At 42.7% G+C, this 118,164-nt stretch overlaps 1 protein-coding gene across 27 annotated transcripts; it reads right to left on the reverse strand.

Annotated features, from left to right (window-relative positions):
- Positions 1 to 7,342: 7,342 nt before the first annotated feature.
- MCF2 (MCF.2 cell line derived transforming sequence) lies at positions 7,343 to 105,419 on the reverse strand. 27 transcript variants are annotated; one of them, XR_014835170.1, is made up of 32 exons: positions 105,144 to 105,418; positions 91,790 to 91,858; positions 85,685 to 85,799; positions 84,524 to 84,614; positions 67,949 to 68,068; positions 67,032 to 67,148; positions 64,896 to 65,045; positions 61,302 to 61,435; positions 60,895 to 61,009; positions 57,433 to 57,552; positions 55,023 to 55,214; positions 53,778 to 53,969; positions 52,120 to 52,291; positions 50,404 to 50,451; positions 47,436 to 47,473; positions 44,386 to 44,474; positions 42,523 to 42,589; positions 41,476 to 41,591; positions 41,289 to 41,358; positions 39,416 to 39,508; positions 34,750 to 34,842; positions 33,501 to 33,626; positions 32,422 to 32,643; positions 25,187 to 25,279; positions 23,489 to 23,567; positions 22,875 to 22,941; positions 19,462 to 19,586; positions 17,419 to 17,531; positions 14,135 to 14,247; positions 13,946 to 13,985; positions 13,114 to 13,214; positions 7,343 to 9,051 (listed from the first exon to the last, which is right to left on the reverse strand). XR_014835170.1 is itself a non-coding variant. In XM_013986462.3 (31 exons), exons 1-31 carry the CDS (start codon positions 105,394 to 105,396, stop codon positions 9,011 to 9,013), a joined length of 3,534 nt encoding a protein of 1,177 aa, XP_013841916.3. In that variant the 5' UTR covers positions 105,397 to 105,416; the 3' UTR covers positions 7,343 to 9,010. The 27 variants fall into 27 exon arrangements, 21 of the variants coding, with proteins under 21 accessions (XP_013841916.3, XP_020935760.2, XP_084863532.1 ...); XR_014835171.1 differs by having other exon boundaries at positions 19,477 to 19,586; positions 105,144 to 105,416; XR_014835172.1 differs by lacking the exon at positions 14,135 to 14,247.
- Positions 105,420 to 118,164: the final 12,745 nt, after the last annotated feature.

Here is a 118,164-nt window from a genome sequence, read left to right on the forward strand (position 1 = left end):
AGTTCATGTTCATCCACTCCTTTACCCAACAAATATTGCGGGAGTGATTACTGTATGCCAAACACCCATAGGGTTCATTACCTTTGAATTCACGTGTATATATTTTGTGAGTTAACTCAGGTATGTGAATTGCTTGGTCAGTGCCTCCTACCCTGCTGCACAGAAGTTGCTCGGTAAACGTTAGCTCAATCCGAACCCCTGTTTATCCCACAATAGGAATTAGCCTTGTACTGAGTATTAGGGAAAGAGGCCATACTTAAGCAAAAATAATGCCTGGGATTGAGGTTTAGAACAAACAAAAGAAATCAGTTCCGTTGTTGTTGGCCAAAGGAGAGAGAGAGGAGCCACGGCAACTGTCCGCCTTCGGTTTAAGGAGAATACTGAATCACACATGGAAACACGTTACTTCAAATTTGAATGAGGAAAGGTCTGGAGCCCCAGCGCTCTGCAGTGGGTAAAAGTGAGCCACTCTGGCCTTGTTGCCATGGAGACCACTCCTTACAAAGGCAGCAGTGGGGGCGTGGCCTTATGCTTCCTGGGATTGGTGTTCTCTGCGGCAGAAGGAGGAGCTCCGGGGCCCATCAGTCTCCCAGCCATGGTGAGCCTTTTCCCCAGGATCTCAAAAATCACTGGGTTCATCAGGCCCCACGTGCGCAGCATGTTGCCACCACTCAGCATGTGGGGCCTGGAAGCTCACCCAAGAGCCAGCGGCTCCGGACCCAGGCTCTCGCCAGGTGCCACCTAAAGCATTCACAGGCGCCGTATAAGCATCATTCGTGCTTTCAAAATTGCTGTAGCGACTTAACCTAAATGGGCTGAAACATGCTGCTGCAATATTGGAAGTGACAGATTAAAACAGAACTCGTGCTGAGTTAAGAGAAGTCTTAATGCAGTGCGGTCATTTCTACTTGCTGTTTAAGTAGGACTGTTTGGGGTTCTTTTTAAATATAGTTGCTAGATGGTGACAGCCCCAACGTGTGTGATTTTCTTTGAGAAAGAAAGGTTTTTCTCCCCTACTCTCTTGTACCATGACCGACCAGTTCACAGGATTGCTTAATTAATAATTTCTAAACCGCTTCTGAAGGCTTACAGTCCAATGTAAGAATGTCAGAGCTGCAAGCCCCCTTAGATACCATCCAAACCACTTTGCCCATTTAACAGGTGAGGAAATCGAGGCCAAGAGAAAGCCAGGCCCAAAGTAACACAATGACAGAGCCAGGACTAGAGCTCAGGCCTCCCATGCCACACCGTTAAAGTAGAGTGCTTTCATTTATAGCCCTGTCTGTATTTGTAGGGCAGCTGAGGCATTTCTGCATTGGTAGCAATCCTTTCAGCAAACCCGGGACTGCAAACTGCTTGAAACTCTTACCAGTGATGCTCTCACTGACAAACAGGTGACTAAATCAAGAAGGCCAACAGGTATCGGGGAGGGCAGAGTGGCTGCCAAATAATGAACTGGAACCACAGTCTCAGATTCACAGCAGCATGTGTGGAATGAACCTGCCGTGCCAGTGTCAGGCTTTTAGCCCAGCTGTGAGCACAGGGCCTTCCAGATGTGACATTTGACTTCCAGAGCAAGTTCATCAGTGTCACCTGGCACATAGTCATTCCGGCAACATTTCAACTCCATTCCCTGCCATGGTGCGGGGTAAGACCCAGGCAGCACGCCAAGACAGCAGGCCACTCCAGAAGCTGTTGTTTGAGAGCTGAAGGCAGGCTTCAAAGGCGTGCAGCTGGGGGTGACGGGAAAGCAGACTTCAGCGGCTGACAGGCCTGTCTGAGCAAAGCCCTCAGGAATCAGGACTCTTTGTATCAGAAGCTGATGCCATTTAGATAGAAATCTCATGGTTAAAGGGGGGGGGGGGCTAGGATGGGTGGATTCATACAAAATAAAAAACCTGGGGGGAAAAAAATCTCCTGGGTTAAACCACAAAAGTCAACATGTTCTGCCAACTACAGAGATGCTGAAGGGGTTACAGCAGTAAAAGACTCTGGGTCCCCTGCCCTTTCCAACCAATCCAGATACACAGACTATTACCCATTTTCAACACTTTCAAGGCCAACCTTTTCCACCCTTTCCGTGCAGTTATGACTTGACCTGAGGTCGCCAGAGTTAATCTCCACCTCTCGTATGGATAAAGGCATCAGAAGGGAACAATAGCGGGCAGGCAGTTTCTCACAGAGAAGCCAGAGGCAACTGGCTTCTAGAACAGACCAAACACCCTTTCCCCACTCCCTCACACAATGAGAGTGAGTATTTAGCACTCCTGGTCGGATCATTCGCCCCTGGTAGGAGAGTTAGCTTCCCCCCCTCCCCCATCCCACCCTACTCCCGAGAATCCCCTCTTGATTGGAGAAGCATGAAAATAGGAATAGGGATATTCCTGATTCCAGAAACTTCTTTTCAAAAGGAAGCTTCTTGGCAACGTGAAATGTAAGATCCCAATCTATAAAACTCTGCTGATGTACACGTCCTGGATGCTGTCGCCCTTAGCCTTTTAGACACGCTGCAGTGTATGGCTTCTTCCAGATCAATAACCATGTAGCGGCCTAGGTGCTGACCTCGTAAAGTTAAAGAGGTCCCGTGATTTACACATGACATGCTTTAGGGAATGATCTATATAGAAAAATCTATTCTCCTCTTGGAATATATTATAAAATAAGCAAGCCTTTTCATAATATTTAAACTCAGCTCTAAAAGTAGGCAAACGAAGAATGCAACAGGTCTGCGAGGAACTCAGAGCATGCTTGTTGAATGAATGAACTAAGGGATGAATGCAATGCAAGGGGGAAAAGCTACACCTAACCACAGCAGAGCAAAACTCACACAGTCATCTAGGGTAGGAAAGAGATATTCATCCTGAACACATAAGGAATACGCCACAGAAAGGGAGACAGACAAATGCAGAGGTGCCTCCTACAGGCATGTCCTTCCAAGGATAATAAGAGGGAGCTATCACTCATTTCCAGGAAATATAAAAAAAAAAGATTAGCCTAGAAGACTATGGGTGTCACCCTGGCCTTTTCCTCTCCTGTTAACATTGACTGCTTTTGTGTCTGTGTTCCCCAGATGCTGGTACTTCCCTCTCTTCTCTGTGCTTTGTATCCTTATTTCTTAGGTGAGTATTCTGTTGCTGTACCTTGGTTTTATAGTCAGCTCTTGGCTTTCATTTGGATTTCAAAGTTTTATATCTGAATCAAACTGTTGTTCTTTGCCACAGGGATTTAATTGCTCCCAATACGCCTCCCATATTTTCATTGTCCACGCTCTCTTCCATATGTTCTGTTTCCGGTTTTAGATGATCATGCTTGAGATCCCAATCTCCGCTTCCTTAAGTTTAGAAAATGCAAACTTGGCTGACAGATACGGCTAAAAGCATAGCTACACGTTACCTAAGGGTGGGTTAGAATTCAGAAATCTTAGCACACGCTAATAGGGAATTTTACTGAACACTTACTCTATGGGCCTAGCACTGTATCTGTTTCATAAGATAAAATCAGCCACGTGCTGGAACTGGCTTATACCAGCTCACAAATGCGAATTTTGCACCTCTCTTTCTAACACCCCGTTCAGTGACTTCATGTCAGGAGCTTGAAATCCACCATGATGGGGGTATATATACAACAGATATCAACAAATTCTACAAAACACATTTTTTAAAAGAGACCCAGTTGTTTAACATCTATCAACACTGACACAACCTAATTGTTTAACTTAAAATTCATCATTTTTACAGTCCTGCTACTCAATTGTTGCTGTGAGTGAGCACTAAATACATGGTAACTTAAGATATAAAAGTTATTGAAGTAAGCAGAATATCCACGAGCCAGAAATATTTTAAAAAGACCTTTAAAGTCGTTTTCAGGCGGCACCAGGTAGTTATTTTATGCTGTAAAATAAAAGATAACATTTCTTAAATGCAAATATTTCTCCTACACAGCATACTTACAATCACATTGTGAAGTCAATAAAGGTTTATTGGCGTTCCCGTCGTGGCACGGTGATTAACGAATCCGACTAGGAACCATGAGGTTTCGGGTTCGATCCCTGGCCTTGCACAGTGGGTTAAGGATCCAGCATTGCCGTCAGCTGTGGTGGTAGGTCACAATCACAGCTCGGATCCTGCGTGGCTGTGGCTGTGGCTGAGGTGTAGGCCGGCAGCTGTAGCTCCGATTAGACCCCTAGCCTGGAAACCTCCATATGCCACGAGTGCGGCCCTAGAAAAGCCAAAAAAAAAAAAAAAAAAAAAAAAAAAAAAAAAAGGTTTATTCTGTGGTGGTTTTCTGTGAGTATGTTAGTTTACAATAATATGTTGTTTATAAGGACTGTGGAAAAGAGTTCTTGACTTTTCAGACAGCATGTAAGACTGAAAAAAAAAAATTCCCAAAGGGATGTATGAAAGGTAAGTTTGGTGCAGATTTTCACTATATTCAATTATCAGGGGACAAAATGTTACAACCCACTTTTCCAGCACTGAATGACAGACATGTAAAAATGCATAGAGAACTATATCATGAACTCTCTCTGTCTCTGCCTCTACCCACCTTCCCATCTCCAGAGGTATCTACCCTCCTTAATTTGCCTTTCATCATTATCCGAAGTATCCAGATTTAACTGTAAATTATCCATTAAAAGTATGCATTTGGTTTTGCACATTTTACAACGTTATACAAATGCTCTCATCTTGCATCTATCCTGCAAGATGAGAGCATTTTTATCGATGTTCACAGGTGAACCTCTAGGTCATTCATTTTAACTTCTAGATAGTATTTTATTGTATGTTACTCCATAATGGGTCTTCTGTTGACAGTCATTCATGTTGTCTCCAAACTTTCTACTCTTCCAAACAATCCTGTTAAAAACATTCTGGCACATAGATCTCTTTGTGCACATGTGTGAGTGTTTCTCTGGGGCAGACACTTAGGAGCGGAATTGCTAAGCCATAGAGTATTCACTTCAACTTTACTTGGTTGTACCAATTTATGCTCCCAGAAGCACCGTGTAAGAGTTCTTGCTTCACATCCTTTCTAACACTTGGTATTTTTAGAAATACAGGCAGATTTTAAAGCCACCAATACTCATATATAAAATGGCTGTTTAGCTTTGAATTCAGGTATTTTGAGACTAGCTCTAAATACATAGGTAGACCCTGTGTCCTCTCCAGGGTCAGTAAAGAGACCACTTTAGCTTCTAATATTAGATTCCAAAACGTTCACAAGGACTTTTCTCTTTTAAGTCATTTTTGCTATGGTTGAAAAGTTACAGTTCACTTAGTTACATTTTATTTGTTCTCATGGCTTGTCATGTAAAAGAGCACACTCACTATCAAACTGAGATAAAAACTATTGCCTAAGATAATCCTCCTCGGCACATCAAGTTCCTTTCAGCCTTCAAATCTTTCTTTCTCTCCCGCCTTCCTCCTCGGCTCCATAATGATGTTTTCATTTATTCTCCAGCCTGGTTTTATATGTTTGGTCATTTGGGGAATAATTGATTGAGTCTATCTCACAATTACTTAGATGAAATGTACCTTTGAAACAGTCCACATTTTATTTTGGTTTGGGCTTAAGGAAAGTTTCATTTAGGTAAAGGAATACATTGTCACCAAGTCCAGCTTCCCTGGCTGTTCTCAACACACATTACTAGTCCTATTTGGTGTATACTTGCTGAAACTATTGCCTCAGAATTTAATGTGCAAATTCATATATGTGAAAATGAGATGATCGACAAATATTAGGTAGTCCCTCACCAAGAGCAAGGGTAAACTTTAGACTCGAAAACGTCGTGAGCTACATTTTGTTCAATACATTATGAAAATCAATATATTTTGCTAAATATTTTAGTTCAAAATGTATTCTGAACTAAAAAGGAATTACCTTCTTTAAAAAAAAAAAAGCCTGTTGTTACTTCTATTAATTTCTCTTTGAACAATATAAAGAGTTTAGCTTTCATCCGCAACACTGGTTTGTCTGTTTGCTGTCCCATAAGATCAACTGAGAACGGACCATTCCAAATCAATGCAGGGAAGTGTACTGAAATGTAATAAAAATGACTTGTTTTGACAAATAATTTCTTGAGACTTGATTCACTGAGTACTCTGGAGTCTTCTGCTCCTATGGGAAGCCCGCTTCTGTGTGCTAATACCTGCTAATAATAAGCCTTTTTCTCACAGAGCCTCTGTTGAGTGAAACTGGATTGATTTCTGACTAAACCCCAAACAAAATCACTGACCTGATTTCTCTTCCAAGTGAAGCATTTCTTCTACTTCCTTACACTTTCAAAAATATACTCTGAAATTTTCTCTCTTCTTAAGAGAATTCTGTACCCTAGATGCTAGGGAGGCTTTTGTGACAACTACATACTCTATATTGTGAGATTCATACATAATTTTGGGTATGTCAACAGCAATACTCCTCAGTCAACACAGGAATAAAAACTTGATTAGACATTTTAATTTTCAAAGAGTTCTTGGAGATAGATGAAATTTTTGATTAAGTCATTCACTGATGGTGCTTCCTCAAAAGGGCACAAAATAAATATCTAAAGGCAAAAGAAATAGTTGATCCTGTGGTGGGATGCTCACTAAGACATCTGGAGCAATCTGAGCTTTTTAAAAATGGAAGATTCAGCCAAACCAAGTTAATAGGTTTTGATTCCTCCTTTATATTAAGGCACAAGTTCTAGCTCCTTAATGCACTATGGAAGAAATCAAGTAAAGTTCTGGCAAACCCAACTAAGAGCCCTTTGCAAAAGCAAGCAATGGTTCAGAAGACAACTGCAGGTATCTAGATGCTTTCCAGCTTTCCTTGAGCTCTAGCACATGGACGCAGATTTTGTCAGTGTGTGGAAATGTCCACTTATAAGCACAGATACCTCATCTATTGCTATCCTACAGATTTGGTTAAAGAAAACGCTTTGAGCAAAAATATTTTACCCTAGTTCTGGTCAGATCTCTCTGTCATCTCAGAGAACCATGAAACAAGGCTGAAAGTAAACATTGTTTCAGTTTTTGGGGGGTTTTTTGTTTTTACAATTTTCCTAGCATCATTTATTAAACACTCCCTCGTTTCTCCACATGCAATGCCACATCCATCAATACAGCAAATTCCATATCTATGTAGACTGTTCTGGGTCCTCTTTGTTCTATTGTATCTTGTCTATCATTGGCATAATTCTCTTGGTGTTACTTATTACAACTTCATGACACATCTGAAGGTAAACATTTAACTCAAAATACTTATGGGTATCTTATGGGTCTTTAGGGTATCACTTTTAAAAATCAGAGGAAAGGAGTTTTCAATATATAATGGATACTAACTCAAAAGAATATATGAATGAGTATAAGGTTGGATTTTTTAATGTGGAATTAATGCAAGTACATTTACATTTGAAGTACATTTATAATGTAATTAAAATTTGAAGACTTAAAGGGAAATTGCTGCTGTTTCATAGTAACACACATTTATAAGCGCAATAAAATCAACAGTGCGATTACATATACAAATACATGTACACATATGGCATTCATTGTACAGTGATTAAAACACTAAAAGACTACACTGTATGTGTGACTCTATAGAACTCAGTATTGTCTTCAATGATTAAAATCCCTACTTTAATACTATGAAATCAAAATGTTTTGCGCAGAGGGGCCTCGTTATTCAAAAATTTTATCTTCTAATTCTGTCTTCTAGCCACAGGATCGGCACACAAAACAAATGTATTTTAATATCATTTTGTTGTTATTATTGCAGAAGCACTAATTAAGTGAAATATCAAACATATGGAGATTTTCATGAGTTAGTTATAAATCAACCGTCACAAATTCCAGCAATTGGACATTAGAAGATTTATAATTTACAGGTACCTTTGAATAAAATACAGTTGGTTTGTCATACAAATTGTTACATCAAATGATACCACTGAAATAAACTATGATCTTTACATGATACACAAACCTACTGAAAAACAAATAATTTATGTATTATATAGTTCTTGTGTTGTTTATTTAAAACCAATCATCAAAAACCATACGCCTAAGAGGGCAACTTGATAGTAAAACTCACGATCCACGATTCAGAAGGCAGCAATTTCAAACCATTGTCTTCGGTGGCCCATAACATAAAACACTCCAAGCCTAAGTTCAACACTGCATGCAATAACTGGGCCTGTGCTTTAAAACAAGTGATCACACTGTTTACATATTTAAAAGAGGGACATCTACACATGTTTTATCAAAGAAAAACTGTAGGAAGAAACACAATATAACTTAAGAAAACCTGCACTAGTATAGATTTTTCTAGAAAAGTCGAAAGCAAGTAAAGACACTGGAAAGCAGAGCTGTGTTACAGGACCACCTCTTGTGCAAATATGACTATTTAACTTAAAGCTGTGATTATGTAAATTTCAATGCATAAAATGTAAACTTCAACACATCCTAACTGCAGGATTTTTAGTTTTGGATCTTTTTAGAACCATCAAGACAGCTCTGACACCCCTAAATACCAGTCAAAGTGCAAAAGAGGTCCTTCAGAACATATCCCTTTGGTAGATCATAGTCACGTAGAGAAAAGAATTAAATAATAAAATAAACTATCAATTACCAAAGAGGTTTAAAATCTCTGACGATCTTTCTACTCTCTTTGGAGTTTTGTTTTGTTTACCCTCCCCCCAATTACAGGTAAAGCTTTTTGCCTGTAAATGTTCAGAATAATAGATTTCTGGTTTTTAGATGAAATCTGAAGGCATGCCATGAAAAACCCTACTTGGAAACAAAATAACATTGCATTTTTCACCTGGGGGGATGCAAGGTGTGAAGATGGCTTCTTGCAAGAAGGAGACAAACTGAATGACAAAGTCCACCTTGGGCCTGAGGAAATTCTGCGAATGTCAAGGGCAGCACAGGATCCTCCTGACTCTTGTGCTGTTTATCTGCAACACTTTTAAGAACTATAATCGAGTGCACGTCTCCAAAGGAAATCTAATTTTTTAAAGTCTACCCATTCTCCTTTAATTCCAGGGGAATTTCCTTGTGTGACTCAGAGCAGCATCTACAAAAAATACGGAAAAATGATGTTAATACTCAAGTGACTTTTAAGGCCAAAAATGTCTGTGCTATGACCTCTAACACGAAATGTGAGGCAGTAAAGAGCTTACTATACATTTGGTAACATACATACAATTTGGAAAAAAATCACATTACTCTTTTTATTTCCTACCATCAGTACGCTTTCTCAATATTCTTTTCTTTTTTGCAATGCCATTGGCAGAGTTAAATGTCATGTGTTGATACATCATCAGCATCTAAAGCATTTATTACCCTCTTAGTGTGCCATGCTACTAGATAAGGTGACAAAGTCCCATAGAGCCCTGTGCCTAGAAAGTTCTGACTTCAGATGTTTTTAAAATATACATTACTTTCAAATAACATGTATTTATGACGTGTTGAATTGACAATACTCATTGAGTTTGGTTGAAAGCTCTAACATCAGGTAGTCTTGATTGAGATTTAGCCTCATATTACCTTGCATTGAGCAAAATAGGACATTGTGGCCTACAAAAATATACTGTCCTGTGTGTCAATTAATGGATTAATTAGGAAATGAATATTGACCCCATATACAACTGTCAACAGCATTTAGGTTTCAAAATATATGTTAGAGTCTCTTTACTGCCTGAAAAATAAGCACAGGCCCAAAGCAGATTTAAATTGTTTTTGCCATGTACTTTTTCAAAGGGTGGTAATATGCCTTAAATCTACTGTGATTAGTTACAGTAATGGAATCATTTCAAATTAAAACTAATCAAATATGTAATTTTACATGTCCTGCATTACAGTTAGCTAAAATTGAATGTAATTAACTTTGTCCTGAATTAAGTATGAGGACATCTGGCTCTATATTTAAAATGATGATGGTAAAAATTATGGAAAATCTACTGAGTGTTCGTAACATTGAATACAAATGCTAATATTGTATGGAAATTAGACGAATGCACTTGGTGTTCTCGATTTTGAATTTTGGAGACCTAAGCATAAGAAAGGCCATTATTTTCTACTATATACAGTGCACTGTTATTTCATGGACTTACTGGTTTTTTTTTTTTAAATGCCTCATTAAAAAAAGATGTATACGTGTTAAACAGCTCTTTGAGCATGTATTTTAAGTGACTTGTGTTTCTTTTCCCTGTTTCTTTCTCATTAACCATTTAAGTGAGCATAAACATTTGGCAGAAAGCTGGCCATATTTATTTTCAAATGGAACTCTTTAATGTGTTAAGATGAAACAGTTAATCGGGGGGGGGTAATGATTCATTACAATTATTTGGCTTTTCAAAGTGTTCAAAATGTTACTGCTTTAGATTTTACCTTACCCTAACATGTATACATATTTTTTTTCTTTTTTGCCCGCCCTGTGGCATATGGAATTCCCAGGCCAGGGATCAGATCCACACCACCGTTGTGACCTTTGCCGCAGCAACAGCAACACCAGATGCCTTAACCCACTGTGCCGGGCGGGAGATTGAACTTGAGTCCTGGCACTACAGAGACACTGCAGATCCTGTTGGGCCACAGTGGGAACTCCTGGGTCTATTTCTGAAATCTCTGTTTTCCTATACTTATGACCAGTACCACCCTGCATCCATCACTGTAGCCTGTTAGTAGGTCTTGAAATCAGGAATGTAAATCCCCAAGATTTTTGAGATTCTTTTGGTCTTTTTTTTTGCCTTCCATATACATTTTAGAATAGGCTTGTTTTTATTTTTTTTCCCCCAAAAGGAGCTGCTGAGATTTTGATTGCATTAACTCTATAGGTCAGTCTGGGGACAATGGATTTCTTTCCAATGAGATTTCCAATGCCTCAACATGGTACATCTCTCCTTTTTGTAGGTCATCATAAATACATCTCAGCGATTATCTGTGGTTGTCAGTAATAGAAGCCTTAGGCATCTGTTGTTAGGTTTATTCCTATTTATTTTATGTTTTATATTACTAATGTAAATGGTATTTTTCTTTCATTTTTTCTAGTTCTTTGTTGCTAGGATATAGAATTACAATTTACTTTTGTATAATGTCTTTGTACACCATGGCCTTATTAAATTCACTTATTACTTCTTGTAGAGTCTTTCTGTGTATAGATTCCCAAAGGTTTTACATGTACACACGATCTGCCAAGCATGACGGTGTTGTCCCTTTGCTTATCTTTTTGTTTCTTGTCTATCTTGCGCTATGGCATTGGCTGGGACTTCCAATATAACGTTAAAGACAAGTGTTGAGAATGCGTACTCTTGGGGGGAAAAGCTTCCAATATCTCACCATCAAGTGTGGTTAACTGTGGTTTTTCGCAAGCACACCTTACCAGACTGAGGAACTTCCCTCTATTCCTAGTTTGGTGAGAGTTGTTATCATGCATGAGTATGGAGTTTTGTCAAGTGCTTTTATGCATCTACTGAAATGATTACATAATTTCCCCCTTCATTATGTTAATATGGCATATTACACTGATCTTGAAGTGTGTGAGACAAGTATTTAATTTAAAGGTATACATTTCATTACATTTCTCTCCCTCTTGAGCTGCATCCCCAGTTTTTGAGAGTTGGCATTTCATTTTCATCCAATTCGAAATAATTATAATTTCTCTTGTGCTTTCTTCTTTGTCCCGTGTGTTGTTTATATGTGTATCATTTAATCCCCAAATACTTAGGGATTATCAATATCTAACAGAATTTCTTTTGAGGCTTTATATGATGCCTATTTCCTGAATTTTACTGAGACTTACTTTGTGACCCAGCATATTACCTATCTTGGCAAATGTTCCATGTATACATAAAAAAATAATGGCATATTCTGCAGTTGTTGGGTGTAGATTTTGAATAAATGCCAATTAGTTCAGGTTGTTGGTCTATCAGACACTTCTGATTACTAATTACATAATTTGGTAATTCAATAATTACCCAAAAAAAACTTTTACTTCCTTTTTCTTTAAATTCTTTTTTATTTTTGGCTGAGGAAGTTCCCTGGCCAGGGATCAAACCTGCACCACAGCAGTGACCCTAGCCTCAGCACTAACAACGCCAGATCCCTAATTCGCTGAACTACCAGGGAACTCCTCAAAAAACTGTGCCATAGGTCACAGCTGCAGCTCGGATTCAATCTCTGGCCCAGGAACTTCCATATCCCATGGGTGCAGGGGAAAAAAGGTGACACAGGTGTAAAGAGCCCCCAAAAAACAAACAAGTGGTCTATTTGGAGGATTCCCATGTGACCCAATATCTGTATTGACTCCTATCACCCTTAGATTTTGTTTAATGTCATAGATGAAATTTGGAACCAAGTAAGTTACTCCTGGCATCTTAGAATCACTTAAACACAGGGTAATATCACCGAGAATTCAAATACAAGTGCAAAACTAGGAATTCAAAGGCTATATGTACATATAATAGTAATAATAATAATCTTATTTACAAACAAATCTGATGGGTTTTTTGCTGCCTTTTTATAGATAGCTCAGTATCACAGGTGAAAAAATTATGAGGACTGATTTGCATACAGAAATTTCATGTACTAATGGTTGGTTAATAGAAAGAAACATTTCCATTGCTTCATAATAACTTCACACATTAAGTCCTGGGCACAGACACAGGGTGTGGGTGTGTATAGGTGTGTGTGTGTGTGTGTGTGTGTGTGCACGTGCGCGCGCACGCGTGTCCATGTGCACACGTGTAGCAGAAATCTACCATAAGGAAATAACCTGCTCTTAGAACCGAGTAAAAAACACACTGGTGAAGCATTCTTGGCACAGTAAGGCTGATTCCTTAAATGCATATCATCAATATTTAGTTCTGAAGGATCTCTTACAAGACACCGGTGTAGTATATGAAACTTTCTCTCAAACCTATCGTCCTTGTAGGGAAAAGTTTATCATGTTTAAGTCATCTTTATTCATTAATTTAAAACTATTAAAGGAAAAAATTAAATTTCAGCTAACAGAACATGCTTGCAGCTCTATTTCTAAGTGCAGAGAGGCTCTTACCCTATGCCAATTACATATTCGGGGGAGCTTTAAAATTTTTAGTCTTGAAACAAATAGCATAGAGTCAAGTTCATATTATACCTGTAACTCTGGCATTCCGAAACCTATAGTCACCGATTAAAATCTGCAAACTGTTCCCTGGAATCAGACCTTCTTTTCTTCTGTTTAGATTTTTCACCAACCTAAACAATAAATGAATTAGTAGCCAATAAGAGTAATATAAGGTAATAAAATTAACACATACATTGCACTGAAGCTCAACTTTCCACAAAACTACTGCACATATTCAAAGACCTTCACGACAACTGTGCTTGAGTCCTTTGAGTAACCTACAAAGGACTTAGATCACTAGCAAAAACGGTTATTAACTTAATGATCCATCACGAATTTCACCCTCATGTGTACACTCTTGCACCATTAGGGTCCGAGTACACAAGTCAATATAGCACTTCAGTTAAAGTTACTGACACAATGAAGGCAAAATTATTTCATAGAAAATGTCCAAAAGATTTATGCACGTTTCATTCCGTCCTCTTTCAAACAATACCTCCTTCCTGCTTCGGGTTCTCTATCATTAAAAAAGTCTATCTGGCAGAAGCATCTTTGCAATTGGTGCGGTATGAAGTCAAATCCATAGGGAGAGAACGGTAAGACTAAAAAATCGGGATTTGAACAGCTAGAGGAAAGTGTGGCTATGCCGTAAAGTACCAAACGCGACCCATATGAATGCATAGTGGGCATTCATTAAACATGTGATGAGCTAATGAATGATTTAAATGGCCAAATGTATTGTGATCTGTAGCCATTACTGAGCCAGATGTATCTATCAGCTGAGACATCTGAGCCAAAAGGAAACCACACGAGAGCATGCAGACTGAGAGCATTTCATTCTTTCAAAGCATTTTTCACTCACCAAAGGTTAACATTCCTTTCAGTGAGCTATATAGGCATGGCTGAAGCAATGAAAATGAAACACTGATAAGAAATGTGATATTTCTGCTTCTTGAGACTGTATAACAAAGATACAAGTAAAGCAGAACATTTGATTAGATATCCATGGGCCCCAGGCGGAGGTCAACCCAGTCATGGAGAATGCACCTACCATTGACCTTCAGCATCCTCATGGAGAAGCTGAATGACATCTCCATGTCTAATCAGGAGGTCTTCCGAGCCTCTCTTCCTGCAATCTGCTAGGGCTTTATATGTGCCTGGAGACTGTAAGGTTGTTTTGAAAAATTCCATTACAAATTTGAATGCAAAACTACTGGCGTAACTGCATGCTCTGTGACAGAGAGAATCCACTCTACTTCAACGGTAAATGGGGTTAGCTGCAGCAGCTTTGCAGGAACAAACAAACACAGAGCAGTTTGGGATGGGGAGAAAAAGCAGAACATGTGTTTATTTAACCCGAAGAAGTCATTTTTATTTGCAAAAAGAAAATGACAGCAGGAACTATAGCGAAAATAACAGAGCACACGTCATTTAAGTTACATGAATAATAAGCAGAAATCCAGAAGAAAACCAAGCATGAAAATAAACTTTCAACACTGTTATTTTGTAAACTACTCTCATAAAAAAATCATCTCGGCACATAAAAAAGGCAATGGCCCTGAACAAAGATTTACTAATGCCTCCCCCCACCCACCCAAAGGATTTCTGGACTTTGCAACATTTTGCACAGGTAAAAATAATGGGCAGAAAAGCTCTTAGTCCAAAAAAAAAGCATATTAAACCATTACGTTGTGCTTTACTTGGCCTTAATCTTTTTGCAGCTATAATTTTAACTTGATTCATTAATAAGCCAAATAAACCAAAGTGCACTGATTGCATTTGGTTACAACGCAGACAGAGAAGAAATAACAACCTTCAAGTCCAAATGTATTCTGTGGTGAGGATTTTTCCAGCACGGTGTCTTACACATTGAATGGAGGATTTTGAAAAAGAGGGGTACCGCACTTAAAACGTCTTTTAAAATAAAAGGAAAGAAAGAATTATGCGGTGCCGATTCTTTGCACGTCCAAAGGAATTAACCCGTAAACATTATCGACATCACTGGGCTTGGACATCCTCTGAGCAGTATCTTTATCAAATGGGCCCTGGAGCAGGCATTTAACACAGCAGCTTCATTAAAATAGGACAGCCCCCTGTGACGCGGGCCTCCGCGAGGGAAGCAGCACCCATCATTTCTTGGCTTTGACTTGATGAAGTGAGGCCCAAAGAGCAGGTCACTCCAACCTGTTTTGCTTTGGGGTTGGGGGGCCCTTTTATTGGGGATATGTGTGGAATGCCTTGGGCTGCCTTTTGGATGTTTTCCTTAGGAGCACAACTCGGGGAATTCTGGGGAGAAGAGAGGAGACGGAAATAGGTTTGTCTACATTCTCACCCCCAAGATTAAAACATCAATCGAGGTGGCGTTGTTTGCTTTATTTTGTGACACCATAGCTGGAAAAACACCTACAGAAGACTTAGTTCTCAACAACCCCGTCTCAGAGCATCCCTTACGACCCCTCCCATCCTCAGATAATGTTACTTAAGGAAATGGAAGGTCTTGTTTTATTAGTAGTCTAAATCAGTGATGCTCCAAGTTTGGGACACGGAGCTTTGGGAGTGCCAGGATCTGCAGGCGTCACACCTACATTATTTGCCCTTTTCAGTCTCATCTTCACACAAGGCCACAGAGGAGTTTCCAAGAGACCGCTTAAGGTGTGCCAGCACAACAGATTGAATGCAAACGCAGAGATGGGAATCCGGCGGTCTTTTCTAAAGCCGGATGTCAAAGAGATTTGCAAAGATATTTCAAATGCCACTCTTCTCACTAAATTTTTTGTTTGCTTGTTTTGTTTTCAAAATGTATCTTCATTAAAAAGTTTGAGCACTGCTGGTCTAGACAACTAACTCTGGACAAATCTCTTACCAGCTCTGAGCCTCAGTCTCCTCGTCTGTTAACTGGAGGTAACAAAGCGTGCTCTCTCTCTCGCTAGGATTATGAATATTAAATGCAAAATCATTGTGTCAACTGTAAATTACCAGACGAATATGAGTTACAGCCTCTATTAGTGGAAAGAACACTGTTACTTTTTTTAATAGACAGCATTAGAGCCTTGGAGTTCCCATCGTGGCACAGTGGTTAACGAATCCGACTAGGAACCAGGAGGTTGCGGTTCGGTCCCTGCCCTTGCTCAGTGGGTTAACGATCCGGCGTTGCCGTGAGCTGTGGTGTAGGTTGCAGACGCGGCTCGGATCCCACGTTGCTGTGGCTCTGGCGTAGGCCGGTGGCTACAGCTCCGATTCAACCCCTAGCCTGGGAATCTCCATATGCCATGGGAGCGGCCCTCAAAAAGGCAAAAAGACAAAAAAAAAAGAGCATTAGAGCCTTGATGGTCCATCGCTCTGGGATCATCCATGCCATTACTCCCTGACCATGCCATTAGAACAGCCAAACTGAATTTTTTCCTCTGAAGGACACCAAGGAGCAGTGCATTACACAGCATCATTCCCACCCTCCATGCCGGTGGCTTTAGAAAACTGGAGATTTCTCCGAAACAGTCCTAACTCCCCTGTAATAATCCACTAGGACCCTAACAAGACTGCAAACTAGTTCTTCTATAAAACACTTTCACCCTAAAACCACCTTTACTTTTAAGGGGTGCCCCCTTGCTCTAGTATGCTGAGATCTATAGCATTAGCATGTTTTTTTGTTTTTGTTTTTGTTTTTGCCAGCCCGCTAAAATATAACCCCCAGAGGTTATTAAATATTTTCATTCATGTACTTATTTTTATGGCCACACCTGCAGCATATGGAAGTTCCCGGGCCAGGGATTGAATGCAAGCCACAGCTTTGACGAAGGCAGTGCACCGGGCCAGGGATTGAACCTGCACCTTGGCAGCGACCCAAGCCACTGCAGTCAGATTCAGATGCTTAACCCAGTGTGCCACGACGGGAAGCCCCAAATCGTTTTCCATGTGTAATGTCTACTTTGTATATTTTCTAATCTGGAATCTAAACTGATTTCCAAGTCTATCTGGCCCTCCTTTGTGCTCGGATTTTATGTCACATGCCTAGATCAAAAAAAAAAAAAAAAAAAAAAAAAAAAGAATGGTTAAGCTCGATGAAGGAGAAAACTGGCCTCTAGAGAGAGATGTGGCATACCTGACCATCTCAGCCAATTCAGTGGGAACTCCACACACAGCTCAAACAATTTCTACTTACAGAGGGCAGTGCTTTCTGAATGTTCATAGTAAGACTCGTTTTAGATCTGCTGGCCACCGAACACATCTGATGACCTCAAGGATACTGACAAGAGATTGCCCCGCCGTGCCTCATCTATTTTGTCAAGAAAACTGCTTGAAGACATTTTATTTGTTTATCTTAATGTCATTACTAACCATTAGAGGCCTCTCCTCTTCCTCATTGTCATCGTAAGAAGGGTAGAAATAGTGACTTGACCATTCCTCAGGCTCCTCAGAGATCTCTGCAGGTGAAGACATCTCGGTCCAAACTGCAAGGAAAACATGGAGGGGAGGCAGCTCCTTAATAGCACCGGTCCCCCGCAAGGAGCCAAGTAAAACGAACCGCAATCATCAAGGCTACAGCTTTCCCTGGTCCAGGAAGAGCATCTTTACGACAAAATTTCCAACTAGGTTGTGCTAGTTTCAAATTTCGGATACTTCAGAAAGGGCTTAGAGTAGCCGACACTTCCTTTACTTTTAAGGATGGCTTCATGTTGGGGTTGGTGGGAGCTATTCCAGACAGCAACAAGCTAAATAATATTCCAGACAATATCTACTCCCTCTCGGAGAAAAGCATCTCCTCCCAACATCCCTTCTATGGCAGGTTTACGGGTCCGACTCCAAACAGCACTTACAACATTCTCTCTGGTGATATTAGCCGCCTGGATTTGTCTTATCTCTATTATTAGACAGAGACCACGGGTTATACATTGTCTCATAGGAGCCCACCTGTAAGAGGAGCTTAATTAATAAAATACATGGCACTCATCTGGAGCACCCAAACTAATGTTGGCAGGAAGCAGCGGAATTTCTTCTTGGCCACACTAACTATTCATGTAACCTTGGAAAACTCGGGTCAACTTCCTCTGACTTGGTTTCCTCATCTGTCAAATGAAGACAGAGGTACGAAGCTCTCTCCTGACTGCTCAGGGGGCCACGGTATAGATGACCTGAGGGAAGCGACCTGGAAATGGATAAACGAGGTGAGCAAGGTTGCTCCCTGCTTCTCCTCAGCTAGCGGAGGAGTCTTCCAGATTAAGGAGCATCATATTTAAGCAGCGAGAATCAGGCACTCCATTAGGCACTTCTTCAGGGAAGTCGATGATGCTGATCTCAGAGCTGTGGAGGTGACTCTCCCGAGTGCTTCTCAAACACCTCTACTCCCCTGTTATCACACTACTGCATTTAATTTTCACTGTTTATTGAATCAGCTTCAGGGAGATGACAGCTGAGCGTATCTCAACCAGCCTCTATGCCCAGAGTATGGCACAGTTCTTGGCACACAGGCTGTTATGTTCATTGAATGAAACAAACTGTCTGAAATCACTTTACATTTAAAAAAAAAAAGTATTCTAGTTGATTTACAATGTCATGCCAATTTCTGCTGTACAGCAAAGTGACCCAGTCACATGTATCTATTGACTTTCTTGTATTTTCTTCCATGGTGGTCTATCCCAAGAGACTGGATAGAGTTCCCTGTGCTGTACAGTAGCACCTCACTGCTTATCCATTCTAAATGTCATAGTTTGCAACTACTAATCCAAAACTTCCCGTCCATCCCACTCCCTCGCTTTACATTTTTTTTGGCCACACCCACAGCATGTGAAAGTTCCATGGCCAGGTATCAAACCCTCACCACAGCAGAGATGTGAGCCACAGAAGTGTCAACACCAGATCCCCAACCCACTGAGCCACCAGGAAACTCCTGGAATCACGTTAAATGACCCACTTTGCAAAAGAAAATGCAGTATTCCAGCTGTAAACGATTCTTCTCTATTCATTAAACTTATGGTGAGTAAAGTGTGCACTGCCTGAAGCAGTACATATGTTTTATTCACCTCTGTAGCCTGTGTAGGAGGGACTCCCACACTTGAGCAGGTGCCAGAACGAATCACCTGGAGAACTCGTTACATCACAGCTGGCTGAGTCTCACTCCTAGAGTTTCTGGCTGAGAAGGTCCGGGCGGGAGCCAGAGTGTTTGCCTTCCTGACAAGCTCCCAGGTGATGCCAGTGCTACTGGTCCACGGACCACACTTTGGCGACCTCTGCTCTGCAGTGCCCACCAGAGTATCTGGCATATACCAAGACAGGGAGAGCCTTCTAAAAATGAGTTGACTTTGTTTTCTTCATATGCAGTGAACGGATGGGTGAATTTCCTAAATCAACAGTGGGAGAAAATCTGCAAGCCATGAGTCTTACCTTCAGCACACATACCTGTATTTGCTTCTGCCCGAACGGAGGCAATGGCCTCACCAACCTCCACCATGGCACTGGTATGTTCCAAGTCAGCTTCCTCAGCGCCCATAAAAGCTCCCTGGTGCCTTCTGAAAGAGTAAATATGTAAAAACCAGTCAGCTCTTGTACAGTCTGAGGGTAATAAGAAATTACAAATGGTATTTCTTCCACTGGTACCATGTGTTAAGAACCCAGTCTGAGAATCCATTCAAACAGAGCCAATTTCTCCCCTTATTTAAGTCTGTGTAATAATAGTTCATAACATACAGAAACTTAAGTCTTAGGATCTAAGCCAGCATGGAAAAAAAGATTCCCTTCTGGACCCAGAGCAGGCTGATTGTTTAAAATCCCTGTTACGGGAGTTCCCTGGTGGTCTAGTGGTTAGGATTCAGCACTTTCACCACTGAGGCCTACATTGAATCCCTGGTCTGGGAACTGAGATCTCACATCAAGCTGCTGCACACTGTGGCCACAAAATAAAACCAAATAAAATCCCTGTTGCATATTGTATTATATACTCAAAATGTGCTAGGATGTAAATCCTAAATGTTCTCCCCGCAGACACAAAAAAGGACAAGCATGTGAGATGAGGGATATGTTAATTAGCTTGATTATGGTGATTATTTCACAGTATATATGTATATCAAATCATCATATTGTACTCTTTAAATGTACACAATTTGAATTGTCAATTATAACTCAATACATTGGAAAAAACATAAACAACCAAAAAAATCCCTATTGTTCTATGAATGTTATTGTTTTGTGGCTGTGCTGACAGCATGCAGAAGTTCCGAAGCCAGGGATCAAACCCGTGCCACAGCAGTAATCAGAGCCACAGCAGTTACAACACCAGATCCTTAACCAGCTGAGCCTCCAGGGAACTTTTATTCTATGAACTTTAAACTTTAATAAATGATGATAAAATCTTAATTTGATTAATCCTGTTGAGTTGTATCAGCTACTGTAAAGTCAGTTACTGCATGAAATCTAAAGACTGTGCTTCTAGAATATATGATAAAATACTGAGTATTGTGAACCCTGGAAAATAGACTTCCACTATGGTTTTTAAAATGGTTCTCCTAAAGCCTCAGATGAATCAACATACTTTGCACATGATCTTAGCTGTGACTAAAAGATGATGAGCAACAAAGCGAAAAAGTATTTTTAATAAGTCCTTCCACGATCCTTGCATCACGAAGATGCTACATGGTGAATTTCTGTGCCCAGGCTTTGACTCGGTGTGGGGATTCTCTCTGCAAAGATGCAAATGTTCTATGCTGGAGTTCCCATTGTGGCTCAGTGGGTTAAGAACCCAACTAGGATCCATGAGGATGTGGGTTGGATCCCTGGCCTTGCTCAGTGCGTTAAGGATCAAGCATTACCATGAGCTGTGGTGTAGATCACAGATGTGGCTTAGATCTGGTGTTGCTTGGCTGTGGTGTAGGCCGGCAGCTGCAGATCTGATTCGACCCCTAGCCTGGGAACTTACATACACCACAGGAGCGGCCCTAAAAAGGAAAAACAACAACAGAAACAACCAAACAAAATGCTCTACACAAACTCCACATTTTAGGATTCCTAGAGGCAGAATACAGATCTCTAAACCAGCAGCACTGCTGTCATTCAGCCTTTGTGGTTGTGGCCAGGAACAGTCCCCTCCTTCCCCCAGGAGCCACATCTCCTCTCTAACTACACAGAGAGGCCACGTCACCGGTGCGTAGTCTCCGTCAAGATACCACAAAGCTGTGGGCCAGTATCGGCTGCCAGTCTTCATCAACTCTCTCCAATCAGATTGAAGGTGACCAAAAATACTTTGACGAGAAAGCCATGAGTGTAGCCACTCTGGCTATTAGCCTACATGCAGCTCCCCCTGCACAAGGATATACTGAGAACAAAGCATTTATAATTGTGTTTAAAAATTAGCACAAATGGGAGTTCCCATCGTGGCGCAGTGGTTAACGAATCCGACTAGGAACCATGAGGTTGCGGGTTCGGTCCCTGCCCTTGCTCAGTGGGTTGACGATCTGGCGTTGCCATGGGCTGTGGTGTAGGTTACAGACGCGGCTTGGATCCTGCATTGCTGTGGCTCTGGCGTGGGCCGGTGGCTGCAGCTCTGATTAGATCCCTAGCCTGGGAACCTCCATATGCCGCGGGAGCGGCCCAAGAAATGGCAAAAAGACAAAAAAAAAAAAATTAGCACAAAAGTACAGTAGAAAATTGACAGAACACTGTAAACTGGCTATAATGGAATATAGCTCCCGTCGGAGTTCCAAACGGAAATCATGGTCCAGTGGAAACAAATCGGACTGGGAACCAAGAGATCACGTGTTCGATCCCCGGCCTCGCTCAGTGGGTTAAGGATCCAGCGTTGCCGTGAGCTGTGGTGCAGGCGGCAGATGCGGCTCAGATCTGATGTTGCTGTGGCTGTGGCTGTGGTTTAGGTCAGCAGCTACAGCTCTGATTCAAACCCTCACCTGGGAACCTCCATATGCCGCGGGTGTGGCCCTAAAAAAAAAATTAGCAGAAGCGGAGTTCCCCATTGTGGCTCAGCAAGTTAAGAACCTGACTAGTATCCACAAGGATGCAGCTTCGATCCCTGACCTTGTTCAGCAGGTTAAGGAGCTGGCATTGCCGTGAGCTGTGGTGTAGTTCGCAGGTGTGGCTTGGATCCCACCTTGCTGTGGCTGTGGTGTAGGCCAGCGGCTGCAACTCTGATTTGACCCCTAGCCTGGGAACTTCCATATACCATGGGCCTGACCCTTAAAAAGCACAAACTATGGTATTATTTATTTATTTATTTGCCTTTATTATGTTCAGGTTCCTTTCATACTTAAATTATTGAGAGGTTTTTTTTTTGTTGTTGTTGTTTTTGTTTTTGTTTTTTTTTTTTTTTTGGCTGCATCCAAGGCATATGGAGATTCCCAGGCTAGGGGTCAAATCAGACCTACAGCTGCCAGCCTAGGCCACAGCCATAGCAACACCAGATCCAAGCCACGTCTGTGACCTATACCACAGCTCACAGCCAGGCCAGATCCTTAACCCACTGAGCGAGAACAGGAATCGAACCCACAACCTCATGGTTCTTAGCGGGATTCGTTTCCACTGCACCAAGATGGGAACTCCACTATTGCATTATTTTTAACATCAGAGGAACAATGGGATAACTATTAAGAATGATTAGTCTCCAAATACAAGCACGGAACTTCGAAAATGATGTGTTTATAGAATTTGATGAGTTTTTTTCTAAAAGGGTGGGTAATTTTTGTCGGATGGTTTAATTACATTGTTTCTTGTTACATACTGAAAACAGAAGATTGTAGGAGTGATATTTCTTCAAGAATAATCACTTACTAAAAAAAAGAATAATCACTTACTCATCACTGCGCTGAGAAGAAAGATGATTCTGTTCTGTTAACTGATTATATTGTTCTCGCTTCTGAACTGTGAAATCAAACAGAGCTTATATAAGCATCATTTGAAAGCCACCCTTCCTCCTTCCTGGAGCACCAGTGATGCTCACATGGGCACCCCCCCCCCCGACCCCTTTCCATTTGAGTTCACCTTCTCAGACTTGGAACAGCCAGAGGGAAGGCCAGTCTGAATTTGGAAGGTTGGAAAAAGCTTAAACCATGTAATGTTTTATGCCAGAAACTCCGGTTTGTAACTAGAACCACCCCCCATGCCAACATCACCAAGCACTGCACACTGAGGTGCTAAGCAGAGCGGCCTCATGGGAAGGACTGAGAATGAACACATGCCGACTGCTTCTCAGGCACGAGACCTCACCTTCCACTGCAAAGTTCATTCTCCGAAATCGTTTAAACAGCCCCCTGGCCGCTAGATCGCCTACTCATTAGTTTAACAGACCTTTTCATTATGCATAGAATAAAAGAAATATCAGCCCCGGTCCCTGTAAAAATGATCACAAAACCAGAGGCACTGAGCTGTTACTGCCCTTCTTGTTCTCAAGAACACATGCTTGATTTACCGGTCATAAGTTCCTGTTGCTTCAACAAAATACTTCTGATTTCTTTTAACCATGTCATCTTCACGTCTATGTTTGAAGCCTGAAGATTTAAAGAGCAGGGGAGGAAAGGACATGTTTTCTTTTTGAAAGGATGCTTTATAATACAACAAATGTCATGAAGTATATATATCAAGCGCGCTACATCCTGAGCCACCATACTCCAACTCTTAACATTTTGATACTTAAAACCTCTAAGGAGCAAATGAGTAGCTATCAGACTGGATGAAATAACAGCCCAAACCATTTTGAAATGGCCCTTCAATAATGGCACTCAGAGAAATGTGAAATGTAAATCTCACTTATTTTTTTCTCCGTGGGGGGGGTCTTTTAAATATATAAATGTTTTTTATGTTTACTTTTAGTAAAATAAAACAAGTTCTACTGTTTCTGAAAAGATACTCTATTGCAGACTTATCTTTGAAACAGGATGAAAGCTTCTTTAAATATCCTCCCATTACTTACAGGGTAAGTTTGTTAACAGAGAGCAGGAAGTCTTATCAAGCCAAGAAGACATATTTTTATGAATTGTAATCACTCGATACAGAATTAGAACAAAGAAGAAACACCAAGCACTTTCACCAGGTAACAGCACATTCCCGTCACGAGTGATGATATTAATTTAAGACTTTCAGAAATGACAACATCCTCTTGAAATGTTCTAACTCTTCTCCTCTTCCCTGAAACTGGCTGAACCTTACAGCGGCACATCTGGCCACAGCTTTAACCACATTCTTTAGAAAAATGATCCGGCCTGAATCATCACATCGCCCTTGTCTTACAATCAGGTCCTCTCTGAATGCTGAGCACAAGAGGAACTCAGAACTGTTATAAATCTGTAACTCTAGAAACATGATAGAGACAGAGAAGCACCCGCCAAGCTCTTGGCTATCAGCTCGTGTTGATAAGTCTCCGGGCGTAGTGGCGAGGATGTAAAGCCATAGAAAGCACCACAGACACATCTCAAGTTAGAGAAAACTTTTGCCACGACATGGAAGCAACCGTAGTGTCCATCAACAGATGAATGGATAAAGAAGGTGTGGTGTATGTATATATATAATGGAATACTACTCAGCCATAAAAAAGAATGAAATAATGCCATTTGCAGCAACATGAAAGCAATGAGAGATTCTCACACTAAGTAAGTCAGAGAGAAAAAGACAAATACTGTATGATATCACTTGTATTTGTGTATGCGGAATCTAAAAAATACAACCAATTAAGGAATATAACAAAAAAGAAGAAGACTCGCACATACAGCAAACAAAGCAGTGGTTACCAGTGGGGAGAGAGAAGGGGGGGCAATATGGGGATAGGGGATTAAGAGGTACAAACTACTGTGTATAAATTTAGCTACAAGGAGGTATTGTACAGCAAAGGGAATATAGGCAATATTTCCTAATTATAAATGGAGCAGAACCTTTAAAAGTTATGAATCACTGTACTGTATATCTATAACTTATATAATATCATACAACAACTATACTTTAAGAAAAAGAAGACTTGCTAATTGAAAAATTGGTCAACTGCTTCCCAAAGAATAATAATCCAGAGAGCTCTAAGAACTTTGGTAATGTAACCAAAATTACTTTTGTTTGCAAATTCCGACTTGTGTATCCTAAGGCAGGTTATGGCTTCTAGAATAATTCTTAATTGACCAACCTGGACAATATAAACTTCTTCCTTGCCGGCATACCAGATTTCAAACTTGCGGTTATCGCCTTTCACATACTCGGTGATTCCAACTTCGTCCATCTACAACACAGAAGTCGGCAGCTGCATGAGCACGGCATTCTGGACATGAACTTACATTAAATCTACCCCCCTCATAACCTAAATGAAACAGAATTTCTCACTTGTGCAAAATATACATTTTGCAGTCAAAGAATATGAAATGAAACATACTATCAAAGACCTGCGGATTTACCCGTGTCCCTGAACTATGCGCTTATAGACAGACTACAGGCTCCACTCCAGTGATTGAAACAAATGCTATAAATCTGAACATCCAAGGAGTTCACCCAAGACTGAATTCTGTGATCAATTAGCCGTACACAATCAAAACAAAGTATTCTGTCACACACAAAAGCAAAATTAAACATCAGTGATAAAGGTCACCCACAATTACATGAAATGACGATTTTTAACAAACATATGCCTCGTAAATTAATCTCACAAATTATTACCTATGTCTACAGAAGCCCTCTAAGCCATAGACATCCAATTTACAGGTCAGGGGAGAACCAAGAGGTACAGAAAAAAATCCCCTCTATTTCCACCAACCTCCCGGCCTCTCTATAAAACAAATCATCTGTCACGGGAGAGTGCTGTCTCCTTGCAGCCAGTGAAACTTTTATATGCACTATCCCTTTCTTACCGTAGTGTTTCTTCTCCTCCTTATGATTGTGCAAAGCACAAACTCTTCCATTTTCTTTCCTCCTATGCGGTTAAGAGCTTGGTTAATTCCATTTTGAGCAATTTTACTCCCTTGCACACACAACTTCTTTTCATCTCCTTCTGCCTTGTCTTTTCTTTCAATCCTTGCCTAATTATCTAAAGGAATATCTCACTCTCTGTTCCATTTACATGCCTCCCAAATGACCCTAATTAGAGCTGAGAAGCATTAAAAGTAGTGCTAGTGAGATCCCCATATCAAGGAAAAGGGATTATACTTAGCAATGCAACGTGACATTAATCAAAGAGCCTGCGACATCTACCTGGAATGTACTCAGAAGTTACTTTCAGAATGTCCAAAAATATCTTTATATTCCTACCCAACCACTCTAACTAACCCACTTTTGCTCAAACATCAGGATTTAAAGGAGATAATAATAATCTCATATTTGGAGTTCCCGTCGTGGCGCAGTGGTTAACGAACGAGGAACCATGAGGTTGCGGGTTCGGTCCCTGCCCTTGCTCAGTGGGTTAAGGATCCGGCGTTGCCGTGAGCTGTGGTATAGGTTGCAGACGCGGCTCGGATCCCGAGTTGCTGTGGCTCTGGCGTAGGCTGGTGGCTACAGCTCCGATTCGACCCCTAGCCTGGGAACCTCCATATGCCGCGGGAGCAGCCCAAAGAAATAGCAAAAAGACAAAAAGACAAAATAATAATCTCATATTCAATCTCTACTGAAATTGATTTTGTTTCAATACATGGTTTTATCTTAACAGCAGGATAAGCTGGAAAGTCCACATGCTAGCTATGTGTCTCGGGGCAAGTTGCTTCACCTTTTTGAATTTCAGTTTCCTCAACTATAAAATGGAAAGAGAACCTGCCTATTTCATAGAGTTGATATAAGGATTAAATAGCATGCAATGAAGGCTTAGATGTTAAAAATGAGGTGTTTGTTTTGTTTTGCTTTTTAGGGCTGCACATGTGGCACATGGAGGTTCCCAGGCTAGGGGTCGAATAGAAGCTACAGCTGCATCTGCGACCTACACATAGCTCACAGCAACGCTGAATCGCCAACCCATTGAGCGAGGCCAGGAATCGAACCTGCATCCTCATAGATACTGGTCAGATTCCTTTCTGCTATGCCACAATGGGAACTTCCTAAAAAATGAGTTTTTGAAAGTATGAGTTTGCCTTCTCATCGTTCACTTACTTGAATAGCAACAGCTTTGCCATTTTTTCATTGTATGCATATAGTACAGCGTTATAGACTAAATGAGCTTTTTTTGGTTACTCTAGAAATCTAACCATTATATCTACCAGACAATGTTGTTCTCGGTTCTAAACAATCCACTACAAATGATCCACTGTAATACGATCCATTCATAATTCATGGATTGTAGATGTTTTCTCAAATAACAAAACATAAAGGTTTTATTGCAAAGTTTTTACCCCACTTATTAAATGAAACTATACTGTGAAAACTTACTCAGTTTTCGAATCTAGAGGCAGAATGAAAGGTCTAACTATATGAGGAGTTCTCCTACAGCTCAGCGGATTAAGGATCTGATGTTGTCACGGCAGCGGCTTGGGTTGCTGCTGTGGTGCGGGTTTGATCCCTGGCCCAGGAACTTCCACATGCCTCAGGTGTGGCCAAAAAAAAAAAAAAGAAAGGTCTAACTACATGAGTATAATTATATGGCATATTATATAATAGACAATATATATAATAAAAGAAAAGGTTGATTCTACAGTTAGACCCTGTGTTCTCTTTCTTATCCTTCACATTTTCAATGACGATTTCTGGGAGCTATGAATATATTTTAGTATAAAGCATTTTATCTGAAGATATATTGCCGTGTCAAGTGCTCAGGGCCCAACTTTTAACCTAATTTACCATCATCAGGGCAGTGTGACCACGTGACCCATCTTGTTAAAAGTCGCCCCAGTGGGACAAGAACTCTGGGATTATGGCCGATAACAGTCTAGCTTAAGATTTTTATTCATGTACCTGGGATTCATAATAGTTACTTCTTGGGTCAGTATTATTTAAAAAATTGATCTTGATTCACTAACAACAACAACAACAACAAACCATAGATAGCTAAGCTGAAGTGCTATGAAGAAGTTAGAAGCCAAACAGGTTGGGCATAAAACAGTAACATAGGTGTATCCTGAAAATAGTTTCTGGGATCAAAAAGAGGATGAAAGAAAATAAGAATTATAGCAATATAATTCATATAAATTAAAACGAAATGTGCATACAACAGTAGTATATATTGAAAAAGAAGACACAAACTGAAGGATGTACATCAAATAAACTAGAATGGTTGCTATGGGGGCAGACAGGAGATTAAGTGCGGAGAATGGCGATAAAAAGGAATGAAGGAAGGAGTGGAAGAATAAACGAGAAAGAACAAGACCTGCCGGCAACGTGCCGTGATTCCCATCAGAGCCTCTGAAGCCTGCTGCCTGGGGTGGAATCTGAGCTGTTCCACTTACTAGCCGTGCTCCTGAGTGAATGACTCGGCTCTCTGGGGCTTGGCTTGCCCATCCTCAAAATGGGATTAATAATTGTTCCTGCTTCACATACAGTTGCCACGTGGATTAAATGAGTTAACACTGATATCTGTAAGCACTTAGAACAGCTCCTAGCAAACAGCGAGCACTGTGTGTATGTTACACTTCAAGACATAGATGCCAATAATAAAATGCATGGGCTGAGGAATCTGAAGAACTCAAATGTCTCGAACTGACTGTGACTTTAGGGCCTTTCCATTGCACAGAAGCAGCTGACTTAAAATACAGCACACAATCAGCATACAGCGGTTGGGCCATAAAATTCCAACTGGATATGATGAAGTCAAAGCGACAGTTCCTTGAAAAGTACCAGAGAAGGAGAGGGAGGAGATTTTGAAACCAGTAACACAAACTGCTATGTAATTCACTGACTAGTCCTACTAGCAATTATTTAATCTGGAATCTTTTTTTTTTTTTCGTGCCCACGACATGTGGCAGTTCCTGGGCAGAGATCAAACCCACGCCACAGCAGTGACCTCAGCTGCTGCAGTGAAAACGCCAGATCCTCAACCAACTCCTCCACAAGGGAACTCCCTAATCCAGGAATGTCATAATAGGCAAGCACGAGCAAGGAAGAATAGTGAGGCTTATAAGAAATAGCCTAATTTCGATCTCTGTCAGCAGCATCACCATTTTCCTAGTAATCCTGGTCTAAATCCTTGCAGGCATCACTGACTAATCTCTTTTATTAAGGATACTAGGTATTGCTGGTGAATCAAAGAAAAAAAATCAGGCTGTTTATTTATTTGCTCTATCTAGTAAGTCAACAGGTCTGCCTGTTTACCTTCCATGGAAATCTTTCTTGCATCTATCCAACCCTCTGTTTCCATGGTAACCATCGTAGTTTGAACTCCCATGAACTGATTACCTCATAGCAGTCCATCCTTACCCTGATGTACTTTAGAAAATAATCTGTTGGTGTGCCCATCACTGCGACAAATTAAAGGTAAAAACAAAATCAAACCAGAAATCAATACATTTCAAACCAGACATCAAACCAGAAATGATGCATTAGGTAGTAACGAGGTCACTCCACAAATAAAAGGTGAACCACTTGGATTCGAGTCTGACAGGTCTATGAAGATAAAGTACCTTCCCTGGGAATAGATATATAGACAGCAAGAGATCTGAACCCTGTATGAGGTGAATCACAAATGACTGGTTCTCCAAATTTGTGGTTGCCAAGGGGAGGGAGAGAGAGTGGGACGGACTCGGAATCTGTTAATAGATGCAAACTATGGCGTTTGGAGTGGATAAGCACTGAGATCCTGCTGTTTAGCACAGGGAACTATATCTAGTCGCTTGTGATGGAGCATGATGGAGGATCATGTGAGAAAAAGGAACAGTTGGGCATTTGTTATGGAAACAGTGAGGGTTTTAAACAGCCGCTGCTGTGGGTTCAGAAGCGGAGCAGGGAGAGGCGACAGGGGGAGGAGGTCGGAGACCCAGCGCTGGACAGACACCCCGTTAGCAACAGCCTGACATCACTGACCCCCGGGACGAATCAAAAGCCCGGAGGGCCGGCTGCCCGGGGGGCCTCCCGACACGAAGCCCTCACGCCCGGCTCAGGACCGGCCCTTCCCAGCTTGCTAACAACTGAGAAACAAGAGGCTCGCGAGAAATGACGAGAATGATCGTCGTGCTTGGGGAATCGAGGCTAATAATTTTCCCTATGTTCCAAATTTCCTTTAACAAATGCTATATGGCTTTGACAGTGTAGAACTTGAAAGGTAAAACCAATTAGGTGTGAAAAAACATCAGATTTGCCAAGGACAGACTCGTATGAATTGGAAGCGCCTACTTGCCAAATGCCAACGCCATCCGAGAGTATCGCCAGCGACTTCCTCCAACAACACCGCTCTCATTTAATAGCAGACTCATGTTCGGACAGGATGGCAGTTGGGGTTATAGGTGAGGAGGAAGAAATTTCTAAGGATCAGACAGGACAGGTGTGGGTAGGATTCAGCTGCAGGTGGCTCTGGACACCCGGTAAGGGGGATGCTGGGCGGGGGCGGAGGGATACAAAGGGAACGTGCTAAGCATAGAAGTTAGCATTTTTTGGAGCTCCCGACTGCAGGTTAAAGGACCGGGAGTTGCCACAGCTGTGGTGTAGGTTGCAGCTACAGCTCAGCCGATTCAATCCCTGGCCAGGGAACTTCCATGTGCCACAGGTGTGGCCATAAAATAAAAAAATTTTTAGTTATCCATTTTCAAATTACATTGAGGAAAAGGAAGAAACGCTTTCCTCCTCGTCTCTCCTGTATGATAAAAGCTCCTTGCTACCAGGACCAAGCCCTCCACCCAGGACCACTGGTAAGAGTGCTGAGGTGAGGAGCCTGGGTCATGGGCCCCAATTTAAAACGGGCCTGTGCAGGCGCCCCCTTGGGGAAGACCCGGGATTGCAGCGGAGAGAACAGAAGGGAGGCCATGTTTCGCCCTGCTTCGCTCTCAGGGAGACAAGTTTGGCTTCACCTGCCTTCTGTCTAAGGCTTCTACTCAACAGAAAGAGACGCACACACATAGAAACCAAACTTACGGTTACCAAAGGGGCCAGGAGTGAGGAAGGGATAATTTAGGAGGTTGGGATTAACATACACACATTACCACACATAAAATAGATAACCAACAAGGATCTACTGTATAGCACGGGGAATCCTACTCAATATTTTGTCATAACCTATATGGGAAAAGAATCTGAGAAAGAATGCATATAGGTATAACTGAATCACTGTGCTGTACACCCAAAACTAATACAACATTGTCAATCAACTAGACTCCAATAATATTTATTTTTTTACTTTTTTTTATTTTGTCTTTTTGCCATTTCTTGGGCCGCTCCTAGGGCATATGGAGGTTCCCAGGCTAGGGGTCGAATCAGAGCTGTAGCCACCAGCCTACACACCAGAGCAACAGCAACGCGGGATCCGAGCCTCGTCTGTGACCTACACCACAGCTCAAGGCAATGCCAGATCCTTAACCCACTGAGTGTGGTCAGGGATCGAACCCACAACCTCATGGCTCCTAGTAGGATTTGTTAATCACTAAGCCACGACAGGAACTCCCTAAGTTATCGTAATTTTTAAAAAGCCGATGCTACATAAAAATCTGTGCTGTGGTTTCAAATGCCCCCCTCTGAGAAGCATGATAATAAATGAAATCTCATTTAAAAAAAAAAAGACTTCTACTTAAAATGTCATGGGTAGGAGGGTATGAAATGGGTGGTGAAGAGGGTCCAAGGGTATAAACTTGCAGTTATAAATTAAATTATAAAATAAGTAAGCGCCAGGGAGGCACTATCCAGCATAGTGACTCTAGTTAATAACACTCTACCGCATATGTGAAACTTACTAAATAAGAGAGTAGATCTTAAAAGTTCTTGTCGCAAGAAAAAAACATTTTTGTAACTATGTGTGGTGATGGATGTTACCTGGTGATCATTTCACAACACATATGAATACTGAATCATTACACTGCAAATCTGAAACTAACATTATGGTCCCTGTCAATTATGCCTCCATTTTAAAAAAGACTTAGCTTAAAAAAAAAAAAAAAAAAGATGGGGAGTTCCCATCGTGGCGCAGCAGAAACAAATCCAACTAGGAACCGTGAAGTTGTGGGTTCAGTCCCTGGCCTCGCTCAGTGGGTTAAGTATCCCTCATTGCCGTGAGCTGTGGTGTAGGTCGCAGACACAGCTCAGATCTGGCGTGGCTGTGGCTGTGGTGTAGGCCAGTGGCTACAGTTCCAATTAGACCCCTAGCCCGGGAACTTCCATATGCTGCAGGTGCAGCCCTAAAAAGAAAAAAAAAAAAAAAAAGGTGTGCAACTGAGGTATAAAAGCCAGTCTTTTGACATGAAAGAGTGTACAAGCTTGAATACCATACATGTATATATGAGAGAATATGACATAATACCATTCAAATTATCTTACTTTCAAACAGTGCTTAAAACTGTATGATGGGTATCTATCGGAGCCCTCTCCACTTTCGACACGCCTTTTGCAAAAAACAATGGCTTTTTCATACAAGAAAAGGTGCCGCTGCATTGGCTTGAATCTAGCAAAATCCTTCATTTTTGTAGCACCTTTCTTGTGCCCGATCCAGACGCTGAATGCACCCTGCGTTATCATCTTGCCCAACTCATTTAAATTTCCCTGGAATAGAAAAGCCAAAACTCATCAGCACAAGGCACAGCTACACATCCCCATCGCTCCCCTCAACAGCACAGTATTTAGCTCGAGCTACTAAAATCCTAAGCTGTAACTGAGAGGTTTCTGGGGTTGTTTACTTCCTTTTTTGGCCGCCCCGGGGCACATGGAGTTCCTGGGCCAGGGATCAGATCCGAGCTGCAGCTGCGACCTACACCACAGCTGCAACACCACCAGATCCTTAACCCACTGTGCGGGCTGGGGATAGAACCTGCATCCCAGGTTGCACCATAGCAGGAACTCCTGATTTATAGTTTTTAAGCTTTTATTCATGATAACTTTAAACACATTAAAACATGCCATGTGTCGCACGGCTGCAAAATAACTATGGGAGTAGGAGACAGAAGAGACCTCCTCTTCCCCGGCTTCATGGCTCTCAATTGTTTCCCCCATCCTGCTGGGCAAATGACATCTCCCAGGCCAGGTCTTCCCACTGTGTGGCGCTAACTCTAAAGATTCGATCGAAAAGAAAACCTTCCATCTCTGTCCTGGACTGGGGCAAAGGGCAACCCTGGGACCCTATGTCTCCTTAAAATAGATCCAAACATTCTGTCGAGTGGGACTTTCCGAGGTCTGCACTGGAGGGCAGGCCTTGTTAGGGGCAGGGGAAAGTCATAAATCCATGTGGCTGCTGATCCGAAGCCAATTTTCCACTTAGCATCATAAATAATAATGCTGACATTCGGATCCTTCATTTGTCTGCCTCTTACTTCGTATTTCTCAGTTGGTTCCAGGAGAGGAAAAAAGGGACGCTCACATGCTTAGCCCATAAAACTGCAACAAAATCATTAAAATTTACTTACAATATAACCATTTATTGCAATCTGATGCATAGAGTCATTAACCGACTTCAGTAAATCCAGCATCGTGTCAAGTGCCTCCTTTAATTGGACAGATCCTTCGCAGTCTTTGCTATATTTTAATAGCTCCTGTGATCAGAAGTCAAGAATTAGACTTAATATTAGACAGATATTAATAGCTGGAGAAAATGAAAACATTTTTGGCTAACATGCTTTCAAGGAGGAATCCAATGATAATGTCACTTTTTTTGAGTGATCTCTTTCATATGCTACTTGTCACTTTAATACTATTTTTTTTTTTTTTTTTTGGCTGCGCCCACAGCATGTGGAAGTTCCCGGACCAGGGACTTAACCTGTGACACAGCAGCGACTCAAGCCACTGCAGTGGCAACACCGCATACTTAACCCACTGCACCACCAGGGAACTCCCTCTACTATATTCAATAACAATGTCAGAACTGGGGAAGAAATGGAATAGTGACTAAACAGTATAAAGCAAAGGGCATTCAGTGCTTCTGGAGCTGGAGAACAGTAACTATTAGGACACATTAGAGATTAGTTTTTAAAGCAATTACACATTTTTTTGGTCCTCCATGCATAGCTACTTGTTTTATTCATTCTGCATATGCCATACAGCGCTGTGAAAATACATTTTAAAACAAGCTATGTTGTATTTTTACTTAACACGATTTTAGTAATGCTTTCACATGACTGAAGGGTGTGCCATTTTCACTTTTCATGGAGAAGGCCCACAGGAAATAGTCTCGAAACTCTAAGAAATAATCATTTAGCTCCTCTTAACAAGAGAGCTCCTTCAATTCACTCTAGCTATGCAAGTACTAGAGGCATGGGTGTAAAGCTAAGAATAGGGAGTCCTTTTAGCTACTTTTTTTGGCCACACCCACAGCATGCAGAAGTGCCTGGGCCACGGATCAAACCCGTACCACAGCAGCAACCTGAGCTGCTGCAGTGACAATGTCAGATCCTTAACCTGCTGAACCACACAGGAACTCCCCTTTTAGCTAATTGTCCATACAAGTCCCACTGATGTGTGTATAGTAGTTGCTGGAACTTTCACTGCTATTAAGAAGAACTAATTAGATTCTATTGCTAAATCCAGCCCCCCTCCACCCCAGTCAGTGAGCTTAGCTATTTCTAGTGCTTACTAGTCAGCGGCTTCCTTCTTAAGGGCTTTGTCATACCTGAGCCAAAAAAGTAAGTAAAGAAAGTAACAAATGCTTCATGTAATTACCTTCAACAGTAGCTGATATTTTGTGATCCGTTGCACTGGTTTCAGTAAATAGGAATCTAGACCAAGTCTGTGTTTTAATTTTCTTTGACATTCCTGTCATTAAAATAGAATTATCGATAAATTTATATTAAGACACATACCTATATAAATGCCAAGTGTTCACTGATTAGATCCAATTCTTATATCTCAAGGAAAATTTACCCAAAAAAATCACTGTTATATACAGTACGAAAATTTTATGAGGAAGTATATCGGAAAAACTACTGTGAACATTATTTCAAGATCTGAGAGGTAGAAAATCCCCAAATTTCAAAATCTAAAAAGTTTATATATATATATGGATAAATGTTTATATATATATATATATATATATATATATATTCACAATGATGTGGAATGTTTAAAAGGTAAGAAAGCAATAAATGACCATAGGTTAACATGACAAAGAAGTACTTCGATGTATCCAAGAAAATTAACAAAAGGCTTAGCTTCACAGGCCAAGACCCAGAAAAGAAATAGGTTGTACTGAATATAAATCAGGCTGAGTATGAGAAGAGTTTTTTTTTAATGTCACAAGAAAAATACAGCCCTTATCAAGTGGTGCTACATTTCATCTGATTATTGGCTCCCTGCCACTATAAATATAAGAGTCATGACTTTGGGGCCTGGGAACATTGCAGGGCCCATAATTAAGGCAAGATGGAGCTGGTTAGGACACAATGCGCGTATAGAAAGTGCAGAACAAAAAGAGAGGATACACCCATGTAAGATCCAGGACCCTCCTTTGGAAATGCATAAGATCCAATACATGGTCTAATTTAATTATCCAGGGTAAAAACAGTAGATCGGTACGTGTATTTAGCTCTCGTCACTCATGAAACCCAACTAAAATGATGGTTTTTACAAAGCAAAACCTAAAGTTACCCAGAAGAGACAGGAAAACACATCAACAAAATCTGGAAACGGGCAGAGGGAAAAGCCGGGGAACAATCGGTGTTAAAGAACGCGTCCCCCCACCCCTCCGCAAAGACGTCGCGGTCAGACACCAAAGTACCTTGGAAAGGTGGAGATAAAGATCGGGTTTGAAAAAAGACGGTTGTTGAAAATCTGTTAACGGAGTATTTAGGAGTTCCCGTTGTGGTGCAATGGGATGGGTGGTGTCTCTGCAGCACCAGGACGCAGGTTCAATTCCCAGCCCAGCACAGTGGGTTAGAGGATCCAGCCTTGCCGCAGCTGTGGCATAGGTTGCAACTGCGGCTCAGATCTGATCCCTGGCCCAGGAGCTCCATATGCCGTAGGACGGCCAAAAAAAGGAAGAAAAAAAAAAAGGAATTAGATACTAACTAGTGTTGCAATGGAGCCATCAGGCCCCTCATACACCACTGGTAGGAAAATGAAATGGTGCAGTCACTTTGGAAACCAATCCAAACGTTCTTCAAAGAGTTGAAGAGAATTACCATTGACCTAGCAGGCTCACACTCAGCTATGTGGCCAAGAGAAACGAAAATAACGGCCACGCAAAAACTCGGTACACAAAAGGTGGAGACAACCCAAATGTCTATCAACTGATGAGCGGGTAGCTAAAATGCAGACGTTCCATACAATGGACTGTTATTAGCCCATAAAATGGAATGACGTTCTGACACAGGCTACGGCATAGATGAACTATGAAAACATGACGCTGAGTGAAAGGAGCCAGACACAAAGATCACGTCCTTTAGGATTCCATTTAGACGAATTGTTCAGAACAAGCAAATCTACAGTGACAGAAAGTAGCTTAGTGATCGCAGAGGGCAGCAGGGCTGGAGGGAAGATAGGAGGTGACCGTTTTTTTGGTGGAATGATGAAAACATTCTTAAATTCATAGTGGTGACGGCTGCACAACATTGGGACTACAGTAAAGTTACCGAATTGTACGTGTTAAGAGGGTGATGTTTGCATTATTTTAATTACCTGTCAATAAAGCTGTTAGCCAAAAAAAGTAAATGAGCTTAAAAATCTAACAAGGACTTCCCGTCGTGGCGCAGTGGTTAACGAATCCGACTAGCAACCATGAGGTTGCAGGTTCAGTCCCTGCCCTTGCTCAGTGGGTTAACGATCCGGCGTTGCCATGAGCTGTGGTGTAGGTTGCAGACCCGGCTCGGATCCCGTGTTGCTGTGGCTCTGGCGAAGGCCAGTGGCTGCAGCTCTGATTCGACCTCTGGCCTGGGAACCTCCATGTGCCACAGGAGCAGCCCAAAGAAATAGAAAAAAGACAAAAAAAAAAAATTAACAAAAGCAGCAGCAGCAACAATAAGCATCTCAGACAGCCATGCCACTATGCACAGCGAGGTGGCTGCCTTCCTGTCCCCCTAGCAGAAGAATGGATGTTTCTCTGAAAAGAGGAGAGGGCCTTTGCACTAGGGAATACGATGTGCCATTGAGGGCAGAGAACCATATAGGAAGCAAAGAGATTACTTGTATATTTATGTACCAACCTGGAGACTCTCGGCTTTTTCCCCCACTTGGCTACCAGAACACTGGCAACCAGACCCTTATTCCCCAGCCAGCCGACTGGGGAGTCTGATCAGCCGGAGTGAAAGGACCTAAAGATACAGATACTGGGGATCGCCCCAAGGACAAATCATCTGACAGTGAGGCATGGTCATAAACCCACATATGCACAGGAAACTTCCCATAAGCTTTGTACTGCTTATTCCTAATGCAAGCAGACAACCAGATATCATCAGACATTTCAGGAAAGTGATAGAAACAAAATTTAAAAAAAAAGGAAAAACAACGTAAAGACAACAGAAACTATGCAGGGAGGAGAAAACTACTTTTGGGAGGAACAAAACTACTTTTAAAAGGAAAATCTATTTTTATTATCCTCATAGAGATAAGTGAAGATACTGAATTCATGAAACAAAAACAGGGTTCTATGAAGGAAACATTCAGAGAACAAAATGGGTAGAGGCTCTTCAAAATTAAAAACATGATGGCAGAAACAAAACTCTCAATAGAAGGACTGGAATATAAATCCCAGAAAACAGGGCAAGAAGACAAAATTCAAAGAGATCACCACAAGACTGGGAAAATAGCACAGCACTGTCAAATTTCAGAACCCTGAGCATAAAAGAAACTCTCATAAGCTTTCAGAGAAAGGACAAAAACTAGGTCATGGGCAAAGGAGCAAAAATCTCAATGGCATCAGATTTTTCAACAGCAACCCTGGAAGCTAGAAGACAATGGAGCATATACCTTCAAAATTCTGAGAAAAATGAGCTCTCACAAGGAATTCTATACCCAGCCAGGCTAGCAATCAAGTGTTAGGGTAGAACAAAGACATTTACAGACATGCAGGATCTCAAAAATGTTTACCTATCATGCACATTCTCAGTAAAGCTACTGGAGGATGTATTCCACCGAATAAGTGAATAAAACAAGTAAGAGAAAGATCTGGCACTTAGGAAACAGGAGAGCCCATGCAAGAGACCAGTGAACAGGCTCCCTCAAATGACAGTCACCAACATCCAAGATGGCAGCTGCACAACAGACCCAGTGAGTTGAGATGTGCAGGTCAGAACACTCTGGGAGAGATTGACTCGAGAAGAAATCCAGAGAAAATATAACATTTAAATGTACTAAGAAGAGGGAGTTCCTGCTGTGGATCTGTAGTAACAAACCCGGCTAGTATCCATGAGGCTGTGGGTTTGATCCCTGGCCTCACTCTTTAGGATCCAGCATTTCTGTGAGCTGTGGTATAGGTCACAGACATGGCTCAGATCCCACATTGCTGTGGCAATGGTATAGACCGGCAGCTGCAGCTCCAATTCAACCCCTAGCCTGGGAACTTCCATATGCTGCAGGTGTAGCCCTTAAAAGCAAAAAAAAAAAAAAAAAGAAAGAAAGAAAAAAATGTACTAAGAAGAGAATAATGTAACTCTCACAACTGGGAGAGTATAGAAGAGGGAAAAGGACACAGAAAATTAAGTGAAAAGACACTTGTTAGAAAAACAAAAGGGAAGGAAAGGCAGCCATCTTATCCCACATGATTCATCTGAGCACAGAAATTATGTAGTCTTTTAACGATGTATATCAATGTAACCACAGTTACACAATGTAACTATATTGGACTTCTGTTAAGAAAGCTAAATTGGGGGTGGGGGTGGGGGAGGGATGGAGTGTGGGTTTGGGATTAGCAGATGTAAACTAGTATATATAGAAGGGATAAACAACAAGGCCCTACTGTATAGCATGGAGAACTATATTAAACACCCTGGGATAAACCATGATGGAAAAGTATATGGAAAAGAATGTGTATAAATGTGTAATTGAGTCACTTTGCTGTACAGCAGAAATTAACGCAACATTGTAAATCAACTATACTTCCATACAATCAATGTTTTTAAAAAAGAAAGCTAAATCTTCTTCCATTGTGAGAAGTAGCAATATAAGCATGGTATTTGGAGATACGGAGGTAAATGCTAAAAAGAACAGAAAGTAGTTGCCTCTAGGGAGCAGCATACATGTTCGTGCACGTGTGTGTATATTTTGGGAAGAGCTGAACTGCCCTTTGATGTATACATATATATAAGTTACTTAAGGCAGAAAATGAATTTATAAATAAGAACTATCCTAGTGTCTTGCAGAAAGAGTACATCTGATACTTGAACAATTACTATACCTGGAAAAAGGCGCAATCTGAATACTTCTTCCAGATTCCCTCTGATCTGGGCTTGTTCTGACAATATTTCGCATACATTTGAAAATCATCTTTCTGTGATAAAAAGAAAATTCAAACCGATTACCAATTTGTAAGTATGTACTTTTCTTATCAAGAAAGGCTGAGCCAGAGTGAGGATGGCCAAGCATTACAGAGAAGGTGGCCTAAAGGGCCCGTCACGCTGGCAGCTGTTATATTTCAATGTCCATCATCAGACTGGATAGAGGGACACACAGAGCAATTATCCAAGGAACTTCAGAACTTCCACCTAGCAAGTTGAAGAGTTAGAGGAAGAAAAGCCTTCCCTGAATGAACTAGAAAACAGGCGACTTTTTTCATTACCGTGAGCTAATAGGGTACCAAGACCATGCTCTTCCTATGTTCTCAGTCTCTCCATTCCCTAGTGAATGAACTTATGGCTAAGTCCCGAGGTCCTTGGTCCCTCACAGAACATCTCCATTGTACCACAAACCTGCTAAGCACCTGCCCATGCTATTCTCTCTCGCTGGAATCATCTTTATTTGACCCTCAGTAGGCTACTGCCTACTCAACTCATTAGCATTCATCTCGTAAGTCATCTCTTCTAAATGCCATCATTTATAGCTCCAGTCCACGTCAGATGCACCTCTTCTTAGCTCCTATAGGACCCTTTGTATATCTCTAACATAGTACAACTCACACCGTACACAATGGATTCCCTGTGCACAAAGAGTCTTGATATTCCACATCGCCTACTGCAGTGCTCGGCACATAGCAGGTATTCAGTAGACTGCTGTTGAATGAATGAACACATCAACAGGCATTTCGTTAAGCACTACTGGGTGCCAAGAACTCCGCTGACCTTGTCAGAGATACAAAAATATATAGGATGTGGACCGTGCCTCAAACAGTTTTCCATCTAGTTGGAGAAAGAATTCATGAATACATGTAAAGATGTGCAGGAAACGTAAACTTCCCAACGAGTAACACAGACATTAAGCACAACAGGAGTTCAAAGGAAAAGGGGGCTGCTGTTGCTTAGGGACGTCAAAGAAGAACGTGGCCATAGTTTAAATGCATTTAACGTTAGGATATGCTGAGAAAGCTTCAGCCGTATCCTTATTATCTTCTCACTCCACAACCACCTTCTGAGATAAGCTATCTCCTCGGAAGCTTTCAGTGATCACCTCTATCAAACCGACTCTCAAATCAAGACAGAACTGCTCTTTCAGGAAAAAGGAGGACCTAGATACACAGAGCCTACTCTGAGAGAAAACTCTAATGGAGGAAGGTATGATTGCAAAGCTTGGAAGTCAGTTGTCCTAACTACACTCTTGGGACCCAAAGAAATGAGTCCTCCTGAATGAGCCCGTAGAATAAAAAGAACAGATGGCCCCCTGTTTTGCAAAGTTCCTATGATAGATGCCTTGCTGTCTGAAAGCCAGACTATACTTGATTCGAAGACTTGACAGGTATTAGGGGGTATATCAAGGCATCGCTTAGGCTAAAAATTAACCAAGCCAAGAATGGTTGTGCTAAGATAACCCCAACTCTCACATCTTCACAGCCAGGATGGTCCTTGGACTCCTGGGATCACCCACGGGTCAGTAGTCACTAGCTGAGCCATTCAAGCATTTGATGCCACCGAATGAAGTGCCTATTTGCATGTTCGAATACCCCATTGCTATAACAAGACTTAGTTTAGGACTAAATACTTGCTAGAGTGATGTGTCTTCTCCAAAGACACAAAGACAGAAAAAATATTGCCTACCTTGCCCCTAAATCTGTTCTGATAAAACAAGCTGTTGTGTTGGTGGCCCATATTCACACAGTTTTAAATAAACATCGAACTAACCCTTTCCAGGAAGCAAAGTCCCACTCTTTCCGGAGCATCAACGCAATTTTCCAGACTGCTCATGAAAATGCTGTAAAAATTTCAAAGGAAAAAAAGTGATAGAATTTTATGTGAAATACACTAAACTGGTCAATAACCCTTTAAATAATAATCATGAAAGAGAAACTTCAACTCAGTAATTACATACTTGTTATGGAATTCATATATTTCTGCCATATTTCCAAAGAGAACATCCTTTTTATTTCTCAGGAGAGGTGGCATAAGATCAAACATCTCTGGATTATCCATCTCCGCTCTATAGCCCTACCCAAAATAAATACATTTATTCACTTAAAAAAATATTCTCATTAACACTTGATTGGGCCACCAAAGGCATGGGTACAGCAGAATATATAGAGGATTATTGGGTAAAGCGGGTTGTAATTTTAACATTTAAATCTTCTAGTTCCCCAGATGATCCTATCTAAAAATAACAAACAAACAAACAAAAAGCAAAAACAGAATCATGGCCAAGAGGAACAGACTTGGGATGGATGGGCACTTGCAGGGGGGGTTGGGGATGCAAACTATTCTATTTGGAATGGATGGGCACAGGGAAATGTGTGTGACTGGGTCACTCTGTTGTACAACAGAACTTGGTGAAACATTGTAAATCAACTATACCCTGATAATAACAATAATAAATGGGAAAAATAAATAAATCTCCTAGTTCCCAAAGTTATCCACTATTATCATTATTATTCCCATTGTTATTATTATTACTTCGATAGGATAAGGAAGTCAAGGTTTTTCACTCAGTTGGTTAAATCAAGTGCTGGCTCTTTGGCCTTCAGGGTAGCTTATAGTATAGGAAACAAAATAGAAACCAGGTATGAAACATTATATGATGAGTTATTAACGTCTCCTTAAACAAGCGATAAGTGGGTTTTCTCAGACTGAGTTAATATTATGACATTTCTATCAAATGAGTATTTTTTTCTCCCATTTTTAGCGCTTTACATCACAATCTGTAAATAGCACCCTGGGAATACTTATAACAATCTGTTATATTCCTAAGAGGGCAACTTATCTCTTCTGTAATAAATTCTGAACCCACAAGTCTCCCTGCTGAGGGAGAACCTGAAATATGGACCTTTAGCCAACAATCAAGGAAGGAGAAAGAAAGAGAAGTCTGACCAAAGCACCTCCTAATGAATGTGGGAAAAGACGAGAAAACACAATCTGAGTCACTTACCAACAAAACAGTAAACAGTTCCCGAACATACACCCTCTCTGTCTGTACCAGCTCATTTAGGACATGGCTAAAATGAAAGGACCATATCTGTCAGTTATTTTATGGTATAAGAATTGTTTTATGACATGTCACTTATTATAAGTGGTCTAAGATGAAAAGTGGTAATGCCGGGCACCTACCAATGGTTAGGGTTTTATCATCAAAATATAAAACTAATTCTGTGGTTTCTGGAATAAATACCACCCACAAGACTCTTTAAAATACATTGAAAAGAAACAGGAGTGGGGCTCAGGAGCTATTTTTAAATGAAAAAAACATTTTACTTCTAACTCACTAAGCTTAAGAATCAATTTACGGGGTGTTCCCATCATGGCCCAGTGGTTAGTGAACCCGACTAGCATCCATGAGGATTCAGGTTCGATCCCTGGCCTCGTTCATTGGGTTGAGGATCCGGCGTTGCCGTGAGCTGTGGAGCAGGTCGCAGACACAGCTCGGATCCCGCGTTGCTGTGGCTCTAGCATAGGCTGGCAGCTATAGTTCCAATTGGACACCCAGCCTGGGAACCTCCATATGCCACAGGAGTGGCCCTAAAAAGACAAAAGACAAATAATAATAATAATAATAATCAATTTACTAAAAACTCATAGTATCTATTCCTAAAAATCTGGGGAATATTTTTTTGGACAGCACAGTTTCTATGCTATAGTTCCCCTTGCCTCAGGGAAAAAATAATAATAATAGCATTTCAGGCACAATTTTTCCTTTTTTCCCAGTAATGTTCTGGAATTTTCCAAGATACATTGTGGATTTATCATACTGGTTTTCCCAAATATAGATCATACTTAAGTTTCTGTAGTGGTTTTGTTTACTGTCTTTTAAAAATAAAATTCATTTTCCTTCCAATGCAATTTCCAATTGACATCATATTTACAATTTACAACTTATATCACTCCCTGATATAAGTAACTTGTTTAACTTAACTTCTATCCTTGGCTGCTTTTTAACTTTTATACTTTTAAGCATTAACATTTAACAATCTTTGAATGTGTGTGTATATATATAGTATATATTATAATGTGCGTGTATACATATATGATATGTAACATTTTATATATATATATTTCACTTGTTCCAAAACACTGGTTACTCAAGATTGCGATCTAAAACTTAAAAGGTGAATATATTTTTTTGGTCTTTTTTGTCTTTTTAGGGCTGCACCCACAGCATATGGAAGTTCCCAGGCTAGAAGTCGAATCAGAGCTGCAGTTGCCAGCCTACACCACAGCCATAGCAATGCGGGATCCAAGCCGCGTCTGCAACCTACACCACAGCTCACAGTAACGCCGGATCCCCAACCCACTGAGCAGGGCCAGGGATCGAACCCACGTCCTCATGGACACCAGTTGGGTTTGCCAACCCCTGAGCCAAGACGGGAACTCCAAAAGGTGAATACTCTTATGTGTGGACTATTAACCTAATAATATAAAAATTAACAAATATAAAAATATTAACATAATAATTATAAAAGTGAACAATGATTCCCGTTAGCATCTATAAAATCACACTGTGTATCTATATAACCCCTGCAGTTTCTGAAACACTGACCCATTCATTCTCATCTCTTTCATAAAAGAGGAGACTAAGATTCCAAAAAGGTCAAGTGAATTTTCAAACCCCCAAAACAGAGGGGAGGTGGGCCAGGCCCAAATCCAGGACTTGTGACACATTTAGTGCACGTTTCATGACTCGCAGTAGAACCCCATTCTGTGAATTCAAAATTCTAAGCACATTTGCCTTGAACACTGAATCAGAGCCTCCTACTGGTAGATGTGTATAGGGTTTATGTTAATAAATAAAAGATACTTCTTTAAAACATCCAAGCTATTGTCATTGTCCAAACTGGAGGACTGAGCAGAAGCTCGCTTCTCCCGACAATCATGCACCACTTCAATCTGAAATGAAAATAAAAGTAACATTAGCATCTATGTACGTCCAGTTCTTCCTCAGGGAAATCTAGCTCAAATTTAAGTTCTACGTGCTAACTATGTACATAAATGGGAGAATAACACTATAATCATGATCTTTTCAGAAACCACTTTGACATGTACGAGTTTGAAAACAATGTCAGTTGCCAAAGGGGACAGAATTAAGATACTCATTAAAATTTACTTTATGTTACTTAACATGTTTCATTTCTTTGCTGCTTTGGGGAAATGAGGTTAATTCATAAAAACAAACAAAATAAAGGTGATGGTCCAGGTAACTAAAAAGTTTATTCACTGAAGAACCCAAATGGCTTTTTCACCCTGATTTTATCATGGAAACCTGAATCCTTGAATTCTTTCACCAAGGGCACACAGATATCACTGACCCTTTTCCTAATGACTCAGTGGCATTGTCATGAACATGAAGGATATGATAAAATCGAATGATACATTCCAGGACTAATAAGACGTGCAGAACTGTCCATTGCGTCTCAAAAGGGCTGTGACCTCTTCATCTTTCTCCGCTCTCCGCCACATGTCACCTGATGCTGCAAGTGACCTTCCGGATCCTAAAGCACTGCCTTATTGTGCAGACTCAACGGGACTCGGACTGCCCTACTGAGTCCATTGCATGAAATCTGTGATGATTATTTGCTCTTCAGAAGCATGTTCCAGGACTCTTGGCTGTACTGAACAGCTGAGCTTGCAAAAGGCTTCACCTCCAAATAAACGGAGCGTTACTTCATAACAACTACAACTGCAAATGAAGTACAGGATCTACCAGCTAAAAAGCATCTCCGCGAAATGCGAGGCACTTCTCACTGATACATGGAGAAGGGAACATTCTTTGATGGCTTTCTATATACTGTGCAGGCACAGTCCTAGGTGCTTACCACACATCATTATAGCTAATCCTCACGGCAATTCAGCGAGTGATGACACACTGATCCCCATCCCCATCTTACAGATGGGAAAACTAAGGCTCAGAGAGGTTTAGCAACAGGGCCAAGTTTCCCTAGTAAGTGACGAAACAGAGTCGAACCCATGGTCAGCCACCATTATCATGCTCCTTCTTTAAAGGTGTGTTTGGTTTCTGTCTGCTCGAGGTACCAAGGGTTATCATTATTTTAATACTATAATTAAGACTGAAAATACTGCATACTCTGCTTATCAGATAGGTATGTGCCGTTTACTCCGAACAGATTTTTGAAATCCCAGTTTAGAAAGTTTTGAAATATATACTTTTTTGGGGTTTTTGTTTGGGGGTGTTTTTTTGGCCACAGGCCACAGCATGTGGAAGCTCCCTGGCCAGGGATTGAACCTGAGCAGCAGGAATGACAACTGCTGGATCCTTAACCCATTGAGCTACACGCAAAGTCTGAAATATATACTTTCAAAAGCCTAAGGATGTGTAAATTGACTTGAATTGGAAGAATATGTACACTTTGGAAGTGAGTTTACCAGCTAGAAACCTCACCAGGAAAATGTATAAAGTCACAGCATCCTATTTTTCCACCCGGGGGATATGAAATGAATAAATACACATAGTGGGATAATAAGGCAGCCACGACTTGAAACTAGAACCAAAAGACATGTAAGACTATAGGATGTGGCATTCGGCCTGTTTTCCCCCTTGAAACCAGAAGCTATGGCTATACAGCCTCATAACCAGACATAATGTGTCCATACAGGCCCTTTACTAGCCTGCTCATAATTGTATAAAACTCTTAGAATGTTATTATACCACACACTATTCAAAGTACTTCATAAATATTAGATTATTTTATCTTTATGCTAACTCCACAATGAGGATATTCTATTATTACCTCCATTTTATAGATAAGGAAACTGAGTTCTAGAGAATTTACCCAAGGTTATAAAGCCAGTAAGTGCTGGAGCTGGGATTAGAAATCAGGCAGTCTAGGAGTTTCCTTGTGGCACAGCAGGTTAAGGATCAGCATGGTCACTGCTGTGGCTCGGGTCATGGCTGTGGTACGGGTTTGATCCCTGGCCCAGGAACTTCCACATGCCGTGGGTGTAGCCAAAAAAAAAAAAAAAAAAAAAGCCAGGCAGCCTAGCTGTACAGTCTGTATCACTGTGTCACTATGCCATACTGCCTCATGGAGACACGTTCTTGTCCCTATTTACTGTCACAAACGCACACACACAATGTAGGGTGCTCTAGTTAGGAGGAGGCTGCTCTCTGCAGATACCAGAATACCATGGATAACGGAGAAGGAATCGTGAATCCATCCAGAAATGAACAGATGTCTTTTTTGAGCCCAGAGAATGGTCCATTAGACCCTGTCCTTTGTCTGCGTTGCACACTTGCAGGATTGGAATCACTTTCTTTTTTCCTTTTACAGCCCCACTTGCGGCATATGGAAGTTCCTGGGCCAGGGATCGAATTGGAGCTGCAGCTGTGGCCTATGCCACAGCCATGGTAACACCAGATCTGAGCCCCATCTGCAACCTGTGCCACAGCGCATGGCAATGCTGGATCCTGAACCCACCGAGTGAGGCCAGGGATTGAACCCACATTCTCACAGAGACTACACTGGGTCCCTAACCAGCTGAGCCATGACAGGAACTCCCTGGAATCACTCACGAAAGAAATCTTCTTTTGTAGAAAGGCGTAACACTTGTTTAAGTTAATTGAGGTGAGGGCGAAAAGAGAAGCTAGAACGTGTATGAGATGTTCGACAGAAATTATTCTGAACTTGAGCCAAGATTTGAGAAACTACTCATATATCTGGGGCTATGCCAGTACAGCAATTAGACACAATGCAGCAGCAGCTTTTTCTCTTAGATTAAATAAGCTTTCAAGTGCACAATATTGCGTTAGTGAATTAAAATAGGGTTTTAGCCCCACCCTGATTCTGCGACTGCAGCAATAAAGCCACTTTTGAATTAATTAATGATATTTACTTTTAAGTTGCTCTGATTTTGTCTCCAAGTCTTCTTCCCTGGGAGAGAAAATATGAAAGAAGAATTTCAAACTAGAATGAAAATCAACGCTTTTCACAAAAACACGTGCATGTTTGTTAACTAGAGAGATATTAATATTTAACCTGTTTATATCAGCACTTTTAAATCACATTATACATAACAGATGATAGGTTAGCCTTCTCTGTATGACTTTAACTTCTGACAGAGCATGATTTTGCTATGTATTCACCCATTCATCGAACATTTGCTGGCTTGCCAAGCAGACATGAAGCTAAGCGGTAGTACTCAGAATTATTCGGAGATTTAGTGTTCATTCTTGTACATAAGCATTTCATCAGATTGTAGCTCAGTGACTGAGTCAAAAAGAGCTCTGGAAAAGACAATCTCGATTCAACTAATACTTCGAGCATCTAACATTTCTTGGGCAATTACTACGTGCTGAGCACTATCATAAGCCCCGCATGTGCATTTTCTTTTCTAATCTTCAAATCAAGCCTAAGAGATAAGTACTACTTCTACCCCCATTTTCTAAGTAAGTAACTAAGATCTAAGAAGCAGAAGCGGCACCTAAGTCTGTAGAGTCTGCTGTCCGAATTCGTCTTTCTAACCACTATATAAAACAAACGTTGCTGAAGGACATTAAAATGCTAAAACAAAATAAAACAAAACAAAACCGCTTCATCGAAATCCCAGGCTTTCATCCTTCTGTTCGTCCTGTGGAATGATGACTCTTTCTGTTCTCTTGACCAAGGGTGAGCCCCTGCGTTAGGAGCAAGGAGTCCAGATGTTCCTCCAAAGCCCGGAGCGTGGTCCAGGCGAAGACTAGGCCGCTGAAGTTCCTAATTCTCAGCGCTGCTCCAAAGGGTGCTACCCGCCCAGGCTGCACACACCTCTTCTCTCCATGGAAGGGACGCATTTTTGTCCTTTGCCCCCCTTGGTGGGAGCCACCACAGGGCCCCTCAAAGAGAGACGCTGCCAAGTTCTCTACATCTTATCCTTCACTTCCATTTATTCAAAACTCTATTTTATATAGGCATCTTCACCTTTTTATAATGTATAGGTAAATGTATAACTATAAATTAGACTTAGTGGCAACTACCAGAAAATCAGTTTCTCAGTAGATACTGCTGTCTGTCACTTTAAAGAACCTTGATAAACAGAGATCCAAGGTTATTTACAAAGGGAATTTAGGGAGCTTTACTAATTAGCTTTACTAAACAATTCTTTGCAAATACATTAAGAGGTGAAAAAGAAGTATATATATAACTTAGGAGGGATGTATCTTTTTCTGAAAAGCAAGGTAGATGCCTTCATTCTTTTAACAATGTGTGTATATATATATATAATTGTTATATATAATTATTGTCATTTATATATATTATGTATGTTGCACGTGTTATATAAATATATATACAGCATATACCTTATATCTATGTTATGATGTGTCTGTATGTTATATATACATGCGATCATTGAGCACCTATACTCCTTGCTAAGCTCTATGTTTGATGCTGGGGATACAGACATGAACTGTATGTACACAGTCCCTGCTTTTCCAAAGCTTACAGTCTAGCAAGAGAGACAGAAAACAGGCAATTACACTCAAGCTGGGGAGAAATAAAGGGAGGCTCGTTACCACCCGGCATGAATGCCTGACCAAACTGGGGTGCAGCGGAGGAGGAGAGGCAGGAAGGAAAAGTTACCTGAAGGAAGTGAGTCAGGAAATGTGCTGGGGGCGCAGGAGTGCGCAAAGGCAGAAAGGAGAGGGGAGGGAACCGTGTTCCAGAGAGAACAGTATGTGTCAAGTCCAAACACGACCGGGGCCATCTGAGAAGGGAGGGTGGGAAACGGGGAGGCTGCTGTCGAGGCCAACAGCTGGCTGTTGGCTTGGATTAGGGAAGCGGCAATGAGGGCTGGCTGAGGGCCGGAAAGAAGCGGGTTTTCGGGCCTGGCTGGAGCGGGGGGCATGAGTGAGAAAGACGAGCCAAGGGCCCAGGCGTGGGCAATGGCAGGACTCTCGGTGCTGGAAGAGGAGAAGGTCTGCAGAGGAAATGGCATCAGTTTGGGGCATGCTGAGTGTGAGGGGCCCATAGGAAATTCAGGAGGCAACCTGTACACGCAGAGACGCGGACGTTCAAGAGAACTACAGCAGAGCTAGAGACTGAGGAGCTCAAACCGCATTCTACCCTCACACGGGAGGTTCCACCCCAACCTCCCTCTGTATTAGATGTGAATTCAACAAGTATCGATAACATCCCGCTAGGTGCCAGGCACTGTGCTAGAGACAAGATTCTACTTGATGCAAACTAATCAAAATAAACGAACAAAAACAACAACAAAAAAACCAGTTTGACTTCTTTTATGAAAAAATAACACGTCTATTGATTTGACCAAATCTCAGCTATGTGGCTTAGCAATTAAAAGTCTTGAAGACAGATTTGGGGCCGACTGTGATACTCTCCATTACTCACAGACCAGTTAGGTAAAAGGAACACTGTTTATCTCGTAAACAATGCTCTGATTTAATTTAGCAACCAGGACGGATAGCAGATTAAAATCATTTATCCGTCCGTGTCATGTATTCAGTAAGCTGCCTTCTTCCTCATGAACACATCAGGCAGCTCTAAATGGAGGTAAATCCAAGCTACTCCCAACAAACAGAGTCGCTAAAATGAAAGCAAGCCATGTTTTACCGTTGCCAATTATTGTTCTTGTTTCTTAAGAGCGGTCATTTGATGCAAGAGAATAATCTACTTCTCACATAGTTATTTTCCAAGGTAATTTTAATACGGAGAGGATAACGGTTGGTTATTATGGGGAAAAGGGGGAAAGCGCATCGTAGGCAGGACGCAAGAATGAATCGCTGCTGGGTTTAGATGCCAAACTGGTTTTTCACACATACACAAACTCAGGAAATGTACTGACGAAAAGTAATAAAGATGGGTACCTTTTGAAAAAAGTTTACATGCTTGAAAGAAAGAGTATCCAACTCCCACTGCAGAAAAAAAGTGTAATGCCATTAAATAAGAATATCAGAAAGAAAAAAAAATGAAACAACACAAAACAAAATGTACTTTTAGTGACTAAGGCCTTGAGTGGGTCTTGGGGCAGTTTCTCCAGAACCCTGAGCCTCAAGCCAAGGCGCCCCACTTCCAGAACTTCATCAGAGGAGTTGAGCTTTCGGCGGACCCCAGAGCAAGAAGCCGGAGTCAGAGGGAAGGAAGACTCTAGTTTATATGCTACAATTTTTTTTTTCACTTTGTCTTCACAACAACACTCTGGAAGTCAGGAGGTCTTATTGTTCCTATTTTACAGACAAGGAAACCAAGGTAAAAGCATCAGAAGAGGTTAGGTGAACTGCCCAAGGTCACATACCCTGTAAATGGAGCCAGAAATCTAACAGGGGTCTGTCTTCCGCTGAGGAATTATCACCTGCTAGTTTCAGTCTCATAGCTGTTGGTTTTTTATCCAACACGTGGTTTTTTGTTCCTTTTATTCTTTTCCCCAGTAGTTTCTTAGTACTGCGTTATTCATAGATTTATTTGTGGGTATGTTTTTATATTTAATAACTATTCACTATATAGCTTTTACCATCTTAGCCTTGTTACCTGCTCTCATCACCTCATTTTAATCTGATCCATGCTGGCGCTGCGCTGGATTTTTTTTTTTTCTTTTTGTCTTTTTGCCATTTCTTGGGCTGCTCCCGCGGCATATGGAGGTTCCCAGGCTAGGGGTCCAGAGCCACAGCAACGCGGGATCCGAGCCGCGTCTGCAACCTACACCACAGCTCACGGCAACGCCGGATCGTTAACCCACTGAGCAAGGGCAGGGACCGAACCCGCAACCTCATGGTTCCTAGTCGGATTCGTTAACCACTGTGCCACGACAGGAACTCCCTGCGCTGGATTTTTATATTCATTACACCTGGCTCAAGCTTTCTCTTATTTTCAAAGCAGTTCCCATGCATTAGTCAAGTCTCTGATTCTCTCAGATCAAAGAGACGGAACTTGGTCCCACGTTCACCCGTTCCACTCACTCAGGGCCCCAAAGACCAAATTACTTTCCCCTAAGTAGCCTCCGAGGCAGCCCAAGAAAAACCTTGGGGCCACAGGCGTCTTATTTCTAGAGTAACTCGACACCACAGAACATAGAAAAGAGGGATGGATGCTAAATGTTTAAAATGAGTCAACAGAGATTAAAGCCAGTAAATGAATTCTGTTAACAGCTAATTACCAGTGAAATTATTCGATTTACCTGTACCTACTTAGAAAAGGCAATCCATTCAATTATCTAAGCTGTTCACTTACTAGACGCCTATAAGAACCAAATGATCGTTTATCCAGATAAGTGGCAAATGCACACATGTGTGTACCAACTTTATATGCTTTCCTCCACCTGCTGCAGAAAAGGGTGAGTCTGATGCTGGCATAATGTTCATACTCCGTGCAGGTCTGGACAATGCAGCCCAGATTTTCATCATCCTGTACTGGCCCGTATCACTACTGTGTTTAATTACTGTACAGTCATCTCTATCATGACTCCTGCCTTCCATAAAATGTCAATGTCTCAGATTGAAAAACGAGTTCATATTTACAGCAAAAGTCACAGAGTAAACAATGGCAGGAAGAGAAGAGGTTGAAAGGGGGGCTGTAAGATACTTTACCTTGTTTAGATGAAAAAAATGGTGCTCTAGATCTGATCAAACTGTCCGAAGCAGGGACTACGAATGGAACTGGCTTCCCACGCTTATCTGCCAGGTTTCTGAAACCAGCTTGTTGGGTCTCAAATATACTTCGGATGTTCTCAAGCTTCAGTTGTATGGTCTGCATTTGAGCCTGCAAGTTGCAGAAGGGGGTTGATGAAATAACTTCTGAAATGGGGTCATTACAAATCGTATTACATTTCTCTGCCTCCGACAGTCAAAAAATTAATACAGAGGTGAAAATACAGTTATAAATTACTAGCAGAAATTTAGGAAAGCAACGGGCAACAGAATAATGCATCATTTCACCTGGTTCAGAAACCAGACGGTCTCAACCAAACCAACCTGAAGAAGAACTTTTTACCAAGCAATCACGAAATACGTCACTGCATAAAGTGACTGACCCTTCATTGGCTGGAAGGGAAGGCATGCTAAGCATGAGAAGGCCACCAAGTTAAGCACTGTCACAGGAGTTTGCCATATTTTAGCCTGCAGGACAGTCTATAGTTCACCATGCTGTCCATGGCTCCTCAGAACTCCTGAAGGATCCTATACCCTTCCAGCCATCCTAGATGATCTGAAGCAGTTAAGAGTTAAGCTTTGTGGCTTCCTGAGTCACATGGCTATTGCCATGGCCACATCTCTCACAATGTAGAGAGAGGGCTTCATGGCAGCCACGGTGGGGTAACCTAGCTCTTGACCTTGCTAACACCAGCTTCTGTGGCTCACCCTGCCCCAAGAAGACCCAGATCCTTCCTTTATCCCTTCGTCCTCAAACTGAGGAGGAAAGCCAGGCCTGTGTCCACAGAGCAGCTGCTGGTTGTCGCTGCAGCGCAGAGGAAAGGCATTTGGGATAGAGTGCTCTTGACCTGGGCCCCATATTCCAGGACAACTTGGGGCCTTTCTCCAAGGATGCACAAGAATCTATATGTGAGAGCTCCTAGTTGGTGAAAAGAGTTTAAAAACAATGCAGTCAGGAGTTCCCTTGTGGCCCAGCAGGTTTAGGATCCCACGTTGAACTGGGTGCTCATCTGGCTTAGTCGCAGCTGTGGCCTGGGTTCCATCCCTGCCCCGGGAACTTCTGCATCCCACAGGTACAGCCAAAAGGAAAAAAAAAAATAATGCAGTCAGAGCTCAAAAAGGAAATTACTCTTCGTTATAAAGCAAACGTAAGCCTTTGGATTCTTTTGTTTGTTTGTTTGTTGCTTTTTAGGGCCACACCTGCGGCATATGGAGGTTCCCAGGCTACAGGTTGAATCAGAGCTACAGCTGCCAGCCTACACCACAGCCACAGCCACGCCAGATCCGAGCCACGCCTGCAACCTATACCACAGCTCACAGCAACGCTGCATCCTTAACCCACTGAGGGAGGCCAGGGATCAAACCTGCCTCCTCATGGATCCTGGTCAGGTTCATTACCGCTGAGCCACGATGGGAACTCCAAGTCTTTGGATTCTTTGATGCCTAATCATGGCTCTGATATAACCCCTAATCCTTAAGAGAACCATGTAACCACAACATTCTAGAAAGTTACCCATGAAGTAGTAAAAGACTCTTATCAACATGACTGCAATTACAGTTTTAAAAAATGTGTTTACTTAACCCCAAATGCCTCTTACCTTGAGTTCAGGAGATAGAATTACATCAAATTCATACTGTAGGGTTTCAGGATCATAATTTATAAAGGGTAGAGCCATTTCGAGGAAATTTTCGATGTCCTGCAGGGCTTTCTGAGCATCTTCTTTAGACTGAAACTTATCTATTTCCTGATTAGCTAGAAGGCACTCTCCTTCATCACAGCACTGGCGAGCCTGGTGAGCAAATCTCACACACACACACACACACACACACACACACACACACACACACACACACACACACACACACATCATGAATGATCAAAGAAGAAATATGTTTGTCCCTTAGGAGAGTGTTTTCCAAGCCCGGCTTCTGTGAGTCAGAGCTGCTTTCAGAGCTATTCAAAAATAAAGATAGCTGAAAAAATCAAATAAACAAAGATCATCTGGGTTCTACCCCAGACATTCTGCCGGAGCAGCTCTGGGCGCCAAGCCAGGGTTTGTATTTTCACAGAGCTCCGCAGGTACTCCTGACGCACAGCCGAGCTTGGGAAGCGCTGCGCTTCTTTCAGAACAAGGAATTCATTCGGCAGCAGGAGCCTGACCGTTCTGGCAACGCTGGCGCTTCGGCGGCATGCTATTTCCCCCAAATCAATAACTGAAATATGAAGCTCCCAGCAAAATATCAAACGCAATATAAAGGCGTAATGATTGCCCGAGGGCAAGGGTGAACGTTCCCTTGCCAGAGAAGGAGACAGACAGATGAAGCTGTTCGTGTTGAGATCGGATGCCTCGAAGCCATACCCCTATTTTACATTCCACTGCCAAGACTGGCACCGCTCTTCATCGCCCAAGTATCAAAGAGGTCAGACCCACAAGCCATGAAGGAGGAGCTTCCCATCCCTGTTTACGTTTGTCGTTGCTGGGCCTATGAAATGGGGGATGAGTGTCAGACTTTAGCAAAATGCCCCCGGGGCTGTTAAAAGCATTCCGACTGCAAACGAGCACCAGAGCAGAGGCTTCGGACATGTACCAACATACAGAGGAAGCCACCACCACCGCCATCTCGACGTTCGGAACAGAGGCCAAGGCTCTTAGAACACTGGACTTGCTCTGAACACTGCAAAGCAGGTGGATTAAATAAGCACAACCACAGGCAATCCTTCAAACTTCTTACAAACGCAATTCCAAAGCTCTACCAGACCCTCCTTCTAGAACCTCTGAGAATGAACCGGGGCGGGGGTGGGAGGGTGGCACCATGAAACGCACCATGTCCCGGGACGCTACCTGCTGTAGGAGTTTATGCATTTTGAAGGTCCGGCTGAGCTGTACTCGTTTGGCTTTGATCTCGTTCACCAAGATATCGGAAAGGTAACGGAGCTCGTTGCACCTCTGGCAGATCAAATCCAGGGCGTAATGGTGACTTGCCGCGAGCCTGTGTCCATGTATTATCACAAATCGGGCCTTGGCTAACAGGTCCTGAGTTTAAGAAAGAAGGCGAACAAGAACTGTATGATCTCTGTCCGAGCAGAGGGGGGGAAAGAAAATAATTAAGAAGCAAATTGGTGGAGCCAGGGAGAAGGACTGCCCAAAATACGGCTTGACATCATACTGCTGCAGGCTGCGAAAGAGCCCACAGTTAGAGGAACTGGCTACAGCAGTGATGGAGCCAGACGCTCACGTACTTCGAGACACGGAAACAGAAAATGAGCCAGCCTTCTCAGACTGTGGATGAGATTTGCTTCTCCTGGTGTGTACACATTTAGAACAAAACCGCACCTATCAAATGAGGGTACACACGGGCCAAGTGAAAGCCTCAGGATTTCACGTCATCTCAGCCTTGGCAACCCCGTTAGATCTAGGCAGCAGCTACACACTTTACACACCGGAAGGGACCGTCACAGGCCTTCTCTGTCAAAAGGGACCTCAGTCTCCACCCTATCAACCAGCACCCTGCCCCCTGGAACAGTGACTGAAACATAGCATTTACCATCCTAACCCTTTTGAAGCATGCAGTTCAGTGGTACTGCTGTGCAAGATGAAAAAATTCTGGAGATCCGTTACATGGCAACGTGAACACACTCAACCACTACTGAACTGCATGCTTCAAAAGGGTTAAGATGGTAAATTTTACGCTGTGTGTCTTTTACCACAAGTAAAGCCAAAAACCATTCAAAACACACGAAATATTCCAAGCTCCCTAGTTTCCGAGCCAGTCTGCCTTCTCTTTCTTCTATATGGTTCTCAGAGGCTTGCAGTACACCCATAAATCTACTCGTGTGCTGAGAACACACCTTAAAAACCATGGCTTTGCTCTCTCATACAGGAGAGCCCAGCTAGGATGTGTCAAGTATTAAAGCTGTGAGTCCAAGCTTTAAGACCAGCAGAAAAATGATGGCTGGCTCCTGTGAGTACTCACTAAATATCCACACAGCCCAGGTACTGTGCTGAGTGTTCTTCCTATAGCATCTAAATAATCCTCACAGTCACTCTGCGAAATTGGTCATTACAGCTTCCATTTATAGACAAGGATTCTGAGCCATCATTTTACCCAAGGTCACCCGGCTAGTAAGACTAAGTAGATCTGTCTGTATGAACCTGTCTTCAGTTCAGCTGCATATATCAAATACTGGCTATTTAAGCACCGGACAATCTACTCAATAGTTTGTTAATACCCTATGTGGGGAAAAAAGAATGGATATGTTTATATGTATGACTGATTCGCTATGCTGTACACCTGAAACTAATACAACATCGTAAGTCAACTACACGCCAATAAAATTACATTTTAAAAAATGACGGGGGGGTTCCCATTGCAGCTCAGTGGTAATGAACCCGACTAGTATCCATGAGCACATGGGCTCGATCCCTGGCCTCGCTCAGTGGACTAAGGATCCAGCATTGCCATGAGCTGCAGTGTAGGTTGCCGACAAGGCTCGGATCCCGCGTTGCTGTGGCTGTGGTGTAGGCTGGCGGCTATAGCTCTGATTCGACCCCTAGCCTGGGAACCTCCATATGCTGCGGGTGCAGCCCTGAAAAGACAAAAGACAAAAAAAAAAAAAAAAGGTGGGTATTTAAGGAATTATGTTCTTAGACATTCCCATCATTTTCAAATGGCATTCCTGATAGATATTTTTCTAGCTTATTGAAAATGATTTATGCTCTTGTTCCTACTGGCGGGCCTGAAACAGGTACAACTCCATGACATATCTGGAGGGTCATCTCAGGCCCACATTGAATCGAACAGAAAATAGACCAGTTATATCCAGCACAAATGAACATCTCCTCAGAAGAGAAAATCATGGACTTGGAGAAGAGACTTGTGGCTGCCTGATGGGAGGGGGAGGGAGTGGGAGGGATCGGGAGCTTGGGCTTATCAGACACAACCTAGAATAGATTTACAAGGAGATCCTGCTGAATAGCATTGAGAACTTTGTCTAGATACTCATGTTGCAACAGAAGAAAGGGTGGGGGAAAAACTGTAATTGCAAATGTATACATGTAAGGATAACCTGACCCCCTTGCTGTACAGTGGGAAAATAAAATAAAATAAAAAAATAGACCAACATTATTGAACTAATTATACAGATTGTCGCTATGAAAGACTAATGCTAATAAGGGTTTATACTACTAAAAAACATCAAAATGTAACTATTAAACTCCATAAATACAGTGAACATCCAAAATGTAATCTTACCTGAGAATTTTCGTCTAAGTTTTCCAGCTTTTTAATTTTTTGTTTTACTTGAGCTATATTCCCTGTTACATCAGCCAACTCTGCTTGTTGGTTTAATAGAAGTTCAACTTCACTCACAAGCTAAAAATAGAGGGGGAAAAAGTATTCAAAGCATAGAAATCATCAAGCATTTCCCCTCATAAGTTTTGTAGCAAATGCTATTCGGAACATCGATACGGAGAAATTATGCATATGGACAACGCTTTCAGTTATTTTACTCACAGAAATCAATATAATCTGTTAAAAATGTATCCTACCAGACATTAGAAATTTAGCAAATGTCACTAGGTGCATGTAAAGGCATGTTGACATGGACATGTATGGAAACATATGGGCATGTATACATACATGCATATATACTCCCTAGCTCTGTGGCAAATGGCTTTAGAAACAAAGACCCTTCAGTAGCAACGAGCACACCTAGCGCCCAGATCTTGCTTTCGAGTATCATTTCCCAAAAAGAAACCAAGGCTTCTCAGGACTGAGGCAGATTGGGAATAAGACGAGCTTGGAACATCTTTATGCCAGAAAGTCAAGAAGTGATAAAAATGTTTGGACATGGCACAAGGACAAAGCAGCCAGTTTGAAACAGCAAAATAGTCAAGAACAGTAATGAATTTAGAAACTAGGACGCCATGGACCCAATAAATAGGTAAATACCAAGCAGGATTCTTGATGGACAGTTTTCTAACTTCTTCAAAATGATTTGTGGAAGTTCCCTTGTGGCACCAGCAGGTTAAAGATCTGGCGTTGCCACAGCTGTGGTGCAGGTCACAACTGCAGCGCAGGTTCAATCCCTGACTCAGGAACGTCCACATGGAGCAAGTGTGGCCAAAAAAAAAAAAAAAAAGATCTGTGCTCTTGTTCCTATTGGTGGGCCTGAAACAGTTACAACTACATATATATAGAAAAATTATATATATATATATATATAGAAAAATCAGCATTTCACAACCACCATAGTAAAGATTAGTTGAAGCAAGAATCATTAGTTGATGCTAAACCTTTGAGGAATTTTTGATGAGGAGCAAGATAGTCGCATGGTGTTAAATGTTCTCCACACAAATTTCCTACCAGTTATAAGGGGGGGGAAAGTAACTCTATAGTGGAGAAATTCAACATTAAGAGGCAGGTGGACTTCATCTACCTCCATATGTGATACCCTCAGAAGGACATGTCACTTATACAGTATTATTTTTCCTCTCTTTTTTAAAAATTAATTTGATGTATACCATGACTTTATTTTTTAATTTTTAGCTGTGCCTGCAGCACATGGACGTTTCCTGGCCAGGGATCGAACCCGGGCCACAGCAGCAACCAGAGCTGCTGCCATGACAACACAGGATCCTTAATCCGCTGAGCCGCAAGAGCATTCCACTTACGCAGTATTCTTGCTGGTCAAACACAGATTAATCTAATCATGAAATAATGTCAGACAAACTCAAAATGGTGAACATTTTACCCTAAAAATGACTGTATTCTTCCAAAATGTCAGCATCATATAAAAGACAAAGAAAGGCTATGGAAATGCTACAGCTTACGGGAGACGAAAGAGACTTGACAATTTAATGCAAGAGGCGACCCTCTAGACTGGCTCCTGAACTGAGGGAGGAAAATGATATAAAGGACATGAGGGAGTCAACTGACAAAACTGCAACACTGATCGCAAATATGAGAGCATCGCGTTATTGTGAAACGTACAAACTGTGATCACTGTACTGTGATTATGCAAGAGAATATTCCTGTATGTTTAAGAATATCTCAAGTCTGAATTTCCAAATAAGCTTTTTTTGTTGTTGTTAAATGCCTGAACAGAAAGAACCCATCTGCATGTCACTTTGAGGTACAGATCGTGTCCGTGAGATTACAGTGCAAGACAAACAACAATAATACTGATCAGAGGCAACAATGACTTCAAGAAACAGAGTACAGGAGCTCCCTGGTGGCTCAGCAGGTTGAGAATCTGGCATTGTCACCGCAGCAGCTTGGTCTACTGTTGTGGTGGGTGTTCAGTCCCTGGCCCAGGAACTTCCACATGCTGTGGGTGTGGCCCAAAAAAAAAAAAAAAAGAAAAAAAGAAACAAAGTGTAACCACAGGAAAAGAATTTACCATGAAACGCAAATTAACATATAAGTAGAGGCCCAATTGGTACGTTTAGGAAAAGTGCTTTTTTTTGTTTTTCTGGGGTTTTTTTTTTTTGGAGTACCTCTGGCATGTGGAAGTTCCCAGGCCAGGGATCAAACCCAAGCCACAGCAACACCGGATCCTCAACCCACTGAGCCACCAGGGAACTCAAAGCATGATTTTTGCATGTGTTCGGTTGGGGAAGAAGGAGAGATACAAATATCTGGAAAGACCAAGAGCAATTCGACCTATTCTTAAGACAGGTTTCTAGGAGCACCCAGCACTTCAAAACCATTTTGAATCACGGGAGGAAAAGGCTGGTGGTCACTGCACTCTGTATGGGGATGCAGCGCCCCTCCCCAGCTGATTCTGCTGCAACAAATGAAATTCCACGCCAGTAAGCCACTCTGGGTAGAAACAAACTGACCACATGCAACAGAGACAAGTCGATTTTCCTTGGACCCCTGGGAAAATAACATGACAGAGACTGTGAGAAGCTTGGGCACTGACTGGAAAAGTAGAAAATACAACACTTTAAATTAACTCTATGCTACTATAAAATACAAATTAAATTTCAAAAAAAAAAAAAAAGAAATGTATGGCTCTTGACCATACAGGATGGATTTTCCAGAAGAATGGAAGTAGAATATACTTATAACCTTATTTTTTATATTTAAAAAATTATTTTGGCCACACCCTTGGCATGTGAAAGTTTCCGGGCCACAGATCAAACCTGCACCAAAGCAGTGACTCGAGCCACTGCAATGGCACTGCCAGCTCCTTAACGTGCTGAGCCACTAGGGAACTCTTAGCCTTTCTTCTTTCTAACCTTTTAAGTAACGAATAATTAAACAGGGTTTAACTTCGTCCATCAGGCTTTTCATTGGAATAAATTGCTGGATCAGGAACAATGTTTTGTTAGATCACACTAAATATGATCAGCATAGGTATATGGGATCTAAAAACTCATGAAGGAAGTTGGAAAGTTAATCCCACAGTCCTAAAGCATTTGCTATCTAAAATAAAATTCAACAGAAGCATCAGTGTAGACAGTTAACCTTGTCCCTGCCATATATGTTAGCACTTAAGTGGTTTCTCATAGGAAATGAGCAAGAGAAATAGAAGTCTCAGCATTTCAGCAGTTTTTTCCTTCATTCTATGTCAACGCTCACTCACACGTGCCTCCTTTTCACTTCTTTGCGAGTATAAATGGCATCTTGCAAGACTGTGTTTCCGATGACCAAGGAGTAAGAACCTCCAGCATGATGAAAAAAACTGTCAGAATGTTTTTAACTGACCTCTTGAAAATCCTGCTCAAACTTCCAGAGTTGCAGGTACTGCTCCATTTTTAGTTGGTGTTTCTCCCAAAATCCATCAAAAGCTATTTCCATATCATGTACTTGAGTCAGCAATCTTAACGAAGAAAAGTCATGATTAAAACAACGATTTGTGTTGCAGGTACGTAGATAAACCTGGTCTGGACATTAAGAATTAGAGCAAAGCCATGACATCTGGTCCAGGGAGACCATCAGTGGCCACAGAACCTCTTCTACGAACCCATCTCTGTTAGAGAACTCAGGAGGGCGTCCTCAGATTGCCAGCGGTCCAGCAATACCTTCACGCTTAACAGGTTGCTGCAAAAATATCTAATTCCCTTTCAAAAGTATAAAATATATAACTCTAAACCAAAAAGACTACTACTCACTTATTAATAGTCTGCCAGTCGCCACTAATGTGTTGATGATGTTCAGGTCTTGAACTCACAGCATCCTCGGCATCAGGCACTTCCAGATTTGTTAGCAGAATTTTCCCTTCTTTGGTCACAGCTGTAATATCATTCTGTACAAAGGCAAAATAAGATGCGTCAGCCCGCTGGGAACCTCATCTGGGCGACCCGGGGAGAAGGAAGCGTATACCAAGAGCACGTTGAATAGGAAGAGCAGCTCTAGAATGGCCTTCGCTTTCATAACTGAAAAATCAAGGAATAGCTCACAGAATCTCAAAGCTGTAAGATCTCGCAAGAGGCCTCTGTCTCTTGAACTGGATGTTGCTGTCATGATTTTTTTTAAGATCTTCACAGGAAGAAGTATCCCATACTCTAATTGCAGCCTCCTCCTCTTACTGGTAGTAAGGTCGAATTTAATAAGGAAGCAACTTAAGTGTCCATCGACAGATGAACAGATAAAGATGATGTGGTAGGAGTTCCATGATGGCCCAGTGGGTTAGGAACCTGACATAGTATCATTGAGGATGCGGGATCAATCCCTGGCCTCACGCAGTGGGTTAAGGAACCGGCACTGCCACAAGCTGCAGCAGAGTAGATCGCAGATGCAGCTCAGATCCCGCATTGCTCTGGCTGTGGCGTAGGCCGGCAACTACAGCTCTGATTCACCCCTGAGGCCTGGAAACTTCCATATGCTGCAGGTATGGCCTTTACTTTAAAAAAAGATGTGCTGTATATGTGTGTGTGTGTATGTATACATGTGTGTCTATGTGTAGGTATATATGTGTATACACACACACAGGAATACTACTCAGCCATAAAAAATGAAATAATAACATTTGCAACAACATGAATGGACTTAGGGTATTATGCTTAGTGAAATAACTCAGAGGAAGACAAATACTATATGGTATCACTTTATACGTGGAATCCAAAAAATACAACAAACTAGTGAATATAATAAAAAAAAGAAACAGACTCATATATAGATAACAAACTGGTGGTGACCAGTGTGGAGAGGGAAGGAAGGAAGGAAGGGCCGGATATGGGTAGGGGATTAAGAGGTACAAACCACCTCGTATAAAATGAGTTACAAGGATATACCGTACAGCACAGGGAATATAGCCAACATTTTATGATAACTATAAATGGAGCATAACCTTGAAAAACTGTGAATCAGTATGCTATACACCTAAACGCTAACATAATACTGCAAATAAAACTACGCCTCAATAAAAAAGTTCTCATTTATTCTATTCTAATTTTTCCTAATTTTTTTTTATGGCTGCACCCGCGACATATCCAAGTTCCCAAAGCCAGGGATTGAATGCAAGCTGCAGATGCTGCAGCAACACCGGATTCTTTAACCCACTGGGCCAGGTCGGGGATCAAACCCGCATCTCTGCAGCAACCCAAGACACAGCAGTCGGATTCTTAACCCACTGGGCCACAGCAGGAACTCCCTCTAATCTAATACTTTCAATGTGCAGGAGCATAATAAAAGCAGCAGGAGCATAATAAAAGACTACCACACTAGGAAGCATACAGTTACAAATAATATTTAATGCATATTCAGATATAGTGAGATGTCTTTCCTGCTAATCCTTACATGAGCCCCATGGCTGCCTGCCATAAGTACTGTGTTACTTCATATTTGGATTAATGAATTCATCATGAAGCATGTGCTTCTATTCAGAACGTCTTAAGAGAGGTGATCCTTCAGGCCTCGAAGAGGGATCTAAGACTTCCTTCAGGAGACCCAAGAGCCCTCTGAAATTTTAAGCAGAAATGTGGGTGTTTCTGGGAATAGGTTCTATGATACCACCACCAATAGGACATAAGAACAGAAAGAGCTAATATTTATAAAGTACCAACTACGTGTCAAACACTGTGTTGCATACATCACATACTTACTTCATTTCTTCCTCATGACAGCTCTACAAGGTACACGTGTATCATCATCCCATCGTCATTGTCATCAACCCCATCGTACACATAAGGAAACTGAGACTCAGAGAGGGAAACTCAATGACCCGGTCACACAGCTTGTAAGGGACACAGCTTGTCTTCCTTGAACAGGGTTTTGCTTTCACGTTATGATTCAAAATTTCCATTTCATTCCTCTTCTTAATTTAAAAGTGTCCCCTCCACATAACACCTGTATCTGTCAGTGCCCCAGCGTGCCTGTTATCATGTGAAGGACCTAAGTTGTACAGGGATGACTGGTGCCTTGTTCAGATCATTCTTAAACATTTTCGGGAAAGTGAATCTAAAAGAACACAACAAACTTCTGTGCAGAACAGATACTGACTCACAGACTTTAAAAAATGTATGGTTTCCAAAGGAGACAGGTTAGGGGGCGGGGGGATGCGCTGGGGGGTTGGGAGGGAAATGCTATAAAACTGGGGTGTGGTGATCATTGTACAACTATAAGTGTAATAAATTCATTGAGTAATATAAAATAAATAAATAAATAAATAAATAAAGATGATTGATCACCCCCCCAAAAAAAAAGAGTATTGCATGGACATAATGAAGTTTTGGGAAAAAACAGTATACTCGAGAAATGTAATAGAATGTATTCAACAAATATTATTCGTAAATATTCATTTTTTTTGGAAAAAAATACTAAAATTAAGTGATATATTAAAAAAAATAAAAGTATTTGCTGATCGTCTGAAGGGCGACTCAGAGTCCTTCACAACCCAACACTCTAGACAGTTGGGAAGGACAGCAAAAGCAACTTGTCCACTCTGGTCTACTGCAGAAGACATCAAGAACTAGAACCCTGTGGAAAAGAAAGCTTGTCACCAACTGAGCGCAGTGTGGCTTGGTCACAACGCCAGGATACGGCAGAGTTGGGACAAGAAACCAGGACTCCAAACTCCTCATCAAGTTCTCCTCCTTTTCACACTGTAGCTGTCTGCCTCGTGATCCTTACTCTAGCTTTCCAAACGAGAGGGCCTTTCTAGAAGATAAAGAAGGCATGGGAACAAAAATGATGGTGGATCTCTTACTCTGGAGCATTTATACATGATTCCATTTACAAATAAACAGCTGCTCAAAAGAATGCACCCTCTAAAAAAGGACACTTCTGGGAGTTCCCTGGTGGCCTAGCAGTTAAGGATTCCGCTTTGTCACTGCTGTGGCACAGGTTCGATCCCTGGCTCAGGGACTTCCGCCTGCCCCAGACGTGACCTAAATAGATAAATAGATAAATTAAGGACACTTCAATTCAACATATCCACAACATCCTCTTCTTGTAAAGTACTCTTCCTCTTTAATAGTGTGATTGACAGAGTCAGAGTTCTCCCGTGGCACAAGAGGTTAAGGATCTGGCATGGTCATAGCAGCGGCTTGGATCGCTACTGTGGCGCGGGTGTGATCCCTGACCCTGGAACTTCATATGCCCCAGGTGCAGCCAAAAAAAAAAAAAAAAAAAAAAGAGTGTGCCCTACAGTATCCAAACATACCTTTCATCTCCCCACCCGGACACCTCTGTGAAATGAACACAGTGAACACCTCTCTAGAAGATGACCGTGGAAAATCTTGGTTTATCCCCTCTACCAGACATACCTTTAACAGGTGGTACCTTTCAGCGCGAACTGCGAGAATTTCTTCTATTGAAGGAATATCATCTGGTAGTTCTGTCTCAGCCAGTTCAGTTCCAAAGGACTGTAACATCTGAGCCATGTCTTTCACTGTGAGGGCAAAATTTTCTATAGCCTGCAAAGAGCCCATGGTTCTTTTAATTCTATGGAAACTCTGCCAGCACATCAAAACCTAGATCAGCAACTGTGGTGACTTTTACTGAGGTATGACAGCAAACACACATACTGCGAACTCTCTACTGAGGAAAGTTGCCATTGCCCTTGACGAACAACTCCAACTCTGCATCTAAGCCTCTAAGAAACCAAAGTGAGATGAAGAGTCTTCTTGAATGTCTTTTACCTAGACTTCCAGAGTTCCCATCGTGGCTCAGCAGTAATGGACCCAACTAGCATCCATGAGGACGTGGGTTCGATCCCTGGCCTTGCTCCGTGGGTTAAGGATCTGGCGTTACCATGAGCTGTGGTGTGGTGTAGGTGGCAGACGGGGCTCGGATCCCGTGTTGCTGTGGCTGTGGCAGAGGCCGGCAGGTGCAGCTCTGATTCGATCCCTAGCCTGGCCACCTCCACATGCCATGGGTGCGGCCCTAAAAAGCAAAATAAATAAATAAATAAACAAACTTCCATACCTATTTCTTGAACACCAATGAAAATGATTTCTTAAAGATTCCATGTACTGAGGAATTTGTTTTCAGTAACTGTAAAATTCCTTTATGCTAACTTTACTTTTGAAGAGACATGAGAACATCAAAGCCACTTTCTTATCATGTATGAGCAAGTATTTAGCATTCCCAACAACGTGAAGGACTAAGGTGATGACGGAGGAACAATGAGTCATGACAATTAATTTCAGGTATGGCAGAGGATGAAATTGTGACCACAAAGGCTCTGTCACCCACAGATGCCAAGTAAGGCTGGGTTTATTTTTGTCTCCAAAACCAATGACTCAGAGAAAGGAGGACAACATGTAGAGACGATATAAGCCCTTTGTTTACCATGCATGTCTGCTCTTTTATTTATAGCTCGATAGGTTATTGCCAGCAAGACGTGGCTTACTCTGACAACTCGCTCTCATACGAATGAACAGGACGGCTGAATGAAGATGAGGAAAACAGAATCCCGACCTAATTAAATATCATGGTTTCCTTCAGAGGCGTTCCCATACCCCTGGGATTTAGAGTACAGATACGTGCAGACGGCAAAGTCACACCTGTGGGGCACAGGGCTCTGGCCTATTCCTACATTTCTCAAACAGAAGGCATCTCTGCTACAAATCTAACTGCCTCAAGAAAATCACCAGGATGATGAGATTAATGAGCCTGCTTCCAGGAGATCCCGTCGTGGCGCAGTGGTTAACAAACCCAACTAGGAACCATGAGGTTTCGGGTTCGGTCCCTGCCCTTGCTCAGTGGGTTAACGATCCGGCGTTGCCGTGAGCTGTGGTGTAGGTTGCAGACGCGGCTCGGATCCCGCGTTGCTGTGGCTCTGGCGTAGGCCGGTGGCTACAGCTCCGATTCAACCCCTAGCCTGGGAACCTCCATATGTCGCGGGTGTGGCCCTAGAAAAAGACAAAAGACAAAAAAAAAAAAAAAGAATAAGACTGCTTCCATTTTTTTGAGGCGGGCCACAGGCCAGGCACAGTGCCCAACACTTCACACTGTTATCTCACTGAATCTCCCCAATATTCCTTTCAGGTAAAGTCTTATTATTCCCTTTTCCTAACTGCAAACACTGCAGCTGAGGGAGGTTTTATAACTTGCACCACGTTATACAGCTATGCGTTAGCAGTGCTAGGGTTGGGACCCCAACCCTCCGTCTCTTCAAGTTACCACACGGCCCTGGGAGGGGGTGGGCAAAGGAGGGTCGCCTTATTCCCTAAGCCTCTCATGCAAATGCCATCCTCGGGGACTCTTCATCCTTTCTAGATATTTCCGATGGAAGAAAGTCGAGATGTTGAATTCTGTATGTTTTTGAAAAATAGGAACCCCAGAAATTTGGTTTTCCCAAAGAGGAAAAAAACGAAAAAAACAAAAAACCCCTCTAGATCTAGGTTTCAAAGCTACCGCGAACTATAGGCTCTACAGTAAGGGCGAAAGACACATACATTTCTGAAGATGATCCATTCACTGTGGCAGTACTGCAAGGTGCCTCCTAACTCAGGGGTTAACTGCTTGTCGTCAATGTAAGTCAGCAAATCACTAACTGAGCTCAGCATAACCACCTATATAAATAAGCAAGAAAGACACTGTTAACTGCCCTTTCTGGCAACTGCACAATGAGCTTCAGCACCCAGTTAGCAGAAAGTTGTCTTTTATAAATGGTTCTAACAATTCTCTCCTGCGCGTCCCCGCATCCTCCCACACATGGATACACATCCTTCCTTCGGGGAATAACAGTTTTCACTTACAAAACATGTCTCCGTAAAGCAAAATGAATCTCCACGGAAACCCACGCACCTGACCCTCCATGATCTAAAATTTTGCCCCGGTAAGGGTCAACCTTCCGCAAGAATGTTAAGCCCTTAACAGAGTAAAAGGGCTTCCTGCAGTAAGTTAGGATTTATCGGGAGGCACTGATCTTTGCAAAACTGTTGAAATTTAGGAGCGCTCTATTCCTAGCCCTAACAATGTATAAAAATATCTTTTGAAAAAAAAAATCAAAACAAAACAAAGCAGGGCACACTGAAGTAGCTCAGGATGTAAGTTCATGGGAGTTCAAATACATAAAACGCACACTCGTTTGTTTTCTAAAAATAAAATGTCCTGATTTTATACACACATGCACACATACATATATAAACATACATAACATATGTGACATACATCTCGTTTGAGAGGAAGTGCTTGGTTACAAATCAATGACCATATTCCTTTATTTTACCAGTAGGAGCAGAAGACTTTGGGGGCATTTCAAGCTGACATTTTGGAAGGCAAATTCTATTTGTTTGTTCTTTTAAATGCTCTGTGGCCACACGTAAAACATCAATCTCATGGTACTAACATTTACCTGATATACTCTTACCGGTAATTTAAGCATGAAATCTTCCTGACTAAATCGAAATCCAATGTCTGTGAAAGTTCGCTGGAGAAAACTGGTAGGACGGAGCACTAAAACCAAGTGCAAGTTCCCAGGGAAGGAAGCCTATAGAAAGAAAGGGCACAGGAAAGAAAGAAAAAATTGTCAAAACATGTGCTCGACTGAGCACAGAGCAGAAAATATATAAAGAAAACAAGTTGTAAAGTCATAAATTTCACCAACAGGAGAAAACTTGAAAAATGGATATTGATAAAATCTAAAAACATGAAACTAGAAATAATACTCATGTAAGGTCATCAGGTCAGATCTTTGCAATGCTCTTGGCATGGAATTTTCTCACACTCAAATCAATCCCAAGTTACAGAGAATTATACTCTCAAGCGCCATGTTAAACTTAGCTGTCTGTATTCGAATTGCATTTAATCCCTGTAAAACAGAATTAGGAGGCAGGTTTCTAGGATAGCCCTAAAAGCCACAGGGAGCTAAAGTACTTGTAATAAACAAATGGAAGAAAACTATTTGGTGGACTCGTTTTTATTTCATCCAAGCGACATTCACAGAGTATCTTCTACGTGTCCAGTCTATGTATTTACAGCATCGTTAGTATTCAGAGTGAAGAGAAATCAATACAATATATTCCATACCCAGCTTGCAAGAAAATGACAGTCTAATAGTTGAGTCTATTGGTATTATTCACTCTATAGCACCATAAGCTGATAATTGAAACAAGGGGATTAGAATAATATACAACTGGAAGTGGTGGCACAGAGCATCCTAGACCTAGAAATGTCAAAAAGGCCTCGCGTGAGAAGGAATAAATTGGATCAGGGAGTTCCGTTGTGTCTCGGTGGAAACGAATCTGACGAGCATCCATGAGGACGCAGGTTCGATCCCTGGCCTCCCTCAGTGGGCTAAGGATCCAGAGTTGCCATGAGCTGTGGTGTAGGTTGCAGATGCAGCTCGAATCCTGCGTTGCTGTGGCTGTGGTGCAGACCGGCAGCTGCAGCTCCAATTTGACCCCTAGCCGGGAACCTCCACAGATTTGACCCCTGGCCTGGGAACCTCCATATGCCATGGGTGCGGCCCTAAGAAGATTAAAAAGAAAAAATTGGATCAGGATGTTGTCCTGGGGTGCCCATGTTTCCCAGCTTCTTAGAATACTGGCACATAGTAGGTGGTGAAGAAATAATTACTAAACAAAAGAAAGCAAAAGACAAGAAGGGCACTATGCAAAACTCGAGAGGGGTGGAACAGCACTGCCTGATATAAATAATAAAGCACCACATGTCAAATGCTTGCTGTATGCCAAGTATTTTGCCAACATTATCATAGTTCCTCTTCATAATAATCCTGTGAATTAGTCAGGCTACCCTCTTCCACAAATAAAGAAAGTGACGCCCAGAGAGTTTAAGTATAACTTGGCCCAGCTGGTGAAGTCCGAATTTGCACTGAGCCTGCTCCATATCAAGTGGTCCCAGTTGGAAAAGCTAGAGGAAAGTGCTGTTACGGGTGGAGGGGAGCAACGGGAGATGGTGCTAGAAAGATGAGCAGTAGGCAGATCAGGAAAGACCTGGGGTTTTTCCCGGAGGCAAGGAGAGGCTTGGAAGAGTTTTTCAGCAGCAGGGCAACACGATCAGATTTGCAAATTTTTTTGCAGTTTTTTTTTCGACCGTGCCCATGGCATGCAGAAGTTCTCGGACCAGGGATCAAACTCATGCCACAGCAGTAACCAGAGCCACAGCAATGACAATGCCAGACCCTTAAGCCCACTGAGCAACCAGGGAACTCCATATTTGCATTTCAGAAGAATCACTTTGACTTTGGGAAAGAACTGGATTTGGATAAGAGTGGAAGCGAACACTTGAGCTAGAAGACTGGACGACTCATCCAAAGCAGGGAGGCTGAGTGTCTGAATCGAGCAACAGCAGGGATGAAGGTAGAATTTAGGTGGTACCTTCTGCAAGACATGATGACTGGATGTGTCTGATGGAAAAGGAAAGAGGAGGACAATCAATTTCCAGATTTCTGACTTGAGTAACTGGGTGAATGGTCCCACCCTCAGACATGGGAACACAAGAGAAGCAGGTTTTTAAGGACAAGGATAAGATCCTGATTCCCATTCCTGGACCTGTTGGGTTGGAAGGGTCAGCAGGAAAAGCAGAGATGTCCATCAGAAAAATGGATGTACAAGTAAGGAGAGAAGGAAGCCTAGACTGGGAATGTAGAGCTGGTGGGCATCAGCCTCAAAACAGCACATGAAAGCAAAAATAACGCAAAATATGCCCCAAATGCTTAAAATGCAGTCATCTTTCAGGAATGCTGAAGTATTAATACCTGAATAAAACTATAAAACAAAAATTTATAAGATATTGTAGGGACAGGGTATACGGAAGCTCTGTACTTTATGCTCAATTTGCTGCGAAAGTAAACCTGTCCTAAAAAATTGATTTTTTTTTTTTTTAAAAAGAGGCATTCCTGTTGGCCTAGTGTGTTAAGGATCCGGCAATGTCACTGCTGTGGTTCGGGTCACTACTGTCGTGTGGATTCGATCCCTGGCCCAAGGATTTCCCCATGCCAGGGACAAAGCTTAAAAAAAAATAAACAAAAAAAAAAAGAGTAACTTTCATAGAGGGGTAAGACCTAGACTCTGAAATGATACTCATAACTGCTGGAGGTTTTTTTCTTTTCTTTTCTTTTTTGGCCGTCCCATAGCATATGGAGTTCCCAAGCCAGGGATCAGATTCGAGTTGCAGTTGGGACCTAAGCTGCAGCTTCGGCAATGCCGGATCCTTTAACTCACTGTGCCAGGCCAGGGATCAAACTTTTGTCCTGGCACTACAGAGAAATCACCAATCCTGTTGTCATAGTGGGAACTTCCAAAACTGGAGACTTTTAAAATTCAAATTGATCACCATGCTGTGCAGTAGAAAAATATATATATATATAAATAAATAAAACAAAATTCAATTTGAGATGGTGATAAGACATTAACAAGTGGCAGTGAGAGCTAGAGGGAGGGAAAGAGAACTGAGTGTGATACAAACAGATAAGAGAGGGAGCTCCCACTGTGGCTCAGCAGTAATGAACCCAACTAGTATCCATGAGGATGTGGGTTCGATCCCTGGCATTGCCGTGAGTAGTGGTGTAGGTCGCAGACACAGCTCAGATCTGGCATTGCTGTGGGTGTGGCACAGGTTGGCAGCTACAGGTCCAATTCAACCCCTAGCCTTGGAACTTCCATATGCCATGGGTGTAGACTTAAAAAACAAACAAACAAATAGATAAGAGAAAGGAGCATAAAATTAAATCAAAAAATTTAACAATTGGAGTTCCCATTGTGGCTCAGTGGTAACAAACCAGACTAGTATCCACGAAGACGTGAGTTCCATCCCTGGCCCTGCTCAGTGGGTCAAGGATCCGGAGTTGCCTTGAGTGGTGGTGTAGGTCACAGACGAGGCTTGGATCTGGTGTGGCTTTAGCTGTGGTGCAGACCGGCAGCTGCAGCTCCAATTCGACCCCTAGCCTGGGAACTTCCATATGCCACAAGTGCGGCCCTAAAAAGACCAAAAATTAATTAATTAGTTAAACAATGCTTGCAGACACAAATTGGAATGGCTATCCAACTCCTAACTCCCCCAGGCAGCCATGTCTGTGCCACCCCCTCCCTTCATGAGAAACTTCTTTCCCTCTCCCCATCGAATTCGAATTCGTATGTTGAAACTTAACCCACAATGTGATAGTATTTGCAAGGCCTTTGGGAGGTGATTAGGTCATGAGGGTGGAGCCCTCATGAAGTGGATTAGTGCCCTTACAAAAGAGACCCCAGATGGAGTTTCCATTGTGGCTCAGTGGTTAACAAATCCCACCAGGAACCATGAGGTTGCGGGTTCCATCCCTGGCCTTGCTCACTGGGTTAGAGCTGAGCCATGTCTGCGACCTACACCACAGCTCACGGCAACACCGTAGAAGACTTTCTCGGGATGTGGATAAAGGTTTGCTTAAGTGGAAACTTAAGCAAGTGACAGGGACTTGTGAGAACCCTGGGCCTATTTGTAGCTAGAGAGCACGAGTTTTATTTCCAGCCCATTCACTTTAGGAGTTAGGCCTTTCCTTCTCCTTCACATGGGCAAATTACCAGTATTTTCATTATACTTACCTGCCCTGATCCAGCTTATTCTTTCACTTGCAAATGAAGTTGAAAACACCCTACTTTTGCCAACACCTAAAGCAAAATTCCTTCTGTTCTTCCATGGATTCTAGGTTGATCTGGTCTTACTGGCTTTTGCTTTCTGACTTTCCTTAATGACATATTCTCTGGTATTGGGTTGGAAATTTCTAGATCCGAGACCCTAGAGAGGAGCCACTTAAAGCCTGGACTACTCACCCACCTCCAAAATTGGGGGCAGGGGTAGGGGAGGATACCGTGGGAGCAGAGAAGGCCATGGGGCGACTCTTGGCCTGAGGTCAGGCCCTGGTCTCTATGCTGCCACTCCTAGGAGAACAAGGCTGTCCCCACAGCCAGGCCTAGGGACAGCTGACCACACAGCAGGGAACAAAGCAGAGAAGGAGAGAAAAGCAGAATCGCTGTTCACAGCCTCCATAGGGAAGAGAATTCAGGCAGGGTTTGGGGATATTTTCAGCAGCTCCTAAATCAGGGATTAGGAGCCAGAGATTAGTTACCTGTTTTATTAAATCAGTTACTGCATCTATTTGATAAAGTGCTTTTTCCCAAACGTTGACAGCTAAATAAAAAGCTTCTAAAATCACTGTACATTCTAATCAGATCATTCTTAGGTAACACTTTCTGATTATTTTATCATACCTTCTCTTGCCTTAATTCCTTCAAAATGTTTAGTGAGTCACTTATCACAAAAGGCCTACAAAAATTTGCATTTCTAAAGAAAATGCACTATCCAGGATGAACGGTTTGTTTATTGCCCGTATAATTACGTCTGCAATGTTTTTCATTATAGGATAATTTTAGGATCTTTACTGAGCTCCCGTGCAAATCTTCCTAGAATACATGGATTTGATTAACCCAAGAGCCACGCTCAAATCTAACAGCCATTTGAAGGAATAAATAACTTGCAGGCAAGAGCCATTATTTAATAGGCAAAACTATTAAACAATTGGGTGGCACATGAGCAATTCATCTGATTTGTCAGAGTCGTTTTTATAGAAAACCAAACCATACAGTTCAAACCAAGGATATTGTTTCCAGCCCTCATGCCCATTAAATCCCATGTATGAATCAGATATCGTTGATTTTTTAATCCCAGTCCCCCTCACTTATTCCTAATAGGTGCTTATCATACTCATTATAGTAAATCCACAACCTCACCTGAAGCAATGACTTTTCATATAGCTTCTCTCCAGCAAACACACACACACACACATATTTGTGTGTGTTCAGAACCTCTCAAAGCACAGGAGATGGCCTAGCTGGCCATGGGTGGTAGTATTGCTTTTTATTGAATGTCTATTATGAGAATTATGCTCATCGGGCGCACTATTATGACACTGTGCTAAATATTTTACACGCCGTAGGTTCTGCTTTTATCCTCATTTCACGACTGGAGGAATTGAGTGTGGGAGGCAGAATAATGATTCCCCAAAGATGCCCACATTCTAACCCCTGGAACCTGTGACTATGTTACATTATAAGGTAAAAAGGGACTCTGGGGATGTGATTAAGTTAAGGCTCTAGAGATGGGGAGACGATCCTGGATTATGGGGGTGGGAACAATGACATTACAAGGATGACTATTAGACAGGGGAAGGCAGGAGAATCAGAGAAGATGTGACCACGGAAGCAAAGATCAGAGTGGTGCAGGGCCAGGAGCCAGGGAATGTGGGCAGCCTCTAGAAGCTGGAAAGTCAAGGAAACAGATTCTCCTCCAGAGACTCAGAGGTCCTGCTGAGAGCTTGGTTTCAAGCCCAGTTATACTCATTTGGACTTATGACCTCCAGAACTGTTAACAATACAATGTTGTTTTGATTTGTGCTGATTTGTTAGAGCAGCAATAGGGAACTAATACCCTGAGGTTCTGTGAGGTTAAGCAATTTTTCAAGAAATTCTAGCTTATAAGTGGCAGAAATACAACCCAGATTTACCTGGCTGCAGAGCCAGACTTAAAGCAAGCTCTAATTGAAACATAAAAAGAATATATATATATATATATTTTTTTTTTCATTCCAGCTTTCCTTCCTCTGGAAAAACTCCTAATGGATAGAAAAAAGATCAACAGGTATAAGGATCAGGTTCAAGGTCAGCAGTCTAACCCTGAAACCTAAAGCAAAGGTGACAATCTTGAATGCCTACCATGTGTTAGCGGGATTTGTGTGTGTGTGTGTGTGTGTGTGTGTATCTTTTTACAGCCACACCCACAGAATATGGAGGTTCCCAGGCTAGGGGTCAAATCAGAGGTACAACCGCCAGCCTACACCACAGCTCACAGCAATGCCAGCTCCTTAACCCACTGAGCAAGAACCGGATGGAACCCGCATCCTCATGGATCCTAGTCAAGTTCATTACCCCTGAGCCATGACCAGAATTCCTAGTGGCATTTTTTAATGAGGTAGGCAGAGTTTAATGAAAAGATGGCCATGAGGTGGAAGATGGCCACTCGCACTCCGACGTGGGGAAAAATAATCGGAAATGTAGAGAGCTGGGAAGCAGGGCGTGGGGCACCGCCTAGTCAGTTGCAGCTCAGTGTTGTCATGTGGGAAGGGGGGCCCTGCTCTGCCAAATCTGTGATTTCTCAAAAGAAATCAGAAATCCAGATTTCTGCGTCCAGCAAGATTTTTAAAGAAAAAAGTTGAAAATTTGTTAACACACTACATGGTCTCAATAAAACACACCTATGGACTACCAGTTTGCAACCTTGGAACTAAAGCTTCACACTCTGAATCTGGGCCAATATCATCAATACCCAATATACTTTTCTTCTTTTTTTTCTTTTTTTTTTTTTTTTCTGTTTCTATAGAGCCACAGGTGCAGCATATGGAGGTTCCCAGCTAGGGGTTGAATCAGAGCTACAGCTGCCAGCCTACGCCAGAGCCACAGCAACACGGGATCTGAGCCCTGTCTGCGACCTACACCACAGCTCACAGCAACGCCGGATCCTTGACCCACTGTGAGGCCAGGGATCGAACTCGCTTCCTCATGGATACTATTCTGAGTGGTTTCTGCTGCGCCACAGTGGGAACTCCCCGTGTGCTTTCCTGTCCGTGATCGCTGGCTGTGGGAATCTGGAGGGGGCAGTGCACTCCTGAGAAACTGTGCCCTGAAAGGCCATATGAATTTAAGATCAGTTTGCATGTGACCACACATATGGATGTATAGAGTGCTTTCTCTACATATACAGGCATTTGTCTCTGTCAAACATTCAAGATAATCTTTTTTAAAGCAAGAGTTGCAATGAACAAATAGCATATCTCGTAAACCACATCAGCTGCAAATATCTCACAGCAAATATAGCTCAAGGCCCTGGAGCTTACCCACTCTGTTTGGGGAGAAGTCATTTCTGCATTCTCGGGCGCACTGCTTTAGGGATCTCTAATCTGTATAGTTATATAAACACAGTTTCTATTTTCTCCAAAATCAAAGCCTAGATTTTAAAACTATAAATTGGTTTTGAGAGCTTGTCAGAAAAGCAGAAGGATGTGGGCAAAAGGTCAGCCTTGTTTTCTTTGATTGCTTTTTTTTTCTTTACCAAAAAAACAAAAAAACAAAAAAAAGAAAGAAAGAAAGAAAGAAAGAAAAAGCATGCAGCATGAAAAAGGAAACAGCACTGGTTTTAGGCATTGGTTGCAGGCGTTTTTCTGGAGTTCCAACATGTGACTGCTTACAGGCACCTCGGTAAAGAAAGAAAAAAAAAAAAAAAAAACCAGCCTGCTGCTGTCTGTCTCCGTGGGGCTCAGGCTCATGGCTCTAGGCCCTGAGTGCAGCCCCGCCGAGGCCTCGGCAACAGCTCCCACTGGGTCTCCAAGTTGACGGGCACAGAATCGGCTTTCTCTCCCCCTCCCGCCAGAGAAGACACTGCCTCCCTTCTCCCCACGCTGCCTTCAGGTCACCCAGTCAGAGGGCCTCCCAGCAGTTAGGACAGCAGTAACAATGACAAAAGGCACAAACTCACTCTACCATTGCACTCTGCAAGTCTGGAAATGAACCTTGTTTACTAGGCTTTTGTGCCATCTCGAAGGCAATTCCTCCACCCTCTGAATGCTTTTCAGTTATGCTGGCTACTTCTCTAAAAATGTTCCAAGCGGCTAATGCCGCAGAAAAGTTTGATTATTTTACTATAAGACAATTTCTATTCCTATAGCTTTTTTTGGGTAATCTTTAGGGCAAAGAAATGCAGTCACAATAAGAGGGAGCCCTTTCCTGGAGGCCTAGGACAAATGTGCCAGGCTGGGTACATAGCTTATCCTACGCGGCTTCTGCAATATTGCAGCCAAGGAGATAGCCTGGCCTTTTCACAGACCAGCAACCTGAAGCACAGAGCGAGCAGTAGAGTAACTGCTCACTATAGCCAGTGAGCAGGGGCATCCAGGCCCATCTGAATCCTGAGGGTAAACTCTTTCCAGGATGCTTAACCCTTTCCGGGACGTGTACTTAACGATGCAGAGTCTGAGTGCACGCTCAGACTTGCTGCTGAGCATTTGGGAATAACTGGACCTTGACATCTGCAAAACGGGACAAATACTAACAGTCAAAACAAATGTTGGAAACCATTCAGCACCATGGAGCCTACTGAACAAAACGATTCTAATCCTGAATTGTTGGCACGCGACTGACTTCAACAAGGTCCAACCTACCACGTTAGAGTACACACTGGGGGGAAAAAAAAATCTCATGACCTCAAGCTACAGCAGAGTTTCCAATGCCATGACCTGCTTCTGCACTCTGCCCACCTTCGCCACCCTTAGAGAGCACCCGAAGGAAGAGTCACTCCACAGACGGCCACACAACTTGCCCAGTGACCTCAGGAGGAGGACAGTTCCAGACAACATGCTCTTTGCCTGTGGCTCGCCTTTTTTTTTTTTTTTTTTTTTGTCTTTTTTTGTCTTTTTGCCATTTTTTGGGCCACTCCCGTGGCATATGGAAGTTCCCAGGCTAGGGGTCCAATCGGAGCTGCAGCAGCCGGCCTACACCAGAGCCACAGCAACGCAGGATCCGAGCCGCATCTGTGACCTCCACCACAGCTCACGGCAATGCCGGATCCTTAACCCACTGAGCAAGGGCAGGGATCGAACCCGCAACCTCATGGTTCCTAGTCGGATTCGTTAACCACTGCGCCACGACGGGAACTCCAGGCTCGCCCTTCTTGTACCATATCCTTTCTCAATCCTCCCTCTCCCTCCTTCAGTCACTGCAATTTCCACCAAGCAACCCTCCGAATCCTCTCCTTGGACTTTAAATCCACTGTTAGCACGGCTGTAGGTGCTACCTATCATAGGCGCCAGCAGCAGCCCAGCTCCACTGATCCAAGGCAAACCACTGTGTCTCCAGCTGAGTTTCAAGTTGTTCCCGCTGCTCAAGCCCTGTCCCTGCGAGCAGAACACATGTGTCTTCCGCTATCGTTCTGGGCTTCACACTCGATCCAGTCAAGTTCATTTCAAGCCACCTGTTTCTAGGGACCACTTAAAGGAATTCACTTGAGAGAAAAAGAGAGGACAGAAACCAAGCAAGGTAACAGACCCAAGATGCTCTAGCTTAAGGTCCAAACCAATGTCATCTTGATGAGGCCTTGCCCATCAGCCAGAAGTTCCTTCATAATATTTATGGACATGTCCTACCTGCTCTATTAAATGGAGAGCTGCTTCAGCTCCGTAGCCATTGCATACCTACCTTTGTAACCCAGCCTGTGTGTAGCACAGTCCTAGATATAGCCAGTCACCAAGTACTTGGGTGCTGTATTTATTTGTGTGTATATTAATGTATGTGTACACATGCGAAATGAAGTTCAGAACTGAGAAAACATCTGTGCATATAAAGGAACCGGTAATTTTCTGAAAGCTTAAGTCAACCACTTTGGACCACAAAAGTACTCATGTCAGTTGCACCTGAAACTGCCAAACAGATACACAGGCATTTCTTGCGCACCATAAATTGTTACAAGTCCGAGGCAATTAATTATTCCCATGATACAAAATCATGTGTAGAGCTGGAGATGCAATTTTGTCCAAAAGATCCATATCCTCAACTGTACTTTTTTAAATACCACTTTGTGCTAAGAGCTTTATTAGAACGTAAGTCATTTACTTACCCACTGATGTTCACTGTCATTCAACAATAAAATTCTTACTGGTGTGTTTCCCTTGTCTTACTTTCGATTCCAAGTGTCCTTTTTTTTTTTTTCTATGACTGATTTTTACTTTCTTAATTTTTGTGTGTTGTCTTGATTAAGTAAGTAAGACATAACATCAAAAGTGTCTTCTTAAGTTTTGAAAGAAAAAGGGTAGCACTGAAAACCTTGATGACGACCAGTTAGGTATCCTATTAGCTAATGTTATCTCACATTTCTCCAAAATACATCTAAATATTCCTTCGGAAATTTGCTGGGAACTTAGTATACAACCAAAAAAGAGAAAATCTGAGATAGAAAAGAGTTTGAAATGTACAAAAAGGAGAGATTTCTAAATTCTAGCCTATCATGAAAAGTCTTTTTTTTTTTTTTTCTTAAAAAAAAAAAGTTGTCAATAGGCTAGAATTCTGCATCTTCAAAGTCTGAGTTTGGGGAAGAGTTGAACTCAGAAAGATTTCAAATCCTCAGACTTTCCATTGGTTCACCTGTACAGCAACACCCAGGGAGGGCTGCCTTTGTAAATGCGGATGAAGTGGCCTCCAGATCTGTCCATGACACTACACTGTACTTGACCATGGTGAAAGGAAGGATGAGTCCTTTTGTTAGGTATTATTTTAACTAGTGACTTCAAGCCATTCTGCCAAACGATTCAAAATTGTTCATACTATCGTAAACACAGAACATGAGTAATGGTGCTTCCTCATAAACTTGACCACATTTGAGCTTCTGCAATGCCATTCTACCGCCTTGACTCCTTCACACAGCTCTATGCCCACATCACAGTCATCCCATCACTGCAACCCATGCAAATACAAGTCTCCATTCTCGCCACCTGTCCTTAAAAGCCCCATTCAGCAGTTTGTGCTATAGCACCATGCTGCAGCATCACTGCACTTGAACTTGGGGATAGGTTTTCCAGGACTGCAGGCAGAGCCCTTACCGCATTCCTTCTGAACCTCATCTTGCCTCTCGGGGGAGTTGCTTCTGCCATCTCGCCTATACACAATAACACTCTTCTTTTCCAATCGTCAATGCAACATTGATGAAATATGAGCTGCTTCTTAGGTAGTATTTAAAAACGGCAGCCAAAAAGCTCTATCAAACAAAGCTACCGTAGCTGCTTCCATTACCACCGTGGCAGCACTGCAAAAAAACCACTATCCCTGATTAGTCAGCTGACAGCTCCTTCCCCGCTGCTCATTGTAATTCACGGTCGACACATTCCCCCAATTACTTAGCTTGATTGAACCTCGTGGATTAGCTGGTGCTGGACTGCACCAGACGATCAGGCTTGACCGAAGAGTGGAGGAAGGAAAAAAAAACCCGACTCTCCTCCTAGGGGCTAGATGGGACTGGCTTTCTCTTCTGCGCAGTTTGATTTTTAAGGTGGAATGCTAAGAATCTTTGTGAAGGTAGTATTAACAGATATCTTTATTCTTCTCCTACCTGGTCTGTAACTTGAAATTCAATTGTTTTTTTTAAATTAAATTCTATTCCGGGTTGAGCCTTGTGAGAGGTTAACAGTTTGGGAAATTTTGTTATCTAATGATAATCTAGAAAGAATAGAACATGCAAAAAAAAAAAAAAAAGAATAGAACATGCAAACTTTCTAAGATGGATAGGATTCTCTCCCAAATGAACATTTCCCCAAAATGTATAATGAAAAAAAAAAAAAATCTTGTCTCCCATCATTGTGAATAGAGTGCATAGGGTGTTTTGTTTCTTTTTTTTTTTTTGGAATCTAGAAATTAAGGTCTTCAAATTAAACTATCTAATTACTTCATAGACACTAGTTTAAAATAATATACCAGAGGAGTTCCTGCTGTGGCACAGTGGGTTAAGGATCTGGCATTGCTGCAGCTGTGGTGTAGGTCACAACTGTGGCTCGGATTCCATCCCTGGCCCAGGAACATCCATGTGCCTCGGGTGTGGTCAAAAAAGAAAAAAAAAATACCAAAGACGGTTAACACCCATCTATATACAATGGCAATTTTCACCAGAAATCTTTTCCTTTTTAAAATTTTTTTATGGCCATAACTGAGGCATATGCAAGCTCCTGGGCCAGGGACGGAATCCACGCCACAGCTGCGGCAACGTCAGATCCTTTAACCCACTGCACCAGGCTGGGGATTGAACCCATGCCTCCATAGCGACTCAAACTGATTCAGTCAGGTTCTTAATTCACTGCACCACAGCAGGAACTCCAGGGTTTTTTTTCTGAATGTCATCTTTTGCTCTTGAAATTAGTTTGTATTCAATATCTACCTCTAGTGCAAACAGTACCCAAGGGCTCTTCATGGTGAAGATATAATTAATGTGCTTCTGAGTATGGGTATGGAAACACATACCATAAGCAGGAACGTTTAAAATGTCCAAAAGAAACACTTTAACCTACAGCCAGTTAGGTTTTATCATCACTCGCACCCCCACTCCTGCCCGGCACCATGATTTGGACAGTTACGCAAATAAAGGGACCTTGAACGCAGAGCTCTTTGCTGGGCACCTGGCACATTTCCCCACTGAGAGGGCACCCCTGGGAAAGCATCACCCCCCAGGAAACAAGTCGTTATTCTTCTGATGACCCCAAAACACTAGTATCAAGACTGACTTATGTATTTGTATTTTAGGAAAAAAGAGACCCCTGTTCCAACCATTTGATTAATCAAAAATAAAATTTACCGGAGTTCGTGGCACAGTGGTTAACGAACCCGACTAGGAACCATGAGGTTGTGGGTTTGATCCCTGGCCTTGCTCAGTGGGTTAAGGATCCTGCGTTGCTGTGGCTGTGGTGTAGGCCGGCGGCTACAGCTCCGGTTCGACCCCTAGCCTGGGAACCTCCATATGCCGCAGGTGCAGCCCTAAAAAAGGCAGAAATAAATAAATAAATGAAATGAAATTTACAAAAAAAAAAAAGTGGAGGCCATGTGCCAACCAGTCACTTAATGGAAATTAATTTCATCAAGTGGGTAGTTTTGGCCAAAAGAAAAAAGCTGGGCTAGATGATTTAAAAACGTTTTATTGTAACTAGTGCTATATTTAATACAAAACAAATTGATTACTGTCATAAACTGAAGTCTGCTCAACAAGCCCAAGGACCAGTCCTAAATGCCAGAGCACAGGAAACAGCTTCTACATCATTCAGCCCCAATGATAGGACTCAACAGTACACGGAGGGCAGAGGTACCCTCTGCAAAGGAATTTTACCTTTTTCTTAAAAAATAAACCAAATTTCTTTTTCTATCCACAAGTCACTTGGAAATGAGAAGCAGCAGCAGATGGAAAGGTTACTAACTGGAATCCATGAAAATTCAAACCTTGCTCCAGCTCTTTCTAACTTAGCTCTTTGACCCTGGATGCGTCATATAACCTTTCCAAAGTGTGTATATCAATGTAATTTCCTCACCTATAAGACAATTATAAGGATAGCTGCCTGCAGGACTTAATCAGGAAACAAAGAGAATCCACGGTACTTGATAAATGTGAATACTTCTGAAAAAACACAAATGGGAGTTTCCATCGTGGCTCAGCAGTTAACGAATCTGAGTAGCATCCATGAGGACTCAGGTTCGATCCCTGGCCTTGCTCAGTGGGTTAAGGATTGGGCGTTGCTGTGAGCTGTGGTGTAGGTTGCAGACACGGCTTGGAGCCAGGAGCTATAGCTCTGATTTGACCCCTAGCCTGGGAACCTCCATGTGTCACAGGTGCAGTCCAAAAACAACACAAATGTATGATATGAAGTCAAGGTTTGATTGTTTTTTTTTTCTTTTTACAGCTGCACCTGTAGCATATGGAAGTTCTTGGGCCAGGGGTCAAATCAGAGGTGCAGCTGCAGGCCTATGCCAACAGCCACAGCTACACTGGATCAGAGCCGCATCTGCGACCTACACTGCAGCTTGCTGTAACCCCCAAGTGAGCAAGGCCAGGGATCGAACCCACATCCTCATGGATACTATGTTGGGTCCTTAACCCACTGAGCCACAATGGGAACTCCTGACTATTTTATTTTGATAACTGGGGTGAATGAATTTGGTATTAACTCTTCTCTCCACTGCTTATGATTAAACACCTCTGTTATCAGAAATAAACAAACCACCTTGCTGACTTGCCCAAGATGAGGAATAATTCATACCAGGTATGGGAAGAATAGGGATCTCATTCGTTTTACCGCGCGAGTGCCCATGTATTTCTTGCACTCACCAGAAAGTTGGTAGAGCAAAAAGAACACTGGCTCAGAAGTCCAACAACCTAGACTTCTGTCCTGCCTTCACAACTAAATCGACTGTGTCTGGTCCGATGTCAGGACACAAAGGACCACTTTCAGATGGCTGATGATAGCGCATATTCTCCAAGCAAAACATACGGATTCCCAGCTCTGCTGGTCTGACAGAAGGAGCTGACCGCACGCCCCTTCGGCAGGTAATCCCACTCTTAGCAGCTCAGGAGGCGTCTCTGTGTTCCTCGCCTCCCTCTTCTTCTATGAAAGACAAGTGTCAGACAAGATCCAGATGAGCCTAACAACGTAAAAGATCATCTTGGCTGCGGGCAGGGCTGCGTCTCTCATACTGTCTCCTTTAGGGCAACTGTTCTCTCTGGGTCTTGGGGATCTAGGGACTAGACTGCAGTTGGGGAGACATGTCATTTGGCAGGTGTCTCACTTTCCTCTCTACCCCAGGGGTGAAAAATGTCTAGGAAGACAGACATCAAAAATGCTCAAGCGCTTATTTCCGGATGGTTGGATTACTGACGATTGTCTTAAACCTTCTTTCTGCTTGTCCGCATACAGTGAGTATACAACACAGCGACTTCCACTGTTTAAAAAGTTCCAATAAAAACTTGCCTTGCTTTCAAAAGCACAGCGGAATCTAACATACAGCACAAATAACTCTTTCTGCAGAAAAGAAACTCATGGACTTGGAGAACAGACTTGTGGGTGCCGAGGGGGAGGAGGAGGGAGTGGGATGGACTGGGAATCTGGGGTGAACAGATGCAAACTATTGCCTTTGGAGAGGATAAGCAATGCGATCCTGCTGTATGGCACTGGGAACAATATCTAGCCACTTGTGATGGAACAGGATGGAGGGTAATGTGAGGAAAAGAATGTCTACATGTATGTGTGGCTGGGTCACCTTGCTGTACAGTAGAAAATTGACAGAACACTGTAAACCAGCTATAATGCAAAAAATAAAAGTCATCTAAAAAAAAAAAGAAAGAAAGAAAAGCGTAGTGGACCAAGAATCTCTTCTCACTCAACTTGAACCATAACCACTCATTCTTTCCTATTAGGTTTTTTTCCCAATTTATTTTATATTGGAGTATAGTTGATTTACAATGTTGTTAGTTTCATGTGTACAGCAAAGTGATTCAGATATATATATATATATATGTATATGAACACACAGATATACATACATCCATTCTTTTTCAGATTCTTTTCCTATACACGTTACTACAGAATACTGAGTTCCCTGTGCTATACAAGCTCCTTGCTGTTTATCTATTTTATATATTACAGTGTATATCTATTAATCTCAAACTCCTAATTTCTTCTTCCCCCTCCACACTTCCCCTTTGATAACCATAAGTTTGTTTTCTACGTCTGTGAGTCTATTTCTGTTTTGTCATGAAGTTCATCTGTATCATATTTTTTTGTTGTTGTTGTTGTTGTTGCTATTTCTTGGGCCACTCCCGCGGCATATGGAGGTTCCCAGGCTAGGGGTCGAATCGGAGCTGTAGCCACCCGCCTACGCCAGAGCCACAGCAACTCGGGATCCGAGCCGCGTCTGCAACCTACACCACAGCTCACGGCAACGCCGGATCGTTAACCCACTGAGCAAGGGCAGGGACTGAACCCGCAACCTCATGGTTCCTAGTCGGATTCGTTAACCACTGCGCCACGACGGGAACTCCTGTATCATATTTTAGAATCCACATATAAGCGATCTCATATAATATTTGTCTTTCTCTAAACTTCACTTAGTATCATAATCTCTAGGTCCACTGATGCTGCTGCAACAGGCATTATTTCATTCTTTGATGGCTGACTAATATTCCATTGCATATACGTACGGACTAGGTTTCATTTGGGGTAGAGCTGTTTAGCTCAATCTCCTCTACCAACTCTTCTCTCTACTTTCCAGCCTGCCCACCCCATCTATCTTTATTGTCTTCATCAGTATCAAAATAAAATTTACCCCCCTCCAAAAAAAGTAGGTATAATGCAAAAGAAAAATAAGAATAAATTGGTACTTACTGAGATTTTTTGGAGAGAGATTTTGAGAGAAGACCAGGTATCCAACCTTCGATCAAGAATAACAGTAAATCGGGAGTCAGATCCATTTTGCCTACAAGATAAGAGGAAATAATATGTTCTTCTTAGTACTAACCCAAATTTCCTAGATACGTCCTCACTCCTGATTTGGATTTGGAAGGCTCTCACAAAGTCCTCACTACAATGGAAAACCAATTTGATTCCATATTCCACTGCTCACTATGTCAAGTTTCTTTTCTGTCACCAATGTCAATCTTTTAAATATGCAAGTAACAGTGTAATGCAGGTAGGCTCTTAGAGTTTGGCAGGTGGAATACTGCGATTTGGTCATGGGAAAGCCTTAGAGACAGCTGTCCTTCGTGTCATCAGACTTCACCTGTCGTGGCAATCCATCGTGAGCCAATGATCCACTCACTCATTCAGGAAAACAGTATTAAATACACGTTCCTATTCTTGCCTGCTCCTTGAGCGAAGGCAGTGTCATGGATAATAGAACTTTTATTTTCCCTAAAAAGACCATTTTCAAGATTTAAGGGGTGCCGTATAAATTTCATTTTCCGAGATGTGATTTTAGTTCATGAGACTCTTCACAATATTACCATCTTAGATTTGTGCCTTCTTAGGCTTCAGGATGAATAACTGGAAAAATGTTTCCTTGAAAGAATTTGTTTTCAGCCTAAACAAGATCCTTAAGGAAGCTTTTGAAACTTTCCCCTTAGAGCATTCTCATCTCAAATGATTTCTAATATCAAGAAGTTACTCCTAATCTATTCCCATATCACTGGTGAGTCTGTTCAACTTTCAGTCTTATTTTATCCTTGGAAGACATGAAGAATAGCTGTCTTTTAGGCAAATTAAAAGCTTTATGTATGACTATAATTTTCAATCTATGTTCTTTCGCATGAGGACAAAAACTTCTCAGCCCTTAATTTTGTTTTCACAGAGCCTCAGTATAATTTTTATAGCAATTTAGGTACCTAACAGCTTCCTCTTCTAAGTCATTTCTTATCTACTCTGAAGGTGAGTCTTACGATCATTTACAATAATAATAAAAGCCACACTAAAAAACCATTTTCCTGTTATTACAGTCAAATGGGTATCTAACATAAAACAAATTGAAAAAAATGCAGCGAAACACTGCACCTCGCAATAGACGTCAGGTAAGTCAGCACTTTTGCTATCACTTCTTCTGGTATGCATCTGAAATTACAATTTTCTGGAAACGTAATGATCCAAGCATTGTCCTTTCCCCGGCCACCTAAAACAGTATAAAAAGCAAAATTAACCTTTATGTGACAACAATGCAAGAAAGAGGATTTTAGATTTGAGAGGGGTGGGAAGAAGATAGTTTGGGGCCAATGCAACTTTTGTAAGGATGAGGTTCTCCACAGAAACCAAAACAGTGCGTGTTCCTGCTTAAGTCTAAAGGGTGGCAGAGTGGTTTCAAAATGAAAAAAAGGAAGGAAGGAAAGAAGACAGGAAGGAAGAAAGGGAGGGAGGACGGGAACTGTATCTAGTCACTTTCGATGGAACACGATGGAGGATAACGTGGGAAAAAGAACATATATACGACTGGGTCACTTTGCTGTACAGCAGAAAATTGACAAAGGGAGGAAGAAAGGGAAGGGATGAGGAGGAAGGGAGGAAGGAAGGCGAAAGAGAACAGAGGGCACAATGAGTAAATATAGTCAGAACAAATATGGAACACGTACAATAAAAATAGTTGAAAATACAGCAGATCGCTCATGTTGAACAACCATGGGTATTGGGCAATAACTGTTTCTAGACCAATGCTATGAGCCTAAATTCAAAATGAGTAATTGACAGCTTGATAGCAAGTGGAAACCTTGATAAAACTGACCACTTAGATCACAGTGGGCATGAAGGAACACAGAATACAAACTACAGGAACTAAGCGACAGTCTAAAAGACTGATGGAAGAAACAACTCACACAATAATAGCAACGATGGTATAGGAATCTTACTAATGCAAAGAAAGACAGACCACGAATTTTCCATGGGTTAAAATTAAGCATGCGCCCCACTCCACAGTCCTCTTTGCTGCCTGGAGGATAGAGAACAATGAGAATGAAGGGCACCTAAATGCAGGGATGAGCCTTAGACGTGTCTAAGGGACCAGTCTGTAGCCAGCCTAACACCTGGGCACAGAGTAGGTGCTCAATAAATGTTTAGGGCTAAGTGTGAAGGATTGTTTTAGAAGGAAAGCTGCAGGGTGGCCTGTGAATTTAGCTTGCTAAAGACATTTTTTGAGAGGTTTAGTTGTAATTCTTATTTGGCTGAATTTAAGGGAATAAAGATATAGGATATAAAAAATTCAACATACAATAAAGCTATGACAAAGGCAAAAGAGATAAAGTAGAGGGATAACACAATTAATTCCAAAAGAAAGCAAAAATGGAGGGAAAAAGGAGTTCCCATCATGGCTCAGTGGTTAGCGAATCCGACTAAGAACCATGAGGTTGCGGGTTCGATCCCTGGCCTTGCTCAGTGGGTTAAGGATCCGGCATTGCTGTGAGCTGTGGTGTAGGTTGCAGATGCAGCTCGGATCCCGCGTTGCTGTGGCTCTGGCGTAGGCTGGCTTCTACAGCTCCGATTCGACCCCTAGTCTGGGAACCTCCATATGCCACAGGAGCAGCCCAAGAAATGGCAAAAAGACCAAAAAATTTTTTAAAAATGGAGGGGAAAAAAAACAAAGAACTAATGGAATAAATAGGAAACAAAGAGTAAGATGAGAGATTTAAACCCAGCCATGTGAATAATCACATTCAATATAAATGATTTTGACACTCAAAGAGATTATCAAAGTTCCCGTTGTGGTTCAGTGGGTTAAGAATCTGCCTAGTATCCATTAAGATGTGGGTTTGATCCGTGGCCTTGCTCAGTGGGTTAAGGATCCAACGTGCAGGGAGTTGTGGTGTAGGTTGCATATGCGGCTCAAATCTGGAGTTGCTGTGGCTGTGGCCAGCAGCTGCAGCTCCAATTCAACTCCTAGCCTGGGAACTTCCATATGCTGCAAGTGTGGCCCCCCCAAAAAAAGAACAAAAAAAATTAGAGATTATCAAATTTGATAAAAAAAAATCAAGACCCAACTATATACTTACTACCTGCAAGAAACACATTTTAAATATAAAGGCACAATGCATTAAAAGCAGAAAGATAGAAAAGGATGTATCATAATACCAAGTAATCAAAATTAAGGCATCTAATTTTTAGACAAGTAGATTTCAGAGTCAAGATTTTACTAGATACTAAGAAGATCATTTGATAATCAAACAGCAGTAAATTAATCAAGAGGACATAATCCTAAGTGCTTACGTATCTCATAACAGAGCTTTAAAAGACATGAAATAAAAATGGATAGAGCTGGAGTTCCTGCTGTGGTGCAGTAGGTTAAGAGTCCAACTGCATCAGCTCCAGTAACTGTAGAGATGTGGGTTCAATGCCTGGCCTGGTGCAGTGGGTTAAAGGATCTGTTGTTGCCAGAGCTGCAGGTGTAGGCATGGCTGCAGGTCAGGTTCAATCCCTAGCCCAGGAAATTCCATTATGCCACAGATGCAGCCATAAAAAAGCAAAGAACAAAAAAAATGAATGGAGTTCCCGTTGTGGCGCAGTGGTTAACGAATCTGACTAAGAACCAGGAGGTTGCAGGTTCGACCCCTGGCCTTGCTCAGTGGGTTAAGGATCCGGCATTGCCGTGAGCGGTGGTGTGGGTCGCAGACACAGCTCGGATCCTGCGTTGCTGTGGCTGTGGTGTACACTGTCGGCTACAGCTCTGATTCGACCCCTAGCCTGGGAACCTCCATATGCCGCGGGAGCGGCTCAAGAAAAGGCAAAAAGACAAAAAAAAAAAAAAATGGATAGAGCTACAAGGAATAATAGACAAATCCACAATTTTAGTCAGAAATTTCATGACCCCTCTCAATAACTGATAGGACAAGTTGAAGAACAATCTCACCAGTGTGACTTCATTGATGCTTCTAGAACACTCCATTCAACAAAAGCAGAACATGCAGTCTCCTCTAGTGAACTTGGGAAAAGATCAAATTAATCCCTTGCCTTAACCTTTTTTTTTGGTCTTTTGCCATTTTCTTGGGCCGCTCCCGCGGCATATGGAGGTTCCCAGGCTAGGAGTCGAATCGGAACTGTAGCTGCCGGCCTACACCAGAGCCACAGCAACACGGGATCCGAGCCGCGTCTGCAACCTACACTACAGCTCACGGCCACACCGGATCCTTAACCCACTGAGCAAGGCCAGGGATGGAACCCGCAACCTCATGGTTCCTAGTCGGATTCGTCAGCCACGATGGGAACTCCGCTTGCTTTAATCTTCATCAGTGGAAAGTTGAGGGAGGGCCCCCATTCTCATAGTATCTTCTGAATCAAACTAGACTTCAGTGTTAAATCAAATGATGACAAATCTTTATAACATTCTAGACTTAAAGAGCAAGATGAAGAAAAATATTCATGAAAGGGCTGGCATCCACCCAAGAATTTTAAAGGACATCAAAGGAGAGACTTGTACGACTCTGAACCAAGAGATTTAGCCAACCATGAAACAAAGGGCCCCCACGGGCAGAGTAAGATGCAGAACTAGCAATATTAATATATAACACATAATGCAACATATATATCACATAACTGTGACTTGCCAAGAAGCACTCAGGCCACCTTTACCTATCAAAGGACGCAAAGTTGGTTCCTATAAGGGCAAACCGTCATCTACTAATCTATAAACTGTTATTACCACGGAGCACCTACAAGAGCTATACTAGGTAGTAAATATGTGAGAAAAGAGCAAAGAAGATATTTATATTTTAAATTGGGAGGTTTTCAAAGTTCCTGATTTGGCACAAGGGAAACGAATCCGACTAGGAACCATGAGATTGCGGGTTCAATCCCTGCCCTTGCTCCATGGGTCAAGGATCCGGCGTTGCGGTGAGCTGTGGTGTAGGGTGCAGATGCGGCTTGGATCTGGCGTTGCTGTGGCTGATTGGACCCCTAGCCTGGGAACCTCCATATGCCACGGGTGCGGCCCTAAAAAGCAAAAATAAAATAAAACAAAATAAAATGGAAGGTTTTCATCATTTTTCCCATTGGGAACCCCTTCTTCATAAGGAACCATAGGCAGAAGTATTTTGAAAACGACTACAACAATCAGATAAGGAAGAAAATTATGGAGCGGGGTCTGGGCGTTCCCGGGGGGGTTCTACTTGGAACACAGTTTGAAAACCACTGATGGGCTTCAGTAAAATACAGATCACACACTTATAACACTTAGAGAATAAAACATAAAACTATATTAATTAAGTCACCACTAATTCACAATTACCGCTAATTATAATCATTAAAGCAGAGAGGCCAGACTGAAGTGTCCAATTAGGATCATCTATAAAGTAAACGCTTGTTTAGTAAATCGAGCATGTAGGTATCATTTCAGGAGAAATAATTACACTGCTTAAAAGAAACACGATGGTCTCTCGTACTCCGAAAACACCTAAGACGTATTTTCATGCAAACAACACATATAACTCATAAATTGTTCTTATCTGTTTAATATAAGAAACATAAGGGTAGTTTAACTGTATAGTTCAAGTTATTCGAACACCTCAAAGGCATTTTCTTGTCTTTAAGCAAAACTTTCCCTAGATATCTGATCAAATTAAAAAGAGAGGGGTGGTTTACCACTGCTCTAGCTCAAAATAAATAAATAAATAAATAACAGTACTAAGCAGCATTATTCACTAGAGCCAAGAGGTGGAAGGAATGGATGAATGGACAAACATATGTGTTCCATCCACACAGTGGAATATGATTCAGCCCTCAAAAGGAAGGAAATTCTGACACATGCTACAACACAGAAAGGCCTTGAGGACATTACACGAAGGGAAATAAACCAGTCACAAAAAGACAAACAGCACGATTCCACTCATATGAGGTACCCGGAATAGTCAAATAGCTAGAGACAGAAAGTAGAATGGTAGCGGCCAGGGTCTAGAGGGAGGAGGGAATGAAGGGTCATTATTTTTTTAAGGGGCACATCCGCAGCATATGGAAGTTCCCAGGCCAGGGGGTTGAATCCGAGCCACAGCTGTGACCTACGCAGCAGCTACGGCAATGCCGGATACCTTAACCCACTTCACCTGGCCGGGGACTGAACCTGCACCTCCCGCAGCAACCAGAGCCACTGCAGTCAGGTTCTTAACCCACTGTGCCACAGGGAGAACTCTGGGTTATTTTTTTAACAGGTACAGAGTCTCAGTTTTACAAGACAAAACGAGTTCTGGAGGCGGATGGTGGTGATGGTTGTACAACAATGTGAAGAGATTCCACGACACTGAACTATGTATGCACTTACTAGTTAAGAGGGTAAATTGTATGTTGTGTGTATTTCATCACAATATTTAGAAGTTATATACAAATGCATACACACATACAAATACATAGATGCATTTTAGAAAAGTAAACTTTTTCAGCATATTTAAATGAAATCCAGGAGTTTCCGTCGTGGCGCGCAGTGGTTAACGAATCCGACTAGGAACCATGAGGTTGCAGGTTCGATCCCTGGCCTTGCTCAGTGGGTTAAGGATCCGGCGTTGCTGTGAGCTGTGGTGTAGGTCGCAGGCAAGGCTTGGATTCTGCGTTTCTGTGGCTGTGGTGTAGGCCGGCGGCTACAGCTCCGATTCGACTCCTAGCCTGGGAATCTCCATATGCCGCGGGAGCAGCCCAAAGAAAAGAAAAAATAAATAAAAAGACAAAAATAAATAAATAAGTGAAATCCTTCAACAACATGATACATGCAGCTTAACTGGGGTAACTTGACAGCCTCTGTCATGAACATTTACGTGCCCAGAGCTATGCTGAAGGGAAAGCCTCTAAGAAGCCACCCGAGAGGCCACCCTCCTCTCACTCAGCCTGCACCCTGCACCCTGCACCCTGCACCCACGCAGGAGATGTATTTTGCTCTCACCCACCCTGGAGCACCAAAGACTTGCCCTAACGTCCAGTGCACAAGGCTGGTAAAGACTGGCTTTAATCGCACACCTAAACATACTTACATTCTCTAATTGCTCCCTGCACGGGCGTTTCTCCAGCAACTACATGCACAGCGTAGAAACGCTCACTCGAATATGTGCATTACACAGCCCCTTATGGAAGAAGGACCAAACTCCCTACGCTAAGAGATTCATACAGTTCATCTGGTCTCAACATATGACAAAGTCTGCTTACCAGACAGGAAGGCGATGTCTTGCATTAAGAAATGGCTGATGTCCTTTACACGGAGGAGCACCTCGGTTTCTGACAAACGAGAAGGGGAGAGAAACAGCGGACACGTTAGAGGCCAGCTGGGAACGCGCTCGGGACCTCGCATCGTGCCGGAAAGAACTCTGGGGGGGCCCGCAGACCTGTGTCTCCAGACGCACTGCTGACCTTCTCTTTATTCCTCAGCCTCATAACACGGAAAGCGCCCTGTTGAAAATAGCGCTGGGTAAGTCAGACCAGCGTCCTAGTTCTCAGGATCTATGCCCGGGACATCAACCACTCTCACTCGCCAGAAAGCCCGGGCCAAAGGGCCACACTCCAGGACATCCAGATTTCTCTAAAGGGTACAGAGGCACCGAGAGACACTGCCGCATATTTCTGATAATGCTTTTCACTCGGCAAAGCTTTAGTAGCGATTACAAAGCACTTTGGGGATCTTTTATCTTATGGGATCCTTAAAATAGCCAGGAGAAAGGTATTATTGCCCCATCTTGTAGGGCAGGAAACGAGTCAGAGAGACCTGGATTCCCATCCCAGCTTGTTGTGTCTATTGGGGGCTGGACAAACATGGACAGGTGACTTAGCCTCTCAGAGCCTCAAGTTTCCTTACCTGCAAACTGAGCATATGCTAAGATCTACTTCACGGGGTGCTGTGCCCACCGGATGCAAAGTAACTGGCAGCAAAGTAACTCATCTTTGATTGTTAAACACATCCCTGCACTCTCCAACCTGTTTGAGATGTCCCAGATCGTAAGTGCTAATTTGGAAGGTTCAATTCCAGTGAACTCTCCAGGGGCCCCACATCAAAGTCCGCCACCTGCCTCTGGTCCATGAGCAGGGATAACTTGTTCAACAAAAACAGGTCATCAAACTCAGCTATTTTGGATCGTTGGGTTTAAGACCTGTGGTTCCACACCTCTCAGAGAAGCCATATTTTCCACTTGCTCTCTGAGACAAAGGGCCTTCAGGAGTTCCTGTTGTGGCTCAGCAGTAATGAACCTGACTGGTATGCATGAGGACACGGGTTCGATCCCTGGCCTTGCTCAGTGGGTTAAGGATCCAGCATGGCTGTGGCTGTGGCATAGGCTGGCAGCTGCAGCTCTGATCTGACCCCTAGCCTGGGAACTTTCATATGCCGCAGGTGCAGCACTAAAAACAGAAACAAAAACAAAACAAAACCAAAAAAAGGCCTTCAAAGCCTGGGTCCAAGGTGGTGTCAGGCTGATGACACGTCGCCCTTCTTGGTAGATGTGGTTCATCAGGGCCAATCCTGCTCAAGGGGCACAGTTGAGTTCTCAATTGATCCACACAAGACAGGGGACTAGGGGCTCTGTTACAGAGCCTCCTGCTGCGTGCACGCGTGCATGCATTCACGCGCACGCGCACACACACACACACACACACACACACACATACACACACCCCTGATTTGAAACATAAATTCAAGAACAAATTTACCTTCATAAGATACATACCATTCTATACTTCTACAATACTTCAATAAAACTCTTTAAAAATCGAAAAAAACAAAAAACAAAACCATGAAGGGAGCCTTAAATGACATGATTCACACGATTCAAGTAAATGTTAAAACTTTTTTTAAAAGATACATGCCATTAAAAATACGGCCATTTGTCAGGACATAAAAATCAATTCCTAAAAATGTCTTGTAATTAAAAAAAATATATTGGCTCCTGTATGTCCCGGGCTTCACAACCAGACTGCCCCAGATTTTTACACTGCTACATGTTTCTTCAGATAAAAGCAAGTGTTTGTGACCGTCTCAAACACGGGTGACATGCTGACATTTTTAGGCCTGGAGACCTGCAGGATGGATGAGATGCGGGTAATACAAAGAGGACTAGAACTTTCTCTGCTCTCTGAGGCCTGCACAAGCAGCAATGCCCCAAACGTGTTCTACCGTTGAGATGAGTGCATTAGGCGTTAAAATATTCCTGCAGAATAAGGCCCAAATTTCTCCCCTGCTCCGATCAGTAGAAAATAGCTATCAAGATAAATTGAGGAATTTTATGTCAGATGGCAGATCTGAAAGCACTAATGTCTGCATCCTGATTCCTCCCGTACCATTCAAGTGCTTGTGCAGATGCAGAAACTATGTCCACTTACTCTACAATCGTTTTAATCCATTCACGTAACGAGAGAGGCATCAGGGCATAAAAGAAAAGGCCGAGGGCTGACAGTGGAGCAGCTCCGGGATCTGGGGCAAGTCTCTCCCTACCCCTCACCTCATCACCCTGCCCGCATCCCCCTTTTAGAAGTGAGGGCACTCCAGCAAATGCTTTCTAAAGCCCCTTACATTCTCTGAGCTCCAGCAAGAGGTCAAATCCACAGCTGTAAGGGAAATACACTGATGTCTCTATCGTCAAATGTCTCCCACAATTATGCCAACAAAAGAATATTTCCATACCAATGAAAAAGGATAAAATAATGGCTAAAAAAAACAGACTCACAGGTATAGGGAACCAGGTAGTTGTTACCAATGGGGAGTGGGGAGGCGGGAAGGGATTAAGAGGTAAACACTACCATGTGTAACATAAATAAGCAGCAAGGCTACATCATACAGCACAGGGAATACTGCCAAGATTTTACAAAAATATAAAGGGAGCATAAGCTCTAAAAATTATGAATCATTATGTTGTACACTTGAAACTTACATAATATTGTAAATCAACTATACCTCAATTTTTTTTAAAAAAAGAAAAAGAATGGTTAAAAGAGAAGATGTTAATACTTTAAGAAATGATCAAAGTATGGGTTGGAAACAGACTGAAGGGAGCGGAGATAACAGGAAGGGGAAGACAACACGGGGTTATCACTGAGTAGCCACAAAAGATAAGGTGGGCTTGTTGCTGGGAACAAAGAAATTGAGACAGTAGGGACTTTGGAGCAAGCTGACACTGAGTTAAACGAATAGATGAAATAATAACGATATAAATGAAATAGAAATGAAGAAAACCATAGAAAAGATCAAGGAAACAAAAAGCTGGTCCTTTGAAAAGATCAACAAAATTGATAAACCCTTAGCCAGACTTCTCAAGAAAGAGAGAGGACTCAAATCAATAAAATTAGAAACGAACAAGGAGAAGTAACAACGGACATCACAGAAATGCAAAGAGACGACTATAAGCACCTATGCAACTCTATGCCAATAAAGGAAAAAACCCAGAAGAAAAGGACAAATTCTTAGAAAAGTACAATCTTCCAAGACTAAACCAAGATGAAATAGAAAAGATGAATGGACCCATCACAAGAACTGAAACGGAAACTGTGATTTAAAAACTTCCAACAAACAAAAGTCCAGGACCAGACGGCTTCACAGGTGAATTCTATCAAACATTTAGAGAAGAGCTAACACCTCTGCTTCTGAAACTATTTCAAAAAATTGCAGAGGAAGGGATACTCCCAAACTCATTCTATGAGGCCACCATCACCCTGGTACCAAAACCAGACAAAGACACCACAAAAAAGAAAACAACAGGCCAATTTCACTGATGAACATCGATGCAAAAATCCTCAACAAAACACTAGCAAGCCACATCCAACAAAACATTAAAAGGATTGTACATCATGATCAAGTGGGATTTATCCCAAGGATGCAAGGGGTCTTCAATATCCACGAATCCATCAGTGGGATACACCACATTAACAAACTGAAGAATCAAAACCATATGAGCCTCTCAATAGATACAGAAAAAGCTTTTGACAAAATCTAACACCCATTTCTGATCAAAACCCTTCAGAAAGTGGGCAGAGAGGGAACCTACCTCAACATCATCAAGGCCACATGACAAACCCACAGCGAACATCATTCTCAATGGGGAAAAGCTGAAAGAATTACCGCTGAGATCAGGAACAAGACAAGGATGTCCGCTCTTGCCATTACTCTTCAACATAGTTCTGGAAGTCCTCGCCACAGCAATCAGAGAAGTAAAAGAAATAAAAGGAATCCAAATTGGAAAGGAAGAAGTAAAACTATCACTATTTGCAGATGACATGATACTATACCTAGAGAATACTAAAGAAAACTGAGAGCTCATCCATGAATTTGGCAAAGTCGCAGGATACAAAATTAATACACAGAAATCGATGGCATTTTTATACACTAACAATGAAAAAGCAGAAAAATAAATTAGGGAAGCAATCCCATTTACCATTGCATCCAAAAGAATTAAATACTTAAGAATAAACCTACCTAAAGAGACAAAAAACCTGTACTCTGAAAACTGTAAGATGCTGATGAAAGAAATCAAAGATGACACAAAGAGATGGAGACACATACCATGCTCTTGGACTGGAAGAGTCAATATTATCAAAATGACTATACTACCTAAGGCAATCTACAGATTCAATGCAATCCCTATCAAATTACCAAGGACAGTTTTCACAGAACTCGAACAAAATATTTTAAAATTTGTTTGGAAGCGCAAAAGACCCAGAATAGCAAGGACATCCTGAAAAAGAAAAATGGAGCTGGAGGAATCAGGCTCTCAGACTTCAGACTATACTACAAAGCAACAATCATCAAAACTGTATAGTACTGGCACAAAGACCGAAATATAGATCAGTGGAACAGGATAGAAAGCCCAGAATTAAACCCACGCACCTACAGCCAACTAATCTATGACAAAGGAGGCAAGAATATACAATGGAGAAAAGACAGCCCCTTCATTAAGTGGTGCTGGGAAAATTGGACAGCCACATGGAAAAGAATGAAATTAGAACACTTCCTAACACCATATGCAAAAGGAAACTCAAAATGGATTAAAGGCCTAAATATAAGACCAGATACTATAAAACTCTTAGAGGAAAACATAGGCTGAACACTCTCCGACATAAGCCACAGCAACATCTTCTCAGATCCACCTTTCAGAGTATTGACAATAAAAACAAAAATAAACCAATGGGACTTAATTAAACTTAAAAGTTTCTGCACAGCAAAGGAAACCCTAAACAAAACGAAAGACAACCCACAGAATAGGAGAAAATATTTGCAAATGAAGCAGCTGACAAGGGATTAATCTTATAAACACCTTCTGCAGCTCCATACCAAAAAACAAACAACCCCATCAAAACATGGGCAGAAGATCTCAACAGACAATTCTCCAAAGAGGACATACAGATGGCCAAAACCACATGAAAAGATGTTCAACATCACTCATTATTAGAGCGATGCAAATCAAAACCACCATGAGGTACCACCTTCCACCAGCCAGAATGGCCATCATCCAAAAGTCTACAAACAATAAGTGCTGGAGAGGGTGTGGGGAAAAAGGAACCCTAGTACACTGTTGGTGGGATTGTAAATGGGTGCAACCACTGTGGAAAGCAGTATGGAGATTCCTCAGAAAACTAAACATAGAACTACCTTTTGATCCAGCAATCCCACTCCTGGGCATCTATCCAGAGAAAACCACGACTCGCAGAGACACATGTACTCCAATGTTCATTGGGGCACTATTTTCAAAAGCCAAGACATGGAAACAACCCAAATGTCCATCGACAGAGGAGTGGATCAAGAAGATGTGGTACATATACACAATGGAATATTACTCGGCCATTCAAAGGAATGAAATAACAGCATTTGCAGCAACATAGATGGACCTAGAAATTACCGTGCAAAGTGAAGACAGTCGGACAGTGAGACACCAACATCAAATGCTATCACTTACATGTGGAATCTAAAAAAAGGACACAATGAACTTCTTTGCAGAACAGATACTGACTCGCAGACTTTGAAAAACTTATGGTTTCCAAAGGAGACAGGGTGGGGGGTGGGGGGAGGTGCCGGAGGTTTGGGATGGAAATGCTATAAAACTGGGGTGTGATGATCATTGCACAATCACAAATGTACTAAAATTGAGTCATTTAAAAAAATAAATAAAAAATAAAAGTGGGCAAAGAATCTGCACAGACATTTCTCCAAAAAGATACACAAACAGCCAATAAGCACATGAAAAGGTGCTCAACAACACCAGTCATTCAGGAAATGCAGAAAGCACAATGTGAAACCAATTCACACCCACTAGGATGGCTGGAATCAAACAGGTGGAGAATACCAAGTCCCCAGAAGGATGTGGAGAAGATGGAGCCCTCGTACAATGATGGTGGGAATGTCCAATGGTAGAGCTGCTTCGGAAGTCTGGGAGTTCCTCAAAAGGTTAGACAGTTACTCTGTGACAGCAGATCCACTCCTAGATATGTACTCAGGAGAAGGGGAAACACGTCCCCACAAAAACGTGTATGTAAGAATAGTCATAGCAACATTATTCAAAATAGACAAAGGGTGTCAATAATTCAAATAGCTACCAACTGAAGAACAGATCATTACAATGTGCAGCCAGATAAAAGAATGAAGTACTGATCCATGCTACAACATGGATGAAACTTGAAGACATTATGCTTCATGAAAGGAGCCAGGCACAAGAAATCACATATTATGATTCTATTTATCTGAAACGTCTGGAATAGACACAACTATAAAGACAGAAAGTCTCTTAGTGGCTGCCAGGGGCTGCTGGAAGGAAAGGGGGAGTGATGGCTAATGGCTATGAGGGTGTCTTCGGGGGACGATGGGCAGGTTCTCCCCTTGCCCTGACGAATGCACATCCCTGTGGTTACACCTAAACCCATCGAAGTGTATACTTGAAACGGGTGAAGGGTACGGTATGTGCGTTACATCTCAATAAAGCTGTTAAAAACCTAGAACGGGATCCTGTTTTCCCCTTTGCCCTCTCGTTAACAAAACGCCTTTCTGTTCCTTCTGCCTGGGAATGGCTCTCCTTCCCTTTACAGATGAATGCAAAAGATTCTCTGACAACAGAGGAGACAGATCTCCAGCAAGTTGCCGGCTCATAACTTTCCAGAGACGAACACATAAATGTAAATTATAACTGCTGCTAAGAAGTCTGCTTTCCCAGCATCTGCAGGTTTAACCAGCTGACTTCTTCTTGGCAGAGGTGACACCGTCATTGATAAATACTTGAAAGACAGAAAGGACATAATCTCTCTCAAAGAGCCCATTTCAATATATTAAAGTGCCATTACATTTGCTAATCCACCTATTTTATAAAGCCCCAAACTTTATTGTGAGGATTAACTGGTCCTTCTTTCCAATTTGCCATCGGCCTTTGATTTTTTTCCATTACAACATGATTTTATTTACTTTCTATTTTTTGATAATGATCTTCATTTTTTCCATTATAATATGATTTTTTTAAACAGAAAATTATCCCAGTTTGAACTGATCAAGGTCTTCTCAAATGGAAAGCCATCATGGCTGCTTCATATTTCTACGGAAGAAAGAATAAGATGGGAAGGAGCTCAGCTACAGCATGCATTTCAGCCATATGTGATGAAAAGGGCTCATTTCTGATACCCATAAGAAAAGGCTCGTTTAGCACTGAAGTTGCAGCTTCCCTCTCCAGAGAGGAGAGCTTTAATCAGTGGCCTCTTTACCCCCAGGCACAGATTAGGTTGGTTCCAGACTGTGAGCAAAGGAACCTGAGTCAAAGTGACCTGTGAGCCAATCTGACAGTGCAAACATTTGAACAACAAACTGCAGGAATGAGCTGTCTTTCCGGAGCACTGCTTCCGCGTGTGCCCTCTCAAATGCTGTTGAGGTCGTCCGCAAGTCTTCCCTGGTGGGAAACAAACCAGTCTCTTCTCTACCCAGGTTCACTCACCCAGGCAGTAAAAAACCCCTGGTCCCTTCCTTTCTTTTCTTTCCTTTTCTTTTTTTTTTTTTTTTTTTTTTTTTTTTTTTTTTTTTTGATGTGGAATCAAATCCTTGTTCCCAGAGCCAGGATTGAACCCAGGCCACAGCAAGGAAAGCGCCAAATCCCAACAATCCTAATCACTAGCCCACCAGGGAACTCCCCCAGGGTCCCTTCCTTGAAGGCCAGATTCCTACATCCGTTTGCCAGCCCAACATCTCTGCGTGGACATCAAACGGGCACCCCAAAGTTAGCCGGTCCCAGAGCCCATACCTGGTGCTCCTGGTTTCCCCTCCCCCGGCTCCCCCTGCAGGTGTCCCCATCTCCATCGGTGCCAATTCCTGCCATTTAATTCTTAGAGTCATCCTAGATGCCGCTCCGAACCATGAGCAAACCGTGTTGGCTCTCCCTGCAAATTATACCCAGGCTCTCACCACCCCCATCACTACCTCTCTGGTTCAAGCCACCGTCATCAATCCTTGGAGTCTCCTGACAGGTCTCCTCACTTTCACCTGCGTCTTCCCTTTATCTTATTCCCTACGCAGCACCCAGAGCGATCTAAGTCACCCCTTTGCTCAAAACCTTCCTATGGCTCCTCACGTGACTCCGGACAAAAGCCAACATCCTTATCACACCCTCTAGGATCCAGACCCACTACCTCTCTGGGCTACACACACACACACACACACACACGTCCTCCGTTCTCTTCCCATTCCTTTAATGTGTCCATACTTTCTCATCTCAAGGTCTCAAGGTCTTTACTCTGACTGTCCCCTCGGCCTGGAACATTCCCTCGGAGCCCCCCCCGCCCCGATGTCCTCCTCCCCCCCCCCCCCGCGCCCAGGTCGTGGCTCAGTGTCACCTTCCCAGTGCTGAAAGGAATAGGAGGCCAGTCAGACCCTTACGTTCATCAGGCATAAGCAAGGGAGGGCTTGGGTGAAAAATGAATGAGAGGAAGGGCTCTGTGACCCTGGCCTCTTGCCAGAAGCCAACGACCTCCTGGCCTAGACCTTGGCAGTGATCCGATAGGAGGCATCTCCCTTAGGGGGCTGACCTCGGCTTCGGCGCGGGGCCGGTGAGGAGCAGCGTTTTTATGGAGCCCCCCGGGGTGCTTGCTTGAGAAGATGCTGGAGAGGGACATTTGCCTTCACTCCTTGGGGTCAGCTCTGAAGACTGAAGTGCCTCCCAGTGCCAAGCACTTGCGGGCATGCTCGAGAAATGCAATGGATACAATGCATCTCCATTTTCTGATGGATTCTGAACACGTTTGTTTTACACGAAATAGAACATTACAATTTCACGTATCAGGATAACTCAATTTATGAGAACACGGGTTTCACTGATAACTCATTTCAATTTAGAAGTAGGAAAATAAAAATAAAAAGGCTTTAGGAACTGAAACAGGCTGATAAATACAGACAACAAATTAGTGGTTACCAGAGTGGAGAGAGAAGAAGGGAGGGGCAAGACAGGGAAAGGAATGAAGAGGTACAAACGACTAGGTATGAAATAAGATACACGGATGTAACACACAGCACAGCAAACATAGCCACTGCTGCGTAATAACTTTGCATAGGGTATAATTTTTTTTATGGCTGGACCCGAGGCATGCGGAAGTTCCTGGGTCAGGGGTCGAACCTGCCCCACAGCAGCAACCGGAGCCGCTGCAATGACAAGGCCAGATCCTTAACCTACTGAGTCGCAAGGGAACTCTACTTTGTATGGAGTATAATTTATAAAAAATATTGAATCACTGTGTTGTACATCTGAAACTAACATAATACCATGAGTCAACGATACTTCATTTTTTTGGCTGTGCCTGCAGCATAGGGAAGTTCCGGGCCGGGACTGAACCCACACTGCAGCAGTGACAGCACTAGATCCTTAACTCACTGAGCCACCAGGGAACTCCTACTTCAATGTTTTAAAAAAGCTTTTATGTAACCAGAAGAGAGGTCACAGAGTCCGAGTACTAATGGTCATACACATTAAGAGAAGCAGACTCCCCACAACCCTAGTCATAGTCTATGTACTCGTATTCTGCAAATAACGCTAACAAGTTTAGTTGTTTCCTAGCACATAACAACAAAAGGGGCAACGAAGGAGGTAGCTTAGAGGATTAGGCAGTAACTGCTGGGTTGGTAGAAAGAGTTAAAATAACAGCAGCAAGAAATGAGGGGATATACGGAAAGATTAGAAAACCAGGCATTGCAAATTAGAGGCAGAACGATCTGTGCCCAATTTAATGCAGGGACAAACAGACCTGCCGCAGCTTAGGAGCCCTTGAGGCAACACTATATACAGCAAATTAAAATAACTAATGCCATTATAAGGATAATCTTGAGTCATCAAGACAGGATGCAATCATCTCCAGGTTCAGTAATCAGGAAGGTAAACTTTCTGAAAAGCTTTCCATCCAAAACGGTTAGAGATCTGGGCGAGGGAAAAAGCCAGGCACTAAGGCGCTGAACCTCAGTTACCCAGAAAATCAGTTCTATGGAACGACTCAGAAATCAGTGTTGCCCAGTAAATGACCCATCATCACTGAAATACGTTTTCAATGATGTATTTGCATGAACACTAAGTTGCAGTGTATACTGAATATTAACTTTTGCTGTGATGTACACATCTTCTTGAGCTAAACTCTGACAAAAGCCAAATTTGCAGTGACCAGGTTTTCACAACTACTAATCTGAGTTATCTGAGGTTATCTTAGATCAGTATAGTTTGGGTTCTTTTGTCCTGCAAGGAATGCAAAACCTTTCTTTCCCCCACTTCCGCCCCCAACATCAGGTAAGGAAAGTGAGAGGGGTAAAAAAATCCTCTACCTAAGGGCACGTTCGAAAGGTAATTTTATAATAAATGTGGGCTGCATCTATGCTAGACTTTCTGAGCTATGAAGATAACCCACTGAAGTAATTTAAGGAAAGAACTTCACGGGTGAGATTGTAAGAAACAAGATTCACTTCTTCCCAGCTCCAGACCTATTGGTCGGCTCTGAGTGTTCCGCCTAAATCACGCATCCAAAACTAAACCCCAAATTTCCTCTTCCTCCTCCCTTCCCTGCTATATCCCAACCTCTCTTCCCATCCCGCCATCCCATCCAGAAACCCGGAATTAACCTAGTCTCCTGCGCTGTCCTTCAAACCTCGAAATCAAGTCAAATCAATTCTACCCTCTCATTTCCTCAAGCTTCTCCCCTTCTCCCCATTCCCAGAACTGACTTAGTTCGTGTCTTGGCCCACGCCTGCCCAGCTTGCTACAACTGCTCTCTAACTGGCCCCCTTATTCCCGGTCTTCTTCCTCTCTGCGGCACACTCCACACACTGTGTCCTTCACACAGCCACCAGATGGCATTTCCCAAAGCAAGACGCTCCACTGTGCAATGCTGCTGTCAACCACGGTGCACAATGTGCCTGATACAACCCTAGCAAGGGCGTCGTTCACAGTTCACAGTTTTGCAGTGCACAACCTAGACAACGGTACATAGCGGCCTTGGTTACAACACTCTGGTGGCTCCTCCTGGCCCTACAAAGTAAAGCCCTCTAATATGCCTTACAAAGGGCCTGACCCAGCCTCTGTCTACCTCCCCAAAGTGATCTCTCTCCTGTATTTTCCACACTTTACATTCTAATCATTAAAGAAAGAAAGAAAAAGTTTCCCAAACATGTGATGCCATCCCCTTTCTCCTTGTTTTTGCGCATCTTATTTCCTTTGCCTGATTACCCCTCCCCACCACCCTCCATCCCTAGCCCCAGTCCACCTGGAAATGCATGCGCATCCTTGAAGATTCAAGTCACACATCACCTTCTCCCTGAAGTCTGCCCTTAGCTAGGGCCCTAAGTAGAGTTGCTCATCCTCGCTGCCCACGGCAGATGCTGCACAAGCAGGTGCAGTTAGCTTATTACAATGTAGCATGTCCTATAGGGAGCAGTGTCTAAACGGTCATTACCGAAACGATCTCAGAAAGTTCTGCACCACAGTGAAAAGCCTTGTACACATATTTCTTAAACAGATGAACCTTTTTTAGATACATGAAATCCTTTTTACACATAAAACTATCCCACTAGGGTGCGTGCCCTAACATCCTAAGCACAGACCACTTTCAGGCCACTCCGGCGGTCCTCCAGACCGTGCAGCTAAAAATGCTAAAAGGCAGAACAGTCCTGCAAGCTTGCTTAAAAATGGAACGCTGCACCCGGTGTCATTTGGCTGCTGTGCTGGGTCATAATGCTGAGGCGACAGGGGCCTGCCAACATGCAGGAGCCTTCAAAGGTATGGAAGCTGACACACCCGCACAACTTAGAGAAAGACAAGAAATCACTGGCGGTAGAAATGTGAACGCAGAGTGCGTAGCCTACCTAACAAGTTCCGTGCTAAAGCAGACATTTCTTGTCTGGAGCTTTACGTTTGTTTTGTTTTTGTTTTGAACTCTCAGGAAGATGCAGGAGCAAACACAAGACGCAGAGCCCTTGCCACACCCCCCTGAGCTGCACACGTTCCGACGAGCGAGGCGGCCGCAGCATCCCAGGGCCTTTCAAATGCTCAACACCTGAAGGAGCGTGCGCTGCGCCAGCCCACGCCCCTTCACGACGGATTACACCTGGAAACCAATCGCGCCCACCTTCAACCCCAAACGGGCAAGACCCGAACATCCAGACAGGCCGCAGCGGTGACACGCTGCGTTCTAAGCACAGGCACGGCAATGCCGGTACCTCGAAAACGCGTCTGAAAACCCCAGAGCTGCACCCTGTTCTCGGGTGGCTCCTGAGCCCCGGTCTGCATGGTCCCCTAGGGAGCTGTCTCCTCGGAGCCCAGAGCCTGCTGCACCAACCCCAAAGCTCTGCACCTCCCGCGAGGCAAACGTGTGCGCATCACCGCGGGCAAGTGACCGAGTCCACAGTACCCCGCGCACACCCCTCAACCAAACCACGGCAGTAGCAGTAAAGGACGTGTGGGTTTGTCGGCTCTTTTTGTTTGTCCCGAGAGACAACCCCAAACTTCTGCCTTTGGGGTTAGGACCCCAGGAGGCAGGAAACTCCTGGGCCCAGCTGGCAAGACACACCCGTCCTGGTGAAAAGTCCAAGCCGGCGGAGGCGCGGTTTCTCTACAACTTCTCCGACTGCAGTGCGGAGAGTCTCCGAACCCCAGCGCCTTTGGGGACTCGGTTTCCCCAAACGTCTCAACCCCACCCCACCCCCGCTTTTCCAGCCTGCGGGGAAGATTACGAGGGACGTGCACCCTCGGGAGGCCGGCTTCTGGTGGGCGGGATGCGGGCTTGGAAGACACCGTCTAGTGCCACCTCTGGCGACGCACCGAGGCGGGTGAGGAGGACAGCGGGGACCCGAAGCAGCCACGGCGGAGACGTCCTCACACCCCCTCCCGGACTTTCCCACAGTCCCCCCGCAGCGCGGCCCGCGGCCGGAGGGACAACTGGCGGGCGGGCTGGCCGTCGCGCTCGCGGCCCGAGGGCAGGCGAAGCGTGCTGGGCGGCCGGGCGCCTGGGGATGGAGCGCGGGAGGCGAGGGGCGCGCGAGCCTGGCGGGAGGCAGAGGCCAGCGGGCGGCGAGCGCCAGGAGGGAACTTACCTGCGACGAAGACCGCCTGCAGCAGGCAGAGGTAGCTCTTGCCGTACTTTTCGGAAATCCGCACGCGCTGCAGGGCCATGGCCATGTCCACCTGCAGAGGGATGGCCTGGGTGGTCGGCACCAACGCGCAGCCGTCCGGGTCCTGGGGAAGGCCCGGCGTCCTGCCGTCCGCCTCAGGGGTCCGCGGCTGCGGGGCCCCGGGCGCGTGCCGGGCGGCCGAGCCCAGGTGGGGCCGGGAGCCCGCCGCCGCCATCGTCTAGCGGGAGGCCGGGCCGGGCCCGCCCCCCGGCCCGCCGCCGCCGCCGCCGCCGCCGCCGCCGCCGCCGAACTCCTCCCCGCGTCCGGCCCGGCGCCGCCGGGGGGTTCTGCCGCCCGCCCGCCCGCTCAGCCCGGCCGCGCCCGGAGGCCGGAGGGCGCGGGGCGCCCGGAGCCCGGGAACTTGCTCGGAGTCCGGGGCTCCGGCGGGGCGTTTCTGGCCCCGGCAGCCGCGAGGGCAACTCCCCCAGGGTGTGCACACACGCCCCCGCTTAGCTTCCCGGAGGCCCGGAGGCGGGGAGGTGGAGGAGGGACTCGGGCAGCCTAAAGGGAGAACCCCTGCAGAGACGCCCATTGTCAGCGGAGGGAAGGCCGGCCCCGGAGCGCACACGTGGTGGGAGGGGACGGCCCGGCCTCGCACTCCCATGGCAACTCGTGCTGGGCTCGGCGCTTCCCTGGCATCCAGCGAGCGCTGGCCGAGGCCGAGATTGGCCGCGCGCGGGAGCCAGGACGCTAGCCAGTGGCCCTGCCGGACTGCCGTTCTAGAAAGGGCTCAGGAACGCAGAGAGCGCGGGAAAATGGAAAGGCAAGGGGAGGCGACCCCTTCGAGAAGCCAAGTGGGAAAGGAGAGGAGCCAGAGCTCTTGCCTTGCCCCAGAGCCCCCAGGGATGGGGCCCGATGAAAGATGGGGCTCCGAAGTGTCTGGAAGGAAAGGAGTGAGCAGGCCCGGCAGGAGTGCTGCCCAGGAAGCGGCCACCTGAGGACAGGCCTGGGGACGTCCGCATAAAAAGTGCAAGTCTGGGAGTTCCCTTGTGGCGCCGCAGGTTACGGATCCCACGTTCTCACTGCAGCGTCTTGGGCCACTGCAGTGGTGCAGCTTTGATGGCTGGCCTGGAAACTTCCACAGGCCCCAGGGCGTGGCAAAAACAAAAACAAACCCTGCACGTCTGAAACCAAGTCAGTGCTATCGGGAGAGATTCGCCAGGATTTTGCTGCAATGCTTGCAGCCTTTAGCAGAGCTGCGAGTGCCACTTCTTTCTTTAATCCTCAGCCTTTTCAAAGTTTTCTAGTAAGACAGTGTTCAGATGTTACATAGGCCAGTCGTTCCACGTTGATCTTTCGACCGCTCTATGGAGAATCACTCATCTATACCTCCCGAGAGCCGGTGCAGGCAAGTGTAAAAGGCAAAAGTAAGCAGAGGAAGAAAACACATACATACACACTCACACACACCCCCCCTCCTCCTCCTCTAGCCAGTTCAAGCTCTGTCTGAATGGGTCCACAGACAGAATGTTTTCCAGCCCCCCTCTTGAATATGTGAAGAGGAGAAACAGCTTGCAACTGTTCCCGCATATGACATTAAGAATTCCACCGATGTTCTTTTCCAACTTAATAAATAACTGTACGTTGAAAAAGTAGCAGTCTATAAAAGTAGTAGACGACTGTCTAGGAGGCCATCTTTTAAACACAGGGTCGCGAAAGCTTTACTTAGCGTAACAAAAAAAGCACGTGATTGATCCACATCTGGAAGGAGGGATGCCCTGCTCTACTGTCAAGTGAAAAAAGTAAGATGCAAACCAATAGTTGTCGTCTGATCCCACTTTGTAAACACTATCCATATGTATGTGCATAGGAAATGATTGGGAAGTGATCTCTGGAGAGTGAAATTGGGAATCACTTGGTCCTGGGGCACCTTTCACCTTTTGTTTCATACGTAAGTATGTTCAGTCTTTTCACAATGGACACGTGGTTTTTTGTAACTCGCTTTCTAAATAAATAAGGAAATAAATAGAAAAATACATTTAGGTAGAGAAAGGTATTGGAAAATTAATAATGAAAAAGTATTTTCTAAATATAAAATCATAAACTGGGTCACTTTGCTGTATATCATAAATCAACTATAATAAAAAAGAGCAGATAAAAAAATAAATATAAAATCAATAGACTCTCTGGTTTCAAACTAGACTACTATGGTAATCAAAACAGCATGGCAATGGTACAAGAACAGTTACATAGATCAAGGGAACAGAATAGAGAGCCCAGCAGTTTCTGTTGTAGCTCAGCAGAAACGAATCTGACTAGGATCCATGAGGATACAGGTTCAATCCCTGGCCTCGCTCAGTGGGTTAAGGATCCAGCATTGCCATGAACTGTGATGTAGGTCGCACACGCGGCTCAGATCACAGCCACAGCAATGTGGCTGTGGTGTAGGCTGGTGGCTACAGCTCCGATGGGACCCCTAGCCTGGGAACCTCCATGTGCTGTAGCGTGGCCCTAAAAAGAAAAAGAAAAAAAATAGCCTAGAAATGAATTCACATGGGCAATTAATCTACAACAAAGGAGGCAAGAAGATACCATGGGGAAAAGACAGCCTCTTCGGTAAACGATGCTGGGAAAACCGGAGTACCTTCTCAAAACATGTACAAAAATAAAATGGATTAAATATTCAAATCTAAGACCTGACATCCTAGAAGAAAATATAGGCAGTATGCTCTTTGATATCAGTCTTAACAATATCTTTTTTTGGGGGATGCATCGCCTCAGGCCATGGAAACAAAAGCAAAAATAAACAAATGGGACCTCGTGGGTACTAAAAATCTTTTGCACAGTGATGGAAACTATCAACAAACAAAAAAGGTTCCCTACTTGAAGGGGCAAAGAAGATATTTTCATACGGTATATCTGATAAAGGGTCAGGATCCAAAATACACAAATAATTCATCCAACTCGACATCAAAAAATACATTTAAAAATGGGCAAAGGAATTGAATAGATATTTTTTCCAAGAAGACATATAGGTGACCAACAGACACGTACATGAAGAGTGTTTAACATCATCAGTCATCAAGTAAAAACGCAAATCCAAACCATAATGTAGGAGTTCCCTTGTGATGCAGCAGGTTAAGGATCCAGCGTTGTCACTGCAGCAGCTCAGGTCGCCACTGTGGCGTGGGTTCAGTCCCTGGCCTGGCAACTTCTACACGCCCAACATGCAGCCAACCCCTACCCCCCCCCAAAAAAAAAAAACAAAACAGAAACAGAATCACAGATACAGAGAACAAACAGGTGGTTGCTAGAGGGAAGGGGGTGGGGGAAGAGTGGAATGGGTGGGGGAAGTTGTGAGGTGCAAACTTCCAATTACAAAATAAAGGAGGCACGGGGATGAAATGTACTATGTGGAGAATATTGTCAATATCTTCGCATGGTGACAGACGGTAACCAGACTTACCGTGGTGATTATTTTGTAATGTATAGAAATAGTAGAGAATCACTATGTTGTGTACCAGAAACTAACATAGTGTCATAGGTCAAATATATATATACATATATACCAAACCAAAAAACTCATAGAAAAAGAGATCAGATTTGTGCTTATCAGAGGCAGAGTGGGGGCAGACTAGGAGGCGGGCAATTGGAGGAAGGAAGTCAAAAGGTACAAACTTCCATTTGTAAGCTAAATAATTATAGGGATGTCACGTACAACATGATAACACTGCTATAAATGATACATGAAAGTTAAGAGTAAATCCTAAGAGTTCTCATCACAAGGGAAAATATTTTTTCTATTTCTTCAATTTGGTATCTATATGAGTTGATGAATATTCACTAAACTTCTGCAGTCATCATTTCACTATGTAGGTAAGTCAAATCAATTACTTTGTACACCTTCGACTTATACAGTGCTGAGTTTCGATTCTATCTCAATAAAAATGAAATCATCTTTTCATTTCGTCAAAATCAAAAAAATGGAATCATCATCCTCATCATCAAAAAATAAGAGTGACGTTCCCGCTGTGGCACAGTGGGTTAAGAATCTGGCACTCGGAGGTCCCGTGGTAGCGCAGTGGAAACGAATCTGACTAGGAACCATGAGGTTGCGGGTTCGATCCCTGGCCTTGCTCAGTGGGTTAAGGATCCCGCGTTGCCATGAGCTGTGGTGTAGGTCGCAGACGCCGCCAGGATTCTGTGTTGCTGTGGCTGTGGTGTAGACCGACAGCAACAGCTCCGATTAGACCCCTAGTCTGGGAACCTCCATATGCCGCGGGTGTGGCCCTAAAAAGACAAAAGACAAAAAAAAAAAAAAAAAAAAAAGAGAATCTGGCACTGTCTCTGCAGTGGCAAGGGTTCAATCCCTGGGCTGGGAATTTCCATATGCCGTGGGTGTGCCCCCCGAAAAAAAATAATAAAAGCATCAAAAAAGATCAATAAACTGACATGAAAATTTTAAACTTCTGTATAATTAAAACTCATAAAGTCAAACCACACATGGAAAATTATCTGCAAAGAAATATAGTGACCAAAAGAATAACATCCTTCAAGGGACCTGGAATAGCCAAAACAATCTCGAAAAAAACACATCTGGAAGACTCATGCTTCCTGATTTCAAAACTTGCTATAATCAAAACAGGGTGATACCAATATAAGAATAGACTACAAATCAGTGGAATATAAATGACAGCCCAGGGGAAAAAAACTCTTATATCTAGAGTCAATTATTTTATGTCCTTGGTGTCAAGACAATTCAATGGAGAGAGAATAATTTTTTTCAACAAATGGTACTGGGACAACTGGATATCCATGTGCAAAAGAATGAATCTGGACCTGTACCTTACCACGTATACTGAAAGTATTCGAGGAGTTCCCTGGTGGCCTAGTGGTTAAGGATTTGGTGGTGTCACTGCTGTGGCGCAAGTTTGATTCCTGGCCCAGGAATTTCCACATGCCTTGGGCAGCAAAAACAAAAAACCCAAAACACAAAATATTCAAAGTAGATCAATGACCTAAATGTAAGAGTTAAAACTACCCAACTGCTTGAAAAAAAACAGAGGCATAGTCTTCACGACCTTGAATTAGGCAATTGTTTCTCAGATGTCATCCCAAAAGCATAACAGCAAAAGAAAAACTAGATAAACTGGATCATAAAAAATTTGTTTTGGTCTTTTGTCGTTTTTTAGGACCGCACCCTCAGCATATGGAGGTTACCAGGCTAGGGGTCCAATCGGAGCTACAGCTGCCAGCCTACACCCCAGCCACAGCAACGCCAGATCCCAGCTGCGTCTGCGACCTACACCACAGCTCACGGCAACACTGGATCCTTAACCCACAGAGCGAGGCCAGGGATGGAACCCACAACCTCATGGTTCCTAGTCGGATTCGTTTCCACTGTGCCACGACGGGAACTCCATGGATATCACAAAAAAATTTAAATTGTCCTTTAAAGACACTGTCAGGGAAATGAAAAAACAACTCACAGAATGGGAGAAAAATTTTGGAGGTCATAAATCTGACAGAAGTCTAGTGTCCAGAATATATAAACGCCTCTTACAACTTTCGGATAAAAAGATAACCAACTGCAAAGTGGACAAAGGATTCGAATAGACATTTCTCCAAAGAAGATGTACAAATGGTCCAGAAGCACAGAGGAAGATGCAGAACGTCATTAATCACGAAGTCAATGCAAGTCAAAACCACCATGCGATAGATACCACCTCACATTCACTAGAATGGTCATAGTTAAAAAAGACAGACAGTAAACAACCAGCATGGGCGGAGGTGCAGAGAAAATGGAACCCTCACTCATCGTTGATGGGAGTATAAAATATTGCAGCCACTGTGCAAAACAGTCTGGCCGTCCCTCCGAAAATTAAACACAGAGTTACCACATCACCCCAGCAATTTCTCTGCCAGGAATCTATCCAAGAAGAATGAAAATGTGTTTACACAGAGAGTTGTACATGAATGTTGATACATCATAGCCAAAAGACTGAAAAAACTTAAATGTTCATCAACAAGTGAATGGGTAAACAAAATGTGATAGAGCCACCAAATCGATTATCACTTGGCTTTAAAAAGAAATGAAATTCTTCTACATGCTACAGTGAGGATGAACCTTGCAAACAAGACGCTCAGGGGAAAGACGCCAGGCACAAAGACCACGTGTTTTACAATTCCATGTATATGAAATGTCCCGAATAGGCAAACATATAGAGACAGAAAGTAGAAGAGTGATTGCCAGGGCATGGGGAGGATGGAGGGAGTGAGAGCTCCTTTTTAGGGTAATAATGAAATGTTCTAAAATTCATTGTGCCGATGGATATTCAAGTCTGTGAATATACTGAAAGCTATTGATTTTTTATTGAGGCAGAGTTGACTTTCAATATTCTATTAGTTTCAGATGTACAACATGGCGATTCAAACTTTTTATATGTTATACTTTATTGTATACATGTTTACATATTATGTTATAAATTTTAATATATATAATATTTATACATTATATATTTATACATATGCATTTATGTGTAAATATATACTATGTAATATATAAATATTTAAAAATAATAAAATATAATATATTGAGAGGTCCCACTTGACTAGTATTCATGAGGATGTGTGTTTGATCGCTGGCCCCACTCAGTGGGTTAGAGGATCCTGCGTTGCTGGGGCTGTGATGTAGGCCAGCAGCGGCAGCTCCGATTGGACTCCTAGCCTGAGAACTTCCAGATGCTGCAGGTGCGGCCTTGAAAAACAAAACAAAATAAATATATATATAATTAATATATAACAATTTTATATATTATCTATAAAGTATATGTATATATAAAACATGTCTTATTAAATATGCTTTATTATAGCTATTTTATAATAACTTTAGAAGTTTATAAAAGTTATTATAAAATATTGGCTGTATTCCCTGTGCTATACAAGATATGCTTGGAGCTTATTTATTTTATACATGGTAGTTTGTACCTCTTAATCACCTCCCCCTAGTTTCCACCTCCCCACTTCCCTGTCCCCACTGGTAACCACTAGTTTGCTCTCTATATCTGTGAGTCTGTTTCAGTTTTGTTATATTCATTTGTTTTAATTTTTAGATTCCACATGTAAGTGATACCATATAGTATTTGTCTTTCTCTGTATGAGTTATCTCACTAAGCATAATACCCTCCAGGTCCATCTCTTTGTTGCAAATGGCAAAATGTCATTCCTTTTTATAGCTAATATTCCATCGTGTATATAGACCACATCTTCTTTATCCATTCATCTGTTGATGGACACTTAGGTTGCTTCCATATCTTGTGAAAGCCTTTGAAATGTATAATTTAAATGGGCAGAGTGTATGGTATTTTAATTTTATCTCAATAAAGCTGTTAAAAATGATATCCTTAACATGTAAAGAGTATTTATAAAAAATATTTTGGCTGCACCTGCGGCATATGGAAGTTCCCAGGCCAGGGATTGAGCCTGTGCCATAGAAACAATCCACGCCACTGTAGTGACAATGCTGAATCCTTAACCCGCTGAGCCACAAGAGAACTCCAAGAGTATTTATAAATTAATAATAAATGCAATAGCTATATATGGAAAGGATAAACAACGAGGTCCTACTCCATAGCACAAGGAACTGTATTCAACATCCTGAGATAAATCATAATGGAAAAGAATATAAACAAAGGTGTATGTATATGTATAACTGAATCACTCTGCTGTACAGCAGAAATTAACACAACATTGTAAATCAATTATACTTTAATTAAAAAAATAAAAATTCCTTGGTGTTCCTGTCATGGCTCAGCGGTTAACGAACCTGCCTGGCATCCATGAGGACGCAGGTTCAATCCCTGGCCTCGCTCAATGGGTTAAGGATCTGGCATGGCCGTGAGCTGTGGTGTAGGTCGCAGACATGGCTCAGATCCCGAGTTGCTGTGGCTCTGGCATAGGCCGGCGGCTACAGCTCCGATTGGACCCCTAGCCTGGGAACCTCCATAGGCCGCGAGTGCGGCCCTAAAAAGAGAAAGAAAAAAAAAAAAAAAAAAAAGTCCTTCTCACTTTGACATGGTTAAAAAGAAAAAAAAAAAGAAAAGAAAATGCAATGGAAATGATTAAAAGATACAAGAGATAACTTAGGAGAAAAAATTTTTAACCTTATATATATACATGTATACACATATATGTACATATATGTTTTCCTTCAGTAATTATAAAAATAAGCCAAAAGAATCTCAAAATATCATTTTTCACTCAAAATTGGCAGACCTTTAAAATACTCAAATCAGTTAACGTGGTCAGCCAAGGACTTGCATGAACTACAGGAGTATAAATTGATGCAGTCTTTCTGGAAAGCAATTTGGCAATCAGTATTGAGAACCTAAAAATGTAGCTATCCTTTGACTCAGCAAATCTCCCAGGAGTTTCTCCTACAGAAATAATCGGAGATTTTGGCAAAGATTTACATAGAAGGATGTTCCCTATAGCATTATGTATTATAGTTCCAAATCAGAAACAACCTACATTTCAAACAGTAGCAGGATTAATAAATCATAATACATTCGAAAATATACTATTTAGCAGTTACTAAAAATGACATTCCCTGGTGATAGAACTGTTCGGTATCTTGATTGTATCAATATCAATATACTGGTTGTGATATTGTGCAATAGTTTTTGTTTTGGTTTTTTGTCTTTTGGGGGCCAAACCAGTGGTATATGGAGGTTCCCAGGCTAGGCGTTAAATCGAAGCTGCAGCTACCTATACCACAGCCACGGCAAAGGGATCCAAGCTGCATCTGTGAGCTACACCACAGCACACGGCAACACCAGATTCTTAACCCATTGAGCGAGGCCAGGGATTGAACCCATGTCCTCATGGATACTAGTTGGATTTGTTACTGCTGAGCCATAACGAAAACCCCTGTACAATAGTTTTACCAGATGTTGTCATTGGGGGAAAGGGGGAAAGAGTATATGAGATCTCTCGGTATTATTTCTTAACAACTGCTTATAGACCTATATCATCTTCAAATAAAAAGTCTAATTTTTGGAGTTCCCTGGTGGCTCAGTGGGTTAAGACTCCAGCATTGTCACTGCTGAGGCTTGGGTCACCGCTGTGGTGCAGGTTTGACCCCTGGCCTGGGAACTTCCAAATGCCACAGGCAGGCCCTCCCCCGAAAAGTCTAATTTTTTCTTTTTCTTTTTTGTCTTTTTGCCTTTTCTAGGGCCGCTCCCATGGCATATGGAGGTTCCCAGGCTAGGGGTCAAATCGCATGTTGCCTACACCAGAGCCACGGCAACATGGGATCCGAGCCATATCTGCAACCTACACCCCAGCCACAGCAACGCCCAATCCTCGACCCACTGAGCAAGGGCAGGGACCGAACCCGCAACCTCATGGTTCCTAGTCGGATTCGTTAACCACCGAGCCACGATGGGAACTCTAAAAGTCTAATTTTTTCGACTGACATTCTTGAAAAATTTTTAAGAACATGAGAAAACGTTCATAATCTTTTGCTAATTGAGTGATCTGTACGCAAGATGAATATGCGATATAATCTCAACTACATGCCATCTATAAGCATTGAAAAAAGGTTGGAAGAAATATTGAGTAGATAGAGAAATAGGTAGGTAGGTAGGCAGGTAGGTAGATGATAGATAGATAGATAGATAGATAGATAAGTGCTGGGTAGGTAGATAGATGACAGGTAATAGAGGATAGGGAGATAGACAGCCAGATAGGCAAAGTGATACGAGAGAGTAAAGACCGGGTTCACACCAGCTCTTTGCATGTCATCCATGCAGGGTGGTGAATTCCACAGTCATTAGAAATGATCACCTCCTCTGTGAAGCTTGGCCACAGTCCCTGAGCCAGACCCCTTCTCTCAGGTCCCTTTGTCCTATCGCCCTCATACTGATTAGCATCATGTGCTGTAATCGCTTGCCGCTCTGTCGTCCAGATAGGTTCTGAGGTCCTTGAGGACAAGAGAAACATCTTATTACCACTGTTTTCCAGGGCCTGGCAATACGGGTTCATTGAACAGGTGAGTAAAGGCATAATGGATGAACAATAGTCTTAAGTTAGGTCCTAATAGGTGGACCCTTATTAGGGTCCTAATAGGTGGACCCCTATTTGAAAGAACACTAACCTCAGGGTTTCTCAAGGCTAAAGAAGAAAATGCAGCAAACTACGATGTAAAATAGATAAGCAACAAGGATGTTCTGTACAACAGGGAATTATGCCCATTATCTTGTAATACCTTATAATGGAGTATAATCTGCAAAAACGCTGAATCACTATGCTATATACCTGAAACGAACACAATCTTACAAATCAACTGTACTTCAATAAAGGGAAAGAAGAAAATGCATAGCTATGACTCAATCTTTCCCAATTTGCATAGCGCACTCAGATCCACCTACACAGAACTGCTCTATAGTGCAATTGTTGGTGCCCTTGACGCAGGCTTTACAATATAACATCTTTGGAAATAAGGTCCTTTGGTATTTCAGTAATATCCCTGGATGAAGTCTGAGGATGAACTAGCCTGGTAACAAACTCCTCTCTCTAGTAGCAGTGATGTGCTGAGATTTCATCCCATTTGCCTAAATCCATAAATCTCATCTATCCTAGGTAGAACAGAGGGAATTTGAGTAACGGGAATATTTTATTACATAAATTAGGCAGAGGTTTTGAGGAGCCACATTCTCTGAAATGCTGAAAGGGGAAGAGGATGATAAAATTAAAAGGTATTTTTATTTGCTCCTTGTTACCTTTGATTTTGAGAGCTTCTGCAGAACTCAGGAAGTCTATTGACACATGAGAAGATTACCAAATGAAAACTAATTTGTAGAATAGGAATAATAGCAACCGCACAATTTGTGTAGATTAAATATGGTTATGTTACCTAAAGGACTGTATCGAGTTTCATACTGTGCCAAGTTCTTTGCCATGTATGCAGCGGGTATCTGCCGGCTTAGCACTATGTACTCCAGTGTTTGTATGCAGAATCGCCCCTGGCCCACTCTAAATCCACATGGTACGTGCAAGACTGCTGGTAAGTGCCCCTTGCCACCCTGATCCAGGGTGGTAAGGTGACCCAGGTCTAGCAAATCAGTGGATTAAACCAGTGAGACACCATCCCAGGGCTTTCTAGAACCTGTGAAAAAGAGAGTAACTCTTTGCTGGGCTTGTTAGTTAAAAGGATGAGGTAGGCCTGGGACTGCAAAGAGAACCTGCAGTTACACAGAGGAATACATTTTCTTTTGTGATTATTATTATTATTATTTTTTGGCTGCACCCACAGCATGTGGAAGTTCCCAGGTCAGGGATCAAACCTGAACCACCGTTGCAACCTGCGCCAGAGCTGTGGCAGCACCGTTTCCTTAACCCATTGTGCCACAGAGAAACTTCCTTTTATGCTTAAACCTGTCTGCAATCGGCTTGCTTTCTCCACCCCCGCCCCCACCTCCCGGTTTTTACGACCACACCGGTGACGTATGGAAATTCCCAGGCTAGGGGTGGAATCAGAGCTGTAGCTGCCCGTCTAAGCCACAGCCACAGCCACGCTGGATCTGAGCCTCATCTGTGATCTACACTGCAGCTCATGGCAACGCCGAATCCTTAACCCACTGAGTGAGGCCAGGGATCAAACCTGCATCCTCAGGTATACTAGTCGGGTTCATTACCACTGAGCTACAACAGGAACTCCCTGCAATTGGTTTTCTCTCATTCATTTGCAACCCAAGAACCCCAATTAACACATTATGATTAATGTAACATATAATCTCATTTAATTCTGGTTCGGCATCGTGGAACTTTCCATATGTATGTATAAACCCAGAAAAGCATGTTAAATAAATACAGATGCGTTCCCTTTGACACCCTGACCTCAAGGATATTAATGAACTAATTAATCTAAGCCCAGGCCTGACAGGCATTGACTTAAAGTTAATCCCTTCTCAGGAAATTCCACAGAAATCTTTGCATTTGTTATCATTTAAAAACGTTTTCGCTTGTTGCCATCTTAAAAGTCAGTTTGGAGTTCCAAGGAAAACATTGTTTCAGAGGCAAATATTTTAATTGTTAAAGGAAGTGACTGTTTCCAACTTTGTTCAGATGGCCAAATGCTATTTCTTTCTTTTTTCCAGATTTGAGGAATAATTGATAAATACACCAAATACTTTTTAAATATTTTAAGGACATTTCCATTCAGAGTTCCCATTGTGGCTCAGTGGGTTTAGAGCCCGACACAGTGTCCATGAGGATGTGGGTTCGATCCCTGGCCTCGAACAGTGGATTAAGGACCGGGCGTTGCTGTGAGCTGCAGTGTAGGTCTCAGATGCAGCTTGGATCCAGCGTTGCTGTGGCTGTTTCGTAGGCCGGCAGCTGCAGCTCCGATTGAACCCCTAGCCTGGGAGCTTCCATATACTGCACTTGGGATCTTAAAAAGAAAAAAATATTTCTGGGAATCCCTCCTGTCTTGCAGTGGGTTAATGATCTCGCTTGTCTCTGTGGCAGTGCCAATTGGATGCCCAGCCTGGCACAGCGGGTTAAAGGATCCAGCATAGCTGCAGCTGAGGCATACATAGGTCACAGCTGTGGCTTGGATTTAATCTCTGGCCTAGGAACATCCATATGTTTTGGGTGTGGCCCTAAAATTAAAAAAAAAAGAATATTTCCAATGCAAATTATAATTGTAGTGGAGCAAACAACTGCTCCTATAAATATTGACAGTCCTTTTGTTTATTTTTTATTAAGTGTATTTGATTTATAATGTGCCAATTTCTGCTGTACAGCAAAGTGACTCTGATCTATGTATACATACATTCTTTTTTTTTTTTTTTTTTTTTTTTGTCTTTTTGCTATTTCTTGGGCCGCTCCCGCGGCATATGGAGGTTCCCAGGCTAGGGGTTGAATCGGAGCTGGAGCCACCGGCCTACACCAGAGCCACAGCAACGTGGGATCCGAGCCGCGTCTGCAACCTACACCACAG

Source organism: Sus scrofa, chromosome X (assembly GCF_054392235.1).
Source record: "Sus scrofa isolate SSC_HxYL_T2T_F1_AM1 chromosome X, Sscrofa_HxYL_maternal_Yorkshire_Landrace_v2.0, whole genome shotgun sequence".
Classification (NCBI taxonomy): domain Eukaryota; kingdom Metazoa; phylum Chordata; class Mammalia; order Artiodactyla; family Suidae; genus Sus; species Sus scrofa.

Bases quoted from the DNA above. Each gene is read 5' to 3' on its own strand.
- MCF2 (XM_013986462.3), bottom strand. From the start codon at position 105,396: ATGGCGGCGGCGGGCTCCCGGCCCCACCTGGGCTCGGCCGCCCGGCAC. The intron at 84,615-85,684 runs GTGCAGTGTTTC...CTTATCTTGTAG, and splicing joins TACCTGACGTCTATTGCGAG to GCAAAATGGATCTGACTCCC. The intron at 33,627-34,749 runs GTAATTACATGA...TTCTGATCACAG, and splicing joins AATATCAGCTACTGTTGAAG to GAGCTATTAAAATATAGCAA.